At 42.8% G+C, this 141684-nt stretch overlaps 8 protein-coding genes and 1 non-coding gene across 23 annotated transcripts in view; 6 read left to right on the top strand and 3 right to left on the bottom strand.

Annotated features, from left to right (window-relative positions):
- Positions 1–5662: 5662 nt before the first annotated feature.
- On the bottom strand, positions 5663–10570 carry LOC129857747 (triosephosphate isomerase B-like). Its single transcript, XM_055926270.1, has 7 exons — positions 10361–10570; positions 8204–8327; positions 7957–8041; positions 7525–7657; positions 6897–6982; positions 6544–6631; positions 5663–6345 (listed from the first exon to the last, which is right to left on the bottom strand). The coding sequence occupies exons 1-7, from the start codon at positions 10467–10469 to the stop codon at positions 6227–6229; spliced, it is 744 nt and encodes a 247-aa protein (XP_055782245.1). The 5' UTR covers positions 10470–10570; the 3' UTR covers positions 5663–6226.
- Positions 10571–11197: 627 nt separating this feature from the next.
- On the top strand, positions 11198–11253 carry LOC129858720 (U7 small nuclear RNA). Its single transcript, XR_008760074.1, has one exon. It is a non-coding gene; the product is annotated as a U7 small nuclear RNA (small nuclear RNA).
- A 2269-nt stretch (positions 11254–13522) lies between these two features.
- Positions 13523–33386, top strand: LOC129857750 (lysophospholipid acyltransferase 5-like). 4 transcript variants are annotated; one of them, XM_055926282.1, is made up of 13 exons: positions 13523–13680; positions 17893–18000; positions 25596–25705; positions 26043–26136; positions 26472–26509; positions 27556–27734; positions 27854–27962; positions 28094–28180; positions 28454–28620; positions 28886–29033; positions 29666–29821; positions 30091–30221; positions 31512–33386. In XM_055926282.1, exons 1-12 carry the CDS (start codon positions 13596–13598, stop codon positions 30208–30210), a joined length of 1401 nt encoding a protein of 466 aa, XP_055782257.1. In that variant the 5' UTR covers positions 13523–13595; the 3' UTR covers positions 30211–30221; positions 31512–33386. The 4 variants fall into 4 exon arrangements, with proteins under 4 accessions (XP_055782257.1, XP_055782259.1, XP_055782261.1 ...); XM_055926284.1 differs by having other exon boundaries at positions 25599–25705; XM_055926286.1 differs by lacking the exon at positions 13523–13680 and adding an exon at positions 19837–20004 and having other exon boundaries at positions 17912–18000; positions 25599–25705.
- A 629-nt stretch (positions 33387–34015) lies between these two features.
- Positions 34016–66066, top strand: LOC129857748 (calsyntenin-3-like). Of its 2 annotated transcripts, none has more exons than XM_055926271.1 (19): positions 34016–34469; positions 35510–35576; positions 38350–38472; positions 39377–39587; positions 39806–40014; positions 41314–41463; positions 45814–45999; positions 47539–47838; positions 50119–50231; positions 51197–51356; positions 55792–55851; positions 55972–56120; positions 56507–56655; positions 58881–59107; positions 62064–62225; positions 62837–62982; positions 63228–63363; positions 63683–63867; positions 64010–66066. In XM_055926271.1, the coding sequence occupies exons 2-19, from the start codon at positions 35510–35512 to the stop codon at positions 64151–64153; spliced, it is 2877 nt and encodes a 958-aa protein (XP_055782246.1). In that variant the 5' UTR covers positions 34016–34469; the 3' UTR covers positions 64154–66066. The 2 variants fall into 2 exon arrangements, with proteins under 2 accessions (XP_055782246.1, XP_055782247.1); XM_055926272.1 differs by having other exon boundaries at positions 47539–47826.
- A 348-nt stretch (positions 66067–66414) lies between these two features.
- Positions 66415–84289, top strand: LOC129857749 (peroxisomal targeting signal 1 receptor-like). 8 transcript variants are annotated; one of them, XM_055926281.1, is made up of 18 exons: positions 66415–66813; positions 67682–67798; positions 68917–69073; positions 70128–70166; positions 70332–70452; positions 70710–70859; positions 71012–71096; positions 71616–71706; positions 72118–72240; positions 72990–73103; positions 73608–73691; positions 74725–74844; positions 75853–75996; positions 76173–76243; positions 79294–79506; positions 79744–79909; positions 82069–82226; positions 82511–84289. In XM_055926281.1, the coding sequence occupies exons 3-18, from the start codon at positions 68960–68962 to the stop codon at positions 82761–82763; spliced, it is 2046 nt and encodes a 681-aa protein (XP_055782256.1). In that variant the 5' UTR covers positions 66415–66813; positions 67682–67798; positions 68917–68959; the 3' UTR covers positions 82764–84289. The 8 variants fall into 8 exon arrangements, with proteins under 8 accessions (XP_055782256.1, XP_055782249.1, XP_055782250.1 ...); XM_055926274.1 differs by lacking the exon at positions 72990–73103 and having other exon boundaries at positions 66419–66813; XM_055926275.1 differs by lacking the exon at positions 72990–73103 and having other exon boundaries at positions 66419–66681.
- Positions 84290–100846: 16557 nt separating this feature from the next.
- Positions 100847–112184, top strand: LOC129857753 (cell division cycle-associated protein 3-like). Its single transcript, XM_055926291.1, has 6 exons — positions 100847–100932; positions 101277–101434; positions 106354–106471; positions 107428–108342; positions 108440–108519; positions 111816–112184. Exons 2-6 carry the CDS (start codon positions 101297–101299, stop codon positions 111906–111908), a joined length of 1344 nt encoding a protein of 447 aa, XP_055782266.1. The 5' UTR covers positions 100847–100932; positions 101277–101296; the 3' UTR covers positions 111909–112184.
- A 561-nt stretch (positions 112185–112745) lies between these two features.
- Positions 112746–122027, bottom strand: LOC129857754 (guanine nucleotide-binding protein G(I)/G(S)/G(T) subunit beta-3-like). 2 transcript variants are annotated; one of them, XM_055926293.1, is made up of 9 exons: positions 121666–122027; positions 117856–117978; positions 116658–116803; positions 115447–115510; positions 115088–115250; positions 114828–114894; positions 114149–114350; positions 113665–113881; positions 112746–113448 (listed from the first exon to the last, which is right to left on the bottom strand). In XM_055926293.1, the coding sequence occupies exons 2-9, from the start codon at positions 117910–117912 to the stop codon at positions 113342–113344; spliced, it is 1023 nt and encodes a 340-aa protein (XP_055782268.1). In that variant the 5' UTR covers positions 117913–117978; positions 121666–122027; the 3' UTR covers positions 112746–113341. The 2 variants fall into 2 exon arrangements, with proteins under 2 accessions (XP_055782268.1, XP_055782269.1); XM_055926294.1 differs by lacking the exon at positions 121666–122027 and adding an exon at positions 119001–119387.
- A 4822-nt stretch (positions 122028–126849) lies between these two features.
- Positions 126850–139598, bottom strand: LOC129857752 (prolyl 3-hydroxylase 3-like). Its single transcript, XM_055926290.1, has 16 exons — positions 139170–139598; positions 138696–138880; positions 138085–138243; positions 137366–137558; positions 136032–136163; positions 135659–135801; positions 133482–133571; positions 133255–133307; positions 133063–133142; positions 132723–132850; positions 132156–132251; positions 131852–132002; positions 130840–130957; positions 129102–129177; positions 128509–128649; positions 126850–127474 (listed from the first exon to the last, which is right to left on the bottom strand). Exons 1-16 carry the CDS (start codon positions 139480–139482, stop codon positions 127295–127297), a joined length of 2238 nt encoding a protein of 745 aa, XP_055782265.1. The 5' UTR covers positions 139483–139598; the 3' UTR covers positions 126850–127294.
- A 520-nt stretch (positions 139599–140118) lies between these two features.
- LOC129857751 (ubiquitin carboxyl-terminal hydrolase 5-like) overlaps positions 140119–141684 on the top strand; it is an 11382-nt gene continuing 9816 nt past the window's right edge. For all 3 annotated transcript variants that reach the window (XM_055926287.1, XM_055926289.1, XM_055926288.1), the window contains exons 1-2: positions 140119–140659; positions 141291–141419. In XM_055926287.1, the coding sequence (XP_055782262.1) occupies positions 140552–140659; positions 141291–141419 (237 nt within the window). In that variant the 5' untranslated portion in view covers positions 140119–140551. The remainder of the gene's footprint in view (positions 140660–141290; positions 141420–141684) is intronic.

Consider the following 141684-nt stretch of genomic DNA (forward strand, 5'->3'; position numbering starts at 1 on the left):
TACCATGACTAAATGGTCACATGCAATTTGACTGCCTTCATGACTCGTGACCACCGGTGTGGCGGTGATATGGTCACCGCAACAGCTCTAGCCATGCAGCCTATTTTGGTGGTTCATAATAACGGCCGTACAGATGTGGAATGCGAGTTGAGGAAGCCAGCCGTGCCCAACCAGGTGCAGTCAGTGGAGGACCTGTAACCCGGTTGAAGACAACAACCCTCTGTCCCGAGAGTTCACAGAGGAGGATCTTCAGTGGCCAAGGAACCGTCTCCGGGACAGGTTCAGTGGGACGGCGTGTCTCATGGAACCTGAGCCAGAACAACAGCTACCCTCCCTGTCACCCTGTCTGTACCGAACATTGTTAAAAAACAAGGGCACCTGGGGCATGCAGGTACCCTGGCTGTCATGGCGCTGTCAGCGGAGCAGCAGGAGGCTATACGGCAGGCAACAGTTGGACAGCGCACCAACCCCAACTGGCACACCATGAGGAGAGGGAGGTTGACGGCCAGTAATTATGGAGCAGTGGTTAGGGCCAAGCGCTTAACTCCGTTGCTGCTAAAAAAGGTCCTCAGATCAGTCGTTGGATGGGATATTGTCTGTAAGGTGGGCTACAGATAACGAAGAGGAGGGTATCAAGGCATTCAAATGGCTACAGGGATGGATATGCAGGAGTCGGGGCTTTAGGTCACGGGGTCTGGGATCCTGGGTGCCTCACTGGAGGGTCACAGTAGTGGTGGAGGTCAAGTGTCCCTATGGTGCAAAGGGACCTTACCATTGAAGATGCCATGAAGTCGAAGGATTTCTATATCAGGGAGGGAGGGTCTTGCTGGCACCAGGTACAAGGTCAGGTCCACATCACTGGAAGGGACACCTGCTTCTTCATTGTGTGGACCGCCAAAGCTTCCATCACCATCCACATCCAGTGTGACTACCCCTGACAGAATCATATTGCTCCTCCTGTCAGTACCTGTTTTCAGGGAAGCCAATGGCACAATATACAGTCGAATTTCAAAGGTGAACAGTTGATATTTTACATTGAAGTAGGCCTCTATGTATGCTACTGTAAGTACAGTAAAAAAAAAAAAATTGTAGTTTGCCCTGGACAATGTTCAAGAATTCGCGGGCATTCCATCATATTTAGATTTGGGAGAAAGCCGATGCAATGTTGAATTTAAACATTTGCTAACAGGTGCACAACCATTTGCCATTATTTTCTCTTTCAGAAACTGACACAATCCTTTGCCGGATACAGCATTACTGCAAAAGATTACAGCACACAGTAAATAGACCGGTAGCTTATGTAAAATAGTTGACAGTATGGGTAGGCTACAGTAGCCTATTACTGTGCGATATAGCAGAGATTCCCAAACTTTTTCACTCAGGTCACCCATCCAGCATTGGGGAACATCCTGCGCAGGCACTGTTCATGACCCAAACTGTTCACACCCCTCTTGTTGGCGGAGAGAACATTTGGCAGGTTTAAAGTTTATTTCCTGCAATTCTACACATCAGGCTGGTCCTTATTCCTCCGCTGCAACACCGCCGCTCCGGCTACGTCCACCGTCTACACCGGGCTCCTGCTGCCGCTGTGCGACCCAGTGTTGGTGGCTATCCAGTCCCTCCTTGGCACCTTGGGCTCTGTTGATGCACGGCTCGTTATGAGGGGTGATACAATATTGTCTACCTGCCCGAAGACCAATATCCTTCAAGGGAAAGGAACGAGATGCGTTCTTTGGTGCGAAAAGTGCAAATCAATCCCAGAACAACATCAAAGGACCTTGTGAAGATGCTGGAGAAAACAGGTATAAAAGTATCTATATCCACAGTAAAACAAGTCCTATATCGACATAACCTGAAAGGCCGCTCAGCAAGGAAGAAGCCACTGCTCCAAAACTGCCATAAAGAAAGCCAGACTACGTTTTGCAACTGCACATGGGGACAAAGATCATACTTTTTGGTGAAATGTCCTCTGGTCTGATGAAACAAAAATAGAACTGTTTGGCCATAATGACCATCCCTATGTTTGGAGGAAAAAAGGGAAAATTTGTGGGCAGAACTGAAAAAGTGTGTGCGAGCAAGGAGGCTTACAAACCTGACTCTGTTACATCAGCTCTGTCAGGAGGAATGGGCCAAAATTCACCCACATTATTGTGGGAAGCTTGTGGAAAGCTACCCGAAAAGTTTGACCCAAGTTAAACAGTTTAAAGGCAATGCTACCGAATACTAATTGAGTGTATGTACACTTCTGACCCACTGGGAATGTGATGAAAGAAATAAAAGCTGAAATAAATAATTCTCTCTGCTATTATTCTGACATTTAACATTCTTAAAATAAAGTGATGATCCTAACTGACCTAAGACAGGTGTCACGTTCCTGACCTATTTCTGTTAGTTTGTTGTATGTGTTAGTTGGTCAGGACGTGAGTTTGGGTGGGCATTCTATGTTTTCTGTTTCTATGTTGGTTTATGGGTTGCCTGGTATGGCTCTTAATTAGAGGCAGGTGTTTGGCGTTTTCCTCTAATTGAGAGTCATATTTAGGTAGGTTGTTTCACAGTGTTCGTTGTGGGTGGTTGTCTCCTGTGTCAGTGTTTGTCGCACCATACGGGACTGTTCGGTATGTTTGTACATCGTCATTTTTGTGTAGTCTATTTTTCCCTGTTCGTGCGGTCTTTGTGTTTTATTGTAAGTTCGTATGTCTAGGTTTGTCTACACATTCGTTTTGTTATTTTGTTAGTTAATTCAAGTCTAGTTCGTTTTCTGTCTTCGTTGTTTCGTTTTTTCTTTAAATAAATATGTCATTTCTCAACGCTGCGCCTTGGTTCAATCACTACTCCTCCTCTTCTGTTGAAGAGGAGGAGGACTACCGTTACAACAGGGACTTTTTACTAGGATTAAATGTCAGGAATTGTGAAACTGAGTTTAAATGTATTTGGCTAAGGTGTATGTAAACTTCCGACTTCAACTGTAAATCTTGGTGGAGCAAACTCCAAAAAATTGTTTAGATGCATGCCAGCAAAGCCATTACACAACACTAAACAATACATTAATTGGACTATAACAGTGACAAACGGTGCCCACAAACTGTTAGGGCCTACATAAAGCTGTCCCAACATTTTCCACTGCGAAACAGTTCATTCAGCCTCATTTACTGCCTTTAAAAAAAACATAGCTGATATGGCTGACTTGCTTAAACAAATGTGGTTTCTACTGACAATTGAGATGTATCTATGGCATAAGGGGACGACGAGTGGATAAGAGGCGATCCGTAATTTAGATGAAGACATTAATGAGCGAGCTAGGACTGACACAGTCAATGTAACTATTTGTTCAGCACTTTTGAAATATACAGCGACAGAATTCAGAACATGAGCCATTCTTACAGTATTCTCCCTGTACACCAAGTCAGAACCGTAGGATAAATAAAGGGGGCATATAAACAGACAATGAAAGCTCTTACAATATTCAATGATGACATTTCTCTAAAACAGGCTATAGGCTATACATGTGCACCACCAAGTCAGAACAGTATGCCAAATTATGAGGGGAAAAGGGACCAAATTATTACGGTGAGGCACATGGGCTACTAACAGCTTACTACACAACATACACTTAGTATTACTCTCTTAGCTACAGTATATCTCCCTGGCATATTGCATCATTTATGCAGCAGCATACAAGACAATTTTGGACTCTCCTTGTTGTGCTGTGCTCACTTGAACAGGAAGGTGGCGCGGCGGTCCTAAATGGGCAAATTTTGTCATCAAACTTTTTCATCAAAGTCTGGCATTCTCTGGATTTATGGTGCTTCCAAGACAACTGGGAACTCTGAAAAAAACAAAGTTGCATCATGATGTTAGTGATCTTCAGGTCGGAGCTCTAGAAAGAGGCCTGAGTTCCCGACATGGAATTATGAGTTGAATGACCGTTCAAAATGTATTTTCTCAATCGGATATCGCTTTTTTCCAAATTCCCAGTTCTCTTGAACTTCCAAACCACTCATTGTTGAATTTGCGATTTACAACTTGTGTAATGTCTATGTTCAATGGCCAATGAGCACCGATACGTTTTCTTTATCATTTCTCTTCATATGAAAAGGATTTGCCATTAGATAGTTGACTTGAATCATGATAACTGCTAGCTTGCTAGCAAACATTTTGAAAGTATGATGTTGACATGATCAGTCCAATCAAAGCTACTGTACATATGTGATTTGACGCCATTTTATCTATGGCCAATGACTTTCTAATGTAACTCTATGGCAGCACCCAAGGGGCTTGAATTTTTTTGCTCTAGCGTAGATTTTGCAGTGACGTAGTGTCCCCATGAGTGACAGAACACTGAGCCAATTACGGTGCAACTAGAGAACATTACCAACTCCTACATTCCGTATTTTCCGCTGGCTGCTCCACCACCACAGAAAGCTCTGCTCCTCATCATTGTTTCCTCACTGGACAGATGTGCTGCTCAGACGGAATTAATAAAATGTGAGTTTTGTATGTGTTGTTATAATACCATACTATTTTATAAAAAAATATTTTTTTAGATGATGCAGAGATGCTTTTTTTATGGTTTGGTTTTGGATTTTGATTTCCCCCTGTGTGTGCATGCTGTTTTAAACTTCCGTTCAAAAAAATATTTCTATAATTTGGACCAATCCTTGTCCAAATTCTGTTTCACTTCTCTTTTTTCAAGTAATCTTAACTAGAGCTGCAACCACAGCAGCCACACTAAGTATAATTCCACCCTCACCCTGCAGCAACTAAGTCGTTGGTCATGCTTTGCCTACACCTCACATGTTATGCCCAATCAACTTTCAATCGTCTCAGCAAAATGGTCCTTTTACCATAGCTATCAATAGCTACATTAGTTGGCGAGTTTCCAATAACACGCATGCATATAGCGGTGGCAATCATTCATTATTATATATTTTTTATGTGTAACAATGCGAGGCACTCATCAGGCAGGCATTGAGGCAGATACGTGTCCCTATCACTTCGTATTACCGCATGCATGGCTGGGTTCAACGCAAAGCAAACGTTTCATTTTATCATACAAATTGCATTACAGCATGCGTCAATCCAGGCGCTGCATGGGAAATCCAATGTCTATATTGGTCGTGCAACATTTACGGTTAATACAGCCTCTGCAGAAGGACATTCATACTTCTGGCGCTTCATGGAGCAGCGCAGAACTGTTGAGTAAATCTGTTGTGAAGGAAGTGAGTTTGTGTTTATACAGGACCTCCTGCCCCCACCTACCGTCAACCAATCATGTCAATGCGGAGCCCTCTACATTGTTACAAAATTTGGGAGGCACACGCGATGTGGTGTGGAGCTCCACAATTTTGCCCCTGCATGCAAGGGAAAGCATGCGTTTGACATTTTGAAACATCTCCACTTTCGAAAAATGCTGCAGAAGAGAAATAATCAATTTTGTTTGAGGAAATTGGTGATTGGGCATTGCCTAGTGGACATGATATGTATTGCACCATTATCTACAAGAACGCTCAGAAATTTGGCATAACATTACCAAAGTACCACCACCAGATACTGTAGTCTGACTGGCTTTACACAGAGGTAGGAATGCAGCCTGCTAGTATTCAAGATCATGCTGTGAAAGATTGTGCTGTGTGTCAACAATACAATAAAAACAGGACACAACTAGTCTCTAAACCTTTTATTACAACAACAGTCAGCCCCCCCCCAACAAAACATGATGGACATGTAATGGACGCCTCCCTCTTGACCGAGTAGCCAATGAGAGAGCGGCTCATGTGTTCTACGGGAAGGGATAAGACACAAAACATAATTACACAAAGAGTCAGCTATAGTACAAAGACAAGTGAATCTGATTGCTAGTTTTGACACTGTATACATAAAAGTTTGTAAACTTTCAAGTAAAGGCATGAGTTGTTGTTCCATCCAGGATGGTGTTGTCAAGCGCTGTCCCTTTAAAAAACAGTAATGGAGGCCAGTACAAAAAAACACTATCTCAGTGGAACTAACACCTTTCACTGCTGTATAGTATGCGTGTCAAACTGTCCCTTTTCTTTGAAACATTAAACCCCCAAAAAGAAAGAGGTAAAGACATCACACAAATACATTGAATTTTAAAAAAGGGTAAGGGAAGGGGGTTCTAAGTGCCGAGTTTTGAGGATAATGGTTCAGGTTCCGTCTGAATGGAGTTGGCCTCAAATATGGACATGGTCTGACCACTTCAGGGTTTTTATTGCTTGGCGTTGATGATGTCAACGAACTCTGGCTTGAGTGCAGCGCCGCCAACCAGGAAACCGTCCACATCCTTCATGCCTCCCAGCTCCTTGCAGGTGCCACCAGTCACGGAACCTGAGGAGAGAACAGACAGATATGAGTGAGGAATGGAGTGATGAGGGACAGAGTGGGGGGGGGGGGGGGGGACCACTGCATGCCCCTGACTTGAGTTAGATTAGCTATGCAATGACAAAACCTATTCATCCCCACTTGTGGTTGTGGCGTTAACAGCTTAAGTGTGTTTAAACGTGAAGCATAGGAGTTTGGTCTCACCTCCATAGATTATTCTGACAGAGTTGGCTACTGCCTCAGACACATTGGCCTTTACCCACTGCCTCAGTTTGTCATGAACGTCCTGGGCCTGAGAGAGGAAGATGAGAAAAGAGAAGAAAGAAAAAGGAGATTCAAATAACACCATGAATATGGGTTCCAAAATCCAGTAAGTTCTGACTTTAGCCTTCAATTTAGTGATGAATCTCAAATGGACAACACATTCTGCTCTAGTCTAGACTGAATATATACAGTATACAGAGATTCAGGCTTTTAGTCACATGTTCCCATCTGTCCTAGGTTCTTTCCATTGAGGTCATACAATAGTAATGGATGACACTAGAAGAAACACTTACCTGGGCGGGGGATGCGGTCTTTCCGGTGCCGATGGCCCACACGGGCTCATAGGCCAGAACAACCTTGGACCAGTCCTTAATGTTGTCTGCAAACAGAATTGACATAATGAATACAGTACTGCATTCACATTAATCAAATGGAGAACTCAAAATGGACACAGTGCCATCATGGACACACTGGATATAACCAAGTTGTTAACGAAAAGGAAAACGTTTTAATTACACTGAAAGTCCCAGTCACGTCTGTGGCGGGCACACTATCCCTTTGCTAATAGGATGTATTCACGCAGCAGTAGTATTACTACATTCAACAATGTTAGAATCGCTACAAAGTAATACAAGGTACATACAGTAATTGGAATGTATTGCTTACTTTCCAGATACAAAGAGGCCTTTGCAGTTTATACGATGGTTATATATAATTGGCATGGCTCTTGACATGTTTAACTCTTCTCTGTGCATTGTAAAGTTCAGGGCTCATTTTCAAATATATAAAATGCAAAACTGATGCTAGATCAGCACTCTGATACACTGATTACAGGCTCTGATAATATATGTGTACGCCTGAGCAGAATCTGTGGTTTTGTGTAACACACTCATTATGAATCAGTGATTTCAGTGACAATACCTGCGAAGTGCTTCGTCTGTGCGTTGATGACCTTCTCCGTGATGCCAGCCTCCCTCTCGTCCAGCTTCTCACCGATGCAGGCAATGACACCCAGGCCATTCTCCAGGGCGTGGGCGCACTTCTGACCAATAAGCTGTCAGGACACACAAACAATTATCCAATCAGACAGGTTGTTCATTTATTGTCATATTTTTCACATTTCCTCTACTTGAGGAACACCTGGAGTGTAAAATGGAGATTAAAATGATGATCCATAGATTTGTCACTGCGCCTCAAATCCTGTCATGTTCAAGGGCAATTCACTGTTGAAAGAGACATAATCCAATTCTGTGTCACGGCCCTGTTCTTGTGATAGTCTGCTGCCACCTCCAGAGACTCCTCCCGAGACTACACATTCATGAACACCAGCCCTCGACCTAATAAGCCATGTACCTCATCAGTCTCTCCAAAGACCCAGCGCCTCTCAGAGTGGCCCAGGATCACCCAGTGCACGCCAACGTCCTTGATCATCGCAGGGCTGAGAAGGAGAGAAAGAGAGGGGACGGAAAAAGAAAGAGTGTGTGAGAAAGAAGAGAAGAGAGATTAGCACCCAAAGTACAGTCAGCCTACAGTGTTGGTTCAGTAAAGCACTAGAGTCCTGAAGACACTAGCATCCGCAGTTAGAGAGCATGTCCATTACCTGATCTCCCCGGTGAAGGCGCCCCCCTTGACCTTGTAGCAGTTCTGTGCGGCCACTCCGATCTTTGGGTCCAGCTTGGCCCTGGCGAACTCAAGGTAGATTGACGGGGCACCACAGACCACCTCTGCAAGTAGAGAGAGAGAACCAACACGGTCATGCACTGACCACTATTCTCAGAGTTGGAATAACAGACTGACCAGTTAATATTCTTAAGAGGTGAATCCTAAATTCCACTTCAGTTTCATTTTTCACTTAGTCATGCTCTGATGTCAATGTGTGAGACTAAGTGAAAATTCTAAGTGGAAGTTAAGATTTGCCCCTTGATGTTTACATGGACGCCAACGTTACAGTAATATTTTCTGAAACTGAAATAGGAAGTGTACACAGTAATTGTTGGTGACATCTAGTATCAGTGGAAAAGGCTTTCCTTTGAGAGTGGTGACAACTCCATGTAGTGGCTCACTCTACTATTCACTTAAGTGTACAAAACAAGGTCTATCTATCAAAATGATTAGGCCTATTTGGGCCAGTGTTGGTTATACAGTCCAATACCAGAGTCTGCCGCATTAGTACACACTGTACAAGTGGGATATCCCCAGTGTTGTGGGGTACAGTAGGCCAGACACTGACATTAGCAATGTAACTGTATCTTGGGGTTAAGTGTGTCTATATTAAACCTCTACAGTCACTAATCCCTCCGCAAATGTCATTTATCCCTGCCAAGAGTCAGTCCCCCGCTGCAAAAAGGTCCTAGTTCAACCTCCAAAAGGTCACTAGAACTCAGCTCACAAAAGTCGCTCACATGGTCACATTCTGCTGGGGTCGAACAGGACCTTAAATTCAAAGGTCAACCACAGGATTAAAAAAAATCGTGAAATACTCTGCAGGTTCATAAAACGGCCTAGGGAAGAAGTGACTTACCATTGACTTTACATTTCTAGAAAGAGACATGGGAAAAGCCTACGCGAGCTTGTCATCTGCTGGCCCTTGCAGCGTCCTGTTTCACGCGTCAATAAATTTGTACTGTGTAGATTAGTTAAGAGTTGTGAGTGGTGGCTCTTTCTGTGGGGTAAAGTCCGAGGCTGTAGACAGGTGTAGGTTACTACACGGACATAACGTGTCCTTTGGCGCACTCCGTGGAGCAGCAGATAACGCCCATGTATCCTACAAAAACGACACAAAACCTGACTAAGTACGTGTAGCCTGTTGTTGAAATTGTGTGTTCAAAATGCAAACATGCGATCAGGGCAGACTGCATATACGCCTCTGTGGCAGTTTGGAAATGCACGATAGAGAATGGCGGACACCCCGACATCTCCATGGCGGAATGGGGAACTCTATCTTATTGGTTAACAAAATGAGTATGTTGTGCATAAATTAGTTTGGGTCTAACGGTAGAATATGTATTTCTAAATTAAAGTATTGTGATGGTGCAATGATATCCGACATTTGGTCCTCCTGGTAGTTATATGAAACAGGGCTCGCGATCGGATGGATCATTATAATGCATCAAAGAACAAAACAGACATTCCGCCCCTCGCTTGCGCCAGACAGACTGTTGTGGCTACGTGCTGTTCGGAACGTACGCCCACTGTCATAGACAATCCATTTAGCAAGTCATGTTCTTCTATCCTAGTTCAGTTTAGGAATCGTGTTTAAAAATCCCCTGACACAATGGATTTCTCCGGTTACAAAGGATTATAGGGCGCTTCAGTACCAAAATAGGCATATGCCTATGTGTTCTGCATTGTATTCTGTATTCTCCACAAATTGTCACCATCGCACAGATCGCATCGTAATTACGTAAAAATTAGTGTCAGGGTATCCTATAATTCAAAACCATTGTGAAAATGGCAATGAAAAGGGACCTTCCGGAGTATAGCTTGGTTTGCCACCCATTGATTCGTGCACTGATACCAATAAATGACCTTCCCTAACCTTTGTTTCACGCTTTTTCCTTCTCTTGGTGGAGAGCTGAAACAATTTACCTTACAAAAGTCTAATTTCACAATGAAAGTGTGCCGTGCGACCGTCATTTCAACTGGATAGGCTACACCAGGAACCCAATGCGACAAGTTACACAATTTCAAAGATCAACTCTAAGACTACTACTACGAGTCAGACATTAAAGCACAGAAGCCACACAGAACCACGCACCGGTGTTGGGGTCGAGCTTGGCAGAGTTCAGGGTTTTGATGAGTTCGCCAAGACTTGCCTTGTCTCCATTCATCTTCCAGTTACCACCAACGAAGAATTTTCTGGACATATTTGCAGTTTAAGGTTGTTTCTCGGCCTTCGAACTGAGCTGGATTCTTATAAGGCGGATCTACTTCGGGGAGAAGAGCAACGACCCCGGCGCAAATCACTGTATTTATCATCATGGGCCACGTAACCCAACCTCTCAGTTTGTTCTATTGGTTTACAGAGACACGCCCAGAATAGCGTTTCCTTATGTACAATGGTAGCCTTTTATTTCAGTAGAATAAAAAGTACAGGCTACATTTTCACAAAAAGGGATGTTCTTCAAATTAGGCTATCTTTGTTTTAAGCGTGAAAATAATATTTATGTTTCAGTATATGGGGATGAAATACATTAAAAACATGTCGAACATTTCTACAGAGCAACCACTGAAAATGTTCGGTTATATCAAATAAAATGGCTATTCCGATCGGACGGCGAGCGGGGCCTGCTAAATCGAACAACCCATTCTCACTCAAGAAAGCTGAGAGAATTCAGCGCATTGATTGGCTAGCATTCGATCTTATAATTTGTATACCCAGCATGCACTTCGCGTTATATTTACCGCAATTTGTCTTAAAATAACTTTGTTTAGACAACAAAACAAGCCATCTTGTGTAACATTACAACATGTTTGCCACATTATATTTGATTCATTCTGAAACATATTGTTTGTACGCCTGATAGGAGCAAACTCTGACCTAAACACTAACTGAAAAACGCACAAGAAGGCTTGTGACCTTCAAATTACTATGGAAAACTTGCTCTTTTAGCATTTGTCAAGTAGGCATCTTCAATTGAAGAAGTCCCAGAACTCTGTAGAAAAGAATTATACAGTTGTCCATCCTGTTACAGATTGAGGCAGAGTGTAGATTTACGCAATAAGGCCCGAGGGGTTGTGGGAAAGTGGTATTATACAACAAACCTGAGGTGCCTTATTGCTATTGGAATCTGGTTACTAACGTTATTAGAGTAGTACAACTAAATGTTTTGTCATACGCCTGGTATACGTGCCAAGGCTGTCAGCCAATCAGCATTCAGGGCTCGAACCACCAGGTTTATACTTTGGAATCACTCACTGTATGTTATGAAGTCCTGAGTGGTGCAGCGGTCTAAGGCACTGCATCGCCGTGCTAGAGACGTCACTTACAGACCCGGTTTCGATCCAGGGCTGTATCACATCCGGCCGTGATCAGGAGTCCGATAGGGCGGCGCACAATTGCCCCAGCGTCGTTAGGGGAGGGTTTGGACGGTTAGGCCATTGTAAATAATACATTGTTCTTAACTGACTTTCCTAGTTAAATAAAGGTTAAATACAATTTAAAAAATCATAGGGTAGTAATCCTGATGTAGGTTTGAACACTCAGTGATGTCAACCCAATACTTTAGCTATTAGTTACGCCAGGGTAATTAGAACCCATTGACGAGGTTGCTATTATTGGGTTAAGTTCGCCCCCTTTCTTCGGAGTGCGCGTCCTTGCGCTTTCCTCCCGTAAATTCCTCACACCGGCACCCTTGGGATGTGCTCTCGATGGCCACAACTGGGGGGCATCCCACTTCTGACACCAGTGTAGCGAAGTAAGATTGTAATCCAGACCCGGGGCTTAAACCAACTGTCAACATAACACCTGCCCTCTTGAGGAAGTGGCTAGGTATTGGGTTAAGGTCATCACTGTATGATAGATAAAACAATACAGTAGGCCTACTTTCATTTTGTAAATTGACTGATGCTGAACGATTCGGTTTCGGTACAATAATAGTCTGAATTGTACAAAAAAAAAAAGTACAAAAAAGTATGAATGTATGTACTTGTAAGTCGCTCTGGATAAGAGCGTCTGCTAAATGACTTAAATGTAAATGTAAATGTAATTGGCTTCTCTACCGGTCCTCCCCGCTCATCTTCTGCACTGATAATCTGAAATGACAGGACAGGTGAAAGCAACATGGTGGGTGCATATTGTCTACAGTGGGATTTATTCACATGCACAAAAAATGAAAGGGAGGATAAAGATGATCTACTTATTTAGTCAGCAGCAGTTTTCAGTTTTCCATGTCAATGTTTATTTAACTGCGTCACTCTTTACATAACCGATCTTGATCAGTTTACCTTCCCCAAATTCTAGGCCCATTTTGTGATATTTATAGCCATTTCTGATCATTAAATGAATAATATTGTAGTGTTTCTGGGGGCAGAGCGAGGTTCCGTGTCGAGGCACGAACAGGCTTCCAAAGGTTACGGTTTGGGGAGCGTTAATCGGTTTTTAGAAAGGTCAAGTTTGTTACCTACCTCAACTGAATGGGAAGCAAGTCCTTGTGCTTTGCCATCTTTCAGGGCCCAAGCACGCCCGTCCGTGCTTTCGGCCGTCATCCCTATCCTACTTCTGACACAGCTGTGGTGTTAATCTATAATTATAATGGCCACTAATTCTTGAAGAATAGCACTTATAAATGCCTCAAAGTAAATCTTCAAATGCAAGTTAAAACTGTCATGTTGTTGACCTCATGTCATGGACTGACATGTACCATACATTGCTCAATCTATGAATTTAAGTGTCCAGCCCTATCCCTCAGTTTAGGCCTATACAGAAAACCAAGTGGCGGGATAACGTTTTGTTGTTTTTCAAATTAAAGAGTGGGCCTTTAACCATTGGGGAAAAAGAAATTGGTGGTGCATGCACTTGCCTCGGCAAACACGTAATTCCCAACTAATGCCACACGGGGGGGATTTTACACCACTGTTGAGCAGCACTGACAACAGAATGTTATATGATATTAGGTAGTGGATGGAGGAAAAGCTTGATATTGATGGAGGTGTGTAGATACAACCTAATGTATTTTTGCCCACAAAAAAAGTTTGATGATTTTCGTAACAATTTAAGATCAACATGCTCTATATTACAACACCAGTAGGCTGCATATAATTTTACTTAAGTGAGAGAGGTTGCAGTAGATTGAACAGATGTTGCGAAATTTGGGGGCAAAAGAGATTTGAAGGTCGATGTGGTGAGAAAGGCGAAGAATTAACATTAAAGAAAGGGGAGGGGAAAGGGGTGGAGAGCGCTAAATCGACAAGGGCAGATAAAGGAGAGAGTGGAACGCTCACGAAGGTACACATCTACGGAATCACCAGAGCCACTTCCGCCCACACGAAAGATGGCGGCTCCCTTGATGGAGAAATTGTCGGAATCATTAGGTTCCCCAGAACCTGCGGTTCGACTGATTCTGTCCGTTTTAGTCGGTGAGTTCAATTCAGTCATCTCTGGCATATTTCAGTAGACTCTCTGACATAACCATGTGTCAATGTAATATTGATTTACACCTTTAAAACAGTGTAACAACACACACTCTGCTAAACCAGGTAACGTTAATGATGTCTCTTGCTCAGCTGCAGTGACTAGCCAGACTAACGTTAGCTAGCTAGCGAGTAGACCCGCTGACAAGCCGAACGATAATACAATAGCTAAATGTATTTAGCTAGCCTTGTTTTGCAAGCTGACCAGACGGGCTGCAAGGTTGAGCGGGCACAAGAATAAGCAGAACACATTATCTGCTCTGCTGATTGTCAGAAAACATATTATTTTAGCTAACGTTAGCTAGCGATTATGGAAGAGGTTACTACAAGCGGTTGTAACATACAGTACGGACAGGTTTACTTTACATGGTCGGTGTATCCCAGGTAGCTGGGTGTCTTGTCATCTCTGAACTTTGCTCTGACACATTAACCTTTTTTTTTCTGAAGTCACATTTGCTGGGATTGACTAACAAATAGTGCAGTATTTCAGTTCATTGTCTTAAATTAATTGCTGTTGCTATTCAGCTTCTGTTACCCTGATATTGTTTGTTCTTGCTGTAGCCTATAATTGTACATCTCTTGCCTTTGGCTCATGTTGTATCACAGTAGTCCCCATGTTTACAATCTTGTAAATGTATAGAAACTACAATATTGCCTTTACCAGTCATCATTGTGATTGTGACACATTGAAGGTATCAGATTGCAAGACCTCCCGACCTCTATACTTTATGGAAGTAAATAAAATGTGATTACCAGCTGTTAATTCTACTGCCAATGTCTACCCTTGTCAGTTACACACACCAGAAAACTGAGTGTGGGGGTGTGTGCAGAGTGGTTCAATTGGGAGTTTTTTTTTCTTTTTTCTATAGTGCACTGACCTAAACAATAAGCACCAAAAGCTCATATGACTGCAAAACTACATGCTCTTAATTAACCAACTGCTTGGCAGCTGTTAACCCCATTTCTCCACAACCAAATAGCATGTGATTTCTCTGTAATGCTCAGATAATGACACTCCAGTGGAGTGACTTTTCATAATCGAACATGAAAAGTCACTCTGCTTTAGGCATACAAATTGAACAGAAGCTCTCAATTAATTTGAAGTGTCCAGGGATCCAAAACATAAACGATTGGTCAGTGTTTCCAGATAAAAAAAATTTAAGCTGTGGTGGCAAAGGTCACAGATGGACCTTTAACATTTTTGTAGAATGACTGTGAGAAGGTCCGTTCTGGTGACTTTTTAAAAGGACATTCCACTACAATATTAATGGAATACAATTATGCTAACACCATCTAAAATATAATTTGCCCTTCCAGCCCAAAACATATTGGTACTTATCATCATGATCTGTCAGGTGCGCTATTTAGCTAAAAGCATTATGCTATCACCTGGCTGTAGCCCAACTGATGCATCATGGTGGCTAATAAATGGCCTAAAGAATGGGGTTTTCCATCTGCATTTACCCCATTGGGCTAAGAATTAGCTACATTGCAAACTCTGAACATGATCTTGTTGCTAGTTAGCATCATATTGATGACTTGAATGTCCCAAAAATACACTGTACAGTATGTTACCGTAAATTCAAAATAAACTTTTGTTTAGCAGTATTACATTACAGTAAACTTTACAGCAATGTATTGTTAAACCAGTTTATTTAGAATTTACAGGTACAGTTGAAGTTGGAAGTTTACATACACTTAGGTTGGAGTCATTAACTCGATTTTCAAGCACTCCACAAATTTCTTGTTAACAAACTATAGTTTTGGCAAGTTGGTTAGGACATCTACTTTGTGCATGACACAAGTAATTTTTCCAACAATTGTTTACAGATTATTTCACTTATAATTCACTGTATCGCAATTCCAGTTGGTCAGAAGTTTACATACACTAAGTTGACTGTGCCTTTAAACAGCTTGGAAAATTCCAGAAAATGATGTCTTGGCTTTAGAAGCTTCTGATAGGCTAATTGTCGTCATTTGAGTCGATTGGAGGTGTACCTGTGGATGTATTTCAAGGCCTACCTTCAAACTCAGTGCCTCTTTGCTTGACATCATGGGAAAATCTAAAGAAATCAGCCAAGACCTCAGAAAAAAATTGTAGCCCTCCACAAGTCTGGTTCATCCTTGGGAGCAATTTCCAAACACCTGAAGGTAACACGTTCATCTGTACAAACAATAGTACGCAAGTATAAACACCATGGGACCACGCAGTTGGCATACCGCTGAGGAAGGAGATGCATTGTGTCTCCTAGAGATGAACATACATTGGTGCGAAAAGTGCAAATCAATCCCAGAACAACAGCAAAGGACCTTGTGAAGATGCTGGAGGAGATCATTACAAAAGTATCTATAGTCACTGTAAAACGAGAACTACATCGATATAACCTGAAGGGCCGCTCAGCAAGGAAGAAGCCACTGCTCCAAAAGTGCCATTGAGAAAGCCAGACAAAGATCGTACTTTTTGGAAAAATGTCCTCTGGTCTGATGAAACAAAAATAGAACTGTTTGGCCATAATGACCATTGTTATGTTTGGAGGAAAACGGGGGAGGCTTGCAAGCCAAAGACCACCATCCCAACCGTGAAGCACGCGGGTGGCAGCATCATGTTGTGGGGGTGCTTTGCTGCAGGAGGGACTGGTGCACTTCACAAAATAGATGGCATCATGAGGCAGGAAAAATATGTGGATATATTGAAGCAGCATCTCAAGACATCAGTCAGGAAGTTAAAGCTTGGTCGCGAATGGGTCTTACAAATGGACAAGGACCCCAAGCATACTTCAAAAGTTGTGGCAAAAGGGCTTAAGGACAACAAAGTCAAGGTATTAGAGTGGCCATCACAAAGCCCTGACCTCAATCCTATAGAAAATGTGTGGGCAGAACCGAAAAATCATGTGCGAGCAAGGAGGCCTACAAACCTGACTCATTTACACCAGCCCTGTCAGGAGGAATGGGCCAAAATTCACCCAACCTATTGTGGGAAGGTGGTGGAAGGCTACCTGAAACATTTGACCCAAGTTAAACAATTTAAAAGGCAATGCTACACTCAATTAGTATTTGGTATGTAAACTTCTGACCCCCTGGGAACGTGATGAAAGAAATAAAATCTGAAATCATTCTCTCTACTATTATTCTGACATTTCACATTCTTAAAATAAAGTGGTGATCCTAACTGACCTATGACAGGGAATTATTACTAGTATTAAATGTCAGGAATTGTGAAAAACCTGAGTTTAAATGTATTTGGCTAAGGTGTATGTAAACTTCCGACTTCAACTGTAACTGGCCGCCAGTAAGTGACCGTAAAAGCAACAGACTTTTTTTTAGTGTAGGCCTACCTGTTACATTTGGCCCTGATCTCCTCTCTGCCCTCATCTCTTCTCGTAAACAGCAAGCGCTAAAAGCACCTAAACCATTCTGCTCATACTCCGGTTTGAAAATGGTTCAGTTCACACATTTTTAGGAGTTGAGAAATAATACATGTAGTAGTAATGGAAAGCTGGGATCCTCTTTTTAAGTGGCCATTAACCCCTTTCAAATGTGTCTTGTGATGGTGCAATGTCTGGGCAAATGCATACATGTTTTCCCCTGTGGTACACACAATTTGAAAGTGTATTATTTTCTTGCATAGAATGTGACAAGCCAATTGAAAAGGTTCCCATATTCAACTATGGGGTTGTCTGATTTTGGTGTTAGGCTACTCATGTTGGCTGAGAAAGTACATGTGGACAGCAGCATCTTCAAAGTGTGTCTCGGCAGAAGCATTTTTTTCTGTTTTACACATTTTTGGGGGGGGGTGTAGGCAACCATTATATAGCAGTTGCGCAGCCTGTGCGAGCAGTCAGGAAGGTGCGTGCACAGTCTCGAATGCGTTGACTACATCGGGCGGGAGACACGGCACAACCATTTTTTTGATTTTTATTAGATCTTGTTGTATGAATTGTGTCTAAGGTACAGAACCTCAGCCCTGGTGGGCCCCAGACCAATTGCATCCCTGGGTGTGCACTGATAAACGTCTCCGTTTTATCTTGAGGTTGTAGCACTGAACTACAAGGTCTTAATTTTGCTGTCATCACTAAGGGCTCTTGTCTAGAATGATTCACTTGTGTTGATTCACATGTTAACTGTCTCCTCCTTTCTCTCTTTCTGTCGTTCCTTCAGGGTACCCCTGTGCCCTGCTGTACCGGCAATTCTTCTTCCACCAGCCACCCACTGTCATTCACTTATACCACGCCATCTCCGGACTGTCTCTGGCAGCTTTCAACTTTGGTGAGACGCAAAGGGACGGAGGGAGGGGACGGAGGGAGGCAGAGAGGCAAATAGAGGAGGAGGGAGGCAGAGAGAAAGGAGATGGGGAAGTGGTGTGGGGGATGGGGAGAGGAAATTAATGAAGGTGGAAGTTGGTAGGTATTTCAGCTCATGCCTATACATTTGTTAAAAGGATTGAGAAGTTTGCTATGACCAGGAGCGTATTTTTGAGCAGTGCTACATGAAATAGCGAAATAGTGTCATCAATAACTTATAACAATATTGGAACATCACAACTTCAGGGGGAGGTGAGAGAACAGGTGGGTTGTTGAGAAAACAATCAAATTGTATTTGTCATATGCGCCGAATACAACAGGTGTAGTAGACCTTGCAGTGAAATGCTTACTTACAAGCCCTTAACCAACAATGGAGTTAAGACAATCCCTAAAAAAAGAGATAAGAATAGCAAATAATTAAAGAGCAGCAGTAAATAACAATAGCGGGGTTATATACAGGGGGTAACGGTACAATGTGCCAATGGGGGGGGGGGGGGCACCGGGATCGAGGTAATTATGTACATTTAGGTAGTTATTAAAGTGGCTATGCATAGATAATAACAGAGTAGGGGGGGGGGGGGGGGGGGCAGGCAATGCAAAAAGTTCAGCCAAGTGGCTGGGGAATGAGTAGTGGGGAATGGGTAATGATTTCCTTATGGTGGTGATGTTGGCAGGGAAACTGTTGGGATGGGGACCTATTTCCTTGGCGTTAACTCCAGAGGGGGGGGGTGAAAGGGTAAAGTGGCTCATTTCTGAAAACAGTGTTTGTCTCACCATTACTTTGCAGCGGTGGGAGTAGGGTTGAAAAATTCTGGAAACTTTAAATAATTTCCCTGGTCTTCCAGAAATCCTGGTTCCTTCCTGATTCTGGCTACTCGCCAACTGGGATTTCTGGGAAAACCAGGGAATTTATTGAAATATTTTTGTGGCCCTATGTGGAAGCATCCCTCAGCTCTGTTGATTTTCCCCACCCCAAAGAAATGTGCCCTCTTGTTTCAAATTAAATATTTTGGTGTTTTGTAGCTTTGATTATTGCTTCAGGGGCTTCCATGCCATACTAACAAAAAACCCTAGTGTGTAACGCTGCAAGGGAACGGCCTAGAACAGGACAGTATCTTAAGGGTGGGATTTGTATAGCTCAAGGATGTCAAACTCGTTTTGACCCGCGGGCCTGACTCAGTCTTCATCGAGGTCCGGAGGGCTGCACACACAATTTGTTATATTTCCTCACCGTCAAAATTACCAAAATACAGTCCTCTATCCATAATTTGGGGAGTTTACCATGCTTCCTGACTTTCTAGCTTTCGTTTCACTGATTGTTAGAAATCTGGACAGAGTGAAGAGACTATAAATGTAGGTACTTTATAATTTCTACACAGTTTTGATTTGGTTGAGCTTAGGGTTGCATATTTTGGGGAATATTCAGAGGTGGAAACTTTCCGTGGGAATTAACGGGAATATATGGGGAATTAACAAATGTATGCATATTAATACCATTATAAATGTAGATGTTTTTTTGCATTGGATATATTTACAATATATGGAGACAAACCTTTTACCTAGACATAAAGTAGACATAATTGCAAATTATTAAATCCTTCCCATAGAAGTTGTAAAAAACTATTTAGTTACGAATGTAACTTTTAAATGAGTTGGCTCTTCACATGGGATAATTTCACTGAACAACAAAAGGGAATATTGAATGATCACCAATGATCCATCGCATCTCCCAAAAACGTTTTCAACATACATCTGTAAAATGATAGTCTAGAAACTAAAGCTTTGGTTGTCTTCTTCTCAGGCTTCCATGTCTTCTCCCCGGACCTCCTCAATGTCCACCTCTTGAACATCAGTCTTTGAGGCCTCATCTTCACTGTTACTTTCCAACCTTGTTGAGGATGGCTCATTGTCAGGCTCAAAAAGCCTCAAATTTGCCCGGATGGCCACCAATTTATCAACCCTTGTATTGGTAAGCCTGTTGCGTGCTTTTGTGTGTGTGTTCCCAAACAAGGACCAGTTGCGCTCTGAGGCGGCTGATGTTGGTGGGATTTGGAGGATGATGGAGGCAACATGGGAAAGAGCCTCAGATCCACAAAGTCCCTTCCACCAGGTGGCTGATGAGATATTGGCACGACTGCCATATTGCATCTCCATCCCAAAGCCCTTGCTTGGAAGTGTACAGTTGTGGCCAAAAGTTGAGAATGACACAAATATTCATTTCCACAAAGTTTGCTGCTTCAGTGTCTTTAGATATTTGTCAGTTGTTATTATTAATTACTGACTGACTACTGAATTATAATTACAAGTGTCAAAGGCTTTTATTGACAATTACATGTAGTTGATATTTTTGTTTGATATTTGCAGTGTTGACCCTTCTTTATTAAGAGCTCTGCAATCCGCCCTGGCATGCTGTCAATTAACTTCTGGGCCACATCCTGACTGATGGCAGCATAATCAATGCTTGGAGTTTGTCAGAATCTGTAGGTTTTTGTTTGTCCACCCGCCTCCTTAAGGAGTCTGGCCATGGACCCAAAATATCGATGTTTTGTTCCCCGAGCCACTTAGTTATCACTTTTACCGTATGGCAAGGAGCTCCATCATGCTGGAAAAGGCATTGTTCGTCACCAAACTGTTCCTGGATGGTTGGGAGAAGTTGCTCTCAGAGGATGTGTTGGTACCATTCTATTCATGGCTGTGTTCTTAGGCAAAATTGTGAGTGAGCCCACTCCCTTGGCTGAGAAGCAACCCCATACATGAATGGTCTCAGGATGCTTTACTGTTGGCATGACACAGGACTGATGGTAGAGCTCACCTTGTCATCTCCGGACAAGCTTTTTTTCCGGATGCCCCAAACAATCAGAAAAGGGATTCATCAGAGAAAATGACTTTACCCCAGTCCTCAGCAGTCCAATCCCTGTACCTTTTGCAGAATATCAGTCTGTCCCTGATGTTTTTCCTGGAGAGAAGTGGCTTCTTTGCTGCCCTTGACACCAGGCCATCCTCAAAGTCTTCACCTCACTGTGCGTGCAGATTCACTCACACCTGCCTGCTGCCATTCCTGAGCAAGCTCTGTCCTGGTGGTGCCCCAATCCCGCAGCTGAATCACCTTTAGGAGACGGTCCTGGCGCTTGCTGGACTTTCTTGGGCGCCCTGAAGCCTTCTTCACAACAATTGAACCGCTCTCCTTGAAGTTCTTGATGATCAGATAAATGGTTGATTTAGGTGCATTCTTACTGGCAGCAATATCCTTGCCTGTGAAGCCCTTTTTGTACAAAGCAATGATGACTGCATGTGTTTCCTTGCAGGTAACCATGGTTGACAGAGGAAGAACAATGATTCCAAGCACCACCCTCCTTTTCAAGCTTCCAGTTTGTGATTCGAACTGACTGATCTCCAGCCTTGTCCTCGTCAACACTCACACCTGTGTTAACGAGAGAATCACTGACATGTCAGCTGGTCCTTTTGTGGCAGGGTTGAAATGCAGTGGAAATGTTTTTGGGGGATTCGGGTTCATTTGCATGGCAAAGAGGGACTTTGCAATTCATCTGATCACTCTTCATAACATTCTGGAGTATATTGCCATCATACAAACTGAGCGAGCAGACTTTGTGAAAATTAATATTTGTGTCATTCTCAACTTTTGGCCACGACTGTACATCGCCACACAGCCAAGAACCTTGCTCTCATCCAGGCCAAGGTGGCGAGACACGGTAGTGATGACACCATAGGCCTTGTTGATCTCTGCACCAGACAGGATGCTCTTGCCAGCATATTTGGGGTCCAACATGTACACTGCGGCTTGTATGGGCTTCAGGCAGAAGTCGTCACACTTTTTGATGCATTTCAGAACTGCAGTTCCCTCTGCTTGGAGCAACAGTGAAGTGGGCAGGGCAGTATGGATTTCTCCTCTTACATCTGCAAGCAGAGTCTGAACATCAGACAGGGTGGCATTGTATCCCTCAATCTGTGCAATGGCTACTGCTATAGGTTTCAGGCTGCTTACCACTCTCTCCCAAAATACATCATCCAGGAGGATCCTCTTGATGGGGCTATCCATATCAGCATACTGTGATAGGGCCATTTCTTGGAGAGACTCCTTCCCCCCCAGGAGACTGTCAAACATGATGACAACACCACCCCAACGGGTGTTGCTGGGCAGCTTCAATGTGGTGCTCTTATTCTTCTTGCTGCTTGGTGAGGTAGATTGCTGCTATAACTTAATGACTGCCTTCAGCTCATCTGCAATGTAGAGACCGGTGTGTCTGTTGTCCCTTGTGTCTGTGCTCTTGTAGAATACTGTTTGAGGGGTTGAGATGATGTAGTTAATTATTCCTTGCCCACGAACATTCAACCACCAATCAGAGATGATTGCAATACAGTCGGCTTTCTCTATGATTTGCTTGACATCCACTTGAACTCTGAACTCTGCATCCAGCAAATGAGTAGATAAAGCCTGTCTGGTTGGAGGGGTGTATGCTGAGCGACGAACATTCAGAAATCTCTTCCAATACCTGTGAGCATCAGAGGTGAACCAGTTGCATACACCGCTCAGGCAAGATATTCATAAGCATTTCTCTGACTACGTTCCTCCACAGATTCAAAAAAACTTCTGATTCCAGGAAGACCATGAGCTGTTGCAATCGATAAGGTGTCTGATTCATCATTTTCACCTCGAATAGAAGTAGAGGGACTTGTCAGAGGTTGCTGAACTTTATGCACTTGGCCAGATGATTCTGCATCTTGACATTCTTCATATATGATTTGGCACAGTATTTGCAAATTTAGACAGCTTTTCCTTCAACATTAGCTGCAGTGACATGTCACCACACATCAGATGGTGCCCGTGGTAAAGATTAGAAAAACGTTTTTAAAATCAATGCAATTTCATGTAGAGCTAAATAGTTAAGCAGTTAGATTAAACAACTCCTTTTGTAAGATAAATGTTTTAAGATGAAACATGTATGGAAACAGGTGAAATAACACTCAGTTAGCAGGATCAAGTAAGCTAAAACACATGGTAGCAAAAACAAACTAGCAGAAATTGTTAGAAAGGATTTAAACACACTTTGCTGTAGGCTACTATTTACTTGTTAACAAAAAATAAGAATGTGAAATGTCAGAATAATAGTAGAGAATGATTTATTTCAGCTTTTATTTCTTTCATCACATTCCCAGTGGGTCAGAAGTTTACATACTCAATTAGTATTTGGTAGCATTGCCTTTAAATTGTTTAACTTGGGCCAAATGTTTTGGGTAGTCTTCCACAAGCTTCCCACAATAGGTTGGGTGAATTTTGGCCCATTCCTCCTGACAGAGCTGGTGTAACTGAGTCAGGTTTGCAGGCCTCCTTGTTCACACACGCCTTTTCAGTTCTGCCCACAATTTTTTTTATAGGATTGAGGTCATTGCTTTGTAATGGCCACTCCAAAACCTTGACTTTGTTGTCCTTAAGCCATTTTGGAAGTATGCTTGGGGTCATTGTCCATTTGGAAGACCCATTTGCGACCACGCTTTAACTTCCTGACTGATGTCTTGAGATGTTGCTTCAATATAGCCACATAATTTTCCTTCCTCGTGAAGCCATCTATTTTGTGAAGTGCACCAGTCCCTCCTGCAGCAAAGCACCCCCACAACATGATGCTGCCACCCCTGTGCTTCACGGTTGGGATGGTGTTCTTTGGTTTGCAAGCCTCCCCCGTTTTCCTCCAAACATAACAATGGTCATTATGGCCAAACAGATCTATTTTTGTTTCATCAGACCAGAGGACATTTCTCCAAAAAGTACGATCTTTGTCCCCATGTGCAGTTGCAAACCGTAGTCTGGCTTTTTTGTGGCGATTTTTGGAGCAGTGGCTTCTTCCTTGCTGAGCGGCCTTTCAGGTTATGTCGATATAGGACTCGTTTTACTGTGGACATAGATACTTTTGTACCTGTTTCCTCCAGCATCTTCACTTTGCTGTTCTGGGTTTGATTTGCACTTTTCGCACCAAAATACGTTCATCTCTTGGAGACAGAACACGTCTCCTTCCTGAGCGGTATGCCGGCTGCATGGTCCCATGGTGTTTATACTTGCGTACTATTTTTTTGTACAGATGAATGTGGTACCTTTTTTTAGGCGTTTGGAAATTGCTCCCAAGGATGAACCAGACTTGTGGGTCTTTTTTTTTTCTTCTTTTGATTTTCCCATGATGTCAAGCAAAGAGGCACTGAATTTGAAGTTAGGCCTTGAAATACATCCACAGGTACACAGGCTAATTGACATCATTAGAGTCAATTGCATATCAGAAGCTTCTAAAGCCATGACGACATTTTCTGGATTTTTCTAAGCTTTTTAAAGGCACAGTCAACTTAGTGTATCTAGACTTCTGACCCACTGGAATTGTGATTAAGTGAAATAATCTGTCTGTAATGACTTGTCATGCACAAAGTAGATGTCCTAACCGACTTACCCAAACTATAGTTTGTTAACAAGAAACTTGTGGAGTGGTTGAAAAACGAGTTTTAATGACTCCAACCTAAGGGTATGTCAACTTCCGACTTCAACTGTGTGTCATAAAATATATTCACCCCACCCAGTATTGTAATCAAAACTTACCAGAAAGCATGTAGTCCTTGGCTCAGACAGTGTAGAAGTGTGGGCTCAATAGCATCTCATTAGTGTGTGAGATCTTGAGAATCAGCTGTACATGTGATGGAAGAAAGCACTGTGCATGCAGAGGGTTGCAATTCCATTGAATTGAGGATAGCTTAACCAAAATATGCCACAAGATCTAGAATTGCCTTATGTCCATCCCACAAAAAAGGTTCACTGTTATAAGGTTATTTTTTTAAACGAATTTAAGCAAGATGCCCAAATTTCCCAGGCTTTAATTCCAATAGAAAATTTCTGGGGAAATTCCAGAAAGTTTCTGACCCATACATTTTAGAATGAGGCTGTAACGTAACAGAATGTGGAAAAGGTCACAGTGTCTCTCACTGTTCAAGTAAACCTACCATTAAAATGATAGACTGATCATTTCTTTGTCAGTGGGAAAACATACAAAATCAGCAGGGGATCAAATACTTTTCCCTCTCAGTGTGTGTGTGTATGTATGTATGTATGTATGTATGTATGTATGTATGTATATGTGTATTTTGCTCAAAACACCCCAGGGGCCGCATTGAGTCGGCTGTATGTTAGACCTTGAGCTAGTCCAGCCGTGTCAATCATTAAATTTGTACGCTATAGCTAGCCTAACCAGTAACCACCAAGTCATGAGTAATTGTGAAGAAGTAAAGAGACTGACTGAGTGAGTCTAGAGAAGGATGGTTTGATGTTTACATAAGGGTAGGGGATTAATAACACAACATTTTTCCCCCCCTTGTTCTCTGCTGCACTTGGATTTTACAGCAGGTCTGTTGCACTTTCCCTGTCTTTGTGGAATCTGTCTTTAATTTTTTTTTTTATTATCCTCTTCACATAACCTCTTCAACTTGCAAGAATGCACTTTTTCTTCCTCTGTTTCTCTGTGCTAATATCCATCTCTCTGCCCCTCTATCATTTCAACTTTCTGTCTCTTTCAGGCACACAGCTCTATCACTCTGCATTATGCGTCCTTGTCCAGTTCCTGATGATGAGGCTTATGGGAAGGACGATAACAACCGTCCTGGCCAGCTTTATTTTTCAAATGGTGAGATTTCTTTCTCGCTCTTTATTTTTCTCCTTTTCTCTTAATCTCTTCCTGTGTTCTCTTGCTCTCTCTTGCTTGCTGCCCCTCCCTTGGTACAGTAGTTGAAGAGCTGCACTGTGTGTGAATTCTGCTGTTCATGTTAGGATATCCTCTTCCTCTTGTCCTTTTTGCTTTCACTGGAGTACTGACGCGCCGTAGAGCACTGCCACTGTATGACGTAATGCGCTCTCTCCCTCCCTCCTTTGTAAAAAAAAGTGTGATTGTGATAATTGTTTTGTATGTTTGTTTTTGATCATGTCTGTCTTCTCTCTTTCTTCATCCACTTCTCTCTCTGTAGGCATACCTGCTGTCAGGCTACTACTACACAGCTACAGAAGAATACGATATCAAATGGACCATGCCCCAATGTGTCCTTGCACTCAAACTTATCGGTATGCTCATCACTAACACCCTCTCTCCACTGCTCTGTACAACACCTCTGTTTCCCACTTTTTTTATTTTGTGTAACACCCGACGCTGAATGATTTATTTGTCCTATTTTCTTTTCTTGTTGACAACTTGTAGTAGTTGTTCATTAGCCTCGGAGATAACATGGATCATATTTTGCGTAGTATACTAAAAATCCTACTAAAATCCGTCATGGCTTTACGTCTGTGCAGCTGAGGAACATCTACAGTCTAAAAAGTATTAATTCCAATGATCATGGCAATCCTAGGAGCTTTCATAACATAGTGACTGATGCCAATTGCGTTCTCTTTGATTTCAGGTTTGTCATTTGATTACTATGACGGTGGCCAGGAACCAGTGAGTTGCTTGATCTCTCTCTCTCTCTCTCTCTCTCTCTCTAATTGCCATTTGATTATTGGTCAATTCTGTGAATTTTTTTTCTCCCTTATCTGTTCTATTTATTATTTTGCTCTCAGTGTACTTGTCTTTGTGCTTCAACCTCTTCCAAGTTCTCTTTCTCGTGTGTGTACGCGAGCAAGTGAGACTGTTTGGGTGAGAGACTTTGTCCACACATCAGTCAGAGATGAGTTGAGGTAGCGTGTGTGTGTGCATTGAGGAAGTTGTCCATTTACAAACAGGCAAATATCTAGTGGTCATCACTCATTACAATGTTACAGTTGCTGCTCACCTGTTCTGTTTATGTAGGGGGCCTCCTAAATGGCACAACTTTCGACAACCACCTATAGGGCTCTGGGCGACAGTAGAGCACTATGTAGGGAATAGGGTGCGATTTGGGACCCCCATCCCCATAGTCTGGTTACTGTGCTGTGTCTGTGCTGTGTTTTGCCTAGTCAAAAAAGGCCTACAAAAGGCAGGCATGAGGTCCTGTTGTATGTCTACGATATCATCACCATCTCTCTGTCTCTGTCATTCGTTGCACAATGTCGTTTCTGTATTGTTGTTTACCATTCTATCCGTGTCAGAGAATACTATTTGTTGTTGCTGACTATTGACTGTTGGACTATTATCTTTTGTAGTGTTTTGGAAACATGCCACGGGTTTGCACTTGGAAACCCAGCAGTTTTATGCCCCCTAGTTAAATGCCTGTTAAGTAGTCCTATTTGGTTCAATTGAGTTTGCGGTCCAACCGTGGGCAGCTTTCAATAAGAACCCTGGGTAACTGGATATGCAGGGAGCTTATTCTTTCTCAGCCAGTGACTTTGTGCACTGTTACAAAAATGCTTCTCTATTTCCTGTCGTTTCTTTCACATTCATTCTACGCTTTCCCTTTCTCTGTTCTCTTTTACCCAACCTTTCCCCTTTTACTCTAAATCCTCCTAACCCTCCCCCTTATTTCTCCCTCTCCCCGGCTCAACCACAATTCTCCCCCTCCACCCCACCAGTCCAAGTTGAATGAGGAGCAGAAGAGGTCAGCCCTGGCCAATGTTCCCTCTCTGCTGGAGGTTATCGGATTCTCCTACTTCTACGGAGGCTTTCTGGTGGGACCCCAGTTCACACTGCGCAGCTACCAGAGGCTAGTCAAAGGGGAGCTCACCGACTGCCCCGGACAGCCACCTAACAGGTAGAGGAAGGGAGGCAGGAATGGATGGAGGGAAGGGCAGACCGGGAGGTAGGACCGGGGGGGGTTGAGGAAGGGGATGGATACATGGGTTTACTTAACAAGCTTTTTCTTTTTCTCAGTGTTATACCTGCTATGAAGCGGTTCTCCCTCGGCCTCCTCTGCCTGGTGATCTACGCAATATTTAGTCCGCACTACCCAGATAGCTATTACCTAACAGATGAGTACGACGTAAGAAAGCCTTGCTTTTGCACCAGCATTCCTGATGCTTTTAACATCAGATTTGAAGCCAAAGCCACATTTCCATACGTGGTTCTGTTTGACAAATGTAACCGTCCTTAGTCAAATGCGTGTCTCTCCAGGCGCAGCCGTTCTGGTACCGCTGTGTCTTCATCCTCCTTTGGGCCAAAGTCATCCTGTACAAATATGTTAGCTGCTGGGTCATAGCGGTGAGTAGTAGCACTATGTAGCAGCACTTGGTACGTAAAACATCTCATTTCCCGGCTGCACCCGCTTCCAAATAAAACCTTTACAGACACACCTGTCTCCACATACCTGTCATTGTCACACAGAATAGTTCCACTGGGGCACACCTACGTCAGATCAGGTGAGAAGAAATTGGTCTGGGAGCCCAGTATATCAGCGGAACCCTGTATTTAGGTTTTTCAGGAAGAAGTTATTTAAGTGTTTTGTAAAAGGAATGTTTTTTTTTTGTGACTCAGGAGGGCGTCTGTATACTCTCTGGGCTCGGCTATAATGGGCTGGGTCAGAATGGCGAGCACCAATGGGACGCCTGCGCAAATATGAAAGTGTGGACGTTTGAGACCACACCCCTTTTCACAGGCACCATCGCCTCCTTCAACATAAACACCAATGCCTGGGTGGCCAGGTTAGTGCCTGACTAGAACTCAAACTATTTATGGCCAGGTTTGTGCTTTCTGGGATCCTTGGGGCATCCTTACTGTCACCATTATAAATTACACTTTAATTGGGTAAGGACATCCCAGGGATCTTGGATAGCAAGGACCTTAGTACCTGACTAAAATTATGCATGGCTAGGATAGTACCAAACTATGTAGGGCCAAGTTAGTGCCTGACAAAGTGATACAAATTATACATCTAACAATATTTGGCGGTTTGTAACATTCCTCCAGGCACGTGTTTAAGCGGTTGAAGTTCCTGGGTAATAAGCTCCTGTCTCAGGTGACCGCGCTTGCGTTCCTGGCCATCTGGCATGGCACGCACTCTGGATACCTCCTCTGCTTCTCCATGGAGTTCATCATCGTAAATGTGGAGAGACAGGTATGAGTAAATAATGGATTTCATAGAATTTTAATAAAGCACTACTTGATTACTGAACTTCCTGCTTTACTCTTATGGGTACACTCAATATTGCTGCTTGTCCACTTATCACAGAACAGTGACTTGATTAGGAATGGCTGTTCTAGTTATATTTCTATAGAAACAAGCACCAGAGACAGAGATAATCCTGAGGAGGCAGGAAAATGCCGCCTCGCTTATTTTGGATGCTTTCAAAGTTGTACACGGCAATGTCTTGACCACGGTGGGAATGTACCGTATTTATTTAACTTTTTTTATTTAAGCAAGTAAGGTTAAGGAACCTTTTTTGCGAGGGCGACCTGACCCTCAGTAGTCAACATAGTTGCGTCTAACATTGGGAGCATAAAAACAGTGTGCATGGCTTTTCATCTTTGTTTTCCTAACTCTGGACCTGTGAATTTTAAGCCTCAAGAGGAGACACCCTGTCATTGCTAATCTATCCTCAAGCGGGTCTACAACAAAGGGTCAAGATCTCCATTTAAGCTGTTGGAGGATTCTCAAACTCTCTGCCCTGTATGCGTTACTGGATTACTGTGTGTGCGTCCGTGTCCATAACTATCTTTCTGCTGTATGCCTATCCCTGTTTGTCTCAGGCCCAAGCGCTGGTGAGGGACAGTCCCCTGCTGACCCGCCTGGCCAACAGTCCTCTCTACCCCCTCATCTACCTGGTCCAGCAGTTCATCCACTGGCTCTTCATGGGCTATCCTTTGGTGCCCTTCTGCCTCTTCACCTACGACAAGTGGCTCAGGGTAATAAGCAGCTTAGAACGTGTAATAAGCCGTCGTAATGTTGTCATAAGCACATCGCAACACATTATAAATGTTCAGGCTCTTTATTTACTTTTTTTGAAGTGGCTAAAGGTAGCTGGCAGGTCGTAATGCCACAAACATGTTAGAACTCGGATCATAGATTACTGTGTGCTAAATGCAGTTGTCTGGCATATGTTTAAACTCTTGACTTGGGTTGGGGAAATGGATGTCTGGATGAGGATTTAATCTGCTCGGTTTCTCTTTTGCAGGTGTACTCATCCATTTATTTCTGCGGCCACATATTCTTCTTCACATTGTATCTAGGCATCCCATATCTCCGCAAGGTGCTGGTACCTAGAAAAGAACGGAGCGAGAAAAAGGAGGACTAGAACTATGTTAGGTAATGCAAGCTTCTGTATAGTTCTCCCAGACTTTTCTGTGTTTACAGTAAGGCTGTGGCGATTATGGAATTTTGGATAATGATTAAAGGGATAGTACAAAATGACATATTGGTTTCCTTACCCTGTAAGCTATCTATGGACAAGGTATGACATAAATCCATGCTTTGGTTTTGTTTACCTGGCCCCTGTTTCAAATGCTAACGTTTTAGCAATTGTGGCACAAATACAATGCAAGTCAATGGTAGCTGTATTAGCATTTTTTGCACTTAATGTCCAAATCAACATAACATATTAAAAAAAAATGTAAGTTACTTATAGATGAAAAGCATTTGAAACCGTGGCCAGGTAAACAAAACAAAAGCATTGGTTGCTTTCATACCTTGTCCAAAGACTGCTTACAGAATAAGGAAGCCAATATGCCATTTTGTAACTTGGGTGAACTAGCCCTAAAACTGACAATTTATATTATTATTTTTTTAACTGAGAAAAAAACTGAGCTTGTAATGTATCTTAATGCGACATACCTAATGTATACAACACAGCTTTGGTGACGCCTACATCTCAAATGTATGATTTTGACTACTTGGAACTTTAGGAAATGAAGCGTCCCCTCCCAACAGTGCTGTACTGCCCGTAAAATGATTTCTGCCCTCGTTGAGACATTACCAACTTTACCCTCTTCATGTAAAAATGAAAAAATGCTATTGGGTAAATGATCTACTTAAAATGAAGTTGAAAGTCCTAAAAGAAATGTATTAAAACAATTATTATTCATAATTATCGATTTTATACTATTTTTGTCCCAGCTCTAGTTTAGACTTAAAACCTTGTCAAAACATTCCCTAAGTTTCAGTTACTCATTATGGTCTCCATATTGGCAAAAGGTCGTTTCCAGATAATTAATTAAACTTAAAGGCATAGTTCACCCCAAAATTGACTTTTGACAGATGTTTTCATACCTCATATGGTATGAATTAAAAATATGCAGATCTAAAATGAATGGGAAAGATTCTGATCCAAAGCAAATGCTGCCAATTTTTCCAATTTGTTAGATTTAGGCTTTTCAAATTTCTCCTAATGCATATAGAGGGATCTTCACAACATCTTTATGAATAGACAGAAACGGAGGTAGAAATGTCGTTGTAGCTTATGTTACTTGTGGATATAGGATAATATTTATGATGATGGATTGGACTTCTATAGTGCTTTTCTGCCACATGCTCAAAGCGCTTTTTGTAAGGGGGGGAAAGTCACCTCAACTAATCTCTCACCTCTTCTCTCTCTCTCAGGTCTCTGGCTGAATCTCCACCCAGGATGTGACTGAAGGGAACTGTGACTTTTAACTAGGAGCAGATCAGAAAATATTTTAAAGCCTTTAATATTATTTGTGTACACTTTTTTTTTTTTTTTCTATTTATTTTAGTGTTTTGGACGGGACGCACGTTTTTTTGGGACTAGGGAGATGAGGGTACAGGAAATAACCTTTGTGCCACAATTGTGAGCCAATCAGGGGGTGTTCTCTTGATTTTAGAGAACTTGACTGACGTCTTGTATACACAGAATATTGCACTTACCACTCACGGGCTCTGGGTTTGTAGACGGCTCTGTTTTTATGATCTCTCTTGTTTCAACCCTCCCCTCACGTCCATATAGACTGAGTATGCAAAACATCCTAATATTGAGTTGCACCCCCCCCACAGCCTCAATTCGTCGGGCATGGACTCTACAAGGTGTTGAAAGCGTTCCACAGGGATGCTGGCCCATGTTGACTCCAGTGCTTCCCACAGTTGTGTCAAGTTGACTGGATGTCCTTTGGTTGGTGGACCATTCTTGATACACACGCTAAACTGTTGTGTGAAAAACCCAGCAGCGTTGCAGTTCTTGACACAAGCCGGTGCACCTGGCACCTACTACCATACCCCGTTCAAAGGCACTTAAATATTTTGTCTTGCCCATTCACCGTCTGAATGGCACACATACACAATGCATGTCTCAAGGCTTAAAAATCATTCTTTGTCCTGTCTCCTCCCCTTCATCTACACTGATTTTGAAGTGAATTTAACAAGTGACATAAATAAGGGATCTTAGCTACGCCTGATTCACCTTGTCAGTCTGCCATGGAAAGAGCAGGTATTCTTAAAGTTTTCTCTACTCGGTGTAGAAAGAACCTGCACAGACATGGCTATGGTTCAGGCACAACAGAAATGTATTTGGCACTTTCAGATTTTATGTTAACATGCATTTTGTTGAGAGAACAAAAAAAACAAGGATTGCTGCTCTGATGGGAATTATATATTTTTGGGGAGGAGTGTTTTCATTGATCCGTTGGCCAACACTCACAAGAAGCACTGTAAAACACTGTACACACTAACACGTGACTCAAATGGCCTTGTATTATCAACGAATGTTTTTACATTTATTCTGGTTTCAATTCAGATTTTGTTTCCGTTATTTCGTGATGAGACTGGATTTTATAGCTCTTTTAGGAGGGTTTTATGATAGACCATTTTTGTAGCTTTGGATAAGATTCCATGAAGGGGTTTCAATGCTTTCCTCTTCCCCATCCCCCTCTCCTCATGGCTTTTTCCTCCTCCCCATCCCCCTCTCCTCATGGCTTTGTCTGCCATTCACCATCCTCCTCTCACTCCATTGCCACCCCACACCCTTCCTGGCTGTCTCTGAACAAACTGGAAAACAAACTCACAACAGGTAACCAAAACCACCACTTTTACATTGAGTGACATCACCATACCAATGTCAACAGCATCACCAGTGGTCTCCAGTGAGATCTAGCACCTTCCTCTATCTTTCTTAGGACTTGGTCAAAATTCTCCCTAACCACTGGCACCAAGGTCAGATCTAGAATGTTTGACCTGTCAGCTACCCTGTTCTTACATCTGTGTTGAGGCAACTTCTACCACTATCCTTTTCCAATGCAGAGACACATTGGGAGAGCAGTGACTCACTGTAGCAACAACCCAGATTTGAATAATATTTATACTTGTGGTAATAATTAATTGATGTGAATTAATTGTTATTCCAGAGACTACTTTTTTGCCTTATTGCTACCAAATGTACAAAGGAAAAGAGAAATGGGGGGAAAAAAAGAATTTTAAACAAACTTTTTGTAATGTTCATTAAAATGCTGGATTTTAAAAACCAAAGAGGTGTGTAGTACTTTCAAGTAGTTTTTGGGGGTATTTGTACTTTATATTTTTGACTACTTTTACTTCACTACATTCCTAAAGAACGTACTTTTTACTCCATACATTTTCCCTGACACCCGAAAGTACTCGTTAAATGTTGAGTGCTTAGCAGGACAGAAACGGTCCAATTTACACACTTATCAAGAGAACACCCATGGTCATTCCTATTGCCTCTGATCTGGCAGACTCACTAAACGCATGCATCGTTTGTAAATTATGTCTGAGTGTTAGTGTGGCTGGCTGTCTGTACATTTTAAAAACAAGAAAATGGTGGTGTCTTGTTTTATATTAGGGAATTTGAAATTATTTATACTTTTGATACTTAAGTATATTTTAGCAGTACATTTTACTTTTGATACTTATTTAGAACCAAATACTTTTCGACTTTTAATCCAGTAGTATTTTACTGGGTGACTTTTACTTGAGTAACTTTTAAGGTGTCTACTTTTACTCAAGTATGACAATTAGGTACTTTGTCCACCACTTGTGTGTGTACACGCTGTCTGGCAGAAAGGGTGATATGACGTCATTTTGCAGTCAGGGCGGGGAAAGGTAGTGACTGTTAAGAGAGCGTGCCCCCAGCTTTGTCACTACATGTAGACAAAAAAAAAAAAAATGATGTTGCGCCGAAATGAGTAATATCATGCGTTGTCCCGGACACCCTCATAGAGAATTCAATAAACAGAGAGAACAACGCAATTTGTCAGGGAGATAGAATTGGAGCTGAGAGAGAAGAGGACGCAGTGTGGGCGGGTTAAGAAACACGGAGAGGGAGGGGACGTCAGCGTTATATTCCCATCGTTTTTGCCCCTTCATGCGACGTCTGCCGAAAACAAGGACATAGGTATTGAGATACTATCCGTTCGTATCAGTCTTAAATCAAACTGAAGCGTGCACATTTAAGCATATTCAATAGATCTGTGTGTGCAATTCCGTTACCTGCGCTTTAGATTTTTTTTTTCGTCGGAGGATAGCTGAGCTGCGGAGGCGCGGATGCTACGAGGGTAGCGTTGGGTACTAAAACACCTCACACTCACCACGGTAATGTAAAATTGACAGCGGCTTTCTTCTGTTTTTGATTGTAACCAGCATCTATGTCTAATACAATATTTTTAAGAGTCCAAATATAGATCCGCTGGCGTATAGTGCCAATTGATGCACCTATCCATCAATATGGGGTATACAATCGATTAGTTATTGTCGCATGTCTCCATCACCTCTGTGTAGCCTTGAACAACATGTGCTAACTATTAATTTTGAGCAGAATATATATTGTACGGCCCTCTGCACAGTCTCGTTAAAGTTTTTCGTTTTGATTAAATATATAGGGATAGGCTTAGATAGGCTTCGATTTTACGCATGGCAGTGAATGGTAGACTGTGTGGTATCGTGATACCAATAACGGCTCAATACCCCATGGAATAATTTTGAACACTGTGTCAATTAACTGGCACGGACACCAAACCCTTAACACACCCACACAGGCAAGTGAGTAGGTGTGTGCATAGTCAGCATATTGGCCTGTATAGGCTATAACATCACTGTATAATTGACCATCTCAAAATGAATGCAGCAGAACTAGACACTATGAGGCTATTTATTACAGTTCACTTAACTCTACCATGACCTGGAACCATGTGCTGTCGTTTTACTGGGCTTTTGTTATTATGCGTTATTCATCTGTATTCTGTATGAGGTGAAAGTATAGAGACGGAAGATTCCGTTGTATGTAGGCTTAATGTATTAGGATTTTTACCTGTGTGTGTTTGCCTGTCCTGTCTAGTCTATGTTCTCTACACCTCAGTCTATCTTCCAGTGCTGATCGGTTGAATGTGTCAAGCTCATTCTGAGGCAGGCCGAGTGTCTGCAGGTTTTCACTCCTCCCTTGCACTTAGTTGATTCATTAAGGTCACTGATTAGTTAGGATCTCACCTGGTTGTGTAGGTCTTAATTGGACACAAATTAAAAGGAGAAACCAAAAACCAGCCCACTCGGCCCTCCGTGGAATGAGTTTGACACCCCTGGTTTAATGCATGTACTGTATTCCTCTTCCATCCTCCCTTCTACCCTTCCTCCCTCAGATGGACAGAATGAGTTCTCTCTCATTCCTCCTCCTTTGCTTGACTTCGGTTGCCAATGGCAACAAAGGTCAGTTTCCTTTCCTTTTGACTGTTAATTGTACTGCTAAAATACGTTTTTTTTTTTTCTTCTATTGCCATGGGAGCACACATACCTGTAGTCACGCTCATGGCCAGGGCCCTTTTGTCGCTCTCCCCTGAACTCTAGAGGGAATTCAATCATATACCCACTCACTGTGCTCAGTCATAATATATTAAATGATATATCTGTAATGTATGATTGCATACACATCACCATTATAGAGTGTTGTCCTTCATGTAGCCTGTATGTATGTATTTTGATCAATGTGGTGATGTTGGTGTATGTGATAATGTGTGTAATTGATAGCTTGACTTTCAAAGGAGGATCAATCTTCTTCTCTCAGATCACCGTGGATAGCCATGACTCTTGATTTACCAACGTTGTTCCAATGATTATCATGCTGGAGACTTGAAGTGAAACTGGAGTGGGGCGAGGAACGTCAGAGGGCGAGGGAGGGAGGGAGGGAGGGAGTGACGTTGGAAGACACAAGTGGAGAGAAGGGGAGCAAAAGGAGTCGGTAGAAGGGATACAGAGACGCCGCGTGTAGGACAGAGAAACCGACATAGTTAGGAAGGGTGGGTGGGGAGAGGAAGAGAGAGATGGTATGTTAAATCAAGTGACCGGATTGAAATAGAGGTAGAAGCGTGTGAGAGCAGGGCAGAGAATGAGGGGATGTTGTGTGGAGAGAGAAAGTGACAGAGAGAGGAAGAGTGCCAGAGATGGAGAGAGAGGGATGGAAAGAGATGTCTCTCAATCTGTAATCCTGGGTGTAATCCATGGCCCTGATGTTCAGATTTAATGCTGTATTGCAGAGAGAGAGAACTAGGGAAAGAGGGGATGGGAAAGAGAGACAGGCAGGGAGAGAGGGTTAGAGATAAATTACGAAAGGAGGGACAGAGCAGAAGCTTGAGGACAAGCAGTGTTCGTATCAGATTAACCATTGAGGATGGTGAATAATAGCCTGAGCATCACTCACTAGCCTGGTCACATGACCAAAGGGGTATGCTACAAAGCAAGATGAAGGTGTTAGCCAGCTAACTTGAAATGGGCATGGTCTAATTGACTCAACAACCAAACATACGTCCCACTGGGATAAAAACTGGATGAATCAATGTTGTTTCCATGTCATTTCAACAACAAAAAAATCAATGTGGCAAAACTGATTGGATTAGGAAAAAAAAAAGTAATCAACGTAAGGGAATTTCCCATTTTTTTAAAATCCAACTTTTAACCTAAATCCAATGATATGGTGAAATGTTTGGTTTATTTCACGTTGAATTCACGTTAGTTGACAACTTAACCAAATGTACATCAAAACTAGACGTTGAGCTGATGTCTGTGCCCAGTGGGATATCTACAGTGCATTCAGAAAGTAATCAGACCCCTTGACTTTTTCCACATTTTGATACGTTACGTCCTTATTTAAAAATGTATTTCATATTTTTTTCTCATCAATCTACTCACGATACCTCAATTATCAAAGCGAAAACTAATTAACTAGCTAATTTATTAGAAATAAATACAGAAATACCTTATTTACATAAGTATTCAGACCCTTTGCTATGAGACTCGGAATTGAGCTCAGGTGCATCCTGTTTCCATTGATGATCCTTGAGATGTTTCTACAACTTGATTGGAGTCCACCTGTGGTTAATTCAATTGATTAGACATGATTTGGAAAGACACACACCTGTCTATAAGGTCACACAGTTGACTCTGCATGTCAGAGCAAAAACCAAGCCATGAGGTCGAAGGAATTGTCTGTAGAGCTCAGAGACAGGATTGTGTCGAGCATTGAAGGTCCCCAAGAACACAGTGGCCTCCATCATTCTTAAATCGAAGAAGATTGGAACCACCAATACTCTTCCTAGAGCTACTCTTCCCAAACTGCGCAATCGGGGGAGAAGGGCCTTGGTCAGGGAGGTGACAAAGAACCCGGTGGTCACTCTAACAGAGCTCCAGAGTTGCTCTGTGGAGATTGGAGAACCTTCCAGAACGACAACCGTCTCTGCAGCGCTCCATCAATCAGGCCTTTATGGTAGAGTGGCCAGACGGAAGACACTCCTCTGTAGAACTCTTATCTCACGTTGATTCAGACCAGACTGGCATTTTAATTGTTATAATTTGCCAGAGTGTTTTGATGTTGAAACGGCAGAGCGGTTGCTACACAACATGTCCTGTGGCTCTGTCATCGGCTGTCTGAGTCTAACGTCATCATTTCAGGGTCTAGTGAGGGAGACATGTCTAAAATAAAAGCCCTCTATTTGAGTGTAAAATCGTCACCGTTCCAGCTTGTTAGCTCAGCCTTTGATTGATATGGGTGAACATTCTGGAGAGAAATTAATAATTAATTGGCAATTAGAGGGTGGATTCAGAGCAAACTTTCACTGTTTAATTTGGACGTCCATGTTTGCCAGTGAGTGCCAGTGAGTGAAGTGTGCCTGCGGGCAGGCTGCTTGGGCTGTTCTGATTGATATGTGCAATATACCTCTCCCTGTGTGATAAGGTGAAATCGGCCTAGGTGTAATTATGTTGCCAACTGACGCAAGGTGTGGAGTGACACTTGACGGGTGTGTTAGGGGGTCGGGTTTGAGTGTGTGCATTTCTGTGTGTGTCTTTATTTGTCTGTATGTATCTGCAGACACACACACACACATCCTCTCATGTAATGGGGTGTTACAAATAGCCATGTTTTTCCCTCCCCTTCTGATTGCTCCATTTTTAACCCAAGCCTCCTTTTGTCTCCTGTCTTGCCGTTCAGCCAATAAGCACAAGCCATGGATCGAGACGGAGTACCAGGGTATCGTCATGGAGAACGACAACACCGTTCTCCTCAACCCACCACTGTTCGCCCTGGATAAAGACGCTCCACTGCACTATGCAGGTTAGAATGATCGGGGGCCCTTGGCAGTCCAATAACAAATCAGGGATCCCCCATATAATATTAAGCATTCAAAGTATGGTAGCAATGTATTTTACGGTACAAATATTACCGTGTGTTTACTAATTAACACTGAGTATAAACATATTGCCATTTGGAACATATTTGCTATTGATTACAATGGCCACGGTTAGTTCACTATCTCACTGGGCTATTGAAAACCGAGTCCCACAATACCCCTACAGTGAGTAAGCATTTTGTAGAGGGGAAATTGTTAGACTTTTTTTTTGTTATGCCGCCCTAAAATTAGAATGAACAGAGTAAAATTGTAATTTCATAATAATAACCAATGAAGCACCATCATTTGTGCCAGAAAGTTCACATTGTTACCACACAATTCAGTAAATTCCAGGTAAATAAAGCGCTACCGAAAGGATTTTGCTGGGCACTCCCATAAGCATTACAAATATTAACATGGAAAATAATCATGTCTGTCCAGTCCTCTATTTTTAGAGGCGCCCCAATAGTCTGTGTAAATCTATTCCTGGGTACTACACTGGTCCTCCACAGCCAAGTGAAATTCAATTATTTGTATTCATTGGGAACATTATATGCCCTGTGCTCACAGAAATCATTAGGGCACACATTTCCCAACTGGGACAATGAAATTATTGATTGGATCATTTAACATCACATGGGGTTCATTGAAATAGATCACTGAATTTCATTTGTTATTTTTTTTAGCCATTGAAGACTCTATTTGAGGAAATCCGTCAATGTAAATCATCAAAATGTAAGCCTACTGGGTCCTTGAGATGCACAGAGAGTCACTAGAAGTTAAATTGGTACTAAAATGAGTTGGGCCCTCCCTTTCTCTCTCCTTCCCCTCTCTCTCTCTCTCCTCCAGGTGAGATCTGTGGCTTCCGGGTGCACAGTGGGCCCACGGGATCCAGTTCGGTACAGTTTGAGGCGGTGGTTCTGGACCGCTCGACAGGGGAGGGCCTGATCCGCTCTAAAGAGCCCCTGGACTGTGAGAGCCAGCGGGAGCACAGCTTCACCATCCAGGCCTATGACTGTGGAGAGGGCCCCGATGGAGCCAACAGCAAGAAGTCCCACAAGTGAGATACACTACATTACCCTGAAGGACAAATAGGTTTAATGGATAGGGTTGTTGTCAGAGGTTATGCTGGTTGTTGTAGTTTGGAGAATGATTAACCCTTGGGTATTTGTCAGTGCTATGCTTGATCAATACATGACTATATCACAATGCAGTTATGACCTCATCTTTATCATGCTCTTTACTTTTCTCTTATTTCTATCTCTCTCTCTCTTTCAGGGCCACGGTGCATGTACGTGTGAATGACGTAAACGAGTTCTCCCCAGTGTTCGTGGAGCGTCGCTATGAGGCCTCCGTCCCCGAAGGCCGTCTGTTCGACCGCATCGTGCGCGTTGAGGCCCTCGACGCAGACTGCTCCCCGCAGTACAGCCAGATCTGCTTCTACGACATCATCACCCCCAACGTTCCCTTTGTCATCGATAACGATGGTGAGAACTACAGCTACGACAATTGAGCTGGGCTTTACATTAGTTTCCCACAAATAAATGAGGGTCTGCCTAGTCTTTACCAGAGCCATTTAGAAAATGTTTATCTAAATATATGGCTCTGGTCTTTACAATTTCTTTATTTGATTCATATACTATAAAAGTGAATATAATGTGTGAGTTGACATCTTGTCCCCAATGAAAACAACAGTTAGCATGGTGATGACTACCAATCTGTAAAAATACGAGTTAATTTCCCTGTTCTATTTTGGTTGTCTCCAGCTGGTCTTGTTGCTATGTACATTGCTAGAGAGTGACCTAAGCCATTTCCAAGTATCTTGCTCACCCACATTGCAATTTTTATGCTATAGCATTCCTTTTGTACTGCAATTAATAGATTTGCAGCATGTTTTTGCTGTAAGAAACGCAGGTTGACTCCCGCCTTCACAGGTAGATAGTCCTAGCTTTCAGAAGAACAGACATGTGCGTAGGTAGTAGTTGTGTAAGCAAAGCTACCGCATCAACATTGCTAGGGTAGGTTTCTTTGAACAGAGCCCAGAGGACAATCGGCTCAGGGGGTTAGGCCTTAGTCTAGTGTTTCTGTTGATCTTGTAGGCATGCTTCCTCTGAGGAGAAGGCTTTGATTTCAGTCTGCAAGACTCCCATTGACGGGCTACTGGTGGGAGATCGATAGCGGGCATTTTGTAATATGACAACGGCATAGGGGGAGGCAGATTTTCTCAGGAGTTAGGTTTTAACCGTGACTTTGCACAATTGGCAGTGACTGGGGAGGAGGTTGCAGGGGATGAGAAGTTCCTTTAATATATGGGTCAGGCTTCTGGGCCCAGATGAAGCACAGAGACTTTTTGTTTCAGCCCTGGCGGTTTAAATGCCCTAGTATTGTCACTGTCTCTCTCACTCTCTCCCCCCTTCTCTCTCGCTCTCTTTTTCTCTTTCATCCCTCCCTTTTTGCACAGTCTTTCTTTCTCCCCTGTCTCTCATTGTCTGGCGCCTGTCGTGCAGGTTCCGTCAACCATATCTTTGTGACATTCTCTCTTCGTCTCTACATATACTGTAAGAAGAAGCTGTCTTTATTCATTCATATCGTTCTCTCTTCTCTCTCCCTCCCCTGTCGTTGCCTTTTCCATTTGAATATACGCCACTGAACAATTTTGGTGTGTCTGAGAGTCTGTGTATAAGAGTGCGTACTTTTCATGCTGTGCTTTTGGGTGAGTGAGTGAATGACTGTTTGTATTGTACTGTACATAACTCTCTCTCCTTCCCTCTCCTCCCATCTCCTAGGTAACATTAAGAACACAGAGCCATTGGATTCGAAGCGCCAGCGTGTCCACACCTTCTGGGTGACCGCGTTTGACTGTGGCAAGAACCGCGCTCAGGCCGACGCCCAGGTCGTCGTCACGGTCAAACCGTCCTGCAAACCCGGCTGGATCGGTAATCAATAACACTAAACGCTTCACCCCCTCATTATTCATGACTTCCTCATCTGCCTCCTCAGTGGTAGTGTGGAATGGACCTATTCCCTATATAGTGCACTACTTTTGGGCAGAGCCGTTTGGCCCGTGGTCAAAAGTAATGCACTACAGTATATAGAAAATAGGGTGTAATTTGGGACGTAGGCTGTATCTTTGTGGGAACTACATTAGTGTCTGAAATGATACTGTAGCATATAGAATGGACGTTGTTGGGTTGTGTTTTGCAGACTTCAATTGAGAAAATGGTGATAACGAAAGATATCTTAATTGGTGTGAATGGTCGAGGGACACAACTTACCTTTGCCTTTAGAGCATAATTATCATAACATGAATGACTTAACACAGCATTTTTGTACAGTGCTTTTGGAAAGAATTCAGACGCCGTAACTTTTTCCCCATTTTGTAATGTTACACCCTTATTCTAAAATGGATTAAATCGATTTTTCCCCTCATCAATCTACACACAATACCCCATAATGACATAGCAAAAACAGGTTACATTTTTTTTTAATAAACTGAAATATCACATTTACGTTTAAGTGTTCAGACCCGAGGCCTCCCGGGTGGCGCAGTGGTCTAGGGCACTGCATCGCAGTGCTAACTGCGCCACCAGAGTCTCTGGGTTCGCGCCCAGGCTCTGTCGCAGCCGGCCGCGACCGGGAGGTCCGTTATTGGAGTAGGGAGGGTTTGGCCGGTAGGGATATCCTTGTCTCATCGCGCTCCAGCGACTCCTGTGGCGGGCCGGGCGCAGTGCGCGCCAGCCAAGGGGGCCAGGTACACGGTGTTTCCTCCGACACATTGGTGCGGCTGGCTTCCGGGTTGGAGGCGCGCTGTGTTAAGAAGCAGTACGGCTGGTTGGGTTGTGCTTCGGAGGACGCATGGCTTTCGACCTTCGTCTCTCCCGAGCCCGTACGGGAGTTGTAGCGATGAGACAAGGTAGTAATTACTAGCGATTGGATACCACGAAAATTGGGGAGAAAATGGGATAAAAAAAAAAGTGTTCAGACCCTTTACTCAGTACTTTATTGAAGCACCTTTGGAAGCGATTACAGCCTGGAGTCTTCTTAGCAGTGGCGATTTTAGCATGTAAATCTTGGTGTGGCAAACTCCCCCAAAATTGTTTAAATGAAGGGGGCGGGGCATACACTACCATTCAAAAGTTTGAAATGTTTTTTGAAAGTAAAGGAAATTTTCTGTCCATTTTTAAAATAACATCAAATTGATCAGAAATACAGTGTAGACATTGTTAATGTTGTAAATGACTATTGTAGCTGGATCGGATGATTTTTTTAATGGAATATCTACATAGGCGTACAGAGGCCCATTATCAGCAACCATCACTCCTGTGTTCAAATGGCACGTTGTGTTAGCGAATCCAAGTTTATCATTTTAAAAAGCTAATTGATCATTAGAAAACCCTTCTGCAATTATGTTAGCACAGCTGAAAACTGTTCTGATTTAAAGAAGCAATAAAACTGGCCTTTAGACTAGTTGAGTATCTGGAGCATCAGCATTTGCAGGTTCGATTACAGGCTCCAAATTGCCAGAAACAAAGATCTTTCTTCTGAAACTTGTCAGTCTATTCTTGTTCTGAGAAATGAAGGCTATTCCATGCAAGAAATTGCCAAGGAACTGAAGATCTCGTACAACACTGTGTACTACTCCCTTCACAGAACAGCGCAAACTGTCTCTAACCAGAATAGAAAGAGGAGTGGGAGGCCCTGGTGCACAACTGAGCAAGAGGACAAGTACATTTAGTGTCTAGTTTGAGAAACAGACGCCTCACAAGTCCTCAACTGGCAGCTTCATTAAATAGTACCCGCAAAACACCAGTCTCAACATCAACATTGAAGAGGTGACTCCAGGATGCTGGCCTTCTGTGCTCACTTGAACAGGAAGGTGGCGCAGCAGTCCTTCTGGTTGGCAAATTTTGTCATCAAACTTTGTCATCAAAGTCTGGCATTCTCTGGATTTATGGTGCTTTCCAGACAACTGGAAACTCTGGGGGAAAAAAGGTTGAATCATGACGTTAGTGATTTACAGGTCTGAGCTCTAGAAAGAGGCCCGAATTCCCGACTTGCAAATTCTGAGTTGGATGACCGTTCAAAATGTATTTCCCCAGTTGGAGCTCATAATTTTCAAGAGATCCCAGTTGTCTTGAACTCACTGAAGATTTCAGAGTTTTCAGATGTTTTGAATGCGGCAGAATTCATGCTGGATTGACAGCATGGCCAATGTATTCAACCTTTTCTGGCCCATGGTGTTGCATGTGAATGTTTATCATTTTAAGCTTGGAAAAGAGACCGTTAAACCCAGACTTGGACCACACACCCTTTACACTGAATAGCAGGCTAGTGATTGCTTTGCAACGCTTGCAGTTAGCCACTGATTCCTTCCAAACCACTCATTGTTGAATTTGCAATTTCCAAGTTATGTTTACTTCCAATGACAGATGAGCACCGATACATTTTATCTATAACTTCTCTGCATATGACAAGGATTGAAAAGAATTTGCCAGTAGATTGTCGACTTGATTCAGGACGATGACTGCTTGGCTAGCTTGCTAGTTAAGATTTGGAAGTATGATGTTGACATGATCAGTCCAATCAAAGCTACGGTAGATATAACGTGATTTGACATCTGTGGCCAATGACTTTGTGCCTTCTTGGATGGGCATTTCTAATATACATCTATAAGCAGCAAACAAAGGGCTTGAATGTTCAAGCTCTCCCATAGATTTTGTGGAGACGTAGTGTCCCCATGAGGGAAGGAACACTGAGCCAATCACGGCGCAACTAGAAAGCATTACCAACCCCTACGCTCTGTACTTTCCGCTGGCTGCACCTCCACCACAGAAAGCACAGAGCTAGTCTGAAACACCTGCATTTTGGCACTGCCTTACTCAAGAAAGCAAAAAAATAGACAATGTTTGTATGTGGCTTTATAAAAACATATTTTTTTACAAACTGATATGTGACACATATTAATGCCAAAATAACATGTAAAACAGGCAACAAAGCTGCCCTGAATGACGGGTCGCCACTGCTTCTTGGGAATGATGCTACAAGCTTGGCACACCTTTTATTTGGGGAGTTTCTCCCATTCTTCTCTGCAGATCCTCTCAAGCTCTGTCAGGTTGGATGGGAGGCGTTGCTGCACAACTATTTTCAGGTCTCTCCAGAGGTGTTCTATCGGGTTCAAGTCCGGACTCTGGTTGGGACCCTCAAGGACATCCAGAGACCCGAAGGCACTCCTGCGTTTTCTTAGCTGTGTGCTTTGACAAGATTAAATCAAGGATCTTTCTATACTTTGCTCCGTTCATCTTTCCCTCGATCCTGACTAGTCTCCCAGTCCCTGTCGCTGAAAAACATCCCCACAGCATGATGCTGTCACCACCATGCTTCCCCGTAGGGATGATGCCAGGTTTCCTTCAGACTGAGGATGTTGGTTTCATCAGACCAGACTATGTTGTTTATCATGGTTTTAGAGTCCTTTAGGTGATTTTTGGCAAACTCCAAGCAGGCTGTCATGTGCCTTTTACTGAGGATTGGCTTCTGTCTGGACACTCTACCAGAAATGCCTGTTTGGTGGAGTGCTGCAGAGATAGTTGTCCTTCAAGAAGGACTCTGTCAGAGTTCCAGAGTGACCATCGGGTTCTTGGTCACTTCCCTGACCAAGGCCCTTCTCCCCTGATTAATCAGTATGGCCGGGCAGCCAGCTCTAGGAAGAGTATTGGTGGTTCCAAACTTCCGTTTAAGAATGATGGAGGCCACTGTGTTCTTGGGGACCTTCAATGCTGCAGAAATGTTTTGGTACATTTCCGCAGATCTGTGCCTCGACACAATCCTGTCTCGGAGTTCTACGGACAATTCCTTCGACCTCATTGCTTGGTTTTTGCTCTGACATGCACTGTCAACTGTGGGACCTTATATAGACAGGTGTGTGCCTTTCCAGATCATGTTCAATCAATTGAATTAACCACAGGTGGACTCCAAGTTGTAGAAACGTCTCAAGGATGATCACGGGAAACAGGATGTACATGAGCTCAGTTTCAAGTCTCATAACAAATGGTCTGAATACTTACATAAAGGTATTTCTGTTTTATTTTTATATATTTTTGAATAAATAAATTATCAACTGTTTTCGCTTTGTCCTTATGGGGTATTGTGTGTAGATTGAGGGGAAAATTGTAATGTAATACATTTTTTAATAAGGCTGAAACGTAACAAAATGTGGAAAAGGTCAAGGGGTCTGAATACTTTCCGAATGCACTGTATTTTGATGGTTTATTTTCTTTCTTGGTTTTCAGGTTGGTCGAAGCGGGTGGAGTATACCCCCGGGTCAGGCAGCATTCCCCTGTTCCCCAGTTTGCACCTGGAGACCTGCGAAGAGACTGTGTGGAACATCCAGGCCACCGTAGAGCTGCAGACTGGCCATATTGGGAAGGGCTGTGACAGGGACAGCTACTCAGACCGATCAGTGCGCAGACTCTGTGGTGAGTGTGGCTTGAGTCTGGGCTATTCATGATGGATTCAATGTTTGGGATAATAATTTGTGACTATCTGAAGATTGGAATGGAGCATGCTCAAGCCACATAGGTTTTAGCTGTATTTGCCACATGAGCATAAAAATACCTTGCATTTGTGGTGTGTGCGTAAATTAAATGAAGTCATGCATTTCGGGAGAGTACAGGCCCTGATATTCATAGAGCTCACAATATCATCTTTTAATTTTTTATTTTACCTTTATTTATACAGTTTTTTCTCATTGAGATAACATCTATTTTCCCAAGAGAGACCTGGTCTAATAGCAGCAGGGGGAACAACGTTTCAGTCAAAACAGCTTACATACATTAAACAAAACTATAAACACACATACAGTGCAACAATTACATTTTACGTTAAAAACACAAAAGTCTTAACTACAAACAGCTGTCCTAAAGACAATTACGCTCTTCTATGATATATATACATCATTCAAGTGTTTAAACTCCACCAACGAAACTAGATCATTAAATGTTTAGTAGGGAATTCCAGGACCACGGAGCTAAGTAACTAAAACTATTTCTACCATGACCTGTTCTAATTTTTGGTATTGTTAGAAGCAAATGAGAATGAGAACCTTACTTGCCAAAATTTGGATGGATTATTTAAAATATGTGAAGTAGATTTCAGGTAGTGGTCTGCTTTCAATTTACGGATCATAGCCACACCCATATTTCGAAGACGTTTAAAAGCCATCCAATCATCTGCCAAACCAGTCCCTCTTGCTTTAGCCCACATAGCATTTTGTTCCCTTATGATTTTTGTAAGTTCCTTAGCAAACCAAGGGTTCTCTCTGCCCTTAATCCTGAATTTTTTAAAAGGGGCATGCCTATTGCATACATCCTGGAATGCGTTGTGGAAGTAAGAAAAGGCTAGTTCAACATCAGGGATTTATTCCATTCAATGCTACATCATGTAAAAAAACCTAGAATATAAAACCACTTCCAGTTTCTTTTTGTAATGACACGTGGAGATTTCTTAGGAATTTTACCATCTCTCACACAGGCAATAGCACAGCGATCACTTATGTCATTTGCAAAAATACCAGAAGCATTAAAACGATGAGGAGTATTGGTTACGATCAAATTTCAGAGGACCTAGTTACACTGTTGATAATCTGAGTGAGATTATAGGTATTGCATAGAATTTTGAGATGATTAGAGCTAGATGTTAACCAGTCCTGATTCAGATCACCCATCAGGACAAACTCAGAATTGACAGTCTGTGATAACAATTCGAAAATACAATCCAGAGAGCCAAGTTTACATTTAATGAGTACAAAAGTCAGCTCGTTAAGGCATTAACGTGTTTATAGTAAGTAAGTAGAGTGATGCAGCAACATTGGAGTGAGTCAAAAGGGGGTTTGAACTCCCAACCTGAAACAAGCACATTAACCACAGACAGTCCCAAAAGAGTTAATGCTGCTAAGGCATTAACAAAGTCTAGGGTTGTACAGTATGTCATTCATGATTTCACTCCTGTCTCACCAGGTGCTGTGAGAGGTCAAGTGGACTTACTCCCGCCCCCGTCCCCAGCAGCCAATTGGACCTCAGCCTTGCCCACCCTCCCTTCTTCTGATTCGTCCCTGGTGTTCTCCTTCAATGGCTCCACCCATGTTGCTGTGGTACCCGACTCCGTTGCCGCGGCCGTATCCGGAGACCATTTCACACTCCAGCTGTGGATGCGAAGGGGTGGGATCAACACCCAGCCTCCGACTAATCAGGCCAGAGGAACCCGCAGGGAGGAGGAGACTATCGTCTGCAGTACCGTCAAGAATGGTCAGTCAAATGGTCAGTCACAACTGTCAGTTAAAGTAGAAATACTTGAAAGCACTACTTAAGTAGTTTTTTGGGATATCTGTACATTACTATTTATGTTTTTGACTACTTTTACTTCACTACATTCCTAAAGAAAATAATGTATTTTTACTCCATACATTCTTTCTGACACCCAAAAGTATTCATTACATTTTTAATGCTTAGCAGGACAGGAAAATGGCCCAATTCACTCACTTATCAAGAGAACATCCCTACTGCCGCTGATCTAGCGGACTCACTAAACACATGCTTCGTTTGCAAATTATGTCTGAGTGTTGGAGTGTGCCCCTAGCTATCCATAAAAGAACAAAAACACAAAAATGGTGTATAATTTATGTAAGCAATTTGATTTATACTTTTACTTTTGATACTGAAGTATATATTTGCAATTATATTTACATTTGATACTTAAGTATATTAAAAAGCAAATACTTTAAGACTTTTACTCAAGTAGTATTTTATACCTGACTCACTTTTACTTCAGTCATTTTCTATTAAGGTATCTTTACTTTAACTCAAGTATGACAATTGGGTACTTTTTCCACCGCTATGTACCAGTCAAGTTTGCACACACCTACTCATTCCAGGGTTTTTCTTTATTTTTACTATTTTCTACATTGTAGAATAGTAGTGAAGACATCAAAACTATGAAATAACACATATGGAATCATGTAGTAGCCCCAGAAAATTGTTAAACAAATCAAAATATATTTGAGATTCTTCAAAGTAGCTACCATTTGCCTTGATGACAGCTTTGTACACTCTTGGCATTCTCTCAACCAGCTTCATGAGGAATGCTTTTCCAACAGTCTTGAAGGAGTTCCCACCAATGCTGAGCACTTGTTGGCTGCTTTTCCTTCATTCTGCGGTCCAACTCATCCCAAACCATCTCAATTGGGTCAAGGTCGGGTGATTGTGGAGGCCAGGTCATCTGACGCAGCACTCCATGACTCTCCTTGGTCAAATAGCCCTTTCACAGCCTGGAGGTGTGTTTTGGGTCATTGTCCTGTTGAAAACAAATGATAGTCCCACTAAGCCCAAACCAGATGGGATGGCATATCGCTGCAGAATGCTGTGATAGCCATGCTGGTTGAGCGTGCCTTGAATTCTAAATACATCACAGACCGTGTCACCAGCATAGCACCATCACACCTCCGCCTCCATGCTTCACGGTGGGAACCACACATGCAGAGATCATTCGTTCACCTACTCTGCGTCTCACAAAGACACGGCGGTTGGAACCAAAAATCTAAAATGTGGACTCATCAGACTAAAGGTGTTTCTTGGCCCAAGCAAGTCTCTTCTTATTGGTGTCCTTTAGTAGTGGTTTCTTTGCAGCAATTCGACCATGAAAGCCTGATTCACGCAGTCTCCTATGAGATGTGTCTGTTGCTTGAACTCTGAAGTATTTTTTGGGCTGCAGTTTCTGAGGCTGGTAACTCTAATGAACTTATCCTCTGCAGCAGAGGTAACTCTGGGTTTTCCTTTCCTGTGGCGGTCCTCATGAGAGACAGTTTAATCGTAGCGCTGGATGTTTTTTTGCGACTGAACTTGAAGAAACTTGAAAAGTACTTGAAATTTTCTGAAGTGACTGACCTTCATTTCTTAAAGTAATAATGGCCTGTCGTTTCTCTTTCCTTATTTGAGCTGTTCTTGCCATAATATGGACTAGGTCTTTTACCAAATAGGGCGATCTTCTGTATACCACCCCTACCTTGTCACAACACAACTGATTGGCTCAAATGCATTAAGAAGGAAATTAACTTTTAACAAGCCACACCTGTTAATGGAAATGCATTCCAGGTGACTACCTCATGAAGCTAGTTGAGAGAATGCAAAGCTGTCATCAAGGCAAAGGGTGGCTTCTTATAATAATCAAAGAAGTTATTTCATAGTTTTGATGTCTTTACTATTATTCTACAATGTAGAAAATAGTCAAAATAAAGAGAAACCCTGGAATGAGTAGGTGTGTCCAAACTTTTAACTGGTACTGTATATATATTTATAGATTTTTTTTTCTTCAGATTTTTCCAAGGGTGCTATAGCATCCTCACTAACCCTACTTCCCCCGGCTATGTATACTGTATCTAAATGGCTCTGCTTCAGTCTAATTCTATGAAGTCTATGGCGAGGAAATATGAAAATCCTTTTGTTGTGAGATGCACTGCTTGTGTCTCATATTCCTTCTGCAAGTTTGGTCTCAAATGCTGTTTTCTGTCTACTGACTGTCAGTCTCCTCTCTATGTTCCTCAGACGACTCCTTCTCCCACTACTCTCTCTCCGTTCACGGTTGCCGTCTTTCTCTTTTCTACTGGCCCGACGTCTCCGCTGCGCGGCCCGTGAAATTCCTCTGGAAACTGGAGCAGGTACTATGGGAATGCTGCTGGATGAGGGTGGAACAGTTGCAAGTTGGAGCGCTATGAGTGAAAGAGCCATTCAAAAAGGCCAATGCTCACTTAATGCTAGTTGCAATTGTAGTGATTTATTTTTAAGAAGACTGCATTAAGTAGGGTTACAACCCAGGGCACCTGATCGCAAGGCAGACTCGCTAGCTACAAGGGAAAGGGAAGACCTAGTCAGTTGCGCAACTGAATGGATTCAACCGAAATGTGTCTTCCGCGTTTAACCCTACACCTCTGAATCAGAGCGGTGCGTGGCGCTACCTTAATCGACACCATCGGCACCCGGGGAGCAGTTGTTGTGGGGGTTAAGTGTCTTAAGGGCAGAACAGCAGATTTTTCCACCTTGCCGGTTTGGGGATTCAAACAAGCAACCTTTTGGTTATTGTCGCAATGCTCTAACCGCTAGGCTAGGATATTTTCCTTGGGGGAGTTTGTAGATATGGACAAGAAGCAAGGGATTGGGAAAGATAGGATTTGGATGAGAGGCAGGGGCAGAGGGGATAAGGGGATGCTGGGGTTGTGCGGTTTTGGGAGGAGGTTGGAGGGGGGGGGGGGGGGGGGGGGGGCAGCTAAGTGGTTTTTGCTCGGGTTACTGGTCTCAGACCGCTTAAAATGGGTAGGATTATAGGGACCAAGCTGATACAGATAACATTTGGCAAATCCCTCTGTCTCTCTTTACTTCTTTATCTGTCTCTCTCCTGCGACAAGAACTGTTATAGTGCTCAGTCTGCTGTCATGGGTAGTGTTCAGTAGAAACAAAAGGGATAAAACATTTAGAAACATTCTGATATTATATGGGATAAGTTCATGTAGCACATCTAGTAGATTTTTCTTTGTTCTCCTGTTGTGTCTGCTGTACACAATCCAAGTGTTCAGCTGTTTCTTGACCTCTGACCTATCGTGTCTCCATGTCCTTCTTTCCTCTCTAGGTGTGTGACAGCGAGTGGCATCACCTGTCCCTCAGTGTCCAGTTCCCCTCTGTGACACTGTACGTGGATGGAGTCACCTTTGACCCCGCCCTCATCCACGACAACGGAGCCATACCCAACCCTGCCCCACGACAGCGACTGGTCATTGGCGCCTGCTGGGGTAACGATTGGTTAAACCAAAGACAGGCTGAAACTGCTTCTCCAATAGAAATCCCCAATCACACTTGTAGGCGATGTCATGGCGACGTTGGCTAGCTAAGCTCATGCGTAGAAACGCGTTATGGTGTCTAACAGTCGTCTGGCGCCGAACTGCGCCAATGAAACGCACTCCTTCGATATGAAGTTGTTTTTCACCAAAATTCGAAAGTTTCAGTTTGTCACTTTAACAAGGTTGGAGTAATAAGATGTTCAGCTACTTAAGATATTGGCTCGAATCTAGGTTGTCTTTAGATTTCCAGAAAATGAACAACTAAGGAATACTTTTTTTACTTCTCTCATTGACTTCACAAACCCTGGCCTGGTCTGTTTCGCAAGAGTTACCGGAAATGTCGCGGTGTTACACTGGGGTTACACTCTGGGTTTAGAAACTCTGTGGTTAAACCTTACACTACATAGAACGGTTCAACTTTACTGCATAGAACACCTGTCAGCAAATGAACGATGCCAAAGTGGGTCACACTTTACATTGCAGAGGTCCTGTACTAGTGTAATTACCAGTTGGATAACTAATAACCTATTTTTCTATAACAAGCTAGTTAACAAGAATGAATTAGAAATGTCACTTTTAATTACATAAAAATATAGATACCCTGGAATGATGGCTATGTAAAGTGTTGCTAATGAGTGGTAGTTGATGAGAACATGGCAAGGAAAAGATCACATTAATATACCACAATCGACAATAGAATATATTGCTTTGGCAATACATTTCTTGAATAGGTTACAAGATTACAAAAGAGCAACGCCTGCCCCAATAATAGATCTTTTGGAGTTGTCACAATTCACGTTCTTCTGCTAATGAAACAGTTCATAGAACCAAATGTTCCAATACACCAATGAAAGCAACGCACAAAACACACACACGTGTACACACACACACACACACACACCCCTTGGATTTCTTCAAATTGTATTGTGCTACAAAGTGGAATTCAAATGTTTGTAATTATCATGTCAACAGTCTACACAAAATATTGTGATGTTAAATTGGAAGAAAAATTCGAAAATATTTTAAATATATAGTTGTTGCTTAAGTATTCAGCTCCTTGAGTTCCTAATGTTCGGTATAATCAGTGTATAAACCATAGCATAATTATTAACTTGACCATGCTTAAAGAGATCTTCAATGTTTGATACCAATCACTGCCATTCTTTGAGGCTTTTGAAAGCTCCCTGGTCTTTGTAGTTGAATCTGTGTTTGAAAGTCAATACTTGGCTGAGGGACCATACAGATGTACAGTTGAAGTCGGAAGTTTACATACACTTAGGTTGGAGTCATTAAAAGTCATTTTTCAACCACTCCACAAATTTCTTGTTAACAAACTATAGTTTTGGCAAGTCGGTTAGGACATCTACTTTGTGCATGACACAAGTAAGTTTTCCCACAATTGTTTACAGACAGATTATTTCACTTATAATTCACTGTATCACAATTCCAGTGGGTCAGAAGTTTACATACACTAAGTTGACTGTGCCTTTAAACAGCTTGGAAAATTCCAGAAAATGTCGTCATAGCTTTAGAAGCTTCTGATAGGCTAATTGACATCATTTGAGTCAATTGGAGGTGTACCTGTGGATGTATTTCAAGGCCTACCTTCAAACTCAGTGCCTCTTTGCTTGACATCATGGGAAAATCAAAAGAAATCAACCAAGGCCTCAGGAAAATAATTGTAGAATTGAAAAACGGAGTTTAAATATATTTGGCTAAGGTGTATGTGAACTTCTGACTTCAACTGTATGTATGCATGTGGGACAGAGGAAGAGTTAGGGTTCGACATGATTCTTGAATGACTATTTCCCAGTCCATGTAACATATTATGTGATTTGTTAAGCCACATTGTACTCCTTAACTAATTAGGCTAAGGGGCTGAATACTTATGCAACAACTATTTAAGTTAAATAAATAAAAATATATCTAAAAAAATAAAAATACATTTCTTCCACTTTCGCATTAGGTTATTTTGTGTAGATTGTAGACGAAAAATTACAATTCATTTTAATCCCACTTTGTAGCACAATTAAATGTGACACAATCCAAGGGGTCTGAATACTTTTGCAAGGCATTGTACATACACATACACACACGTCATCTGACACAGAAAAGCATGGCATTTCCCTCCTCATTCACCTAATTATATTTGTGTGAGATGCTCTGACTGCCTCTCCATACTCTATTAATATCACTGACTTATCAATTATTTAGGCTAACAGAACAACAGGCAGGCCAGACGGTTAGCCTGCCAGTTACACCAGTGCTAATAGCTAAAATGGGACACATTGTCTGCCAATTAGCACTGGAAATACAGTCACACACACATTCATGGCTACTGCCTGTGTGGCAGTCAGCTGCTGGGAGATGAGGGTATGACACACCTTTGTCAGATTTGCACGTTTATTTTCTATCTTCCTTCTTATTCTGTTTTTTCACTCTTCTACTCTCATTCTCTTTTTCCACTCCTCTCTTGCTTTTACAATCCTTTTATTTCTCCTCTCACACCTGTCTTTCTCACTTCTTTCTGTCATCCTCTACCCCTTCTCTGTCTTTAAAGGCCCAGTGCAGTCCAAATTATTTTTTCCTGTGCTTTATTTAAGTGATAATACCCGAGAAGACTGTGTTTGGAGGATATATTGGCACGGGTGTTATATATCCTCCAAACACCGGCTTCGGGGGCATTATCACTTTTATACAACGGGTTACCAACATATTCAAATAATGCTTGACATACTTTTATTAAATATTCATACTATTTCATCCTTCCACAATATATAGTCCCGACACAAATCTAGGATTGCTAACCAAGCCAGCTGGTCGTTCATTCTATCGGTTCAGTTGCTAGAGACGCGACCCAGTCATTTGTCTTTTTGTTCTGTATCTATGGACGTTTGTTCTAAATGTTCCATTGCCATACTGGCTGGCAACGTTCTTATCCCTTGCTTGCTAGCTAGCCAACTACGGCTAACGAACAGGCACGTCAAAAAGTGCAGCCAGAATAACAGCAAAGTAGCCGCATTTGCCTTTGTTTAAGCTTTTTTCTAGTGGCATTTATTTACATACATACATAGAAATTAGCTAATGAGGCGTGATTTCACCTGGCACAGAAAATGTGCTCACTTGTCAGGACACTGTTCAGAGGAGCTAGCCAACAACACAGCTAACACAATCACTTCAAACTGAAGCTGGAAAGACTGCAAACTAGCTGCATTTCATTTTGTACTTTTTTTCAATTGACATTTCTTTGTATATATCCATAAAAATGGTGCCAGCTGATTCATGATTTCGACTGGCTGAGAAAAGCTGCCTGCCTGTATGTCTCATTCAGACTCCCGACACGTTCATTACTAGGGGACAGCTGGAGAACGAATTTGAATATTGAAACAATGTTGCAAATGTCGGAGAGACAGGTAGCAAGGTTTATACAAATCTCCGCTGTTGAAAACTAAATGTTAGATCATGTCTAGATGCTTTTTATAGTGGAGATCAAGTTTATAAATTGCTTGGCTGGGCTGATGAGACAGTGGATTGCACAGTCAGATGGAACAGAGTAAATAGGCATTTTAACATCAGATTTAGCCGGTGGTAAGTTTTGTAATAGACACCGGCTGGAATGCGGTTTTAACCAATCAGCATTCATGATTGGACCCACCTGTTGTATAAATAATATTTTACAACCGCTAATGAAACTAACATTGTAAACGTTTTTTTTTTATCAGTGTTTATTTCCTGATAGTTGCTGGTTGAAAATACAATCTACACAGGACCTTCTAATCAGAAGGTTCGCATGGGGTAAATTGGTTAATAGACCAATAATAAAGAGTTCCAAACCTCTCTGCCAACAGCTGTTTTTCAGTTTTCCCCTCCCCACTTAGACCACTCTGTCACGCCCTGACCTTAGAGATCCTTTTTATGTCTCTATTTTGGTTTGGTCAGGGTGTGAGTTGGGGTGGGTATTCTATGTTCTATTATTTGTATTTCTATGTTTTGGCCGGGTAGGGTTCTCAATCAGGGACAGCTGTCTATCGTTGTCTCTGATTGAGAACCATACTTAGGTATCCCTTTTTCCCACCTGTCTTTGTGGGAAGTTAACTTTGTTTGTGGCACTTAGCCTTAAGCTTCACGGTTGTTTGGTATTGTTTATTGTTTTTGTCGGCATCATAAATAATAAAAGATTATGTACGCTCACCACTCTGCACCTTTGTCCAGTTCTTTCAACGGCCGTGACACACTCCCAGACAGTCCTAGCAAAATTCTTGAGAAAAATGTTTTTGCTTAAAAAATAAATAAAAAATCCCCATTTTAATGGAAATCTATATCTAATTGTTACCTATAAATTATTTTATATAAAAACAACTGCCTTTACCCTTTCTTCTCCCCACAGAGACAGAAGATAAACAGAAGGACATCCTTAACAACACCATCCCTGAGGTGAAAGACACAGGTGACTTAATTTGTTTTTACTAGTGTGTGTGCGTGTCCGTGTCCGTGCATGCGCATATATGTGTGTGGGTGTTCATTTTTTGTCTGTGTTGACTGTGTTCATTTTGTTTCTGGTTCTTAGGGAAGTATGTGGGTGGTTACCGTGGCCTGTTGTCAGGGGTGACGGTGCGTCCAGGGAGTGTGGAGCCCCACAGTGTGGTGGAGTGTCTGTACGCCTGCAGGGAGGGGCTGGACTTTGGGGACCTGGAGACCTTGGGCTCAGGCATGAAGGTAACCTCACCCTACTGTAGAGGAGTCCTATTGGTCACTGCCTCACTTGGCTAACGCTTAGAGTGGGCTTTGACGACCAGCATTTTTTTCCCCTTCATCTACAGGGTTTGATAGGTCAGGGCACCCAACGTTTTGTTAACATCTGCTATATGTCCTACTCAGATTGTTGTGTACAAAAGGGTTAATTTCCCCCTGATGGATATGGAGTCTACTGCATGATATATATCTGTGCACATGCAACATACAGTCAATCAAAACTGAAGTCCCAAAATGGTGGTACCGATGAAATATATATAAAGAGAATACATAGCCAGAATTAACTATGTGTGTGACTATGAGGGGTGTGCGACCTCGGAGCATGAACTCTTGAACTTTGACCTTTTTAGGTGCACGTGAACCCCAGTCAGTCTGTGCTGGTTCTGGAGGGTGATGACATTGAGAGCTTCAACAGGGCTGTGCAACAGGTCACCTACAGGAACTCTCTCCGCTTCGCCACCCCTGGAGTCAGGCCACTCAAACTGACCACCTCCCTCAGGTACACGCTTACATGTACACACACACACACACACACACACACACACACACACACACACACACACACACACACACACACCAACACAGAGAGGACTAAGTGATCTCGCTCTCCGAGGCCGACGTGAGTAAGGTCTTTAATCAGGTCAACACTCGTAAGGCCGCGGGGCTGGACAGTTCCACAGCGTGTTCTCAGTCCAGGCGCAGAACAAATGGCAGGCATATTCACTGTCATTTTCAACCTCTTTGTCCCAGTCTGTAATCCCCACATGTTTTAAGCTTATCACCATCATTCCTGTTCCCAAGAAACTCTGAGGCTTCATGCCACAATGTCTACCACCCTGTAGCACTCACATCTGTCATCGTGAAGGGCTTTGAAAGGCTGGTTATGGCACACATGAACATCATCCCAGACACTCCAATTTGCATACCGCCCCAACAGATCCGAAGACGACGCAATCTCATTTTCAATCCACACTGCTCTGACCCACCTAAGAGGAATGCCTACGTGAGAATGCTGCTCATTGACTACAGCTCATCATGCAACACCATTTTCACCTCCAAGCTCGAAACCAATCTTAGGACCCTGGGACTGAACGCCTCCTTCTGCAACTGGATCCTGGACTTCCTGACGGGCCGTCCCCAGGTGGTGAGGGTAGGCAACATCACCTCCGCCACACTGACCCTCAACACAGGGGCCCCTCAGGGGTGCGTGCTTAGTCCCCTCCTGTACTCCCTCTTTACCCACAACTGTGTGGCCATGCACAACTCAAACACCATTATCAAGTTTGCTAATAACATAACGGTGGTAGGCCTGATCACCGACTACGATGAGAAAGCATACAGGGAGGAGGTCAGTGGCCTAGCATTGTGGTGCTGGGACAACAACCTCTCCCTCAATGTCAGTAAGACCAAGGAGCTGATTGTGGACCCTTCCACATCGACAGGACTGCAGTGGAGCGGGTCGAGAGCTTCAAATTCCTGTGTGTCCAAGTCACTAAGGACTTAAAATGGTCCGCACACATTCGTGACGAAGATGCGACAGCGCCTCTTCCCCCTCAGGAGGTTATAAATAAAAGCTGAAATGAGTGCATGTGTGTGCATGTGAAACTTTTACTCTGCAAATGTATCAGAGCACAAGGATATACTGTTATGTTGAATGATAGCATCCCTGTGCAAGGAGTGGAGCTTGATTTGCAGCTGATATATGAGTCCCGGCTTTTGCTCAACTAGGTAATCTAGCCTTGGGTAAGAGGAAGCACGGTTGAAGCATATAATCTTGAAACAGTATATTTTTTTATGACACAGTGTATCGCACGTTGTATTAAGTTCATGGATGACCAGAAAAATGTGTTCTATTTTTGGGTTAATGCACCGCATAGGCCTACACGGGTCCTTTTTTATCCACTTTGTTGATTTAAATATTTATGTACTTTGAAGTGCATGTTGGTCCTACCTATCTATGTACTTAAGTATCTGACCCATCGCAGGAAGTGATGCAACAACCGGAAGTCCTCATTATCTAACCCTGTAGAGGTTTTTTTTTATTATTTTTTTTAATGGCTGCGCTTATTGTTGTGTTTTTAGATTAGTCGGATTTAAGGTACAACAGTGATGTTATGTTTTTAGGCTTGTTTTGAGATCTGTTTCTTTGTTTGTGTTTTTAAGATTAGTCTGATTCCAGGTCAGGAGGTTATTTGCTTTTCCAGTGTGTTCTTCAGTCTGATTTATCAGTTAGTAGTTGGAGGGCATGTTTTTAAAGATAAGACTAATTTCAGGTCAGCAGTTCTTCCAGATGGCTGAACAGCAGGCCCTTGTGGAGAGTCAGATATAGCAGCTGCTCACTGAAAGAGCGCGAGAGAGAGAGAGAGAGAGACAGTATTACGAGAGATAGATAGTTCCAACACTCACACACTAAACAACTCAGAGCACCACTTGAATCATAAATCAAGTGCTGAATCGCCAAATAATAACACAATTTCAAAGTGCTTCTGAAAAGTGGCACAATTAGTATCAGACAATACAAACAATATCATTATAGTCAAGGGTTTTTCAATCCTGGAAATCCACAGGGTGTGCAGGCTTTTGTCCTAGACCAACATTAACGCACCTAATTTGCCTAATCATCAAGTCCTAAAACTGTTTACTTATAGAGAAATAACTGGTGCCCTATTTGACCCCCCCCCCCCTCCCCATTCTCTCTCTTTCTCTCTCCTCTCTTCCCTCTAGGTGTTTCAATGAGGAGAGTTGTCTTACGCTCAGGCAGTTGGAGGGCTACCTGGTGGTCCTTCAGCCTGACGCCCCTCAGATCTCCCTGTCTGGGGTCGGCCCCCACCTGGCCCGCCCTGCGCCTGAATTCGAGGGCCCCCGTGGTGTACCCCTCTTCCCAGAGCTGAGGATTGTGTGCTCCCTGTCTCATGCTGTTAACACAGCCGCTCAGGGCATGGAAGGAGGAGGTGAGCCAGAAAAAGAGCCCTTCCACGAATACGACAATGCGGGGGTAGAGACTAGTGCATTCCAATCACATCAATCTAATCATTTTGAGAGCATTTTATGTAGGAAGGACACCTACTGTACACGGATTGATGCTTCTAAAAATAATTATGTGAGCACGACTGATTACATATGGACCATTGTCTGGTCTTTGTGTGATCAATGCGTCGGAACAGATTAAATCATCAGTCAAAACTGTGCATATTTTAGTTAGATTCCACCCCTGATCTCAGCCTGTTTTTAATAGTCATTCAGGGCTGAGGCCTGGATCTCAAACTTATACATCACTTATTTTTCTTACACCTGCCTCCATTTCCACTTACTAGCAGTGCTACTTAATTATATGTCTGCGGACAAAGAATGTGAAGTAAGATCTGTCTTCTAAATCAGATTTTGAATTGGGGTGCATGTTTTCTAACCCTGAGAAACTATGTTCCCAGTCATATAGTTGGGTTGTTTGTTTAGCAGCAAAACCGACGCACGTGCAGATTGGGTTGACTTGGAATATAGTTTACATGTTGTCAACAATCTGTCTCCAGTGTTTATTGAATACATTTGCCCAATGAGCACTTGTTGTCTCTCAAATACGTCGTTAGAGGTTGTTGGTTAGCTAGCTAGCTAGCAGATTTTTGCCATATTAGCATTGACATGAAATCACTCAAAACACCTCAAAACAAGACTTCAAGAACAAGAGTCACTTACGATTCCACACAAGGCAGTTTCTTGTCATTGTTGGTTATCTGGCCATCCAGAATCACAACCCCTCACGGACTTCAGCCCCATTGAATCGTGCACATCCATCTACATATATTCGTCACTGACCCAACCCCCGTCCACCCATCAACTTTCCCCAATGATTGTGTGCTTGAATACTCATTAGGACCACACAAACCCAGTACTATTATTAGATGTGCCTTGTGCATCTCCAAGTGAGAATCCTATGTATGTGTGCAATGGCTGTATATTGGAGAGGAAGCACACCACATCTGTGTTTGTCATCCGTTATGAGGATGATGATGGTTATGTTAGTCGTCCGTTATGAGTGTTATGATGATGGTTATGTACAAGAACCTCTTTCTTCCTGCATGGGGTCTGTTCAGGTCAGGACATAGTTGATAAAGCTGTGTAGCAACAGAGAAAATAGTCTCTGCCAATGCTTTATCTGTGGCTCACTACCTAATCTATTATGTACAGTTGAAGTCGGAAGTTTACATACACTTAGGTTGGAGTCATTAAAACTCGTTTTTCAACCACTCCACAAATTTCTTGTTAACAAACTATAGTTTTGGCAAGTCGGTTAGGACATCTACTTTGTGCATGACACGTACGTTTTCCCACAATTGTTTACAGACAGATTATTTCAATTATAATTCACTATCACAATTCCAGTTGGTCAGAAGTTTACATACACTAAGATGACTGTGCCTTTAAACAGCTTGGAAATTTCCAGAAAATTATGTCATGGCTTCTGATAGGCTCATTGACATAATTTGAGTCAATTGGAGGAGTACCTGTGGATGTATTTCAAGGCCTACCTTCAAACTCTGTGCCTCTTTGCTTGACATCATGGGGAAATTAGCCAAGACCTCAGAAAAAAATGGTAGACCTCCACAAGTCTGGTTCATCCTTGGGAGCAATTTCCAAACGCCTCAAGGTACCACGTTCATCTGTACAAACAATAGTAGGCAAGTATAAACACAATGGAACCATGCAGCCGTCATACCGCTCAGGAAGGAGACGCGTTCTCTCTCCTAGAGATGAACGTGCTTTGGTGCGAAAAGTGCAAATCAATCCCAGAACAACAGCAAAGGACCTTGTGAAGATGCTGGACGCAGGTACAAAATAATCTATATCCATAACCTGGAAAGCCACTCAGCAAGGAAGAAGCCACTGCTCCAAAAAAGCCAGACTACGGTTTGCAACTGCACATGGGGACAAAGATTGTACTTTTTGGAAAAATGTCCTCTGGTCTGATGACACAAAAATAGAACTATTTGGCCATAATGACCATCGTTATGTTTGGAGGAAAAAGGGGGAGGCTTGCAAGAACACCATCCCAACCGTGAAGCACGGGGGTGGCAGCATCATGTTGTGGGGGTGCTTTGCTGCAGGAGAGACTGGTGTACTTCACAAAATAGATGGCATCGTGTTGAAGGAACATTTTGTGGATATATTGAAGCAACGTCTCAAGACATCAGTCAGGAAGTTAAAGCTTGGTCACAAATGGGTCTTCCAAATAGACAATGACCCCAAGCATACTTCAAAAGTTGTGGCAAAATGGCTTAAGGGCAACAAAGTCAAGGTATTGGAGTGGCCATCACAAAGCCCTGACCTCAATCCTATTGAAGATTTGTGGGCAGAACTGAAAAAGCGTGTGCGATCAAGGAGGCCCACAAACCTGACTCAGTTACACCAGCTCTGTCAGGAGGAATGGGCCAAAATTCACCCAACTTATTGTGGGAAGCTTGTGGTAGGCTACCTGAAATGTTTGACCCAAGTTAAGCAATTTAAAGGCAATGCTAGCAAATACTAATTGAGTCTATGTAAACTTCTGACCCACTGGGAATGTGATTAAAGAAATTAAAGCTGAAATAAATCATTCTCTCTACTAATACTCTGCCATTTCACCTTCTTAAAATAAAGTGGTGATCCTAACTTACCTAAGAGGGAATTTGTACTCTGATTAAATGTCAGGAATTGTGAAAAACTGAGTTTTTAAATGCATTTGGCTAAACTTCTGACTTCAACTGTACTTTTCTGTCTCCACAAAATTGTTCCTTTTAACTGTCTGCTTTCTGTTGCTCTCCCTTCCTTTTTTTCTCTGCTTTGCACTCTGCCTTTCCACTCTTTCCATCTTTTGTTCTCCCTCTCTCACCTCATTCTCTCCTCCATTCATCTCTCTTACCCCTGGACCCCCAGCTCTGATGTCAGATGCCGTGGCCCACACTCTGGACGGCTGTGAGGTCCAGCCCCTGGGGGAGGAGCTAAACCCAGAGAGGGAGGAGCTCCTGGTGGACATGGATGCCCTGAGAGAGAGGGGTTTGGAGATAATCAACACCACTGCTTACATCGCCATCACAGGTACCGCTCATTTCCCCTATTTGCTTTTATTTTAAAGGCCCACTTTAGCTGTGATTTAAACTGTTCCCGTTGAAAAACGATATCCCAGTTATAAATACGTAGGGGTAAAAAAAAATGTAAATCAAGGAGTTGGTCTGATGGGTGCACTCTGATGTCATCAGGCTCCCCCCTTGCTTGCGGGAACAATATAGGAGCAATAGAGGACTAAAAAGGAAAGGCTCACCCCCCCACTTGTGCCATGGAGTGAGGAACCCTGCACCAGCTACTGAAATGCACCTTTTGATAAATTCAATGCTAGTGAGGCTAGAAGTATGGTCTTTAATTCCAAAGAAAAACTAAGAAAATCTCTCAAACAGAAGTTTGGGAAAACTGCACCAGATGGATAGTCTGTGTGCTGAAGCGCTTCATTTACTTCCCACAGTGACATTCAGCATGGTGCGATTAGTTGGGATTTTGAAGTGACAATATGTTGCATATTGCATCGCACCTCTGTTTCACGTTCACAAACTGTAGCATTATCTTTTTGTCTTATTGTGTTGAACTGCCACTAAACTTCCTACTCTCCACCTCTCATCTCTCTCTTTCTCTCTCTCTCTCTCTCTGTGTGTTAGGAGCGGAGTCCATCTCCGTGTATGAGGATGTCCTTCGGTCTGTCCGTTACCGGCTGGCTAAAGGCTCGGCCCGCTTTGAGAGGCGGTTCCGTCTGTCCTGCTCCGAGATGAATGGCAGATACACCAGCAACGAGCTCACACTGGAGGTAACTAATCTAACTGACAATAGAGGCTGTAATTAACCCAAAATGGGTTGGCAAATAAGCTTCAATGGGGTGTACAATACCAGGGCACTAGCTAAGTGTTTTTAAACTAGCATTTAGTGGGTAGAGAGAGAGCACCACATTAGCTCAGTTAGTAAGAGGTTCTGTGACAAGGCTTCTTTTTCTTTTTTTATCTCTTTTACTCACTCTGTCTGTCCATCCAAATATTCATCCATTCTTGCTCTCAGGTGAACTTCCTGCACTCCCTGGACAGTCTGTACCACCCGTCTCACCTCCTGGCCTCCCAGCAGCAGTTCCTTCACCCGTCTCATCACTCTGGGGAGCTGAGCGGACACACCCTGCCTAACCCCCACCGCAACTCAGGTTTATACACACTTTATTTACCTCCGTATTAATGTCAACCTTTTTCGCTTGATTGACCTTTTACAGGAGAACTATGCTCTATATTCCTGAGTACATGCGTTTTGCTCAATGTTAAATCCAGACACATAAAAACAGATAGACGGTAACTCTACCATCCCCTTTTGTTTATATTGGGAAATCACCTATTCACTCTCAAAATAGAGATTCAAAATACAAAAAATCTCAGGTTAATTTTCACCACAAGATGTCAGTGTCACTGACATTAATGACAGGATGGTGGCTGAAATGTTCATATAAAACTCTTATTTTCCTCTGACAGTGGTGCCAGGAGCAGCCACAGTCATCATCATGGTGTGCGTGGGCTTCCTGGTTGTCATGGTGATCCTGGGAGTGTTTCGAATCCGCTCCATCCACCGTCGTGGCGAGGGCGCCAGGGGAGGGTGTAAGGAGGACAGCGGCCAATGGGATGACTCTGCCCTCACCATCATTGTCAACCCCATGGAGGTAAAGATCTAACTGTGTTTTTGCGGAATAGAATATATTTTTATTTATTCATTTCAGTGTGGAAGTTTTGAGTTTGGTGTAAGAGTAGAGACGATTTTAATGATTATTTGATCACTTCTTTCTCTTCCTCTGTCTCTCTCAGTCCTATGAGTCTCGTATGGGCATCTCAGCTGACACTGAAGGTGAGGAGGACGAGGAAGTGGTGGAGTCGCCTGATGACGCCAACGACGACCAGCGAATCATCATCAAGAAAGAGTGCAGAGACGGCAACCCCCGTCGCTACTAAGCCAATCGTCTTTCTCTCTCTGGACGCACCCATTTCTATGGAGACCACAAAACGGCTCGCCACTCACACACTCTTAACGCTTTTAAATATTAAAAACTGCTGACACCTCTAGTCTATGGAATGTAAACGTACAGCAACAAACACTGTATTACCACAACATCATAGCCAATAACAGTGCATTGAATGTTTCACCACGTAAATGTTCTACGGTACAATATATACAGTATACTCTAACCGCCTGACCAAAACAACCATCAAAAATTGTATGTGGTGCACTAATTCCTAACTCACAGGGAATTGACATTGTCCGGGAAGTCTGTGTGACACAGGCCGGACCGAGGCTACATAACTTAGTTGTAAAGTTAAGATTGTATATGTCTTATTATCTCTATATCACACTTCAGACACATTTGCCCACCACACAAAATGAATATTGAAGCAATCGATTCACACACAGCCTCGTGTCGGCCCCTCACACATAGACACAAGCCCTGATCCTGACGCTATCCCACACACCTCTAGATTTAATCTAGTCGTCTTTTTGCTGCACAATCTCTCTCTCTCTCTCTCTCTCTCTCTCACTCCTTCTCTCTCTATACATTCCTCAACTTCCAAAAACACGAACACCCTCCCCACCAGATCTGACTCCAGATCAGATCCACATTTATAGTAACCCTAATATAGAAAAACATAAAATTATAGGGTTCTAACAGACTTTTACATACTATGTACGCTGTGCTTCACATACTGTATGTGATGTGCTAAATTAGATCAAATAAATTGTACATGCAAAAGTGTACATTTTCAGGACTTTCCTTTTGTCAGGGTAGACTTTTAAATGTTAAATTGTATTGGTTGGTAGATCCCTTTCATTGTATGTTTTTGCAAGACAACCAAACAGGCTGCCGATACGGGCATAGAGTAACCTCTGACCCTTACCACAACCCCAGTGACTCGACTGAGCGACCCCAGCCCATTGTGACCAATTTGTAAGTCGCTCTGGATAAGAGCGTCTGCTAAATGACTTAAATGTAAATGTAAATTGCACTTTCACCACCCACCGCTCTCGTAACAACCTCACTATAACAACGACACACACACCACAACACCCGCTGTATCCAGAATGTCAGCTCAGCTCGGGCAGTTTTGATTGTATTACATTTTCTGTACATACAATTATTGTTATTATTATTGCAGTCAACGCTTGCTCTCTGTCTGTACTCTTAAAGAGGGAGCTGCATATACATATTATTTATTACCAATTACAATGTTTTATCATTTGACCAGCTGTTGTATATTTTTAAAGGTTACACCATCAGCATACAGAGTAATAATAATAGTAGTAGTAATAAGGATGATGATTCCTGGCTTGATGAGTGTATTCATTCGTGTGTTGAATTGTTGTAATTTAAAATCTTGTTCATATCTGAATCACAGTAAATGGAGGGGACATTGTGATAAATACCTACTATGTCACCCCTCTCGCTCTCACTTCTTCCTTCTTTCACACCTCCTTTAGAATATTCTTAAATCGTTCTATCTTCCTTATCTCCTCTCTCCCCCTCGTCTTTTTCTTTTCACGCCGGTCCCCACCATCTCTTTGGTCTATTGAATGTACCTCCTCCCTCCATCCCTCCTTCACCCTCCCTCACTTCCTCCCTTTGTGTTTATTGCTGTCTGTCTGTGTTTCAATGTGCAGTGATAAACCTGTCAGTAAATAAAGCCTGTTTTTCAGTGTAATATTAAAAATGGAATACAAATTTCATGAATTACTTATATTATTACTATGGTTACTATTGGGACATTAACTGTAATTATTGATACAATGATAACATGGATTATGACGATTATTGTTATTGATAACTGTCTGAAAACATTTCAAAGTTCATAATAAAACACTCCGATGACGTCTATATGCTGCCTGTTTTTTTAAAGTAAATAATCAATTTGAAAATATTTCATTATCACCATCTTCTGAGCACTTTTTGGATGGTTTGAGAGAATAGATAAGTTCCTTGGTAAAAGTCTACATATATCAGGAATAACCAGATAATATTTTCGTTCCTCTCCTGAGATAATGAGAATTAGGGGTTTTGAGTTTGAGACAGAAAATTATGTTGCCACAAAGCAGAACAAATTTGTTGGACTTTGTAATTCATTCATACCTTGCGCAATAAAATACGCAAACCTTGCTGTCCCTTTGCGTACTTCACCCACTGTCAATCAAGGTCAACGTTACGCGCCTTTCGTTACAGTGTTTCACCAAATGTAGCCAAAGATTGCAACTTAATCGAACATTTTTAGAATGTTACAATATTCGTAGGCATAAATGGCAACATCGATTTGCAGCGTTTACACACGCATAAACTCGTTCTGCGCACATTCCGTATTGTCTGTCATTTAAGGTCTACGTCGATGCTGTTTGAGAATACGACTTGCAGGATTAGCTGTGCGTCTGTGTAGGTTTTTTGTGGGTCATGGGGGAAAGAGCAAGAGGTAAATAAAGAGACACGCGTTAATAAACACGGGTAAAGATTTACTTTCACACTCAGTAGCTTCGCTGGATGCTTGAATTGCCAGCTATTTATTATATTGTAAGCAGACACTTAGGAGAAGAGGATAGTAGGAAGGTCTACAGTCAGTAGTAGTAGTAGGTGGTGGTGAGTAGAACATTATGCTATCAATCGAATAATGGTCTGTCACATTTTTGTAGCTAAATTGCTAACATTTGGTCATCAACATGCATTGTGGCAAACAGGTAGCTAGCTAGCCACGTAGTTAGTTAGCTTTCAATCTTTTACTGAATGTATTTTGCAAGCTCAACGCTCTCTAACTAACCATAATTAGCTAGCTACAGCCACTACACACTGTAGATACGTTAGCTAGCTAGCTAGCTAGCGTACAGTACATATATTATGTAAAGTCAATGTTTAACGTTACAGTGCTAGTTGGGAGGACATTCATTTATGTAATGTGACCATATAAATCTAAACTTGGCTAGGACATGCCTCACCCTTAACGTCTGTGCATGAACTATTGACATGGTGTAGTAGTAGGAGGTTTGCAGTATAGTAGCTAGTTAGTATAGTATATAGTAGATATAGTACCTACTGCCTATATGATGGCAATGGTTAATTTTATGGTGCTCCTTGAATTCTCAACTGGTGTTTTTCAGGTAAAAGTATTGCAATACTAACCTTATGTTTTCAACTTGAGAAAGCATCATACCTAAATAACATTTTCATGCTGTCAGTCTCAACTTGAGAAGTTAACCTATATTTTTCTGTAGAGCCAATATAGCTACAGCATGCTGTCATACAGTGCAAAGTATGACACCTCACTAGGAATACCTACTAACTGAATTAAACCCAGACACATTCACTCATTTTGGGACCATGCATATTCATTAAGACTGTCTCTTCTGTCCACGGTATTGCACTGTGTGTGTGTGTGTGTGTGTGTGTGTGTGTGTGTGTGTGTGTGTGAGAGACAGTGTTTATTAATATCTGTCTATAATCCTCTTACCAGGGCCCTAATCGTACAGCATCTGTTTGGGTCAGCGGAAAGAAATCCTTAAATCTAAACCCTAGTATAGCTACTGGACCACCTGTGGACAGGGTACAGTGTTGTCTCCCCTTATTTTCGGTAAGATTACCTGCAGTTGTGTGTGGTGCTGTTACTTTTTGTATTGTAGTAAGATGGTGGAAATGGGCATGTCTTAACTTCTCAGCTCCAGGGCTGACTGCATTATAGAAATTGTCATTATTGTATTTGTCTGAGAGGTTTAGTGAAGTTGAGTAAGCCACTATCTGTGCTCGTCTGTTGTTGGCCTAGATAGTAGGTCAGCTATGTGAACAGCAGGTTCGTCTCTCTCTCCGACATTTGATTGCATTGACACACTGTTGTGGGGGAGAGGACTGTGGATTGGGGAATATTACTACAGCTTTGCAGTAGAGGGAGTTGCTTTGACTGTTGGTTGTCACCCGTGAATGTTTTCTTTCACTTAAAGGGCCAGGTGTGTATTTAAAGAGTGAGTTAAAGACTGAAAGCCAGTCGGAAGAGGGAAAGTGAAGCTCTAGGCTATTCTCACTCAGTCCTGTTGTGGAGCCATTCTTGGTATCCTCGGTGTGTGTGTGTGTGTGTGTGTGTGTGTGTGTGTGTGTGTGTGTGTGTGTGTGTGTGTGTGTGTGTGTGTGTGTTAAAAGGCAACCGATAGAGCATGTTAGATTAGGAGAGGACTATGAGACATTGGGCACTTGGGATGAGATTTCAATTTGGCCTGGCTAGCCCTCTCATCCTCAAATAGATCTCCATATCTCTCAAACAGCTCTCTCATGTTGCTTTGATTGATGTAAAAGGTTGAAAAGAGAGTGATGACGCACACCCAAACACAGCACAGGAGCTGGAGAAAAGGATAGCCTAGCTGTAGTAGGAAGGTAAATGACTTCCCAACAGTGAGCGGACATCCACATTTTTTTCTTATGTTTTTCTTGGTACTGGTACACCGTCTTTGTATTCAAATGGTTTATCTTGAGCTGTCTTGCATGGGACCATGAATAGTGTTGGTGCCGGTCTATCTCTGCTTAATAGCTCACATTTGTTGTCTTGTTAGGCACCTCAATGAATGCAGAAAGAGTCTGGCACCCAGGCAGGATCCTGAATGTGACATTATCAAACTGAGTTAATTAGATTTGAAATGTACAAATAAAATCCATCGTCTAATCGATAAGTCAATGTTTTATTTCACTTATTCCTCTCTTCAGCTCTAAGGTGGTCTGATTGGATACACCGCTGCCCGGTGTTGCCATGGCGATGCGGGAGCTGGTGGAAGGGGAGTGCGGGGGTGCCAATCCCCTCATGAAGCTGACTGGTCACATGACCCAGGAGGGAGGTGCTTGGAGGCACAGGTCAACACCAACTGTGAGTAGTCACCGGTAGAAATTAGAATAAAGAATGTATGGAATATGTAAAGTAATCCATGTTCTGTTTGTTATATTCTTAGTTTGTTATTGGCCATGTTGCATTGATAGCTATTTTCCCTGGTCAACGGTGGGGCCCATCCAGTTCAAATTGGTGCTCCCAATTTTTTTACATTTAGGAGCATGACATGAAATTTATGCGCACCATGAAAAAATTATTGAGATTAAGTCTTTATGAATTCTGTCTACTTTAAGCACATGTTGTGCCCTATAAAGTAATATGTAACACTGTAAAATACATTTGTTTATTATAAAAGTTAAATTGAAATTACCAAGTCATTTGCGGAATATTAGGCTTCTACATTGTGTAAAAGCTCTATTTTCATATTGAGATGCATTACATTTAAAATTGTACACTTTCTCTTTAAAAACATCAGGTCTGTGATTTCTATGATCATCGATCTCCTGAAGAAGCTATGCCTTTTCCTTTCTTTCTGTGCCCCCAAATATTTGGAGATATTGGTAAAGTTACCGGTTTGTTAGCTAGCTAGCCAATCAGGAAACATGAATGAACAAAGTGTAAACAAATGGTTAACGACATGCGAGTAGTTTTCGAACGGCCCACAACATGGTTTATGAATGTAAAATGTGGTCCCGGTGATTCGCTGCAGGAAGATAAAAATGTTGTGCCTGTAATATGGGTCAGATCTTTTGACTCGGTTGGGCTATGAACAAGCTGTAGTAACGGAGCAACCATGACATGATCGAATCTGCACTCGTTTTTTTCTCTCTTAGGCACTCTGAAACAACAGTACAGCGAAGCCTTATTGCCACAACTATTATCTTGGAGCTTTCTTTTCTAGTCGCGTAGAGCTCCCAAAATAAAACTCTTGGTCTCGCACACAAACTTTGTCGCACTTTAGAGCCCTGGAACCATCTACCCATACTTGAACGAGTTCATACATCATAGTTTGTTTGGACCATACAACTTAGTTGTACTATAGCTTTCACAAATATATCTCACAGTATCACTTTCATCCCTCTTTTTCTCCTAGATTCCCCCTACACCCATTGAAATTGCAACAGAAGAAGAGGTCAGTCTCATATTACCTTCCCAGTCCTATTGATTCGAACTGTTGTGCTTTGTCTGCATATTCTAAAAAAGGAATATGAAAACACGTTTCATTCATGTGAGGTTTGTTAATCGTCATTGAATAGGCTTGCGTTTGATGTCCTGTTCTGCATGTGTGTGTGTCCAGTTGGTGAATGAGTTCATGCAGCAGGCGCCTCCACGGCCCCCTCACAGCTTTGACATGGGCCAGTTACTGGAGGAAATGCAGCAGATCGATCAGCAGAGCTACAGACAGGCTCCACAGAAAGGTACACACACAGCAGTAATAGAATACCATATTATACTCTCCAACGCAGCAGAAGCAACACCATTATAGATATGCAGTGTGCCTGCCCGGCAGCACTTCCATATTGTTACCCCACAGGCTTTAGAACATATGTTGACACTTCAAGACACCTTTATTACGTTTTCCTGTACCTTCCATCCAAGTACTTGGACTGAAAAACACACTTTTTTGCCAATGTGTAAAGAAAACAACATCCTTTCCCTCCTGTCCTGTCCGTAGCTCCGGGTGTGGCTGCGTTGGCCCTGTCTGGTGATTGGACGTCTGAGTTTCTGTCGGGAGCAGATGCCGCCACCGCCTCTTCAGGGCAGGCGGGACTTGGAGACCCGGCGGACGCTGATTGGACCAGAGAGTTCATCACCGATGGCACAGGTACATTTTTTTGAATGTCGATGGTAGGCACAATTGCCAACCATTTGTTTGAATGTACTTTGTGGCCACTATTTCTAGCAGGTAGAGAAATAATTGGTATCTTACTCTCTTTCCCTTTCTCCCCTCTTTCTCTTCTCTTTCTTCTCTCTCAGATCCCGGGCGTTGGGCAGAGGAGTATCTGGAACAGTCAGAGGAGAAGCTATGGCTCGGAGACCTGGGAGAGAGGGAGCAAGAATGGTAATAATGGAGAGACAGAGAAAAAGAGGAGAGCAAGGGACACGTAGATGGATACAGTGAACTTCTGAGAAACCTTGAGAACGTTCCAGAGAAGATGGTGCCATTGTGATGTTGAGCCGCTAAGCGTGTCTTAAAATCTTTGATGTCGTCCTCTCAGAACTCTGTGTTATTGCGTTCACTTTATAAGGGCTTTGGCCATAACAGCTCTAAGTCAAGAAAAAAAAATGAAAACCAGTTAATCCCGCAAACAGTCGTTTAGTTTGTGTATGTAATGCGTTGACCCAATAAGTAGCAGTCATTTAATTAGGTATTCAAAAGCGTCTTTTGATTCCACCCTTGTTGGATATGTATTGTGAAAAGATCCAATGCATTTAAATTACAATACATTTACAAGGATACAGTGTGATTATGTAAAATGTACATTGTCTCTTTAACCCACTTGTTTAAAATGATCACTGTTTGAGACTCAGTTAGCTGTTTAAATTAACCCTTTGATGTTAATGTTTGTCAATCCAATAGGACGAAAGAGTACCTACCAGGAGACGAACTGAAGCAAACAGCCAATGAGCTGGTCGCAAAGGTCAATGACCCCAAGTTACAGAACACTGAGGTGTGTGTGTTTCCGTGTCGCGTGTGTTTCATACTTTTTTTTTTCTTCTACATATCTATCCCCATACCCTTTCCCCATTCTTTGCCAATCGAAGTAATGTAGCTTTGTAATAACAGGATCATTGTAGTTGTAGCCGTTTCTTTTGAAGTGTTTAGTGAGACACACTTCTTTGTAGTCAATTAGACATCAAAATGTTTCATGGGAAAGCATTTTGCAGTGATGGACCGTAGTAGCATAGTGACTCTTTACAACCTGGTCTTCAGAACTGTTTGTGTGGTATCCAACTCCCCTGTCATTATTTGGGATTTGGCTAAAGCACAAACTGATTTAATGACCAGTCTAGGTCCATTAGCCATAGCCATAATGGTTATTGTGTCATTGTTATGTTGTTGTTGTTGTGTTGCACTGTAGTTCCTGCGGTTCATTAGGCAGATTGGCGAGGGCAGTGTCACAGTGGAGGACAGAGCAGGCAAACAGCACACAGATAGAGCTCAGGCCAAGGAGGCTCAGAACTGGGCCTCCAACCTCAACCAGGTAGGAGCCAACTTCCATTGAAGACACAAGGGGAAGGGTGCAACTGTCAACCTACAGGGAGCCATCTTGGCTCAAACTTCCTCATTTTGTGCCTCATGACCCACCCCCACGTCCCAGTATTTGGTGCAGACCCCTGCAACTGTTACTAACTACATAACCAAGTTATGGCCATGAACTTTTCTGTATGTGAGCCTTGCACTAAGCTGTACAATGTATAATTTGGAAAAGGTATATGTAGAAATAATTTATTGTGGAAAAGAGCGCATTGTCCTTTCTATACATGCGATTTCTATATGCCGACTTCTGCCAATGAAAATTATCATAGCTGTTCCCGTCTTGAATCAGACTTCCAGTTCCCCTTGTGAAGTGAAGTCGTATGTTGACAGGGTTGGGGCAAATCATTTTTCAATTCAGGTAGGGGATTGAAAAATAATAATAGGCATTTTTGTATTGTTTTCATCATGAATTGAATTCCAAGTCACTTCCTGAATTAGACCCCAGCCCTGGTGTTTACCATTGAGTATGTAGTCATAGGAGTTCTCATTAACTGTGACATCTACTTTTCCCCCTTTGACCCTGCCGTGAACTCTTGGCTTTCCCCTTCTTCGATTAACAACCCCCATTCATTTGTATCAAATGAAAACTCCTCCGTCCTCACCCCTCCCAAAACAAAAATCCACCCCCAACCCCTCACACCTGCGACAAAACAATCATGCCTCCCCCCGTTCTCCGCTCTCTGGTTGCCATAGTTCCTGGAGGAGACTGGGGGAGGGACTTTACCCTTGACAACCCAAGAGTGGGATCAGAAGCTTGCCAAAGCTAAGGCTAAACAGGCACATCAATGGGCTTCTGTCGTCAGGCAGGTAGGACCCCTGACGCCACGGCAACACTGCCCAGTGGCTCCGCCACCGGCTTTCTGTCAAGAAAGTTGTGTTGCGCTGATATTTTTCAGCCTTTTTTACTGTAGTTTGATGGCTGTTTTTAGTGGCAGAATGTTGTGCCCCATGTAGGTTTTCCCGTAGTTTCTTAGCACTTTGTATAAACCCAAGGACGATGCACTGTTTTTGCTGATTTTAAACTTGCATTTAGATTATAGCAATTACTTTTAGAAAAGTAGTAAAGACGACCTGCACTAGAGGTGTATAGATTGTAGGGGAGAAAGGGAGTGGGAGAATGGGTGTGGTTCTCTGATTTGTTTTGCTTCTTTCCATTCCTTTATCTTGTCTTCCTCTTTCACCCCTCTTCGCCATCTTGTTCTGCTTCTCCTTTACTGTCACAACCTCAACATCCCACTTTAAGTGTTGTTATAGAGTTATGGACAACTTGGTGTCCACATCTGCCATTGCTACCTCTTCCTTCCTGTTCAGGTCTCAGTGGAGTCAGCGGAATCATGGGTAGATGAGTTCGCCACAGCAGGTCCAGATTTCCAGCAAGCTAAAGCTGCTGTGGAGGTAAGAGATACGATACAATAGGAAAGATAACAGAATAATGACCATAAGTATTTTTAAACATCTTCCAAATTGTATCTATCAAGAATAATTCCAGCCTATGGCCTAACATTCACATAACTGGGCAAGGGTGCAGCTATGGGTGGGCCTCCCTCTTAGGAGCCAGACCCAGCCAATAAAAATGAGTTTTTCCCCACAAAAGGGCTTCTATTACAAACAGAAATACTCCAAAGCACCCCCTCAGACGATCCCGCAGGTGAAGAAGCCAAATGTGGAGGTCCTAGTCTGGCGTGGGTACACGTGGTCAGCGGTTGTGAGGCCGGTTGGACGTACTGCCAAATTCTCTAAAATTACGTTAGAGAAGGCTTATGGTAGAGAAATGAACATTCAATTATCTGGCAACAGCTCTGGTGGACATTCCTGCAGTCAGCATGCAAATTGCACGCTCCCTCAACTTGAGACATCTGTTGTATTGTGTGACACAACTGCACATTTTAGTGGCCTTTTATTGTCCCCAGCACAAGGTGCACCTGTGTAATGATCATGCTGTTTAATCAGCATCTTGATAAGCCACACCTGTCAGGTGGATGGATTTTCTTGGCAAAGGAGGGAGACATGCTCACTAACAGGGATGTAAACACGTTTTTGCACAACGTTTGAAAGAAATAAGCCTTTTGTGCGTATGGAACGTTTCTGGGATCTTTTATTTCAGTATCATGAAACATGGGACCAACACTACATGTTGCGTTTATATTTTTGTTCAGTATATATTAAGCTCTTTACATGTACTAATAATGCCATTGCACATTTTCACTTCACACATCAGGTAATTACCATGTATCATTGGCTTAAAGTACACTGTGTATATAGAACCTTTATCAAAGTTCACATTGGCCCTTTGGTCCAAACCACTATTTTTATTGGATGCCAATGTTAACATTAGGGGGATTCCCACAGCAACTGGTATGATGATGATGCCCAGCACCCCCATCATTTGACCCCTGACTTTGACATTGTGATTGTTCCTCTGTATCAGAGCGACGTGGACTTCTGGGAGAAGCTGCAGCAGGAGTGGGAGGAGATGGCCAAGAGAGATGCAGAAAGTCACCCCTGGCTCTCCGATTTTGACCAGATGCTCAGCAGCTCCTACGACAAGGTACTTGACATAGCTTCCTATCCACCTGTGGACGTGGTGTTGGAGGGCCAGTAGGAGGCATTCTGTACTCTGGTCTAAAAAAAAAAATATCCCAATGCCCCAGGGCAGTGATTGGGGACATTACTCAGTGTATGGGTGTTCTGACTCTCTGTGGTCACTAAAGATCCCATGGCACTTATCATAAGAGTAAGGATGTTGGCCTCCAGAGTGGCACAGTGGTCTAAGGCACTGCAGTGCTAGCTGTGCCACTAGAGATTCTGGGTTTGAGTCCAGGCTCTGTCGCAGCCGGCCACGACCGAGAGACCCATGGGGCGACGCACAATTGGCACAGCGTCGTACGGGTTGGGGGAGGGTTTGGCCAGCAGGGATGTCCTTGTCCCATCGCGCACTATCGACTCCTGTGGTGGGCTGGGCGCAGTGCACGCTGACACTTTCGCCATGTGTACAGTGTTTCCTCTGACACATTGGTGCGGCTGGCTTCCGGGTTAAGTGGGTATTGTGTTAAGAAGCAGTTCGGCTTGGTTGGGTTGTGTTTCGGAGGACGCACGGCTCTCGACCTTCGTCTCTCCCGAGTCCGTACGGGAGTTGCAGCGATGGGACAAGACTGTAACTACCAATTGGATACCACGAAATTGGTGAGGAAAAGGGGTAAAAAATAAAAATAAACATTTTTTTTTTAAATGAGTAGGGATGTTAACCCCGATGTCCATGGCCACCTAATCAACCCCAGCTTCCAACCCACTCCTCTCCCCTCTAACTCTTCCCCAGGTTGTTGCTGTAAATGAGAATGTGTTCTCAGTCAACTTAGCTGGTTAAAATAAGGGTTCATTTTTAGTTAAGGATAAGTTTAGCCTTCTAGATCACAATGAATATGTTCAGCATTCCTACCTGTCCAGGCTAAAAAAAATCTGCCTTGTCTTGTTTGCTAAGTTGCTGTTCATGATTTAACTCTCTCTTTATTTCTTCCTCCCTTTCTCTTTCCCTCCCTCGCTCTCTCACCCCCTCCAGGGGTACCAGTTTGAGGAGGACAACCCATACCTATCCCACCAGGACCCCCTTGCTGAGGGGGTGAGGAGGATGGAGGCAGGGGACATCCCTGGGGCCGTGCGTCTGTTTGAGAGCGCCGTACAGAGAGAACCAGACAACCAGCTGGTGAGACACTCAGTAATTAATAACTCTGATATAATAATATCTCAAGGTGAAATTATTTCTGGCTAACAAGCGCTGGCGACTAAGGGGGTTCTTTCCTACCCTGTTAGCATTATGTGGGTAAAGAGGTAAAGAGAACTAAGCACTCTCACACTTTTTTCCTGCTTCTTTTTTTTTAGGCATGGCAATATCTGGGAACCTGTCAGGCAGAGAATGAACAAGAGTTTGCAGCCATCAGTGCCCTCCGCAGGTAAAGAGTTTGAATAGCAGCCTCACTAACTGGAGAGAAGTCCCCCGTGTATCCCAAGTGGCACCCTATTCCCTATATAGGGCACCCATAGGGCTTTGGCCAAAAGTAGTGCACTATATAGAGCAGGGGTGTCAAACTCATGTTGACCTGGGGGTTACAGTTCATATAAGGAAATCAGTCAATTAAAAAAAAAAAATTGGGCCCTAATCTATGGATTTCACATGACTGTGCAGGGGTGTGGGCCTAGGAGGGCATAGGCCCACCCACTTGGGAGCCAGGCCCTGCCAATCAGAACTAGTTTATTACAGATAAAAAAAACTCAGTTTCATCAGTTGTCCGGGTGTCTGGTCTCAGAGATCCCACAGGTGAAGAAGCCGGATGTGGAGGTCCTGGGCTGGGATTGGTTACACGCGAGCTGCGGTTGTGAGGCAGGTTGGACATACTGCCAAATTCTATAAAACAGCATTGGAGGCAGCTCATGGTTGAGAAATGAACATTCAATTCTCTGGCAAAAGCTCTGGTGGACATTCCTGCTGTCAGTATGCCAAATGCATGCTCCCTCAACTTGAGACATCTGTGGTGTTGTGTGACAAAACTGCACATTTCAGAGTGGCCTTTTATTGTCCCCAGCACAACATGCACCTGTGTAATGATCAGTAGTGGGAAAAGTACCCAATTGTCATACTTGAGTAAAAGTAAAGATACCTTAATAGAAAATTACAAGTAAAAGTGAGTCACACAGTAAAATTCTACTTGAGTAACAGTATTTGGTTTGAAATATACTCAAGTATCAATGTAATTGCTAAAATGTACTTCAGTATCAAAAGTTAAAGTATAAAATGAAACATGGGACCAACACTTTACATGTTGAATTTTTTATTTTTGTTCTGTATAATTTCTACACCATTTCCATTTGGTTTGAGTCATTTTAAAGTATATGTGCAGTTGAAGTCGGAAGTTTACATACACCTTAGCCAAATACATTTAAACTCAGTTTTTCACAATTCCTGACATTTAAAGTAAAATAAGTAAAAATTCCCTGTCTTAGGTCCGTTAGGACCATCACTTTATTTTAAGAAGGTGAAATGTCAGAATAATAGTAGAGAGAATGATTTATTTCAGCTTTTATTTCTTTCATCACATTCCCAGTGGGTCAGAAGTTTACATACACTCAATTAGTATTTTGTAGCATTGCCTTTAAATTGTTTAACTTGGGTAAAACGTTTTAGGTAGCCTTCCACAAGCTTCCCACAATAAGTTGGCTGAATTTTGGCCCATTCCTCCTTTGGCCCATTCCTCCAGTCCTACCTACAAATTTTCTATTTGACTGAGGTCAGGGCTTTGTGATGGCCACTCCAATACCTTAACTTTGTTGTCCTTAAGCCATTTTGCCACAACTTTGGAAGTATGCTTGGGGTCCTTGTCCATTTGGAAGACCCATTTGCAACCAAGCTTTAACTTCCTGACTGATGTCTTGAGATGCTGCTTCAATATATCCACATAATTTTCCTCCCTCATGATGCCATATATTTTGTGAAGTGCACCAGTCCTTCCACCCCCACAACATGACGCTGCCACCCCGGTGCTTTACGGTTGGGATGGTGTTCTTCGGCTTGCAAACTCCCCCTTTTCCCTCCAAACATAACGATGGTCATTATTGCCAAATAGTTCTATTTTTGATTCATCAGACTAGAGGACATTTCTCCAAAAAGTACGATCTTTGTCCCCATGTGCAGTTGCAAACCGTAGTCTGGCTTTTTTTATGGCAGTTTTGGAGCAGTGGCTTCTTCCTTGCTGAGCGGCCTTTCAGGTTATGTCGATATAGGACTTGTTTTACTGTGGATATAGATACTTTTGTACCTGTTTCCTCTAGCATCTTCACAAGGTCCTTTGCTGTTGTTCTGGGATTGATTTGCACTTTTCGCACCAAAGTACGTTCATCTCTAGGAGACAGAACGCGTCTCCTTCCTGAGCGGTATGACGGCTGCGTTTATATGGTGTTTATACTTGCCTACTATTGTTTGCACAGATGAACGTGGTACCTTCAGGCGTTTGGAAATTGCTCCCAAGGATGAAGCAGACTTGTGGAGGTCTAAAAAAAAAAATCTGAGATCTTGGCTGCTTTCTTTTGATTTTCGCATGATGTCAAGCAAAGAGGCACAGAGTTTGAAGGTAGGCCTTGAAATACATCCACAGATACACCTCCAATTGACTCAAATGATGTCAATTAGCCTATCAGAAGCTTCTAAAGCCATGAAATCATTTTCTGGAATTTTTCAAGCTGTTTGAAGGCACAGTCATCTTAGTGTATGTAAACTTCTGACCCACTGGAATTGTGATACACAGTGAATTATAAGATAATGAATCTGTCTGTAAACATTTGTGGGGGAAATTACTTGTGTCATGCACAAAATAGATGCCAAAACTATACTTTGTTAACAAGAAATTTGTGGAGTGGTTGAAAAATTAGTTTTAATGACTCCAACCTAAGTGTATGTAAACTTCCTACTTCAACTGTGTGTGTGTTTGTGTGTTCGCAAATCTGTCATCGAGGCAAAGGGTGGCTACTTTGAAGAATTTCAAATATAATATATATTTTGATTTGTTTAAAACTTTTTGGGTTACTAAATGATTCCATATGTCTTATTTCATAGTTTTGATGTCTTCACTATTATTCTACAATGTAGAAAATAGTAAAAATATAAAAAACCCTTGATTGAGTACCGCATTGAATTGGCTTGCATGTTTGACAACCCTGATATAGAGAATAAGGGTGCCTTTTGGGACGTAGCTCCTATGTGACATTAGGAGTATGTCATGAAGTATGTACTTATTTGATTTATGAAAACATGTTTTATGTGTGGCTCGAATACAAAGATGCTGTGATAAGCAGGAACTTGGGTGCAAAATAGAAAGTCCTCGAAGTTACATGATGCCTGTGACGACTTGTTGCCTCAGTGTTGGATGACGCAACATTTTCTCGGGTTCTCTCACCTTGCTCTCTCTTTTTTTTCTCTGTCTCTTGCTCTCTCCTTTTCTCTCGCCGTTAGATGCATAGAGTTGAAGAAGGACAACCTGACCGCTCTGATGGCACTGGCCGTCAGTTTCACCAACGAATCGCTGCACAGGCAGGCCTGTGAGACTCTTCGCGATTGGCTGAGGCACAACCCTGCGTACCGGCCAGTCCTGGAGCAGAGTGAACGGGAGCGTGAGAAGGACAGAGGGACCAGAGAGGGGGAGAGATTTGGCTCACTGCTGCCGGAGTGAGTGGACCTATTTCATTGTGTATGAATGTGGTGTGCGTGTATATTCAGAATATACTTATAACTGCTAATCAATATAACACAAAATGAAATACAGGACATTCTTCTGTATTTTCTCATGTTTATGTTACGAAACATGGATTCTACATGTTGGCTTAAAATATCACAATTGTTAAATCATCTCCCTCCTCCTTTTTTCCCTTCTCTGTGCCTCCCTCCTTCCTCCCCCACTCTCAGATCTTTGTTTACCGAGGTGCAGTCCCTGTTCCTCAGTGCGGCGAACTCTGACCCCGCCCGCGTCGACCCCCAGCTACAGTGTGGCCTGGGAGTCCTCTTCAATCTGAGCGGGGAGTATGACAAGGCCGTGGACTGTTTCACCGCAGCCCTCTCCGTCACACCACAGGTACACTAGTAGGTTATCCACTTCACCGCGGCCCTCTCTGTCACACCACAGGTACACTAGCAGGTTATCCACTTCACTGCGGCCCTCTCTGTCACACCACAGGTACACTAGCAGGTTATCCCCTTCACCGCAGCCCTCTCTGTCACACCACAGGTACACTAGTAGGTTATCCACAATCTGTGGTTCATGTGTGTTTGGAGAATAAACACACTTGATTATAATTAGCTTAATTTTATTTAAACAGCATAAAGTTGATCAATTCAAATGTGTCCGAATGCATCCTTCCTTGCTTGCTTCCTTGAAGTCATTTCTGATCTGTATGCTAAATGGTTACCTGAAAGCAATTGGGTCCATCTCATTGTAAAAAATATTGTGATCAACCTTTTTTTTTATTTTCAGACTGTGGGTCACAGGTACAAAAACGATAAAAGAAATGCATACACAGATGTCCCCACCCACCCGGAAACCATGTTTCCAACCCCTTCCCATCCAGCAACCGAAGTTGCCTATCGGTCCCCCTCCCACCTATCCATCCCGAGTCACCCCTTACATTCCTGATAAATCTCCGCAAGCCCTCCCTAAGACGACAAGAGACCCCTCCGTACCACCCTTTCCCTGTGGGCCTGAAAGCAAAGAAAGTAACAAAAGTTCATATATATACAGTATATTATTCTGTTCCAGTTAAAGGGTTGTTCAGATTCAATTAGATCTGTGGACCATACCTCATTGTTTTAATCATAGACTGTCATATACTTAAAGGAAGGAGACCGGGGAATGCATTTTTAGGTATTCCAAAAGGGTCTATTACTTTCCTCCTCTTCAAACGGTATGTCTAACCACACCCCCCCCCCCTTTTTAACTTTCTTTCCCTATTCAAACTCTTTTTCTCTCTGAAAGTACCCATCCCTAGTCACATGTAGCAGTTACCCCCTTCTGCTTCTGTGATTGCCCTTCCTTTTTCACAGACACCAACTACCCCCTCTTGAACAACTTTAATCAGCTCACCTTTTGTTTCAATTAACTGATGTACTCTCTCTCTCTCTCTCTTTCTCACTCTTGTCTTTACCTTCTGTGCTGTGGATCTGAGGTAGACTGGTCTCCCTCATCCAGACAGCTGTCTCTCCTCCTTCTGGGTCTTGTTGAGGGGGTATTGTTGTCTGGGTCTTTGCTGTCTCAAGTGTTCTGAACAGCTCCTTGAGCTGCGCCAGCTTTATCTCCAGCTTGGTCCATTTCTCCCTCAGATCAATGCAGGAGCAGTGCATTTGTGGGACCTGGGTTTTCTCAGGTCTAGGGGAGGGGACACTCCTATTGGGGCTGCTCGCCTATGGGGTGGGGGCGTGGTCCAAGGATGAGCTTCTTATGCTGTGCTCTCTCTTTGATCGTGTAGAAGTCCTGCTGAAAACGGTTTGAGGCTGCCCTGCAACAATAGTGCACCAATACTGTTCCAGATCTGTACAGGTTGACATAACCTTTGTCAGTGTCAGGGTCTTCATTGTCCATTATTCTTAGTTTTCACCCTTTGCTCGTACCCTCTTTCTTAACAGAAGGATAACTGTGCCATGTATGTGAGGAAAAAGAAGTGTATGATCCCCAGTTTGTAAGAGTCAGCAAATAGTGTCTCTGGATTGTCCTTAAGGAGCTTCTGTTTGTACTGTTTCGTGCATTCTCATGTTTAATTTCCCGGGGGGTACTGTTTTGTGATTGCCTCTGCACAGGGGTGGGGGAAGCTGTGATGGTCTGCTGTCATTGTTGGCTTTCACACCTTTCACTTCACAGTGTGCAAATGCCGTTGCAGCCGGGACGTCTGTCCTGAGTCTGTATAGTAAGATATCTAGAGATTACTATAATGTCTTTTACTTCTTGGCCTCAGAAGTAGCTTCAGACTGAACATCTACTCGCTCAGTTGCAGGTTGGGTGGTGTTTTCAGGTTTCTCCGGAGCTTCTTATGCTGATTGTTGGTTTGCTAGAAAGTTTGCTGGTTAATTCTTGGCTGTAGGTCATTTTGTCCAAAATCAGGGTTGTAAGTTAGAATTTTTCAATTTGGTGTTTAGGTAATGCAGAGGGTAGTTTTCTGTATAAGTCTATGTGGAAAAACTCCAAATGTATCCAACACTAATTCAGGAGCTCATGACCTCTCTGTCTGTCTCCCTCTCTCTCAGGACTATCTGCTGTGGAATAAACTGGGCGCCACGCTTGCCAATGGAAGCCGCTCAGAGGAGGCTGTTGCCGCCTATAGGAGGGCGCTTGAACTGCAGCCAGGCTTCATCCGCAGTCGGTACAACCTGGGAATCAGCTGCGTCAACCTAGGAGCCCACAGGTGAGATGAAGAGCCTTTTGTGGCCAGAGATGCACCGCTTTGTCCAAAAAAAATTCACACTATGTTTATTTTTAAAATATTTGCTCAAAACCACTTAAAACACTGTACTTTCTTATGTTTGTCAAAGTTAAGTTGTAGATTCAGGTCATACCAGGAGTAGAAATGGACTTTATATAATGTATTGACTTTGTTCACAATATAATTATTTTTGCCTTAATAAAAATCTATTGAATGCACCACAATGACAATTTCAATTTGACTCCTATTCTCTTCCTGGTTTACAGAGAGGCCGTGGAGCACTTCCTGGAAGCCCTGTCCCTGCAGCGTCAGGCGTCGGGGGAGGGCGAGAAGGTCAGTGCCAGCCGGGGCCCGGGGAGCACCGCAGCCACCATGATGTCCGACAACATCTGGTCCACCCTGCGCATGGCCTTAAGCATGATGGGAGAGAGCTCGCTATACGCGGCGGCTGACCGGCGAGACCTCGACACGCTGCTCTCCTACTTCTGTCAGAGGGGGGGGGAAGCGGGGGTGGAATGAAGGTGTGGGAGGGCCGAGGGAGGGAGAGGGGCAGGAGGAGAGTTGATAGTGTGTGAGTGCGCACTTAGGGGAGGAAGGTGTCTGGGAGAGGTAGAGAGAGAAAATGAGGAGAGAGAGAAAGAGGTCCTGTCCACAAACAACCCCCTAACCCTATAGGCACTTCATATAAACCAGAAATGATTGGATAAGTATAAACAACATGGAAGTAGCTCCTTTCGTAACATTTCTGCCATCTTATAACTACCAGGGTTTGGGTCAGTTTACTTCCTGAATTGAAATGGAACTGACCCCAACCCTGATACCTATCCAATCCTTTCAGGTAGAAAGGGATGATGAACTGTGACAAGGGGAGAGTAGGCCGAAAGGGAGGAGAGGTGAGAAGGACATTTGATGGGTCTTTCAGCAACCAAGGGAAATGCACAGTGTACACCAGGTGTATTGAATACATACTATTTCCTCCCCTGATCACTCTGACATCGCCTGGTTGCCAGTTGGTTCCTACTTTTTTCATTATCATGTTTGACACAAAGCAGAAACAGACTGGCACCCAGACTAGTTCACAGATGTCTGGTTCGCTCCCCTCGGTCCTCAGCAACGGGCGCAGGGATGTTCTTGTTGTGTCCCTCATAATCAGAGGCATCGTCATGCCTATTGAAACTGAGGAGCCACTTGACTCCCTTAGTTTCATTCAGCCCTATGATCCATGGATGTATACATTGGATACTAGTGAAAAGTTTGCACCTTAGGTTTTCCAGAGGGAATAAAACAGACATGGTAGAGCAAAATATCAAGTTGAGATGAATGTTCCTGTAATGTAAAGAAAAGATAGGATCTTGTTTGTTTGGAGGATCTTTGTTTTTCTTTTTTTATTCCCCCTTGAAAATAGGAAGTTCAAACGTTGTAAAGCTGGCTTACTGATTCCGAATCAATTGCTGAAGGTAGAAAAGAGATCATTACAGTAATATAGATATCTGGCTTTGGAGCAGGGGTGCTGAACTCCGGTCCTTGAGGGCCACAGTGTCTTTAGTTTTCCCCCCGTTATTTTATAGAGATCAGAGAATGAATTATACTCGTACTCAGTCCAATCAATGACATATCAATCAAAGAAGTAGTTGAGAGAAATTAAAGACTGCTGACATGAGTTGTACACACCAGAGTCGTATTCACTAGTAGGAACCCAATGGAAGCGAACGGGGAGGGACCTACCTGAATTTGTCCGACAAGAAGCGCTAGTTTTCATTTTCTGTTGCTACAGTGTGCAATAATGAATGACTCAGCTTTGGACAGAGGATGACATCAGTGTAAAGGTGATGGTACACTGAAAGAGGTGTCTTTGGACTTCTTCCTTCCCTCAACCCTTATTTCTTCAAACAAATGCCCTTGTTGTAAAATAATTAGCTTAATTGTAAAATAATGCTTTTTTGCCATATTGTCTGTACTATAATTATTGTACTGTTTTCCAAATAGTTAACCATACTGTAATGATTATTAATGTGATATTCAGCAATAAAGCTCTGACTCATTGATTAGGTCTACTTTTCATGTTTGAAAGGGCAGTAATTTCCCATATTTGTATTTTCCTTGGCCAGTTGCAGGATAGCAGACCGAAATAGACCAAAATGACCCAGGATTAGGCTGCTTTTACAGCACGAAAAAGCAAATGGTCAATACAGTTTGTTAATTCAACCAAGAGTATCTGATACAGAGACTACTTTGTTTTGCACGTATCCAGCTCTTTCTATGAATAGTAAGTAGCATACAACAAGTTGACAAGTACTTGTAAGTACAAGGGGGTTTGGGCGGGGCAGGTACATTCACATATGTATTCACAAGGTAAGTATTCGGCTTTTAAATACACTATATATACAAAAGTATGTGGACACCCTTTCAAATTAGTGGATTTGGCTATTTAAGCCACACTCGTTGCTGATGGGTGAGATACTCGAGCACACAGCCATGCAATCTCCATATACAAATATTGGTAGTAGAATGGCCTTACTGAAGAGCTCAGTGACATTCAATGTTGCACTGTCATAGGATGCCACCTTTCCAACAAGTCAGTTTGTCAAATTTCTGACCTGCACCTGTCAACTGTAAGTGCTGTTATTGTGAAGTGGAAATGTCTAGGAGTAACAACGTCTCAGCCAGGAGGTGGTAGGCCACACAAGCTCAGAACGGGACCGCTGAAGCGCACTTATTGTGTAAAAATCGTCTCCTCGGTTGCAACACTCACTACCGTGTTCCAAACTGCCTCTGGAAGCAACGTCAGCAAAATGACTGTTCGTCTGGAGCTTCATGAAATGGGTTTCCATGGCTGAGCAGCCACACACAAGCCTAAGATCACTGTGTGCAAGGCTAAGCATCGGCTGGAGTGGCGTAAAACTCACCGCCATTGGACTCTGGAGCAATGGAAACGCGTTCTCTGGAGTGATGAATCACGCTTCACCATCTGGCAGTCCGTCGGACGAATCTGGGTTTGATAGATGCCAAGACAACGCTACCTGCCTCAATGCATAGTGCCCACTGTAAAGTTTGGTGTCGGAGGAACAATGGTCTGAGGCTGTTTTTCATGGTTTTGGGCTGGGCCCCTTAGTGAAAGGAAATCTTAACGCTACAGCATACAATGTGCTTCCAACTTTGTGGCAACAGTTTGGGGAAGGCCCTTTCCTGTTTCAGCATGACAATGCCCTCGTGGAAAAAGCGAGGTCCATACAGAAATGGTCAACACCTTCAACAGCCGAAGCTAAGTAGTAACATTAACATGATGTCTTCTAATTGCAGTCGCTGTACTCATAATATACAGGAGAACGATCGCCTTACGGCGAAAATAGCTGTGCTGCAAGCCCAGCTTCAGACGCAATCGTTAGGCAAGGGTAATTTCAGTGTAGGAAAGGAAGAAACAGCGTCTGTGCCACCAGTAAGTACAGATAGTAACGTTAGTATAAATCCCCCCGCACAGTCCCCGCAGCCGGACAACTTTCTCATGGCTTCTGGAGGGAAATGCTGTTGGAATGCTCAACCGGTGTCGCTCATTCAGCCGACAGAAACTTTCAACCGGTTTTCCCCATTATGTAGCGAGTCGGAGTCTGAGTCTGAGTCTTCTCTTGTCTCTACTCCTCCCGTTACGGGGTCTGAGACGCCGAAGGCTCCCACCGTTAGCTCTGACAAATTGAAAACCCTAGTCATTGGCGACTCCATTACCCGCAGTATTAGACTTAAAACGAATCACCCAGCGATCATACACTGTTTACCAGGGGGCAGGGCTACCGACGTTAAGGCTAATCTTAAGATGGTGCTGGCTAAAGCTAAATCTGGCGAGTGTAGAGAGTATAGAGATATTGTTATCCACGTCGGCACCAACGATGTTAGGATGAAACAGTCAGAGGTCACCAAGTGCAACATAGCTTCAGCGTGTAAATCAGCTAGAAAGATGTGTCGGCATCGAGTAATTGTCTCTGGCCCCCTCCCAGTTAGGGGGAGTGACGAGCTCTACAGCAGAGTCTCACAACTCAATCGCTGGTTGAAAACTGTTTTCTGCCCCTCCCAAAAGATAGAATTTGTAGATAATTGGCCCTCTTTCTGGGACTCACCCACAAACAGGACCAAGCCTGACCTGCTAAGGAGTGACGGACTCCATCCTACCTGGAGGGGTGCTCTCATCTTATCTACCAACATAGATAGGGCTCTAACTCCTTTAGCCCCACAATGAAATAGGGTGCAGGCCAGGCAGCAGGCTGTTAGCCAACCTGCCAGCTTAGTGGAGTCTGCCAATAGCACAGTCAGTGTAGTCAGCTCAGCCATACCCATTGAGACTGTGTCTGTGCCTCGACCTAGGTTGGGCAAAACTAAACATGGCGGTGTTCGCCTTAGCAATCTTATTAGGATAAAGACCTCCTCCATTCCTGCCATTATTGAAAGAGATCGTGATACCTCACATCTCAAAATAGGGTTACTTAATGTTAGATCCCTCACTTCAAAGGCAGTCATAGTCAATGAACTAATCACTGATCATAATCTTGATGTGATTGGCCTGACTGAAACATGGCTTAAGCCTGATGAATTTACTGTGTTAAATGAGGCCTCACCTCCTGGTTACACTAGTGACCATATCCCCCGTGCATCCCGCAAAGGCGGAGGTGTTGCTAACATCTACGATAGCAAATTTCAATTTACAAAAAAAAAAATGGCGTTTTCGTCTTTTGAGCTTCTAGTCATGAAATCTATGCAGCCTACTCAATCACTTTTTATAGCTACTGTTTACAGGCCTCCTGGGCCATATACAGCGTTCCTCTCTGAGTTTCCTGAATTCCTATCAGACCTTGTAGTCATAGCAGATCATATTCTAATTTTTGGTGATTTTAATATTCACATGGAGAAGTCCACAGACCCACTCCAAAAGTCTTTCGGAGCCATCATCGACTCAGTGGGTTTTGTCCAACATGTCTCTGGACCTACTCACTGCCACAGTCATACTCTGGACCTAGTTTTGTCCCATGGAATAAATGTTGTAGATCTTAATGTTTTTCCACATAATCCTGGACTATCGGACCACCATTTTATTACGTTTGCAATCGCAACAAATAATCTGCTCAGACCCCAACCAAGGAGCATCAAAAGTCGTGCTATAAATTCTCAGACAACACAAAAATTCCTTGATGCCCTTCCAGACTCCTTCTGCCTACCCAAGGACGTCAGAGGACAAAAATCAGTTAACCACTTAACTGAGGAACTCAATTTAACCTTGCGCAATACCCTAGATGCAGTTGCACCCCTAAAAACGAAAAACATTTGTCATAAGAAACTAGCTCCCTGGTATACAGAAAATACCCGAGCTTTGAAGCAAGCTTCCAGGAAATTGGAACGGAAATGGCGCCACACAAAACTGGAAGTCTTCCGACTAGCTTGGAAAGACAGTACCGTGCAGTACCGAAGAGCCCTCACTGCTGCTCGATCATCCTACTTTTCCAACTTAATCGAGGAAAATAAGAACAATCCAAAATTTCTTTTTGATACTGTTGCAAAGCTAACTAAAAAGCAGCATTCCCCAAGAGAGGATGGCTTTCACTTCAGCAGTAATAAATTCATGAACTTCTTTGAGGAAAAGATCATGACCATTAGAAAGCAAATTACGGACTCCTCTTTGAATCTGCGTATTCCTCCAGGGCTTAGCTGTCCTGGATCTGCACAGCTCTGCGAGGGCCTGGGATCGGGAGAGACACTTAAGTGTTTTAGTACTATATCTCTTGACACAATGATGAAAATAATCATGGCCTCTAAACCTTCAAGCTGCATACTGGATCCTATTCCTACTAAACTGCTGAAGGAGCTGCTTCCTGTGCTTGGCCCTCCTATGTTGAACATAATAAACAGCTCTCTATCCACCGGATGTGTACCAAACTCACTAAAAGTGGCAGTGATAAAGCCTCTCTTGAAAAAGCCAAACCTTGACCCGGAAAATATAAAAAACTATCGGCCTATATCGAATCTTCCATTCCTCTCAAAAATTTTAGAAAAAGCTGTTGCGCAGCAACTCACTGCCTTTCTGAAGACAAACAATGTATACGAAATGCTTCAGTCTGGTTTTAGACCCCATCATAGCACTGAGACTGCACTTGTGAAGGTGGTAAATGACCTTTTAATGGCGTCAGACCGAGGCTCTGCATCTGTCCTCGTGCTACTAGACCTTAGTGCTGCCTTTGACACCATCGATCACCACATTCTTTTGGAGAGACTGGAAACCCAAATTGGTCTACACGGACAAGTTCTGGCCTGGTTTAGATCTTACCTGTCGGAAAGATATCAGTTTGTCTCTGTGAATGGTCTGTCCTCTGACAAATCAACTGTACATTTCGGTGTTCCTCAAGGTTCCGTTTTAGGACCACTATTGTTTTCACTATATATTTTACCTCTTGGGGATGTTATTCGAAAACATAATGTTAACTTTCACTGCTATGCGGATGACACACAGCTGTACATTTCAATGAAACATGGTGAAGCCCCAAAATTGCCCTCGCTAGAAGCCTGTGTTTCAGACATAAGGAAGTGGATGGCTAAAAACTTTCTACTTTTAAACTCGGACAAAACAGAGATGCTTGTTCTAGGTCCCAAGAAACAAAGAGATCTTCTGTTAAATCTGACAATTCATCTTGATGGTTGTAAAGTCGTCTCAAATAAAACTGTGAAGGACCTCGGCGTTACTCTTGACCCTGATCTCTCTTTTGACGAACATATCAAGACTGTTTCAAGGACAGCTTTTTTCCATCTACGTAACATTGCAAAAATCAGACATTTTCTGTCCAAAAATGATGCAGAAAAATTAATCCATGCATTTGTTACTTCTAGGTTAGACTACTGCAATGCTCTACTTTCCGGCTACCCGGATAAAGCACTAAATAAACTTCAGTTAGTGCTAAATACGGCTGCTAGAATCCTGACTAGAACCAAGAAATTTGATCATATTACTCCAGTGCTAGCTTCCCTACACTGGCTTCCCGTTAAGGCAAGGGCTGATTTCAAGGTTTTACTGTTAACCTATAAAGCGTTACATGGGCTTGCTCCTACCTATCTTTCCGAGTTGGTCCTGCCGTACATACCTACACGTACGCTACGGTCACAAGACGCAGGCCTCCTAATTGTCCCTAAAATTTCTAAGCAAACAGCTGGAGGCAGGGCTTTCTCCTATAGATCTCCATTTTTATGGAACAGTCTGCCTACCCATGTGAGAGACGCAGACTCGGTTTCAACCTTTAAGTCTTTACTGAAGACTTATCTCTTCAGTAGGTCATATGATTGAGTGTAGTCTGGCCCAGGAGTGTGAAGGTGAACGGAAAGGCTCTGGAGCAACGAACCGCCCTTGCTGTCTCTCCAGGGCCGGTTCCCCTCTCTCCACTGGGATTCTCTGCCTCTAACCCTGTTACTGGGGCTGAGTCACTGGCTTGCTGGTGCTCTTTCATGCCGTCCCTAGGAGGGGTGCGTCACTTGAGTGGGTTGAGTTACTGACGTGAACTTCCTGTCTGGGTTGGCGCCCCCCCTTGGTTGTGCTGTGGTGGAGACCTTTGTGGGCTATACTCGGCCTTGTCTCAGGATTGTAAGTTGGTGGTTGAGGATATCCCTCTAGTGGTGTGGGGGCTGTGCTTTGGCAGAGTGGGTGGGGTTATATCCTTCCTGTTTGGCCCTGTCCGGGGGTTTCTTCGGATGGGGCCACATTTCTCCTGACCGCTCCTGTCTCAGCCTCCAGTATTTATGCTGCAGTAGTTTATGTGTCGGGGGGCTAGGGTCAGTTGGTTATACCTGGAGTACTTCTCCTGTCTTATCCAGTGTCCTGTGTGAATTTAAGTATGCTCTCTCTAATTCTCTCGTTCTCTCTTTCTCTCTGAGAACCTGAGCCCTAGGACCATATGTCAGGACTACCGGGCATGCTGACACCTTGCTGTCCCCAGTCCGCCCGGCCTTGCTGCTATTCCAGTTTCAACTGTTTCTGCCTGCGGTTACGAAACCCCTACCTGTCCCAGACCTGCTGTTTTCAACTCTTAATGATCGGCTATGAAAAGCCAACTGAGATTTATTCCTGATTATTATTTGACCATGCTTGTCATTTATGAACATTTTGAAAATCTTGGCTCTCTCTAATTTTCTCCTTCTCTCTTTCTCTCGGAGGACCTGAGCCCTAGGACCATACGTCGGGACTACCGGCCGTGGTGACTCCTTGCTGCCCTCAGTCCGCCTGGCCTTGCTGCTATTCCAGTTTCAACTCTTCTGCCTGCGGTTATGGAACCCCTACCTGTCCCAGACCTGCTGTTTTCAACTCTTAATGATCGGCTATGAAAAGCCAACTGAGATTTATTCCTGATTATTATTTGACCATGCTTGTCATTTATGAACATTTTGAAAATCTTGGCTCTCTCTAATTTTCTCCTTCTCTCTTTCTTTCTCTCGGAGGACCTGGGCCCTAGGACCATGCGTCGGGACTGCCGCCCGTGGTGACTCCTTGCTGTCCCCAGTCCGCCTGGCCTTGCTGCTATTCCAGTTTCAGCTGTTCTGCCTGCGGTTATGGAACCGCCACCTGTCCCAGACCTGTTGTTTTTCAACTCTTAATGATCAGCTATGAAAAGCCAACTGAAAATTATTCATGATTATTATTTGACCATGCTTGTCACTTATGAACATTTTTGAACATCTTGGCATAGTTCTGTTATAATCTCCACCCGGCACAGCCAGAAGAGGACTGGCCACCCCTCATAGCCTGGTTCCTCTCTAGGTTTCTTCCTAGGTTTTGGCCTTTCTAGGGAGTTTTTCCTAGCCACCGTGCTTCTACACCTGCATTCTAGCTGTTTGGGGTTTTAGGCTGGGTTTCTGTACAGCACTTCGAGATATTATCTGATGTACGAAGGGCTATATAAAATAAAATTGATTGATTGATTGATTGGTTTGTTGAGATCGGTGTGGAGTAACTTAACTGGCCTGCACAGAGCCCTGACCTCAACCCCATCGAACACCTTTGGGATGAATTGGAATGCCGACTGCCAGCCAGGCTTAATCGCCTAACATCAGTGTCCAACCTCACTAATGCTCTTGTGGCTGAATGGAGTCCCTGCAGCAATGTTCCAACATCTAGTGGAAAGCCTTCCTAGCAGAGTGAGGCTGTTATAGCAGCAAAGGAGGACTAACTCCATATTAATGCCCATGATTTTGGAATGAGATGTTCAACAAGCAGGTGTCCACATACTTTTGGTCATGTAGTGTATGTTGCATTGCCCACCATTGACAATTATCAAACAAAAGTTCAAATGTATGCCTACGATTTCTATCTGCCAATGAAAATCATCATAGCTGTTCTCTTGAATCAGACTTCCAGTTCCCCTTGTCAAGTGAAGTCATACAGTATGTTTTTAACAGTTGGGGCAAATACATTTTCAATTTAGGTAGGGGATGAAATATAATCTTTTTTTGTGTGTGTTTTGTGTTTATTATCATTATTTGAATTCCAAGTCACTTCTTGAATTAGACCCCAGACCTGGTGTTTACCATTGAGTATGTAGTCATAGGAGTTCTCATGGTTTCCCTTTGACTGTGACATCTACTTTTCCCCCTTTGACCCTAATGTGAACACTTGCCTTTCACCTTCCATTAACAACCCCCATTCATTTGTAACCAAATTAAAACTCTCACCCCTCCCTTGTAGTTTTTATGTTGTTTCTTTGTACAAACCCCAGGAAGATACCGTATGCATAAGCAAATCGTTTTCGCTGATTCAACTTGCATTTCGATTAAAGCAAATCCTTTTAGAAAAGTGGGAAAGACGACCTGCGCTAGTTGTGTAGATTGTAGGGGAGAAAGGGAGTGGGAGAATGGGTGTAGTTCTGTGTTTTGCTTCTTCCCATTCCTTGTCTTCCTCTTTCATCCCTCTTCCCCATCTTTTTCTGCTCCTCCTTTACAGTCACAACCTCAACATCTGTTAGTCCCACTTTGTGTTGTTATGGACAACTTGGTGTCCACGTCTGCCATTGCTACCTCTTCCTTCCTTCCTGGTCAGATCTCAGTGGAGTCTGCGGAATTGTGGGTAGGTTCAGATTTCCAGCAAGCTAATGCTGCTGTGGAGGTAAGAGAGATACACCAGGAATATAGGAGATAATACAGGACAATAAAATATGAACATTTTACACATAGTATCTATCAAGAATAAATCCAGCATAGGCCAAAACATACTATTTAAGCTCTTTACATGTACTACACTGAGTGTACAGAACATTAGAAACACCTGCTCTTTCCATGACATAGACTGACCAGGTGAATCCAGGCGAATGCTCTGATCTCTGTCACTTGTTAAATCCACTTCAATCAGTGTAGATGAAGGAAGACATGGAATTTGTATGTGTGCCATTCAGTAGGTGAATGGTCAAGACAAAAGTACCTTTGAACTGGGTATGGTATATAACGGGGAGCCAGGCGCACCGGTTTGTGTCAAGAACTGCAAAACTGCAATGTTTTTCACGCTCAACAGTTTCCTGTGTGTATGAAGAATGGTCCACCACCCAAAGGACATCCAGCCAACTTCACACAACTGTGGGAAGTATTGGAGTCAACATGGGCCAGCAACCCTGTGGAACGCTTTCGCCACCTTGTATAGTCCATGCCCCAGGGAATTGAGGCTGTTCTAAGGAAAAAGGGGGGAGGGGGTGTTCTTAATGTTTGGTATATTATGCCATTGCACATTTTCACTTGACACATTGGGTAATTCTAGTGTGTAATTGGCCTAAAGTATAGTACACTATAGAACCCTATCAGAGTTCACATTAGCCCTTGGGCATCCCCAGTGACGATTTTAGCATGTAAATCTTGGTGGGCCCTCCAAAAAAAACAAGTGGAACTAGGGTTGCAAAGGGTCATAAACTTTCTTGGAAATTTTCAGGAAATTTTCCATGGGGGAAGTTAAGCCCAGGAATTCTGCTAAATTCATCAAAAAAGTTAGCTCATAACAGTGATTTTTTTTTGTGGGATACACATAAGGCAATTCTAGGTCTTGTGGCATATTTTGGTTAAACTATCCCCAATTGAATGGAATTGCAACCCTCTGCATGCACAGTGCATTCTTCCATCACATGTACAGCTGATTCTCAAGATCTCACACACTAATGAGATGCTATTGAGCCCACACTTCTACACTGTCTGAGCCAAGGACTACATGCTTTCTGGTAAGTTTTGATTACAATACTGGGTGGGGTGAATATATTTTATAGGACATACATTATTTTGTTGTTAACTAGTAAATGGTAGCATACAGCAAAGTGTTTAAATCCTTTCTAACTTGTTAACAATTTCTGCTAGTTAGTTTTGGCTACCATGTGGGTTTTAGCTTGCTGAGGAGAGTTAATTCACCTGTTTTCATACATGTTTCATTTTTAAACAACTCCTTTGTAAGATAAATGTTTTAACTGCTTAACTATTTATCTGTACATGGAATTGTATTTGTTTTTTTTTTCATTCATTTTTTCTAATCTTTACAGAACAATGCCACAGGCACTATCTGATGTGTGGAGACATTTTACTGCAGCTAATGTAGAAGGAAAAGCTGTGTACATTTGCAAATACTGTGCCAAGTCATATGTGAAGAATGTAACAACGATGCAGAATCATCTGGCCAAGTGCATAAAGTTCCCTCAGCGCTCACAACAAGCAACGTCTGACAAAAGTCCCTCTACTTCTATTCAAGGGGAAAATTATGAATCGATAGCAACAGCTCAAGGTCCTCCTGGAATCAGAAGTTTTTTTTAATCTGTGGAGGAACGTAGTCAGAGAAATGCTGATGAATATCTTGCTCAAGCTGTGTATGCAACTGGTTCACCTCTGATGCTCACAGGCAATGTGTATTGGAAGAGATTTCTGTATGTTCTTTGCCCAGCATACACCCCTCCAACTAGACATGCTTTATCTACTAATTTGCTGGATGCAAAGTTCAAGTGAAGGTCAAGCAAATCATAGAGAAAGCAGACTGTATTGCAATAATCTCTGATGGGTGATTGAATGTTCGTAGGCAAGGAATAATTAACTACATCATCTCTACCCTTCAACCAGTATTCTACAAGAGCACAGACACAAGGGACAAGAGACACACCGGTCTCTACATTGCAGATGAGCTGAAGGCAGTCAATAATGACCTTGGACCACAGAAGGTATTTGCACTGGTGACAGACAATGCTGCGAACATGAAGGCTGCTTGGTCTAAATTGGAGGAGTCCTACCCTCACATCACACCCATTGGCTGTGTTGCTCATGCATTGAATCTGCTTCTCAATGACATCATGGCACTGAAAACAATGGATACACTCTACAAGAGAGCCAATTAAATGGTAAGGTATGTGAAGGGTCATCAAGTTATAGCAGCAATCCACCTCACCAAGCAAAGTGAGAAGAATACGAACACCACATGGAAGATGCCCAGCAACAACCCGTTGGGGTGGTGTTGTCATCATATTTGACAGTCTCCTGGAGGGGACAGGTCAAAAAGCATTAAACCTTTATGGCAATTTAGTTAGCTAGCTTGCACTTGCTAGCTAATTTGTCCTGGGATATAAACATTAAGTCGTTATTTTACCTGAAATGCACAAGATCCTCTACCCCGACAATTAATCCACACATAAAACGGTAAACCGAATTGTGCTGCCATCCTGTTAACAGATTATTTTATTACAATGGTTAAGATGGATTTTCATTGTGTTCCATGGTGTTATTTGCCCCCTAGTGGAGTTTTCTGGTACTTAGAATGTACGCAAACAGGAAGTAGAGAATTCGTTCTACATGCATAGAAGCAGATAAAAACAACGCTACAGTGCAGGTCTTTCAGTGTAGCTATTTCTTGTCACGCTTCAGCCTTGGAAAATATTTGTTTGTAAGTTCGATTCAAGCATTTAGCTAGTGATGATAATCTTGTTATTGATAGAGTTGTTTACATATCAATGTTGGTTGGTTGCATTTACTCACACAAATTGCAATGCTTTTCATGTATGCCGTTAGCTGTATTGCTTTGCTCGTGCGTCATGCAAACGAATTGTAAAATATACAATACTGTAGTTTTGTTACCGATTCTAATGTAATATGCTTTGTTATTCTACATAGATGGTTGTACATTATTAGAGTAATGAAAGGAGTTAGTCAATTACCATATGAGTAACAATTAGCTATATGGTTTGGCATCATGCCAGATGCATGGTACCTTAGCACGTGCTTTGTATTCATGCAACTTCAAATGTATAATGTACAGCTACAGTATGTCGGTCTGAATTGAATACTAAAGTATATTCTTTTCTGTATTTTGCAGTTTTACAACATAAACGTTTTCAATATATTCATTCAAGAAAAGTCACGCCTTGGGAGTTTTATTGAAGACTTAGTTGTTAGCTATCTGTCTAGTTTTGCATGGGAACGGAACTCAAGGGCAGAATACGAATCGTTTCTAGTCATCTCTCCTCCTTCCAGGCTTTTTCTTCTCTTGACTTTATATTGCGATTGGCAACTTTCATAAATTAGGTGCATTACCGCCACTGACCTCGTTCGTCTTTCAATCACCCACGTGGGTATAACCAATGAAGAGATGGTACGTGGGTACCTGCTTCTATAAACCAATGAGGAGATGGGAGAGGAAAGACTTGCAGCGCGAACTGCGTCACAAATAGAACTGACTTCTATTTTAGCCCTTGGCAACGTAGATACTCGTTGGCGCGCGTGAGCGAGCAGTGTGGGTGCAATAATTGAATAATATAGATCTCTAAATGTATTTTGCAACACTCGCGCACGAGACGTGAGCAGTGTAGTCAGCCTGTGAGCTATGTTGATGTAAATTGAGAAGAGCGTGGGGCCTAGGGTTGAACCTTGGGGGACTCCCCTTTGCAACTGATAAAACATTTATTTCTTGGGGAAAGAGCATTATTTGTGTGATCCTAGCTTCTTTTTTTTATGGCAGGTAAATTCACACTGACACTTAATATTAGTTTGATGGCGATTCGTTTTACCAATTTATATGGCGCAATGTTATTTGCAATTGTATAAAAATATACTTTAGGTCTGCCACCTGCGTGGTGCAAAGGACTGTTTTATTTGCACCTAGTAAGAATGTTTTATTTTGTGAGAACCCGGTTCATGTGAACGTATACAAGTTTAAAATTCTTCTTATAGTCACTGTGATAGTAAATGTCAATTTCTGTTTTTTCTATTAACGCCAGGGGATTCTGTAATATTTTGAAAAGGAAATCTTTGTTTTTGTATTGTAAGAGTGCCAACTTTTATTTAATTTAAGAAACGCATGCCTGTTCCACAGATACTGCGTTTTGGAAGTGTCAATGGGGAAATTATATTTTAGCTTTCATTTGGTACGAATCGGTCATCAGTTATTTTAAAAGTAAATATTAAGGGTTATATTGTTACGCTCGATGATTGAATGAGACCAACGTGCAGCATGGTAGGCGTACATTTTTATTTTATTAAAATGACACCGAAAAACAACAAAATACAAAAACGAACATAAAGCTATATGCAGTGAAGAAAGCAACTACACACAAACAAGATCCCACAACTGAAGATGGGAAAAGGGGCTGCCTAAGTATGATCCCCAATCAGAGACAACAATAAACAGCTGCCTCTGATTTGGAACCATACTAGGCCAACAAAGAAATAGACAAACTAGAATGCCCACCCAAATCACACCCTGACCTAACCAAATAGAGAAATAAAAAGGCTCTCTAAGGTCAGGGCGTGACATATATACAGGGAGATGGATTAGGCTATTGGTAGATTAGGCTAAATTTCCATTGGCCAAAATAATATGGGGAGATTTTAATACAGTATTACATGATAATCTAGATAGATGGCCTCCTAAGGATAGCAATTATGTTTGTGAGATAAGGAATATATGTCTAAGGTTAGGTGTTCGAGGTATTTGAAGACATAAGAACCCAGATAAGATTATGTTTACATGGAGTACCAAAGATTTATCTATACAATCCTGTATTGATTTCTGGCTGATATCTGAAGATATGCTGACAAGGTTGATACAGTCTCAATTGAACCATCAATTTTAACAGACCACAAAGGGATTTCAATAAAGATAAATATGCATGCTTTGTCAACAGAAAAAGTTAGTTAAGGTTACTGGAAAATTAATAAGACTTTACTAGAGAATGAAGTATTTAAGAAGCAGGAATTATTGATAAATATTGGAATTGTGCGTGTGTTATGAATACGTTTGGAAGTTACTGGGAGCTAATGACATTTTGGCTATTTCAATGGGGAAAGAAATTGCTCCTGCGAAGAGAGAGAAAGAATATGACACCATAAACCAACTGTCCCGTGTGGCTCAGTTGGTAGAGCATGGCGCTTGCAACGCCAGGGTTGTGGGTTCGATTCCCACGGGGGGCCAGTACAAAAAAAGTATGAATGTATGTATTTGTAAGTTGCTCTGGATAAGAGCGTCTGCTAAATGACTTAAATGTAAAAATAAAGAGAATAATGGATTATACTTAAAAAACTGATCTAACTAATCAGAAATTACTGGAGCTATCATCACTGCAAATGCAGTTAGACTGTATCTACGAGGAAAATGCCCGGGGAGCGTTTGTAAGATCAAGACAAAAATGGATGGAAGAGGGAGAGAGAAATACAAAATATCTTTAATTTAGAAAAAAGGGCAGGCGAAATGACTTCCATATATAAATGAATTATCAATAATACTCCCAATAAAAATCCAAAAGAAATCTCTCAGCATGTTGCCCAGTTTTATCAGAATCTGTATACATCAGCCCAGCCAACTTCCAATATGGATCCTTTCTTAGACAATGTAGCAAACATTGTTAAGACGATAGATAATGATTTCAGGGATTTTTGTGATAAAAGATTGTATTAAAAACCTTAAGGACAATAGGTCCTCTGGAAATTATGGTTTAATAAGCGAGCTCTATAAAACATTCAATGATCAATTGATTCCTTTCATTCTTGCTATGTTCCAAGAATCAATAGAGAAAGGGGAGTTACCGGCTTCCTTAAAGCAAGGTGTAATTACTTTGATTCCTAAACCTAAATAAGGATAGTCTTTATATAGACAACTGGAGGCCCATTAGCCTGTTGAATAATGATGGAAATGATTTGCCCTTGTATTTGCTAAGAGGTTGAAACAAGGTTTACATCATATAATTGATGAAGAACAATCTGGTTTTATGCATGGTCAACACATTAGTAATAACATCAGGTTGAACTTAGATATAATTGACTATAATGACCTCATCCTTGATGATAGTTTTCTTATGTTTGTTGATTTTTATAAAGCTTTTGACACTGTAGAACATGAGTTTATGTTCAAAGCAATACGTTTTTGAGGGTTTGGTGGCTTTTTTTTTAAAGCAGTCCAAACTTTATAGTGGTTGTACTAGCTCTGTGAAATTAGCTCACGGGACATCCCAAAGATTTGATATTGGGCGTAGCATTAGGCCGGGCTGCCCAATTATGGCTCCTCAAAAAATAGAATTTTCAAGGTGTTTCAGCACTTGGCAAGGAATTTAAATGATGTCAACTGGCTGATGATACAACCATATTTTTGAGAGACATGAATGAGGTTTCTAAAGCAGTTTCCTGTATTGAAGACATGTCCTTAGTTTCAGGTTTGAAAATTAATATCGATAAGTCAGTCTTATTTCCACTCAAGGACTGTGTTTTACAGGAAGTATATGGTATCCCAATTAAAGATAAGGTAACTTATCTTGGAATTGTTATATGCAAGGATGAAAAACAAAGGAGTGAATTAAACTTTAACCCCATTATTGAGAAAACAAAGAAGAAATTGAACCTCTGGTTACTGAGAGATATTTAATTATATGGTCAGGTTTTATTGTCCAAAGCTGAAGGGTTATCCAGATCGGTTTATGTCTCGTTATCACTTGATTTACACCCTAAAATTGTAAACGGACTTAAATAAGATTATTTCTCATTTTATTTGGAGGAACGAGCCTCACTATCTACGGAAAGATATTCTCAGTAATACCCAAGAACAAGGAGATCTTGAGGTTTTAGATTTCAATACTCTAAATAATACCATATTAATGTTGGTTTTAAGTTTTAGCGTACTTTCTTAGCGGATGTACAATCATCGCAAATTAAATTATGGGGCGTTTCAGCCCCGAAGTGAACATACACTGGCAAACTCGATCAAAAAGGTTTGAGGGACTTACGTTGTCAACTTCCCTTGCTTAGGGACCAACGACAAAGATGGCGGGGATTCCCCCAAGGGCATAAGGCAGGGGTGTCAAACTCATTCCACGGAGGGCCTAGTGTCTGCAGGTTTTTGGTTTTTCCTTTCAATAAAGCCCTAGACAACCAGGTGTGGGGAGTTCCTAACTAATTAGTGATGTTAATTCATCAATCAAGTATAAGGGAGGAGCGAAAACCCGCAGACACTCGGCCCCCCGTGGAATGAGTTTGACACCTGTGGCATAAGGGGAGGGTAAGTGGAGGAGGGTGTCTTTTATGAGTTTGAATCGGAGCCTGTGAGTTTGAAACGCAGCCTCTGTGTCAGCAATGTGGAGTTCTGGGAAAAGCAGCAAATGTGCCTACTCTTGGCATGTGGACTCCAGACAACAGTTTGCAGATGCAGTGCGAGTAGGCAATATAGGCTACATGATGAGATTATTATGGATAACAGCGAGAGAATGTGTGTTTGTCGAACGCAGTCAAGCATCGCTCATGTCACTAGAATAAGACCCTCGACATTTATTGGAAAGGAGTATCAAGATCACCGTGCACTTTCAACACCCTGTGAAATTCATCATAACGTTTCATCTGTAGCCTAATAAACTGCATGCCTTCCTTCGCCATAGTGGGAGGACCACACAACATATCATCGTGTGACTCGATATGATGGTTATTATATCAATATTTGCTTTACCATTTCAAGATCCCACCATATCATGTCAAACTAAGAAATTCTGTCAACAGGAAATGCATTTATAATTGTATCGAAACTCCTGTTTCCATCACAGCTGTCTTGATATTTTTTATTCGGTATGACTCTACTCACATAAAAACTGTATGGAAACGTGGTTATTGACAGTATTTCCCAAATTAATATTTTTCTTGGACAGTTGCTGTAGAGTAGACCCAAATAGGACAAAAATAACCAGGATATGGCTGCTTTTACAGCACAAAACAGCAAATGGTAAATTCAGTTACTATTATCTGCTGCAAGGCCTACTTTGTATAGAACGTTATGGGTTTATATACATCATTGAACTTGACTTATCTATAGGTTTTGCACATATACAGTATTTTGCTATGGGCTCTTTCTATGGGTATAGCACAACCAAACATGCTCCTTCATAGACGTATTTCCATTCACGAGATAAGAATGCGGCTTTCAAATAATGTTGCATTGCACACCATTCAAGAGGCTCAAGTTCAAATCGGCAACGCAAGGCCAGAGTTTGTGTAGGTTTTAAATTTGTTTTCAGTAGCAAACCACGCCCATTTTAGACGTCATAGTTGCAGTCAGCCAATCTCTGTTTGGAAGGCGGAGGCACCAACTTCACTGATTGGCTGGTTTGAAAATAGCTAAATACATTATTTTCGCAATTTAAATCCTCATGTTTTGCTGCGAAAAAGTGGAAGGACACTCACTTCTAGCTAAACGTGCCAGGTAAGTCATTGGTTGCTGAAAGCTACTTTATTACCTAGCATATTCATGTGAATCACATGAACCATATTTTGCAGCTAGTTTTAATATAACATTGTTAACTGAGTTTAGCCACTCGAAGGCTTTAGTTTAGCTAAGGTGACTTGCTAGACTGAGCAAGTTTGCCGAGACAATTTAACTTTTTACCAACCTAGCCACAGTAATTGTAAATAGCTTAAATTTGTATTTTTTTTAAAAATATCTGTCTTGAAAAATAAGAACGCGTTTTTAGCTAGATAGAAGACAATGAAGGACACAACAGACTCGCTTTAACTTTAATCTAAACTTTTGTCTAACTTCTGTCTCAGGACATTAACCATCTATCGTCATGGGATCCAGCGAGAGCAAGGTTGCTGTGGCCTCAACGCCCAAACATGACCCAAGCCATCGCATCAAACACGACCGTCTCTCTCAGCTTGTCGACCCACGGTCTCCATCTGTAGCCATTGACCGCACACCCATTCAGGTAACGTTAACTGACAAGGGCCAGCATTTTAAAATTGTTTATTTACTAACTTTTAACTCTTGCATTTGAATACTCCTATCATGTGTAATTGTTCTTTGTCTGTAAATTCCTGTCTGTTCTGGCTGTATATTTTGTCTATAACTGGCAGCACCATTTCACCAAGTCTAATTCTGGGTAAATGTACTTGGCGAATATAGCCCCACAGTGGAGGTGTCATAATACCCATAAAACCTCCCTGTCAAGCAGGGAAATAGTTCCAATTGTTTTACCACCATTCATTTTAGGAACCATTCAAATGAAGATCATGTAGGCTTACCCTGGGGTGATGTTTTGATAACCTTGCAATCTCTCTAGGACAAGGTGACAAATCAAATTGCCCCCCCCCAAATATTAATTTGACTCTCATAAAGAACTACAAATGCCTTGATTATCTGTAGACTGTTGAATTCAGGCAAAGGAAATAATTTCTGGATTAACTATCTAATTTAGTTAAATGTAATAGCTAATTAAGAAATTGGCAACATTTCTTTAAAGGGACAATTCTGTGAAGTGTCTTGTGCAAGTTTTACATTTACAATGCCTGTTAGCAAAGGTGTCAGCAAGATGCCTTGTGGGGATTTGTAGTTTTGCATGATGTCCACTTTGATTCTAATTAGCATTTTAGAATCTGAGTAAAAATAGAGCTGACTATATTGATACGTTTCCTTATGCGAGAGAGTTACATGGTTTTCAAAATGTCGCTCCCGGGTAAGCTTACCTTGAAACACAGCCCTTATTTTAAAGTTTTTCTAAAATCCCCTATTGGGGAGGAAAATGTAGGTGGAAAAGCAATTGGGACTTTTTTTTTTTTTTTTTTTACCCCTAGGTTTTATGGGTATTATGACACCACCACTGTGGGGCTCTATATAAAAGTGATTTCTGATTAACTTCCTGAATTGATTGTACATCAAATACACTTTTTCCCCCATCTGTGCCAACATTACTAGAGACGATAGGGCAGAGATACTTTTGGTAATGTAGTGTGAAGATACATTTTCATCCAACATCTCATAACAAAATCATGGGCATTAATATGGTGTTGGTGCTGCTTTAACAGCCGCCACTCTTCTGGGAAGGCTTTTCACTAGATGTTGGAATATTGCTGCGGTACTTGCTTCCATTCAGCCACAAGAGCTAGTGAGGTCTGGCACTGATCTTAGGCAATTTAAGCCTGGCTCACAGTTGTCATTCCAATTCATCCCAAAGGGTTTCAATGGGGTTGAGCTCAAGGCTCTGAAGGCCAGTCAAGTTCTTCCACACCGGTCTCGAACAAACCACTTCTCTATGGACCTCGCTTTGTGCATGTGGGCATTTGTATTTGTTAGGGTTCCCCATTAGCTGCTGCCAAGGCAGCATCTACTTTTCCTAGATTTCAAGCACATTAACGCACTTACATTACACATAAAACAGTACATCATATAATGTTATTACACCGCTACATATCCACAATACAAATAGTGTAATGCCACTATACAACAATATTGCAATGTGTGCGTGTCTATCTTTTGTGTGCGTCTCTTCACAGTACCCGCTGTTCCATAAAGTATATTTTTATCTGTTTAAATTTTTAAAATCTGATTCTACTGCTTGTGTTGGTCACCTAATGCAGAATAGAGTTCCATGTAGTCATGGCGCTATGTAGTACTGTGCACCTACCCATAGTCTGTTCTGGATTTGGGGATTGTGAATAGACGTTTTATGGGGTATACATGGGTATCCGAGCTGTGTGTTAGTAGTTTAAACAGACCGTTCGGTGCATTCAGCTTGTCAACACTTACAAAAACAAGTGGTGATAAAGTCAATCTCTCCTCCACTTTGATCAATGAATGATTGACATGTATTTTATCAGTGTTAGCTCCCCATGTACTTTTAAGGGCCAGCCATGCTGCCCTGTTCTGAGCCAATTGTAATTTTACAAGGTCCCTCTTTGTGGCACCTGACCACACAACTGAACAATAGTCCAGGTGTGACAACCTGGGCCTGTAGTACCTGTCTTGTTGATAGGGTTAAGAAGGTATAATAAATATAAACATCTTGGCATTTTTAAATGGAGTTGGGAGTTTAGAAGACTGCGCGATGAATGGATGCGTGTCCAGTATTGCCTATATAGGCAATGCTTCTAAATTGCTTTTGCACTAGATTTTTTTTTTTTTTTTTTTTTTTTTTTAATCTGAAATGATTTATGTGCTGCAAAGAAATACAATAGGCACATTTACATAGGCTGCAACACCGGACTCTTCTAGCGAACAGCGTTCAGATTCCCTTTGCGGTAGCCTACTTAAGCTTTGTGTAGCCAGTTTGCGGTCTGGGTCGATGTGATCTTTTTGTTTTCAAAGTGATTTTGCATTTTAGTGTTGATTAGGAACCGTGTCTAAAAAGCCAATACTTGTCAGGTACCAAGCGTTCCTCTACTATAGACTAGACTTGGGGGGCCAAGACAAGTTGAATCTGAAGACCTATGCAGATGTCAGAAATGTATATTCTTCTGCAGTAGACTACATGTTGCTGACATTTCCATTTGGAGATGTGCTCCTCCAGCATGCAGTGGTCGCTGACATTGCCAACAGGCAGACGGCCAAGTTCTCATTCCTCAACTTTTTCATGGCACGCTTTTCCTGCATTATTCATGAGGGAGCCTCTGATCTAGTGGAAGATGAGTTTGGACTCTCAGGCAACAACCTTTGAGCAGAGTCTGGTCAACATACGCACGGATCAGGCCTGGAGAAAAGTCGGAACAATGAAAAGGGGGGGCAGCCTGGTCTACTCCCTCTTTTTGGCTGTGACGCTGGGGATATTGGTCATATTCCACAGCAATGCAGACTGCGAACAAATATTGTCTTGTTTCTAGGAACAAAACTCAGTACAGAGCCTCCCTGAGTACAGACATGCTGAGTGCCCTCGTTACCAAGAAGGTTTCAATGATTGCCAGAGGAACTGTTTGCCACAAGTCTAGTCTACCCTGATGCGCTGTTGCATAAGGCTAAATTTGCTAGCTATCGGGCAAATCTGTCTAGGAAATAATTTGAAGGTCCCCAGAAGAGTTGTTCTCACCCACTGTTTCCTATCATAGCTTTTTTGTTTTTATTATGGATATCATGTTTATTTGATGCTCTGCTTCAAACATTTTTATCATATCAGAGTTAATTTTTTATCATGGATAAGATGCACATTTTGTACCTAAACAAATAATTTGTTATTGTTTAATAAAGTAAACTAGTTTTAATTAGATCTTGTTAGTGACTTTTACCATATGTGTAAATGGAATGCTGTCAAAGTATTCCAACCGTTTTATAGACTTGATTTGGTAATTGCGATTACTCTCAAACAGCGCACTCTTCTGCAGATATTTAGAAACGAAACATTCCAATTTGAAAAATAAGCCACAAGTTTGAGTGAGAATTAAGACTACTTTCGATTAGTAAGACATGTATAAAAATAAACGCATTCCATTAACAAGGGTCTAGAAGTGAGTTTGTCACTTCCCACCGGCAAACTCACTCTTATGTTTAATAAATGTATAGTGTGTGTGTGGCAGGCTTACAATGATGGCACACACTCAAAAAATATTTTGAGTGCGCTGACCCTGGTGCTAGAGGGTGTACGCAGCTGGAGGTTGAATGTTTGAAGGGGTACGGGACTATAGCTAGTTGGGGGAAACACTGCTGTAAAGCATCTTCTGTTTCCACGAGGTGTCGACATTATCTATGAAAGTTAATCCAACAGAGCTACAGTTATCTTTTAGCCAGGTGTGTAATGCCAGTAGCCTGCTGAGTGAATCTTTCACACCTGCTTTGTAAAAATATTTTTGTGGATCTTTCAGTGCTAAAATAAGTTTATTTTAAAATTATTATATATATTTTTTAATCCATTTTTGGAAGTTCCGAGTTAACCTTCCTGATGTCGTTTCACCCCACATGGATTACGACAGCGTCAGCTCCCGGCATCGGTAGGAAGCAGACTTGTAATGTCCTGTACTGGTGCTCCAGGATAGCACAAGGTTTTCGCTGCGGGAACCAAGATGTTTCTTACAATAGAGCTGCTGGTGCAATGGCTATGGAGGTCCGGCTGTTCTTTCGCCTCGAGTGGTTTCTTAAACCCCCTCGGGGACCGAACGGCGGTGGGGCCCGATGGACCCGAGCCAGCTGTAGTATCCATCGTAGTATCCATCGTAGATGATGAATGGGCTGGTCTCAGGCAGCCTCACTGTCTGAGGGTGGTAGCTCTGATCTGAGCCCGAGGTAGAAGCCACTGGAGTGGAAGACAGAACAGAGGGCGACGGCGCAGGTACCTCCGGATCCGATCTCTAATCGGAAGATTGTGCCGGAATCTCTGGCTCCAGGGCGTCTAAGCCATTTCTGGTCTGGGTTTAACAGGAATGGGCCTTTACCAATCTGTTGCCACAAAGTTGGAAGCACAGAATTGTCTAGAATGTCATTGTATGCTGTAATGTCAAGATTTCTCTTCGTTGGAACTAAGGGGCCTAGCCCGAACCATGAAAACAGCCCCAGACCATTTTGTCCTTCACCTAACTCTAGTTGGCACTATGCATTGGGGCCGGTAGCGTTCTCCTGGCATCCGCCAAACCCAGATTCCAAAGTCGGACTGCCAGATGGTAAAATGTGATTAATCTGGTACTATATGTGTATGTAATGTCTGTCCCAGTCAAACGTTTGGACACCTACTCCTTCCAGGATTATTCTTAATTTTTACTATTTTCTACATTGTAGAATAATAGTGAAGAAAACTGTGAAATAACACACATGGAATCATGTAGTAACCCAAAAATATATTTGAGATTCTTCAAAGTAGCCACCCTTTGCCTTGACAGCTTTGCACATACATACATACATACATACAACAAGAATGTATTAATCTTTCAGGTGGGTGGAACTGTCTCCTGTGTCCCAGTTGTGGAGAGTGAATGCTCCATTCTAGCCAGCGACCCTCGGTCACCCTCAGTCGGTGTCACCCGCACCCCAATGAAGGACTCAATGAGAGGTAACTATCTTAACCAAGTGGCAAAGCTATCCAGTCAAGCAGTGGAAGGCCGTGAACGTCTGTGGCTCACATACTCCCTTGAAAAAAATCTTAGCTTGAAAAACAAGCCTGCGATAGTACTGTTTGTCCCTTTTGAGAAACCGTAGCGAGTATAAATTCCTCAATAGTCAGAATTAATCTATGAACTCAATTGTAATACGTTTTGACGTTTTTGCAGAGGAGATCTTAGTCGCACAATTTTACATATGTTTGCAGTATTGTACAAAATGTGCATGAAAACAAGTTGTCTCTTGAATGACAAACACTTAATTTAATTGAAGAATCCTTACTGTTGACGTATCGTTGACGAAGGGGTGTGGACTTTGGCTACCGAACTTCAGCTCGCCTCAGGAATTTGTGTGTGTGTACAAACAGCTGAAAAAACCCTCGCCGAAGACAAACTTCAAACTTCCGTGGCGTAATATATGCCAAAACTGTTTCGAATTAGACGCTTGCGCACGCCTTTATGTCCAGGGGTGGGTAAACTTTTTTGTCTGAAGGGCATATTGGGGCATGGAAATTCAACAAAGAACTTGATTGAATGAGCTTGCTGGTCAGATATGTAGTTTTCCCACCCCTAACGTAGCAGGCATAGAAGAAACGCCTGAAACTAGACCCCCCCCCCCCCAACCCAACCTACTGGTCTTGATGAGAAGGATAACATTTGAGGGATGTGCTCCTCTGCTCTGTTCAACCAATCCAGTAAACGTGGCGGAGTTAAGATGGCGTGTCGCCTTGTTAATGTCCAAAGTGGTAGTCTTTCCATTTCCCTTGAAAACCGGAACGTTGTTGGGGACTCTGCAGAGGCTACCCCTGCCCAGAACTGTAGATGCAGCATTGCCCTTTCGGTGCATTTCAAAAAGCTTTTTGTCAAAGTTGTTATTTTAAACTTACTTTGTTTTTTTTTGTTCCTCCAGTGACAGTTAGCTCCTTCGCCCGCAGCCTCAGCATGCTCCTCCACAGTGACTCTGTAGAAAGAGTTGCCCCTGTGCCCTTTAACAAGTTTCCCAACCTCAACGAAGAGGCAGTGGTAGAGGGAGAGTTAGGTTCTAGTGAGCCCCTTCTCTCCCCTCAGCCATCACAGGTCTCAGGTGACATGATCCAGCCCTCTCCCCAGAGCGTGACTAGTCATACGCTTCTCATCCAGAGCCCCTTCGTTCTCGTGGCGGAGGCCCAGATAGAAGTCGAAGCCGATTTCACTCTGGAGGAAGCCGAAGAGGCCAAGGAATCTTCACTACACAAGCGCCTGAGTATGAGCTTGATCACCTGCCACGATGGTGTCGCCCCATCACCAACCTTCGCCGAGGTGCACTACGACAGTCCTGCGTCTCCTCTCCCTGAAAACGCTGCTGCTGAACTCCACAAGGAGGAACCTGACCACGCGTATGCCCTTCCCTCAGTCACCTCTGACCCCGCACAACCTCTGACTCCCATGGCTGAACCATCCATCCCCACCGTTACAGAGTTAACTGAGGTCACGGTTACTACAGAGATGCTTAAAGTGGAGGTCCCAACACCAGTGGTGAAGCCAATGATGCCTGTAACAGTGTCGCCTGTTGTACCATCCACCACAACCACTGGCCCAAGCCCCAGCGTGAGCCAGCAGCAGCCCCAAGCCACTGGGATACGCTGCCCCACCTTTGACACCAAGAGCCCCAGTCAAGTGGTGTTCAAGCCCCAGTGGCTTGGGAAGGGCTTCGGGGCCACAGGGGTGAGGGCCAGAGGGAGAGGAGGCAAGGGGGGCTCGTCCACTTCACCACTCTCCGTCCAGGTTGGAAACAAGAATACAGCCAACGAGAACAAGGGGCAGTCGGTCAAACAGAAGCAGAGAGGTACGTGGGTGTCTTTGTCGATCATTTTTTAGCAAAGTTTCCCTCTTTTTTTTTTAAATGTATTTTTTATTTTTAACTCTCCTCTCCCGTGTGGCAGACAAGGCACTCATGGCTGAAGGCCGCTCCCCTCTGCAGATGCTCAAGGAGACCAACTCCCCCCGGGAGCAAACTACACAGGTATATAGCTGGTGTACACTAGGGCTGTGACAGTCATGGAATTTCAGATGCTGGTTATTGGTCACCGTTATAATCATTTGAATAGGAGCATTGTGGGAGTCCCCATTCAAGTCAATGATGACATAATGGTTGGATGCGGCCGTTGTGAGATCGTCACTATCTGGGCAAGCGGTTTTCAAAATGGTCTCTTATTTTAAACCAAACCTTTAACCACACTGCTTACCTTAAGGCTAGGCACCACAGTTTAATAGGGATTATTTTCTTTCTTTACTTCTGACAAACTTTACCGGCTGAAAGTAAACTTAAATAAAATATATTATTGTATATATTTACACATAAAATGACACTTAAAATCAAAATGACAAGATCTTTAAAAAAAGCTTCTGTAGAAGACCTAAGAACCTGTGTGTGGAGTAATGGGAATGTAAGTCTTTGAAGACAGAGAAATTAATTGGCGCACCGGGAACGTGTCATTTTAAGAAAATGGCCGATAAAGTTGGGCAAATGCAGTTATAATGTACTTTCCATAAATATGACCATTTATGTCACATTAATTAAACTCTTATTCATATATCACTTCTAAACTGACCAGTAAACATCAAATATACCTTATACAAGTACATTAGCACGTTTAATACATTTGTTTCAAGCAATAGACCATATGCTTTGAATACTGGTCTGTTGGGTAAATATGCAGTTCTGGGCAAATTCTCATATCACTTTGCTCAATTTGTCACACAATGATTTTGTATGGCTGTTTAAATGTGCAGAACATTTATCAGCTCTGCCTGCCCCATATGTAAGGCCCTCTGAGTTGTTGCTGGTGATGCTTTACTTTCTTGATTGTCATGGGACCTGTGTCTACTCTTGGCACACGTTGAAGCAGCATCAGCTCTCACAACTCCTCTCTGATTGCTCCAGTGTCACCAAAGTGCTGACGAGCCACATTTTGTTCATCACGTTTGTTATAACAGTGGCTCCCTCATCGAACGTGGCTACTGGCTGCGTCGTCAATGCGGCTTTTGCCCACGAAGACCGGTTTGGGGCATCGCGACCATATTTGAGTTCAGACATTTTTTTATTTATTTGCGTTCTGGGTTCCTCCGTGCTACATTCTTTTGAGGACGTTATCATTTGACATCCTATGATATACAGGTACCATTTTCTGTGCAACCTCTATTTAAAAAAAAATAATAATAATAAAATAAAAATTATGGCCTCAAGGTTTTTGTGATCGGGTGGCTCTTCACCATTTTCTATGGCTCGCTGGCCCAGCATCAATGCACACACCTATCCTGCAGTTGAAAGTGAATCCTCTCTTGTGCCATTTAAGAATACATGAATGTCTATGATGGCATCCTCCTTCAGCAACTCTACTATGTCTGGGTCTGTATCTGCGTATGCTCTTCTAATTATCTTTGCAGCACTCTCCATTGACTGTAGCCCTCTCTGAAACTAAAGTGTGTGTGGGGGGGGGGGGGGGTGTACTTGTCTGTTGACATTAGACACAACTGCAGGACAAAATATGAGCATGTGACCCTATGTAAATATCAGCATGTATTTACTTTATGTAAAGCTAATTTCTCACTAATCACATTAGGCTACAGCCCTATGATGCCCTAGGCCTATGTGACCGTCTCATTGTATAGTTGTGTATTCCTATCACTCTGTTAACTTGGAATACATTTGCTTGGAGCAAGGAAATAAATATTATTTTTACACAGCTAGAAGAACCAGCCCCACATTTTATAACAAATGCCACATCTCCCCTGGAGGAAGTGTAAACACACCTCCTAAATGCATCAAGGTCACATTTTATAATGACAATCACTGGTTGGTGAAGTCTATGGGGATTTTCAGTCCAGTGTTTAGACACTTAGTGCAAATCAAATAATGTACAAGTTGGATTATTTGAGACGTGAAATAAAAGCCACTGTTGGCTGGCTGCTGTCTGGTTGATCGCTGCTAGTTGTCATCTTCATCTCAAATAATTTGCGTCTCAACGCGCTGCTGCGGGGTACTGCCTCGATCGGCGGCTCAGGCAATTATTTTCTTTCATTCACCACTTTTCTCGCGACTGAGTACGCCTATTTTTATTCACATACTGTAGGTCTATTCTTCGAGATTCTCATTTTGTCTCGCTTTACATTGATTATTCGCGGGAGATTTTGTTTGAAAATGTGCTGAGACATTTTACCTAACCAGGTAGCCGGAAAGGGCCTTTTTAAAAACCAGTAACCAATCGCATGTCAGGAAATTACTAATCTTTCAGCACTACGTCTACAAAGGATATAGCTATTCCATACATGGCTAACGATATGCTCTGGAAAACAAACAAGCTTTTGAATGATATGATTCAACATGGAAAGTTTAAAAAATAATAGTGGTTGAAGTTCTGCATGAAACATGCTATCAAGAACGACATTTATAGTTCCGTGTAGTTGACGGAGTTGGGATAAAATGATACTTTATTTGTATACATTTATTTTTGTACATTTTATGGAAGTTGCAAAATATCACAAACAGAAACTTTGACAGATGGAAGCAAAATCACAATGTTTGCCTGTGGTGCCCGGCCTTTAGCCTAAACTAAGACCAAAATCTTGTTTTCATATTTTAAAAACAATTTTGACCTTGCTACTGTGAACCTCATTGCGAGTGTACCCATCAATATGTGCTGTGACTTGTTGAATCAACTGACATAACAAAAAAATACATTCAACTAAATGGTGACGTCTGTTAACATAATTTGAATGATCATTCTACATTACCATAGAAATGATTGCATCACGATACCAGGCAGCCATTGTGTATGTACCAATCGGTTTAACAGTCAAATTGCCAGGGTCAGAGCAGAGGTTGCAAGCTCATTCTCTGTGCTACAAGACCTTGCTTGTTTCAGCAAGGAGCAACAAAGTTTCATCACGGTGTAAAGAGCCCATGTTACTTCAAACTGACTCAACTGCTTGGCAGTCCCATCTTCAGACAGCTATTAGTTTCAAGATAATACAAATAAATGTTTTTTTGAAGAGAAACGTATTTTATTTTCATGACTCGTCATCATAACGGTCTGTTATACGGGTAATTGTGCCAGCCCTAATATACACACTTTTCCCTCAGGGAACTATCTGCACATGTACTTGCATCTATCTCACTCTCGCCATCTCATTCTTTCATGTCTGCACACGAAAGCCTAAGGAACAGGATTGCTCTATTTGGTGGGTCAGAGGAAAAATGAACAATCAACAGTTTTTAAACCTGAAAGGTTCTGTCTCTCTTCCCTCCCTGCCCATCAGATGAAGCTGAAGGTGTCCACCCCAGACAGACAGAGGCTGGGTCAGATAGACCGGAGAGTCCTGACTGTGTCCAGGGACAAGGAGAACCGATAGATGGATGTTGCAGAAGAACATGCACAAACACTAACTGGCCAGTCTATAGAATCTTGCCCTTTTTCTATATCTGTCGAATAACAAGCCTTTTTTAAAGTGTACAGCCTTTTTTTTTTTTTTTTTTTTTTTACTGACTTTTTCAAACCGCTAACAAGTTATAATTTGTGTACATTGTTTTTGGAAGTGCCATCGATATGAATTGTCTCTTATTTCAAGTGTCCATATCAGTGTTTTTGCTATCCTGTCCTTTATGTAAATAAATTTGCTTCAAATCTCTTTTTGTGTTAACTGGAATACACCTATAAGGGGGGGGTAGATGTTTATTAGTCGTAAGGTATGGCTTTACTTAGCACCTTAAGAAAAGGGCTTTACAAATTAAGTGAATTATTTACTATATGAACAGTCTGTTCTGATGATATAGAAAGGCTGTCCAACTTGTTACGTGTGTGTGATGCCATTGAAAAGAAACCACTTCGCATTGAGAGATCGTGCTGTACAGAGTTGCTGTTATGTTTCGCTTGCACAACAGTGGTAAAACCAACCACGTGTGTAGCCGTTACTGTCACTTAGCTCTACACAACCAGGTAAGGTTTAAACTCCTCCAGTCCTCTGACAAATGTGAAATATTGTGGTTTTGTACAGCTGCCTTTTTTTGTTGTCAGTGAACCATAAGATCTATTATATCATCCCATCTGTCCAGCCAACAGTTTTACTGAGAGCACTTATGCCTTTTTGTGACTAGCCATTGGGAAGTAGGCCAAAAGATTGTACCCCAAATCATGGTTAACATATCCTATTAAACACGTACATACGTAAACTTTCAGACACACACTAATGTAGAAATCTGCAAGCTAAACAATTTATTCAAATGTGACCATAAAAATAGAAAAAAACGGAACTAACAAGGGAATTCTAACCAACATCCGCTTGAAACAAATTTAATGCTTACATATTCATCCTCTGACAAACATTTTAACTCGCCTCGAATATAAAAGAATGTAACAACCTAGTTATTGTAAACCTAGTCTATCAGTGGTCATTTATTTTGTTATTTCATCCAAGTCTACCGTTTCCATTTGGCAACTGCTCTTATGACATATGAATATTTTCCTGCGTACCCTTTAATGCTAGAATTCAGTTTTGAACCTTGACAAATCATTCATTCATTGATACAAGGATCATGTTTTTCTACAGAAGTCCCCTCACCCGCCCAACTCTAAACTTGAGTTAGTCTCGTCTCTTCCTACTTCTTTCTCATCATAATCCTTCTCTCAAATCGAATAAGACTTGGCACAATAAAAATAACCTCTTTAACCCATGGCTTCCTAATCCCCCCCATTCCCCCTCTTCAATCTACCAGTTTTTCATGATACCCTTCCTCTATCCCCTCTCTTCCTCTTAGTCCTTCGTTCTCGGTTCTCTAGAGGACTGGCTCAGTTCCATATCTTCAGGAAGCTGTCCCAGGATCCTGTGCAGCATGCCATTCCGTCCGAGGATACTCCGATGCAGCTCACCCTGTTGTCATGACCAGCCAGCACTCCTGAGCCATGAAGAGAATTACATTAGTATAGAATGGATGCAAATATTGTTTGCCTACATTGCATCCACATTCTCTCCCTTCGTCCCACTCGCATTCTTTCTCCTCTCACCATCCCCTCTACTTACCCACACTCTCTGCCTCCAGTCACCCTCTCTCTCCCCCTGCGTACTCACCCACTCTCTCTTTATCTCCCTTTCTCTCTCCCTCCGTACTCACCCACTCTCTCGGCTTTAAGCATGTCCCAGATGTTGACGTTGAAGTCATCGTATCCGGCCAGTAGAAGTCGGCCGGAGAGGGACGGGGCGAGGGAGGTCACCCCACACATGATGCCCGAGTCCTGGTAGGTGATGAGCTCCTGGTCTGCCCTCAGGTCGTACAGCTTACAGGTGGCATCGTCTGAGCCCGTTATAACCGCATTACCATTGGGGAAGAACTGGACAGAGTGGAGGACGTGGTCAGAGCAGTGGTCTCTCTGGTGGTCTGGAGAGCTACAGAGCAGGCGTAGGCTTTTGTTCACCTCATTAAACAAATCAACTGTTTGAGCAAACAGTTGCATCAAATTCATTTTTTAAGTTAAAATTAAATTCCTTAAATTTGTAAAAACTTGGAAGTCTTTCTCCACGTGAACTGCTGGGTGCAATGCATCTGACTATCAGAATACTAAACTATCAATAAACTAATAAATGCTGGGGTTTCTCACCCCGATGGCGTTGATGTCACTCTCGTGGCCGCTGAACGTCTGTCTGCAGGTGGCTTCCCTGATGTCCCACAGTTTGGCTGTGAAGTCACACGCCCCCGAGATGAACATCTTGAAGTCGGGGGACACGGCCAGGGACATGCAGTCACCCAAGTGGCCCGCGAAGATGGTCTTCTCTGTCCCTGTCTCAATGTCCCATAGAATACTATAAAGTTTGGATGGAATAGGAGGAGAGGATGGATATAGAGGTGGGCAAAGAAGACAGCAGGGACATGGCCAAAGAAGAGAGAATTAAAAAATAAATATAATTTAACCAGGCAAGTCTGTTAAGAACAAATTCTTATTTACAATGACGGCCTAGGAAGAGTGGGTTAACTGCCTTGTTAGGGGCAGAACGACAGATTTTTACCTTGTCAACTCGGGGATTCGATCTAGCAACCTTTTTGGTTACTGGCCCAACGCTCTAACCACTAGGCTACCTGCCACCCCAATGTTTAGGACAATGTTTAGGACACCATTGCAGAGAAGTAATAGATAAGACTATGCCGATCAAATGAAGGGTACAGTATAAGCCATAGAATTAGAATGATACGGTAGCATTAACAGATCGGACTGATCTCTGGTCAGTCATTGTAACCCCTTATTGCACACAAGACTCAGACTCCCATCTCTATGATCTTACCAGGTGCAGTCGCCAGAGCTGGTGATGATCTCACTGTCGCTAAGGAAACGACAGCAGGACAGGTAACCTGGGCAATAAGTGGGAAAACCATCAGATAGACACAACACAAGCATGAGAGATTGCTGTATTGGATAGACTATATAGATACTACCTCGTATGTTCTTAGGTTGAGTTTGATCAAAATTACTCATTGTTAAACGTGTTGCCAGTAATGCTGTCTTACTGAGTGCAAATAGCGGGGTAAGTGTCGAGTGTGGTACCTGTGTGTGCGGCCAGCTCACGCATAACCTTGACGTTGCCGTCCTTGCCCTTGAGGTTGTAGATGGAGCACATGTTGTCGAGACCGCCACACGCCACCATGTTCCCTGAGGGCGCGTAGGCACACGTCATCACCCACGAGGACTTCAGAGGGATGGCGTTCACCTGAGCGGAGAAGGACAGTGATTCCTCACGTGGACCAGTGTGTATGTGTGTGAACGCTCATGTGAGCACTTGATATTACAGTATATTGTTGATATTACAGTATATCGTCATTACATGCCGTATTCAAGCAAAAACACTGTCCCATGACCAAAACTCTCCAGACCCAGACTGTAAACCCAGACGCAGTCCGCCATACCTTGTTGGTGGTCAAGGTGTCCCACACTATCAGCTTTCCATCTTGAGAGGCACTGACACACAACCTGGTAGAGAGAACAAGACAGGAGTAGAGCGATAGAAACAGACAAAGAGAGAGACAAGCGTACAGTAAAAGATCCAAGGACCTGCAGCAGCTCAAGATAAATAGACAGACAGATAGATAATAGATACAGAGACTATTTTGTCCCAATGGCAACATGTCTTTACTATGACTGATCTAAAAAGCCATGACATGGTAATTTACTAATGCTACTGCACTTTTTCCTATTGCCAGGTGTTTCCAGCACAAATGATGATGGGGATGATGATGCTGGTGATGATAATGATGATAAAGTGTACTATGTAGTTATGTCTAGCCACTATGGAGGAGTATGTGTGAATATGTTGTCCGTTCAGTGTTCACAGTTGCCAAATTAGTTCCCCTTTGAGGGACAATAAAGTTGTATTGGATTGTATTGTGTAAGACGGAGAGAGGCATTGTAACAGAACCTCTTAGCCCAGCACTGGTTCAGTTAGTAAAAGCTATCTTTTAGACCCACTAAATGTTGGACACCCCAAGTATTGTAAACCCAGGAAAGGCTAATAAGCTTACTAACTTGCTACAACTGAGAAAGAGAAGAGATAAGATGAAATGAGAATATAGGGAGAGGTAAGAAGGAGAGAGGACAAAATGAAGGGTAAAAGGTTGGTAAGTGCACATTCAAGTTATAGTGTCAGCAATAATTAATTGATTCAGGGGTAATGTTGGTTTAAAGTGTTGCCATACAGTCAGTTAAGTGTTTCCTGGTTCCACTAATTCATCCAATTAAAACAAGGGATGGGATTGCCACACCAATCCAATTAACCAATAAACGCAGAGCACCACGTGACGCCGGTTTTAAACTATGGCAGTATTTGTCACAGCAATCTGTTTGAATGAACGGATGAACAGATGAATATATATATATTGCTATAATGACTAATGATAGAGCTAACATAAATTATTGAACGATTGAATGAATACTTAAATGAATACTTGAACAACTCGACAAGCAATCCTCAGGAAAAGAGTGCAGGCTAGAAGTCTGTGAAGGGTCATTGTCTACTTTGAGCTAGTGGTCCAGTTTGTGTGTGTATGCATACCTGTGTGTACATATGTGTGCCTGTTTGTATGTGTGTGTGTGCTCGTGTGTATGGTGTATGTATGTTTACTTGGTGTCAGTGCCCCAGTGCATGGCATAGATCTTGGCCAGGTGACCCCTCAGCGTCTTCCTGGTCTTCAGCTGGACACGCCCCACCAGCGTCGTCCCAGCAACCGCCTCCTGCAGGGTGGTGTCCTGCACTACCTTTCGGGCCTCCTGTAGAGGGATGGTTGTGTATGGTCAAGTTATGGTTATAATAACTATGGTCCACTTAAATATGGCTAAAACCACTGTCATAACTATTGTCTTTTTCAAGGTGTGCTGCTGCTGCAACCTGGTCTCAGAAGAAAACGTATTGCATTTTACGAAACTGCTGTTTACACCTTCTCCTCCTGCCTTTGGACGAACAGAGCGGACATGGGTGGGGATGTATGGTCATAACGGTTGTCATAGTTATGACTATGACTGTGGTGTTATGAACTCCTATGCACCTTACGGTCCAGAGAATCAGAACAGTTAGGATGTTACCCGCATACCCTACCCGCATACCTCATTTCCACATATGAATTTAAATACAACATAACATATTACTAGAACTTCATAGACCCACTCTAGTCATTCAATACATTTTATGAATGAATCTCTTCAAACAACTATTTAGCAAGTTTTTAAAACTTTTTGTCAAGAAGTTCCAGGACTTCACTGCCCTGAGGTAAAATCTCTTTTGCCCAGTTCTAATTTGGGTTTTGGTGGTCTATACGTGGCCTTTGGTGGTCTATAGGATGATGATTCTTGTTCAGTTTATGGTTGATGATCATGGTAAAATGCAAATAGTTTAATAAAGTACTAGCATATGAGATCCAAGGAACACAGACAGGTGTTATATTCACACTAGTAATTGATTATTGCCTAGCGGTTAGAAAGGAGACTCAGCATCCGGAGGGCTGCCAGTTCGAATCCTGGGTCTGACGGGAAAATAATGGGTGGGAAGTGAGCTGGCAAATATAGGGTTGCTGGTATCAAATCCTAAATGCTATTGCCTGCCGGGGTGCTCTTGAGCAAGGCACTTAGCCCCCCACAACAACAGCTCCTCGGGTGCCCAGTGTGGCAGTGCCCGCAACTCTCCAAAACCTGTATATGTACGGTATGTGTGTGTACTGTATGTGTGTCTTTGGGAGGGGTTGACTTAAAAGCGGAAGTCAAAATTTGGTTGGATGTTGTGTGCAATTGACCAATAATGTGATCTTAATTATTGATTGATAACTGACAGTGATCTGATCTTTGAGGTTGTCCGCCTCCTTTCGCAGCTCCTCCATTTCGCCCATGGCAACGGTTGGTAGGCGTTGTCACCGATGGAGACAGGAAGTGAAATCAGGTGAGCAGACGTAATCCTGGGGAAGAGAGGGGGAAAAAAATGGGAAATTGTATTTTATCAGTTAATTATCCATTCTTCTCACTGTAATGTCAATGTCTTTTACCTGTATACAGCAACTCATGATATATTTATGCATGTTAGCAGCTTTTTAGATCAAGGTCTACCCTTTCTTTTCTTTGTTGTTTAGCTACTGTTTTGCAATTCAAACCTCCCTCAACTACTTTGCAAACCCTCACAAACACAGGCACACACACACACACACACACACACACACACACACACACACACACTAATACCCATACACTCACAAACCCACACCCATAGTCAAACAAGCTCACTTGCACAGATATGCATATGCACACACACACACACACACACACACACACACACACACACACACACACACACACACACACACACACACATACAAGCGTGCAACTACATTAACTAATTAATATGACACATAATGCATATACATGAACACACTTTCCCACCCTGATTGTAAACTCAAACCTGTATGGTGTGTCATCTTAATGCTAACACTTTTCTTGTTTGATATCTCTCCTAGCTAAGCGAACACAGTATTTACTCTGCCCTTTTCTATCTCAATATACTTTAGTGCCATAGACTTGGAAAGCTTTCCAATCTTACGTCAGCCCGGGAAGCACTTATGTTTTTGTGATTCCAGTGATATTACATCACAGCGCCCTAACGATGCAATTAGTAATGTCGACTGAATCAATGAGGACTGAATAGTTTTTTCACAGACCAAAATATTCTAAGTTTAGGCCTACTATACAGTAAAGACAAACAGTAGGAATCAACTCTCTCAAGTATCTCTGTCATATTATCAAATAAGGAACTTTTAAACTGGCAATGGTATCAGACTATTTTCTATGAAATCAGAAGATAACCCTTACTTTAAAACACTCTAAACATAATAATCACATAACATAACATGTAACATCCGCACATCTAATAACATATTTTCACAGTATTTGTGACAGATTGAATTATTCGGATCGTACTCTATCTTACCTTGAAAACTACCAGGAGAAGAATAGCCTATATCCCTGGCTTTGGTCGTGTTTCTTTGCTGCAATCTCTCTCTCTCTATTTGTCTAAAGTGCCTCTGTCAAATCTCATTACCAAATTAATTTGCCTCTCATTTGTTTGAGGAGAAAGGTAGAGGGAGAGAGAAGAGGCAGTGACTCAGAGAGAGAGAAAGATATTCACTTTCTGTTGTTCCTTGCTGTTCCTATCTGTCTAGTACTGTAGGGTACATGCGTGTATGAAAACACTGTAAATCGTACGTCTAAATATAGAAATGCCTAAAACAATTAACCCTAAGGCGATTGCATCCATCTGAAGTTAGCTGCGCTCATAGGTGTCCTGCTCCCTCACCTAAAGGGAGTAGTATCCACAATGGTCACCTTATCTAGCCTTCATCTGATTTAGGCCATATATTTGGTTCCCTGAGAAAATTACATTTATAAATAGTACTAACCCAATAAAACGGGACCATTTAAAAAAAAAAAAAGAAGGTGTTTCAACTGTGCTATTGCCCTTTTGCCATCCTGTCCCTGAGACCCTGGCCTGCCATTGTTGCATGTGATTAAATGCCTGCTAGAGTTTGTCGCAGAGTGGAGTGCATTAACACAGAGAGAGAGGGGGGGGGGGGGGGGGGGGGTGTAGAGGCGACGCAGGAGAGAGTGAGTTTAAATCCTAGTGGCTGAGATTTTAAAGGAAGCCTTTTGAATCAAATCTGCTCTCATCCGATTACTGACTGCTCTTTGCATCTGGATAAGAGGTGGAGAGAGAGAGAGGGGCGTGATGGAGAGATGAGAGAGGGAGGGGCAAACTGGTGGTGGTGGATAAGAGGGAGGGAGAAGGGAGAGAAGGGGGTTGTTAAAATCCAGGATAGGGTGAGATAGGTGATTTCTGTATTAAATGGGCAATGGACTTGAGCTAGTGATTGTAGGAATGTGTAAGTCTGATCTTGTTTTCTCGCTGTAAATGTTTCACCTTTTCACTATTGACACGCCATTAGTATTGTGTCACATACTATTAGGCAGATTGAAAAACGTTAACGGTAACCGGTGGCCATCCCTTAGTGAGAATTTAGCACTAAAACAGGCCTTTCTGAGAATGGGACTGAAGAACTGTTTCCAATTTGTAGCAAGACACTTTAGTTTTGATTTGAACGAAAACGCCTTGAACTGTATTTCTGTGCTATGAAAGGGTCTAACACAAAGTACCAAGTTTCAGCACCTATGCCAGCTAGACACCCACAACACTAGTGATACCACTGGCAGAGAATCAAATGTATTCCAAAATGGATGTATCAGAGGAAACACTGTAAAATGCTCTTTAAAAAAACACTTAAACAAATGATGTGATCATTCAAATGGACTGCGTTAGCCCAATTCGGATTTTGTTTTCCCACTGATTGGTCTTTTGCCCAATCACATCAGCTCTGAAAAAGATTTGAGGTGAAAGGTCTGATGTGATTGGTCAAGACCAATTAGTGGAAAAAATATGAGAATTTGAGCTGCATGTGTAAACGGTCTGTCAATGGGAAAATCCACTTAGAAGATACAATGAATGTTTTCCTTTAAGATTATTGTAAGCAGAGTAACGCATTAGTAGTGCAATAGTAATATTACATGCATTATAATATATACATCATATGCAAATCCTTGTTATGATAAAATGTAAAACATTCAATAAATATATCCAATCCAAATTAATGTTCTTTTTCCATGTAATCTCAAAGGAATTGACCATGCTTCCATACTTCTTAAATTAAATTCCCTACCATGTTGTAGAGAGAAAATTCATCGATTTTACAGTATTGATTAACTGTTTGTTCTTTGTCGCCATTAAACGGCACCCTCGTCATAGTGGTATCAAATGAAATTGATACTTATCCCACAGACCCACTCACTTTGATTATATGAGAAAATCAGGACACACTCAATTCAGAACTAAAAGTACCTCTACACTCCCCAAACTAATCTGGCGGCAGCAGGCAGCTGGTAGCCTAGCGGGTAGCCCTTTCCTACAGTCAATTACCAAAAGCGTGGGTGGAATGTTATTAATATTTTTCATCATTTCATCATTAATAAAGATTATGTTAAAAAAACCTGATGACAATCCTGTGTTTCTATGTCAAACAGTGCTGCTACGTTTCAGTCTTCTGTGATGTATATAAAGTGTAATATCGGGATGCAAACTCTAAATGTAATACATTTCAACTCTATATCTGACATGGTGCAGATGTCTTATTTTTTTTAAACCATGTGTATGAGATGTGTACTTTTGATTCAAAGTAGAGTTGTTTAAGACTACCAAGAATCACTCTGGGTGACCCTGATTTAGCCCACTGCAGTAAAAGGTTAAGAGCATTGGGCCAGTAACCGAAAGGTCACAGGTTTTAATCCCCGAGCCAAATAGGTAAAAAATCTGTTGATGTGCCCTTGAGCAAGGCACTTAACCCCAATTGCTCCTGTAAGTCGCTCTGGATAAGAGTGTTTGCTAAATGACAAAAATGTACAAATCTGTTTCAACCAAGAGCTCCATACAGCACTACTGTGACCAGAGGTTTTCACTTACACATCTATTCACATATCCAATCAAAAACTACAAACAAACAAAAATAACAATTGAGGTGTAAAATAAAATTATATGGCTGCCCACTCACCAGATAAGGAAGTTCTCCAGTGGGTTTCTTAACCTATTCTCACTTTTCAGGGTCCCTCCGTTTGGTTGTCATATGTTTACCCCTCTTCTGTTACTAGACTTTCAGTTTTTTATTCAGTTTTCCTGTCCCACACAGAATGGATATTCCACCCTCTTGCTCTCTCTCTCTCTCTCTCACACACACTCTCTCTCCTGTGAGGAACAGATGAGGATTGGAGCGGATGAAGAGAGATCAGGGATGAGGGGATAAATCCAGCGATGGACAGAGAGAGAGAGGGTGGGGGGGTGAGAGAGGGAGACAGAGAAAGAGAAAGACAAAGAGAGAGGGGGAGGGAGGGAGAGACAGAGAGAGTGAGAGGAAGAGAGAGAAAGAGAAATAGAGAGAGAGAGATGGAGGAACAGGGAGAGAGAGAGAGTGGGAGACATTGCGAGAGAGAAAGGGAGTGAGAGAGAGAGGCGAGCAAAGCACACCAAACAAGGTGGGCAAACGTGTCATGGGGTCAAAAGACAGGAACCGGTCCTGCATTAATAAAAAAATCAGTAAAAAATGCACTCCTGGACATGGCTTTTTATGGTGTGGTGTGAAAGCCTGTGACTGGCAGGGAGCTCCAGTGTTTTGTAAACTTGAGAAAAGTATAATATAAGAAAAGCCAGCAGCACAGACAGAGACAGAGAGATGGGGACCAGACGAGGGGACAGTGGTGACGTTGTTAACTCACGCACACACATCTCAGGCCACCAGGGGAGAGAGGTTACTGCATGAATGAACCTCTAAGGCCAGCACCTCAACCTGCCTGACTATGACCTGATGAAGATACCCATGTGGCTTTGTAGCAAATGTGTAAGAATAGAATAGATTTTATTGTCCTCTGAGAAGGACGTTCTCTTTCACGGGCTCGTACCATGGTTCATAGATGTGGTCCATAATGCTGTATTTACGGCACTTTTATTTGTGTCACTTTTCATTGTCTCGATGAGCTACATTATACTGCACAATATGCATCAAAAAGGAAACGTGCTAAAAGTGAGACTCAGTAAAAAGGAGCGAGACAGAAAGAGGGTCCAGGGGGTGTGTGAGAGAGAGAGAGAGTGATAGAGGAAACAAACACAGCGAGTAAGCGAGACAGGCAGAGTGAAAAAGGGAGAGAAGTTTCACCACATTGCCCTTTGACTTTCTGAACTTATCTTAACACTGCTCACTCAGTAGCCTAAGATTGTTACTGTTTGGTTAGCATTAAGGTAATGGTAAAATAATCATAGGTTAGTGGATAGTTAGTTGACCCGTTTTTTGATAGTTAGTATTAACCCAGTACTTCCACCCTCTCTCGCATGGTCAAATAGCAACAGGACTCGTTGAGTGTAGAGTCACTCCCCTTTTTCTGACAGCGCTGACGCTGGATTCAGGAGACAGATAGAGAGGGAGATAGAAAGAGAGTGGGGGAGCAAGAGGCATGGCGGGGAATGTGAGCGAACCAGCGTGGGGCCGAGAATTATAATCTGTTAAGCTTTGTGTGGTCGTCTCTATTGGTCTCGCACATTCAGCTAAGTTACACGCGTCAGCAGTGAGCCTGCAGAGCAGAGCAGCTTTTGGCTGCAGTTGGGATGTGACAGCCAGGAAAGAGCATTGAGCCTTCTGTTGCTCTGTGATGCTATACAGCATAATACTAATAGTACAGCCATTAGCAGCCCCCACTGTCCCAGTCTTAAACAAAGGGAAGGGGAGGATGGGATTAAATGTCACATCACACAGCCAGAGGAATCAGCAATCGACAAACAACATGGGAAGACACTGAAGTGAAAGCCTACCTAATACTAAACTACCCTGTCTCGGTCAATTGTTGTGATACTTGTATCTGCCTGTCTTTATTTGTCACCTTTGACCTGCGTGCTTCTATAGTGTGACGGCACTAACCAACATTGATATGACAGGATCACTCGACTTGACTTGACACTATACAGTATCAAAAAGGGTACATGTAAACCGGCCTTACAGTAGCTAATGTCTGCTTAAATCTTAGTAGGACTTACTGAAAAGGATATATGGATATGGACATGTATATACACTGAGTGTACAAAACATTAAGAACACCTTCCTAATATTGAGTTGCACGGAGGAAGGAAAAGCCTCAATTGGTCGGGGCATGGACACTACAAGGTGTCGAAAGCGTTCCACAAGGATGCTGGCCCATGTTGACTACAATGCTTCCCGCAGTGTTGTCAAGTTGGCTGGATGTCCTCCTGGTGGACCATTTTGATACACACCGGAAAGTGTTGAGCGTGGAAAAACCCAGCACCGTTGCAGTTCTTCACACAAACCGGTGCGCCTGGCACCTACTACCTTACCCCGTTCAAAGGCATTTCAATATTTTGTCTTGCCCATTCACCCTCTGAATGGCACACACACAATCCATGTCTCAAGTAGGCTTAAAAATCCTTCTTTATCCTGTCTCCTCCCCTTCCTCTACACTGATTGAAGTGCATTTAACGATTGACATCGAAAAGGGATCATAACTTTCACCCGGATTCACCTGGTCAGCCTATGTCATGGAAAGAGGTGTTCCTAATGTTTTCTACACTTAAGTGTATATACTGTATATAATATGGATGTGTATCCTTAGTCAATTAGAGGAAACACCATAGAAATAGAACAGTATTATATCTGTGGATCACATCAAACTATAAAGGAAATGATTCAACACATTCAAATGATGTGTTCCTTTACGCATTGAAATGAGGTGTTCCTTTACGTATTTAAATGATGTTTTCCTTTACGCATTTAAATGATGTGTTCCTTTACGCATTTAAATGATGCGTTCCTTTACGCATTTAAATGATGTGTTCCTTTACGCATTTAAATGATGTGTTCCTTTACGCATTTAAATGACGTGTTCCTATACACATTTAAAGGATATGGTGGTGATGTGTTTACTATCTGACCCATGACTCCTTTTAAATTATATTTTATTTAAAAAAAAATTGGGGGGGGATTTATTACTAATCGTGTGATATTCAACAGATTAAGTACAGCCGATATACAGTACATGACTTGTTTACACATAGCCACATATAGACACATCATTTGACGCTAGACAAGTGGGGTGCTTGAGATGCATGGTATAGATGTACGCCTGCTCAAACACAGATTAACTGGGCCTTTAAGGGAAACAGCAGCTGGAGAGGGTAGCCTAAGGGAGGGAAGCGGTTAAAACCAGGAGTCCATTAACAGGCCAGTCGACCCAATTCTGCAGCACCCGCGGATTATCACACGGGGGGAGGGGGGGGGGGGTGAGAGAGTTAATATGGGTGGTAAACAGTGCTTGACTGACCGTGACTCAGTAATGCGAGGAGGGGGAGAAGGGTGGGAGATATAAATTGGGGAATGTTTTAATGGGAGAGAAGATGTGAGTGTGTCCGACTGGATGTGAATTATTAAATGATTTCTAGTTGGATTATGATTCCATATTCTAAATGGGAGAGATTTCCTAAACTTCATAAACAAATGCACTCATTTATGAGGGATTAACGGTAATCTCTCTTTCTATCCTTCCCCCCTTCTGCATACCTCTCTCTCTGTCTCTCCCTCTCTTTCCCCCTAAGCATCAGTTTTTAATGCATTGCAGGGCTTGGTCTATCTCCCCCTCCCCCTCTGTCTTTCCCTTTCTATGTCAGTGTTTCTGAACTGCCGGGTCTAGTCCCTGAGCAGGTGTGATATCTCTTTCTCCTTATCCGTCTACCTCTCTGCTCCCTTCCCCTCCTCTACCTCTCCTCCATCTCTGACACTCAAACATTAACCCTCTCTTGGTTTCATGGTCTTAATCTCCACACAGTTAAAGGGCAGCCTGGCACTGAGGTAATCAGTTAATGGACTCTACGAATCCACACCTATCCCCATCATCTCAACCCCCCACTTCTCCCTCAGTCTCTCTCTCTAGTCACATGCAGTTGATGTTTTAACCCTTTACACTCGTGGAAATTGGCCTATATGGATAGGGCTAAATGGAAATGTTTCTTCCAGAATAAATATGAAAACCATATGCATAACCATGGTAGCAATTGAAAGGGAAAAGTTTGTAGATAATGGGGAAATTATTGGACCAAAGGTGAGTACGCAACAGTTCAATTGACACAAGACTGATAACGAAATCAGAAAAGAATCTAGATACATTCAGTATTATGAAAAGATATTCCTGGAAAATGCTCTCCGAGCTGTGCAGTTGAGGAACTAGAGCAAGCACACACTTGTGGTTGTTTAGTTTGGAACGCAACCCTGCAACCCTGCCATCACACAATTACTGGTGTCGTTTTTACGCAATCCAACAACGGTCCATTATAAATCTCAATCTGGGTCAGGCGAGCATGATTTGAACGCGTGTTCTATTGCCAACCAGTTTTGTACGATCTTACAGTGTTAGGCTTTCACAAGGCAATTCAGAGAAACAGATCGTCATTTTGGTGCGCATAGAAAGGAGTCACGAGTGCATTCAGGTGCGTGTGCCGCGGCACATTTTCTTAACAGTAAACAAACGTAAGCTTATTCTGTTCAGAACAACCCAGGGTATGATGCCATGTCATCTTGTAACTGTACATCAAACATAGTGATCATAAACGTTGACACTATATGACATGAGTTTTATGATTTGGAAATGTGAAGTGCACGTTTGGTCCCTATGGGTATTTGGCTTGCTTGTATGACGTCAGAGCTGTATTTAGTATAATCCTCAACGTCTCATCTTTCAAAATACATTGAGCCATCGTAATTTACAGCGTTTCGCTCACTCAGTCAACAAAACATTTGCGAAGGTGGCCCAATTACCAGAAGGGATGGGGGCAACTTCTTGTCGTGCGCGGTGCTCAAATCCAAAACGGCGGTCAGTCAAAACCCATACAGCGCTGTGAAGCGCAAAGCCAGACGTCTGACGTGGCGGATAGCATTTTTACCGTACAGCCACTACGTTCTAAATCTGCCATGTTCAACCCGTAAACGGGTATAGGTGTAAGGGTTAAACAGTTGACAATGCAGGAGGTTTGGAGTTGATCTTTCAACCTTTTACAGGGTTGTGTGTGAGAGATTTTTCCACTTCGGAAGCACCTCAGCTATGGCTTTTTCATTCATTTACATTTACATTTAAGTCATTTAGCAGACGCTCTTATCCAGAGCGACTTACACCACTCTTGCCACTCTCTCCACCATTTGGAATACCTTTTATTCCATTTCTTTTACTTTTCTCCAGCAGGTATGTAACAATTATTACATAGCAGAAACCAAGGCATACACTGTAACACAAATGAACTGATTGTCAATGGAGAGGGTGGAAAGGCACACAAGCAACACAGTCTCAAAGAGAAAGCGTGAGGGAGCGAGAGAGCGAGTGAGAACGATAGACAAAAATACCTTCGTTCACAAATGGTCTCACAGACAGAGAGAGAGGAAAAGAGGTAGAGAGAGAGCGAAGGAGCGTGGGTAGGGATTGAAAAGCCTGGTGTAAAAATAGAGAAGAGTTCATGGTCTTTTGGGAAAGGGGACTGGTGGCTGGACCGGGACGGTCCACCAAGTAGGACGGGGAGGTGAACAGGACTACCCCGTTGTTCAGCGTGGGTGGTTCAGTCTTTAAATCCATCACAGCAGCTCATCACAGCTCGTCCTTTCCCCCCGTCACCCTGCCCCTCCCTCTACTCCTCGACGACTGGCTTCCGCTTCTACCACTCCGAGCAGGGGCAGCGGTGCCCTCTCTTCCCTCCTCTTTTACTTCTCCTCCTTTCGTCACACTCTGTCCATCCGCAGCCCACAGGGCCTCGGCCTCCTCCCTCTCCTGCATGAGGCACAGAAGGTACAGTAATGTGAGGTGAAGTGTTCACGCCACGGCCGTGATCAGACATCCAGGCTAGCTGGGTAAGAAACAGAAGTGCTCCTTTCAAATCCAGGGAAAATTGTGCCAGAACTTTCCTCAAGTTCAACCTTAACAATATAGATTATTAATAAACCGACCAACGGTCAAATCGAAGTGCCTATGTTATTTGACTGCCAACCCTGACGGACGTAGACTTATTCTTCAAAAACGATATCTAAACAAAAAGTTAATTAGCATAGGGAAAATAGCTGAGATGTCAGCGCTAGATGGGGAAAATGAAAAAGCAACAACCATCACATTTGCATGTATGTTCTGTTTGTTTGTCTGCAGCTGATCTTGTTGCTATGTACAGTATGTTGCTATTTATTTATTTATTTCACCTTTATTTAACCAGGTAGGCAAGTTGAGAACAAGTTCTCATTTACAATTGCGACCTGGCCAAGATAAAGCAAAGCAGTTCGACACATACAACAACACAGAGTTACACATGGAGTTGTCTGCAGCTGATCTTGTTGCTATGTACAGTATGTTGCTATTTATTTATTTATTTCACCTTTATTTAACCAGGTAGGCAAGTTGAGAACAAGTTCTCATTTACAATTGCGACCTGGCCAAGATAAAGCAAAGCAGTTCGACACATACAACAACACAGAGTTACACATGGAGTAAAACAAACATACAGTCAATAATACAGTAGAAAAATAAGTCTATAAAAAAAGGCCATGGTGGCGAAGTAAATACAATATAGCAAGTAAAACACTGGAATGGTAGATTTGCAGTGGAAGAATATGCCTACCTAACCATTAATACAATATATTTATTTTAAAAAGTGGTTAGGGGCAACAGTAACACTTTTTTTTTTTTAACCCTATAGCGTTAGCCTGGTCCCCGATCTGTTTGTGCTGTCTTGCCAACTCCTATGGTCATTGTCATGCCAAACATATCTGATCTGGGCCAGGCTTTTAAAGAGCAACACATCCAATAACAGTTCTCACCATATCCCTGTGCTGCTTCTCCTTGGTGAACCAGAGGGCCAGTGCACATCTGCGGCCAGCGGTCACAGCGGTCACACCATGGGGGTTGACAGGACCGGAGGAGAACCCCACCAGTCGACCACAGGTGGGCTTCACCCGGGCCTACAGACAGAGACAGAGAGAGAGGAAAAGAGAGAGAGAGAGGAAAAGAGAGAGAGGAAAAGAGAGAGCGAAAGAGGAAGAGAGAGAGAAAGAGAGGAAGAGAGAGAGAGAGAGAGAGAGAGAGAGAGGGGGGAAAAGAGAGAGCGTCAGAAAGGGTAGCCTCTATAAGGGCCATGCTAGAATGGATAGAAAAGGTAATATTGTCAGAACTTACTGAGAAGTACACACAACACAAACTATTTGTTCTTAATTTTAGCGTTAGGGATAATATTAGGTGTACGGTTACTGAACGGGTTAAGGTTAGAATTGCATATGTTAGAAAGCTGTGCTTCCATCCCTTCTAGCATGGCCAGATAGTGATGACCGGGTCACGGTGGGGCATAGGTCAAAGGTCATGTGAAGACCAGCCAGTGTAAAGTGTTCTACTTGAGTTTTCATGTCAAGTGACTTACTGTGACAGTCTTGGCATCCCTGTCTGTGAAGAAGAGCTCCCCACCGTCAAAGTCATTGTTCAGGTAGAGCACAGCGCTGGAATGGAATCAGACATGGACTTAGTCGGCACTTAACAAGTCTAGTCAAAGTTGTCAGTTGCCATCTTTATTGCTTAGTAAACAAACCTTGCGGTACTATATAGCACACTGCCAGAGGCACATCACATTATTTCCTCACACCCCCCTGCCTGAAATCAATAATCTTAGACCTGGCTGTGGAACGGCACCTGTGTTCGTTTGAATGCTGTGTTTGTTTACCTTCAAATGAGGAGACCATCAAACAGTGTTAGGATTAAGATGTCATGCCGTACTGGTTTGAGTTTGTTCATGTAATGTACATACACTCAACTCCGTATGTATTTGGACAGTGAAGCAATGTTTTCAAATGTGGCTTTACACTCCAGCATTTTGGATTGGTGATCAACTGTTTCACATGAGGCGACAGTACAGAATGTCACCTTTTATTTGAGGGTATTTTCATACGTATCTGTTTTACCGTTTAGAAATAAAAGCATTGTATGTATCTAGTCCCCCCATTTGAAGAAGTCATAAGTATTTGGACATACGGTGCATTTGGAAAGTAGTCAGACCCCTCAACTTTTTTTTATTATTACGTTACAGCCTTATTCTAAAAATCCTCATCAATCTACACACAATACCCCATAATAACAAAGCAAAAACAGGTTCACATTTTTTTTGCAAATGTATTAAACATAAAAACTGAAATACCACATTTACATACTCAACTAGTCTAAAGAACGGTAGTGTATCTGGAGCATCAGCATTTGGGGTTTCGATTACAGGCTCAAAATGACCAGAAACAAAGACTTTCTTCTGAAACTCGTCAGTCTATTCTTGTTCTGAGAAATGAAGGCTATTCCATGCGAGAAATTGCCAAGAAACTGAAGATCTCATACAATACTGTGTACTACTCCCTTCACAGAACAGCGCAAACTGTCTCTAACCAGAATAGAAAGAGGAGTGGGAGGCCCCGGTGCACAACTGAGCAAGATGACAAGTACACTAGAGCGTCTAGTTTGAGAAACAGATGTCTCAAGTCCTCAACTGGCAGCTTCATTAAATAGTACCCGCAAAACACCAGTCTCAACGTCAACAGTGAAGAGGCGACTTCGGGATGCTGGCCTTCTAGGCAGAGTTGCAAAGAAAAAGCCATATCTCAGACTGGCCAATAAAAAGAAAAGATTAAGATGGGTAAAAGAACACAGACACTGTTCAGAGGAACTCTGCCTAGAAGGCCAGCATCCCGGAGTCGCCCTTTACTGTTGACGTTGAGACTGGTGTTTTGCGGGTACTATTTAATGAAGCTGCCAATTGACGACAAAATACATAAAGTGTTTCCATTTGTAAATGGTAAAACAGATATGTATGAAAATACCCTAAAATAAAAAGTTACATTCTGTACTGTCGCCTCATATGAAACAGTTGATCTCAAATCCAAACTGCTGGAGTATAGAGCCAAATGTACAATTTTAGCTTCACTGTCCAATTGCATACACATGGGAGTGTATGTGGTATTATATAGCTCAACTTCCAAGTCTTGTGTGTGTTTTTTAAGTGTAATTACATGTCTGTGCATGCACAGTGCACACGTCTGCATGCTTCTGTGTGGGTGCATGTGTTTTGCCAGTATGCGTGCGTGTGTGCGCATGAATGTGTGTGTGTGTGTGTGTGTGTGTACCTCAGGTCTCTGTGTGTAAAGGCAGGTGGTTCTCTCCAGCACTGTCTGGTCTCAGGTTCCAGTAGACAGTTGTCCACATGAACAGGGTGAGACAGGTCCAGTCTCCCCTCCTGGTCCCCTGGACAGGACACACAACACGAGGGCCGTGTTCATTAGGCACCGATGGATTCTGGGTACTAACTCATAAACTTTAGATAGGGTTAATTATCAGGTATCCTATTGAAATATCGAGTGCTTAGGTTCAGAGGGTCTACACCAGAAGTGAATGGTTATCTGTAGGAGGAAGGTATATGGTGTGTACAATTAAGCTTAGAATGTGCTGAGTGCAGGGAAAACGATCACATGTGGCAGGCATTGATAAGGGGAGAGAGCCATGGATTGGCGATGAAGGGGGTCAAGGTCAGGTCAGGTCACGTTAAGGGAGAAAGAAAAGTTTATGGCCCGTATCACTTAGTTTCCTGCCTAGCAATAAAGATACAATGTGGCGAGAAGGAGGAGACTCCACCCAAAGTGGGGTACATATACCACAACTATTGTAAACATGTCTTTGTCTAGTGCAGCTGTATTGACCCTCTGGGAAGAATATACTTTTGAGCTTTCAGAGTGTCAGTTGAGTTTTTACTCTGAAAATTAGAACCTAACAGCACCAAATGGAAGAAAATGGACTGAAATAGAGGGACAACCTGGAGTTGTCCAATAATAAACAATCATTTTAGTTTTCCGTTGCAAAACGTTTTAGACAGTTTTCCATTGCATGCCCTAATGAACACGACCCAGGTAACACAACAGGTGACATAACACAGAGCAGATAAGGCACCTGATACAAGTCAGGGGTTAGCTATTGGGTTACACTAGAAATGGGAAAAGCGTTTTGCATTGAGACCCACAAATGTAATACATAACGAGGTCAACAGAACAGATGGAAATGAACATGAAATATGAAGATGTGAAACCAAACATTTTTGGAACCATCATTTCAAGAAATAGAGGGCATTGCTTGAGCGGAACATACCTGTGATGGCGCTGCGGCACACGAGATGTGTGTCGGAGAAATGGAGTCCTGAGGGGCTCCTGAAGTAGGAGTGCAGGAGGGTTCTCACCCTCTCCCCCATCTCATGCAGCAGCTTAGCGTCTGATTGGTTCACCATGCCGTCCTGAGCCAACTGCAGAGCAGAAAAGTGTTTAACTGTTCATTAGCTATGTGGCCATGTGAGAGAGAGAGAGAGAGAGAGAGAGAGAGAGAGAGAGAGACACAGACAGACAGACAGACAGACAGACAGACAGACAGACAGAATTTCCAGATCCATCGTTCTCACCTTGACAGCTCTGAGGACAGTCAGGCCCTCAAACTTCTCATGGGGTGTGTGTGGGGACCGTCGCCCCCGGTAACCGTCCCCAGCGGACGCAGCAGCCTGTCAGAGACAACACAGGAAGTCATTAATGAGGATATAAGCTCATGGCCCTTTTTGAATAGTTCTGCTATTGCTGAATTCCAAATCCACCCCTGGCTCATATCCCTAAGAACCATAAAGATCAGGGCCTAAATTCATAAAGTGTATAATATATATATATACAGTATATATATAGTACCAGTCAAAAGTTTGAACACACCTGCTCATTCAAGTATATTTTCTACATTGTAGAATAATAGTGAAGACATCAAAACTATGAAATAACACATATGGAATCAAAACCAAAAAAGTGTTAAACAAATCGAAATATATTTTATATTTGAGATTCTTCAAAGTAGCCACCCTTTGCCTTGATGACAGCTTTGCACACTCTTAGCACACTCTCGGCCTTCAAATTCCATATCTCTGTTGAACTTCTCTTCCTGTGTTTGAGGGAGTCTTATTTCCTGAGCAAATCATATGCAAGCTTACGGTCGCTAGGCGCAGTACTGTATCGCATTCCTTCTGATCTAGAACTCCGTCCAGCATGACGCGATTAGTTCCATTTAAAGAATTGTCGTCCATGCTGATGGTGACACCAACCTGAGGTACGGGACCCCCTGGGGGAGGGAACAGAACGGAGGTGTGAGTGAGACACAGGAAGAGGGTCCACACACACACACACACACACACACAAACATTTAAATAAAATAAATGTTTATCAGATTAGTGTTTCCCAATCCTCAGAGACCCGAGCCAATTATGTTTGTTGTCATTACCAATCCATCAAATGTGTGCTTGTAACATGCCAAACACTAATGTTTATCCTTACCTGCGTAGAACCCACTATCGTCCATCTCCACCTCTTTCTCTCCCTCCTTCATTTTCTCATTCAGCACTTCCTTTTCTGCTCTGGAAATCAAAAAGGAAATGGCTTTCAACTGCCCAATAGCACTTCAAAGCCCTTTCTCTCCACACTCCCGTCCTCTTGAGCAGTAACTTTCTCCTTCATGTATCCTCTTACCTCCATGTGTCTCTTAGCAATTCAGGAACAACCTTCTCTGGAGTCCAGAGATCCTATATGGGAGAGGGGGAAAAAAACACAAAAGGAATAAACTGCGGTATCGTTCAGTTTGAAAGTAAATGTGAGTGACCAAATCAGAGCCATATATAGCTTAGATATACAGTAGCTACTTTATGGCTCTGGGCCAAACCAGATCCAATGATAATCAATAAACAACTTTATCATACCGGGTCGGTGAAATTGAAGTTGAGGTTTTCCATTCCGAAGTAGAGTAGCTTTTTCTCCTGCAGTGAGCGGCTCACATACCTGGCAATCTCCTGAGAACATAAAGACAGACACAGAGGCTTAGACACACCTTAGAGGCTGCTGCCCTATGTACATAGACATGGAATCACTGGCCACTTGAATAATGTTTACATACTGTTTTACTCATTTCATATGTATATACTGTATTCTACTGTATTCTAGTCAATGCCACTCCAACATTGCTCGTCCTAATATTTAGATATTTCTTAATTCCATTCTTTTACTTTTAGATTTGTGTGTATTGTTGTGAATTGTTAGATACTACTGCACTGTTGGAGCTAGGAACTAAAGCATGTCCCTACACCTGCAATTACATCTGCTAAATATGTGTAAGCGACCAATATACACTGCTCAAAAAAATAAAGGGAACACTTAAACAACACAATGTAACTCCAAGTCAATCACACTTCTGTGAAATCAAACTGTCCACTTAGGAAGCAACACTGATTGACAATAAATTTCACATGCTGTTGTGCAAATGGAATAGACAAAAGGTGGAAATTATAGGCAATAAGCAAGACACCCCCAAAAAAGGAGTGATTCTGCAGGTGGTGAACACAGACCACTTCTCAGTTCCTATGCTTCCTGGCTGATGTTTTGGTCCCTTTTGAATGCTGGCGGTGCTCTTACTCTAGTGGTAGCATGAGACGGAGTCTACAACCCACACAAGTGGCTCAGGTAGTGCAGTTCATCCAGGATGGCACATCAATGCGAGCTGTGGCAAAAAGGTTTGCTGTGTCTGTCAGCGTAGTGTCCAGAGCATGGAGGCGCTACCAGGAGACAGGCCAGTACATCAGGAGACGTGGAGGAGGCCGTAGGAGGGCAACACCCCAGCAGCAGAACCACTACCTCCGCCTTTTTGCAAGGAGGTGCACTGCCAGAGCCCTGCAAAATGACCTCCAGCAGGCCACAAATGTGCATGTGTCTGCTCAAACGGTCAGAAACAGACTCCATGAGGGTGGTATGAGGGCCCGACGTCCACAGGTGGGGGTTGTGCTTACAGCCCAACACCGTGTAGGACGTTTGGCATTTGCCAGAGATTACCAAGATTGGCAAATTCGCCACTGGCGCCCTGTGCTCTTCACAGATGAAAGCAGGTTCACACTGAGCACATGGGCACATGTGACAGACGTGACAGAGTCTGGAGACGCCGTGGAGAACGTTCTGCTGCCTGCAACATCCTCCAGCATGACCGGTTTGGCGATGGGTCAGTCATGGTGTGAGGTGGCATTTCTTTGTGGGGCCCAGAGGTAGCCTGACTGCCATTAGGTACCGAGATGAGATCCTCAGACCCCTTGTGAGACCATATGCTGACACATGCACATTTGTGGCCTGCTGGAGGTCATTTTGCAAGGTGCTGGCAGTGCACCTCCTTGCACAAAGGCGGAGGTAGCGGTCCTGCTGCTGGGTTGTTGCCCTCCTACGGCCTCCTCCACGTCTCCTGATGTACTGGCCTGTCTCCTGATAGCGCCTCCATGCTCTGGACACTACGCTGACAGACACAGCAAACCTTTTTGCCACAGCTCGCATTGATGTGCCATCCTGGATGAACTGCACTACCTGAGCCACTGGTGTGGGTTGTAGACTACGTCTCATGCTACCACTAGAGTGAGAGCACCGCCAGCATTCAAAAGTGACCAAAACATCAGCCAGGAAGCATAGGAACTGAGAAGTGGTCTGTGGTCACCACCTGCAGAATCACTCCTTTTTTGGGGGTGTCTTGCTAATTGCCTATAATTTCCACCTTTTGTCTATTCCATTTGCACAACAGCATGTGAAATTTATTGTCAATCAGTGTTGCTTCCTAAGTGGACAGTTTGATTTCACAGAAGTGTGATTGACTTGGAGTTACATTGTGTTGTTTAAGTGTTCCCTTAATTTTTTTGAGCAGTGTATATATATATATATATATATATATATGTTTTTTTAATTAAATTAAAATAGTGATGCCTACAGAGAAAACCAATATACTGGTCTTCACAGTAGAGTAAGATACAATAATGTATCTGTCAAATTTGAGGAGTGTTGTTTATAAAATGAAACCTCCCTAGTGGGCCAGACTAGGGGTTGTTGATTTGAGGCTGAGCACCAGTAGTACCTGGGAGGGCTTTGTCCCATGTGCCTCAGTGTCGCCTCCCAGTGTCTCTGTGTAGAGCTCCAGGTTACTGAGGGAGTCTTTGTCTGAGGGGTAGAACAGGAGGAGAGACCGCAGAGAACGCACCGCTCCTCCTAGATCGCCCGCTGCGGGAAATAGGGGAGAGAGAGAGGGAGATGGGCTTTGGTTGTTCACTAGATATGTCAACTCCTGTATGAAGCACCAGAGCCCATTTAAAATAATACATTTATTTCAGGTGCCATATCCTGGCCAGTATCATCAGCTGCAGTAGAAGCAGAGTTACCATCATAATTGTCGTTAGCGTCATCATGTGGTCATTACTGTAACTTCAGATATGACCGTTCCCCTGTCTAACCTTTGAACTGTGCGATGTGTAGATGCTCCAGCTGTGTGGGTAGGAGGTCCTCCTGCGCTGAAATCCTTCCGGGTCGCGTCGCCACCTGGGTCACACAGGCCTGATGGCAGGACAGGAGGGAGAGGGAGAGTGCTGGAGGACGGGAGATAAAACTCACATGATAAGGAGAAGGAAAGATTAGAAAAGTAGAGGATAGCAATAGAATAAAATAGTAGGACAACTATCCTATACATGTAAAACTAATTACAGGCTTCCCGAGTGGCGCAGTGGTCTAAGGCAGTGCTAGCTGTGCCCCTAGAGATTCTGGGTTTGAGTCCAGGCTCTGTCGCGACCGGGAGACCCACGGGACGACGCACAATTGGCCCAGCGTCGTCCAGGCTAGGGGAGGGTCCTTGTCCCATCGCGCACTCGCGACTTCTGTGGTGGGCCGGGCGCAGTGCACGCTGACACTATACGCTGGTATACGGTGTGGTGCGGCTGGCTTCCGGGTTAAGTGGGCATTGTGTCAAGAACCAGTGCGGCTTGGATGGGTTGTGTTTTGGAGGGCTCTCGACCTTCGCCTCTTCCGAGGCCGTACGGGAGTTGCAGCAATGAGACAGGACTGTAACTACCAATTGGATACCATGAAATTGGGGAGAAAGAAGTTTAATTAAAAAATAATAATTACAATCTTTGCTTTGTTTTGGATCAACCCAAATATGCACTGTGTGACATTATACTGTTTACAGTCAGCTGTCTTGGTAACACTCCCCCTATAATAAGGCCTTTATAACGCTATATAACACTATTACCTTACAGACATTTTCAGCCTACTAGAGGTTCAGCCTACTAGCAATGAATGAGTTATAGCCCTGCATAGACAACCAGCTTCATGAACACAAACATGTTTATGTTATAATCTCCACCCGGCACAGCCAGAAGAGGACTGGCCACCCCTCATAGCCTGGTTCCTCTCTAGGTTTCTTCCTAGGTTTTGGCCTTTCTAGGGAGTTTTTCCTAGCCACCGTGCTTCTACACCTGCATTCTAGCTGTTTGGGGTTTTAGGCTGGGTTTCTGTGCAGCACTTCGAGATGTTATCTGATGTACGAAGGGCTATATAAAATAAAATTGATTGAAAATTGATTGATGTTTGTCCTGTGACCTGTGTGGTCCAGTGGTTAGTGTCACATGTACAGCCCAGCTTCCAATCTCAGCATGGGTTCAAATCCGACCCATGCCCTTCTGACTCACAATCTCTCCTACCTTTTCTGTCCTCTTCACTATCCTATCTCAATAAGGATATATAAAACCCTTAAAAATATAAATTTTTAAACAAACAAACATGTTTTTCTCACCTGCAGCCTTCTCAAACACCCCGTCCATTCCATCCTCTCCTCTGCTCTCAGGGAGCCGCTGTGAGGCGACCTCACACTGCGCCCTACACTCATCAGTCTGTCTCAGTGTCTCGTTCACACACTCCCTCCATTTCTCCACAGCGTGCGTCCAATCAGAGGAGGCCTCAGAGGTGAGGGCGGAGTCGTACAGGGCCTGTGGTTAATAGAGGGATGGAGGTTATGGGTAAGAGGGGGGAATGTTAGCTGGAAAGGTTGGCTATAATTGGTAAACATCAAGAACAGAGTGCGATGGAGGAGTCGTCGATGGCCTATACCCCCAATGGGCATAGTAAGTACGGAAAGCATGAAGACTTGCTGGAGACAAACAAAACAGAGCAGTGAAATGAACTGCATTTTTTGTTTACTGTTAGGCTTTAGTGATATCAAAAGTCCAGTGATGTTCACATGATGTATTATAGTACACTCCATTAGTAACATGTTATCAGGAATGCTGTGGGGGCATGCAGAGGTTACTGTGTGAGCCCAAAGGGCTTTTACGATTGGTTAGGTACCTAAGGTGAAACACAGAGAGGAATTTGAGCCCTCAGGCCACATGTGGGAATCTTCAAAGAATATTTCTTACAACAAGATTCATGAATACTTATTTATGCATCCAATCTAGCATTCATTTGACCATTTTTCAGACACACACAACCCTCCCCCACTCTTTTTTGTATTACCCAATGTTTCTCTGTCTCCATCTCTCTATCCTGGAATGCGTCCTCTGTTACTCCCTCCATCCGTCTATACTTCTCAATGTTGTTCCTCATCTCCAGGTGGCTGGGGTTGGCCACGAAGAATGTGTGGGCTGCTGACGCCGCCTTTTGTACTTTCCCTAGCTGAGGAAGAAGAGAGGGGAGGAGAGGAAAAGTTGAAAGCGATAGAGAATGAGGTAAAAGACGAAGAGAAGGAGGAAGAGCGGAGAGGAGAGGAAAGAGAGCGAGCGAGAACGAGGTAGAAGATGTAGAGGAGGGGAAAGAGGGGAGGAAAAAATAACAGGACGATGAGGTAGACGATGAGGAAGAAAAGTTAAGTACAGATGACCTAGAGTGCATGAAGACCACAGCTGTAGTTGTAGGGTATTGTTGCTACAGTATTGTAGTAAAGTGAGCTAGCACATTACATCATATAGGCCTTATACCAGAGTAACTAACTACCAGCGGAATAACCAATGTAATCGCGTTAGCATGCAATGATGCAGGACTTAGCACTTCAGACCTACAATTCAACTGTTAGCCACGCATATGGACACCAACATAATGAAACAGCAGGTGAATATAGTCATAGTTACATTCCAGTAGACGACCTGGAGGTAGTTATAGGGGTTCCGGGTGCTAAACTCGTACTCGATGTCGGCAGACACAGGAAGCTGTCCTGCAGGAGTGACAGCCCGTCCCAAACAGAACCGCACACACTCAGCCCGCCGCTGGACCCAGTCCACTGCCCATAGGTCCCACACATTCCCTTTCTCGGTGTCTGAGGACACACACACACACACACACACACAGCAGAGACGCTACATTACTGGAATGTACCATACCAGGACTGTCTTTCACTCATGACCATAGATAGATAGGGTCATCACTGACTCCCGGGAGATAATCTAGGCCCTAATGCAAGCTGTGATTGTAAGTGGCAAACAGAAGCTTATGATTTAATATATTTCATGCATGCACACAGCACACTCGTGGAGACAGAGAGACATACTCTCTATCACACATACCCTATGAATCGACCACATACAACACAGTAAACATAAACACACCCAGTTTTGGGAGCCTGTCATGTCCCGCTGGCAGACATTCTTCATGGCACTGCCGTCGTGTCCGAAACAGAGCCTCCCGGGTCGTCATCGACTTTTCGAGCAGCTCCGCAGCTTTCTCCCACTCCTCGCTAAAGTATGCACGGACCCCGGTATAATACAAAACATCATAAGACGGTATGAGTCCGGACGCAGATCCTACAGAAGCCCCGATGCCTGCAACAGGAGAGGTGAAATCGAAGAATGAGAAAAGATAGTGAATAAGAGAGGTGTGCAGCGCCACGTAGACAGAGTTGTGATTTGCGAAAAGCGCCATAGCATGCCGTAGTTATTTTGGAGAAGGAAAGGGGGAGGAACAGGGCCAGAGTAAAGTGGGGAAAGGCAGGAAAGACGTGCTAGGTAGTGATGAGAGGGGGAGAAGGAGTGGGATGGGTGGAGAAAAGGAGAGGCAGTACACTTGAAAGTAGATTTATTGACACAGTAAATAACAGTGTTTGGAAGCACTAAAATAATGCTAAAATATTATTATAGTCTAGCTTAGTGTACATGCCTACAGTCTACACACACTCATTCATAACACTGTATAGGCTACACACAAAAAACATTGTTTCCATTCTTCATAGTCTCCTATTTTTTTCATAGCAGAATTTCTTCAATCAAACTATTTAGGCTATATAGGCCTACTTTACCAACGTCCCACTCACCAAACATCAATCATGGCAGGTCTGAACATGCAACATGTAACATTTTTACCCTGTTTGACTACAAAGTAATTTGTTCATCAGCATTAAAGGTGGCAGCTGATATGACACATCAAATCCTGTATCTTTTTCCATAGTCTTTTAATTACAATGAATAGACAATTTCATTGTAATATTTGGGGTTTGTGTGAAGTTCTCTTTCCACCCACGCGGTGGCAGTAGTTCATTTGGTGCGTTAAAACCCTGACATTTTCGCCTTCTCATCGTCGAGGTGGCGAGCCCTTAAACATGACCGTAATTACTGAAAAGGTTATGTGTAATATAAAGCAGATGTTGTGTATTTTGCCTGTGCGTTTTATTGTATGTCTTTTTTAGAAGTGAAATAACGTTTTAATATAGATTTGTTTAATCTGCGATCTGAATTCACACTTAATTCATGTTTCTCTTTCAAACACAACATCGCATAATTGTGCGGTAGTTATACTCTATATATTACGATTACCACGATACCGGGTGCGTGCTATACGCGTTCGGCCTTGAGTCCACACAAACAGGGGGGCATCAAGCCATTCATTGGGAGGAAGAGCAATACAAGCAGACAACATTCAAAGCTGGGGAATCAAAAGCTGGGGTCCAAACTCAGGAACAAGTGTCCGACTGGAAGGCAGAATTAGTTAGTTTGAGATGGCGGAGGTAAGCGAGGTTTTGATGTCGGTTCTGTCCACAATTCGAGTTCCGAGGCCCGGGGACCGTGTCCACAAAGACGAATGCGCCTTGTCATTTTCTTCTCCGGTGAGTAACCCATCTTCTCATCGAACGTTATTAGCTTCGTATTAAACCTGTCTTTTATATACGCTTTTTCTTTGGGGCTGTTTTTTTTTTTTTTTTTTGTATTACCAGTTATACAGCTAGCTAGGTGGGTAGTTTGCTCGTCACAACAATAGCTAGCTAACGCGTTAGTTAGCTAACGTTACTGTAGCTACATTGAGACACGTTAACGTTAGCCAGCTAACATCTTTACCATTCAGCTAACGTTAGCTAGCTACTGTAACCAGAGGTTGTCAAATAATTTCCGACTATCATCATGACTGGTTTTCAATGAACTCGAACGTTACGTAGTTAACCAACCTTACATTTCAAGTTTAACGCTAGCTCGCCAGTTGGCTAACTTTGGTTGTCACTTGACATGTCATCCAACTGTTTAGCTAACTAACTTGCTAGTTAGCATGCTAGAAAATCACACTGTCATTTGTTGACATGATAATCTTCAGTGTTATGAGTTGGTCGCGTGGGAAACTTCAACTACTGTACCGTTACATCCAATTGATTGTTGGGTAAACTAGCATCTGTCCAGTTACCAAGACAGCCAATGTAATGCCTAACCCTTTTAATGTTGTTCTCGCATTTATTTGATATTTTTTAGGAGAGCGAAGGAGGCTTATATGTGTGCATGAACAGTTTCCTTGGGTTCGGCAGCCAGTATGTGGATAGACACCACACCAGGAGCGGACAGCGGGCTTATCTGCACATCTCCCGGACCCGCAAAGCTCCGGTGAGTTACACGCTGTTCCTTCAAACCTTTTACTGAAGTCTCTGGCTGAGCCTAGCTAGCAAATAGAGTCACTTGGGGCGCAGGTAGCCTAGCCAGCAATAGAGTCACTTGGGGCGCAGGTAGCCTAGCCAGCAATAGAGTCACTTGGGGCGGCAGGTAGCCTAGTGGTTAGAGCGTTGGACTAGTAACCGAAAGGTTGCAAAATCGAATCCCAGAGCTGACAAGGTAAACATCTGTCGTTCTACCCCTGAACAAGCCAGTTCAT

This window comes from Salvelinus fontinalis, chromosome 6 (genome assembly GCF_029448725.1).
Source record: "Salvelinus fontinalis isolate EN_2023a chromosome 6, ASM2944872v1, whole genome shotgun sequence".
Taxonomy (NCBI): Eukaryota; Metazoa; Chordata; class Actinopteri; order Salmoniformes; family Salmonidae; genus Salvelinus; species Salvelinus fontinalis.

Excerpts from the sequence above, each read along its gene's own strand:
- LOC129857747 (XM_055926270.1), bottom strand. The coding sequence starts at position 10,469 with ATGTCCAGAAAATTCTTCGTTGGTGGTAACTGGAAGATGAATGGAGAC. Across the intron at positions 8,328-10,360 it reads CAAGCTCGACCCCAACACCG|AGGTGGTCTGTGGTGCCCCG; the intron begins GTGCGTGGTTCT and ends CTCTACTTGCAG. Across the intron at positions 8,042-8,203 it reads GCCTTCACCGGGGAGATCAG|CCCTGCGATGATCAAGGACG; the intron begins GTAATGGACATG and ends TCTCCTTCTCAG.
- LOC129857750 (XM_055926282.1), top strand. The coding sequence starts at position 13,596 with ATGGCGGCTCCCTTGATGGAGAAATTGTCGGAATCATTAGGTTCCCCA. Across the intron at positions 27,735-27,853 it reads CCCGGACAGCCACCTAACAG|TGTTATACCTGCTATGAAGC; the intron begins GTAGAGGAAGGG and ends TCTTTTTCTCAG. Across the intron at positions 27,963-28,093 it reads ACCTAACAGATGAGTACGAC|GCGCAGCCGTTCTGGTACCG; the intron begins GTAAGAAAGCCT and ends GTGTCTCTCCAG.
- LOC129857748 (XM_055926271.1), top strand. The coding sequence starts at position 35,510 with ATGGACAGAATGAGTTCTCTCTCATTCCTCCTCCTTTGCTTGACTTCG. Across the intron at positions 50,232-51,196 it reads TCCTCTGGAAACTGGAGCAG|GTGTGTGACAGCGAGTGGCA; the intron begins GTACTATGGGAA and ends TTTCCTCTCTAG. Across the intron at positions 63,868-64,009 it reads TCATTGTCAACCCCATGGAG|TCCTATGAGTCTCGTATGGG; the intron begins GTAAAGATCTAA and ends TGTCTCTCTCAG.
- LOC129857749 (XM_055926281.1), top strand. The coding sequence starts at position 68,960 with ATGGCGATGCGGGAGCTGGTGGAAGGGGAGTGCGGGGGTGCCAATCCC. Across the intron at positions 71,707-72,117 it reads CCAAGTTACAGAACACTGAG|TTCCTGCGGTTCATTAGGCA; the intron begins GTGTGTGTGTTT and ends GTTGCACTGTAG. Across the intron at positions 79,910-82,068 it reads CCCTCTCCGTCACACCACAG|GACTATCTGCTGTGGAATAA; the intron begins GTACACTAGTAG and ends CCTCTCTCTCAG.
- LOC129857753 (XM_055926291.1), top strand. The coding sequence starts at position 101,297 with ATGGGATCCAGCGAGAGCAAGGTTGCTGTGGCCTCAACGCCCAAACAT. Across the intron at positions 101,435-106,353 it reads TTGACCGCACACCCATTCAG|GTGGGTGGAACTGTCTCCTG; the intron begins GTAACGTTAACT and ends TTAATCTTTCAG. Across the intron at positions 108,520-111,815 it reads CCCGGGAGCAAACTACACAG|ATGAAGCTGAAGGTGTCCAC; the intron begins GTATATAGCTGG and ends CCTGCCCATCAG.
- LOC129857754 (XM_055926293.1), bottom strand. The coding sequence starts at position 117,912 with ATGGGCGAAATGGAGGAGCTGCGAAAGGAGGCGGACAACCTCAAAGAT. Across the intron at positions 115,511-116,657 it reads CACTGGGGCACTGACACCAA|GTTGTGTGTCAGTGCCTCTC; the intron begins GTAAACATACAT and ends TCTCTCTACCAG. Across the intron at positions 113,882-114,148 it reads GTGACATCAACGCCATCGGG|TTCTTCCCCAATGGTAATGC; the intron begins GTGAGAAACCCC and ends CACTCTGTCCAG.
- LOC129857752 (XM_055926290.1), bottom strand. The coding sequence starts at position 139,482 with ATGGCGCTTTTCGCAAATCACAACTCTGTCTACGTGGCGCTGCACACC. Across the intron at positions 137,559-138,084 it reads TGGAGACAGAGAAACATTGG|GCCCTGTACGACTCCGCCCT; the intron begins GTAATACAAAAA and ends TATTAACCACAG. Across the intron at positions 133,572-135,658 it reads ATGGGACAAAGCCCTCCCAG|GAGATTGCCAGGTATGTGAG; the intron begins GTACTACTGGTG and ends TTATGTTCTCAG.